The sequence below is a fragment of the Macaca nemestrina genome, chromosome 2 (genome assembly GCF_043159975.1).
Source record: "Macaca nemestrina isolate mMacNem1 chromosome 2, mMacNem.hap1, whole genome shotgun sequence".
NCBI classification, from domain to species: Eukaryota; Metazoa; Chordata; class Mammalia; order Primates; family Cercopithecidae; genus Macaca; species Macaca nemestrina.
Genome location: NC_092126.1, coordinates 115,555,319 through 115,692,230, shown reverse-complemented (window position 1 = coordinate 115,692,230; position 136,912 = coordinate 115,555,319). Strand labels below are relative to the sequence as shown.

The following is a 136,912-nucleotide window of genomic DNA, read 5'->3' as shown; positions in this document are numbered from 1 at the left end:
CAGGGCCACAGGCTTGCTCTGCTTCACCCCTCATCTCCACCTCCCTACCACAAGTGCAGCCTGGCTCCCTGGGATCATGATGCCTTCCGCTGCGCTCATTCCTGATGAAGTCAGGACTATCATGAACCCCTTACTGGCCCTCCCTCTGCCTGCCTCCTCTGTGGCCATCCTGCTCAGGTCTGTCCTGATGGCTCTGTACACCCCTGAGAACTATTAACTGACCAGAGCATTGACCAGGGAGTTCCCAAGGGCATGAGAGCCAAGCTGTATGACCCTAACAGTCCTGTCTCGTTTCTGGACCTCAGATTCTTCACCTATTTTTTTAAATGTTATTGATATATAATAGTTGTACATATTCTCCACCTGTTAATACAGGCATAGACCTGGTGGTTTCAAGGCTCTTCTGGCACCCATGATGGGGAAAGCTGTGATTCTGTGGCCCCTCTGGCATTTCCCGGGCCTTCAGGCTTCTGAGTCTACTTGAACTTCATGCCCAGGTGCCTCTCGCTAATGAATGGGCCTCCACTGAGATTTTCTTGGGAACAAAGGAGAGCTCAGTTGTTCTTGAGGTCTCAAAGGGGCCCCTGAGGCAGGCCTGATGCCTGGCTGTGTGCAAGGACCAGAGGAGTGGTTGCCCAGCCTGGAGGCAAGTGCTGGCTGGACTGACCTCCTGGGACCCACTTAAGCTTTCTACAAACAACACATCATCTGGGCTGAGTGGGTGGTTCTCAGGGGAAAAAAAAAAAGCCTTCTAGGGAAGCTGCCTCGTGACTTGGCCCTGAGCTCAGGCAGGGTGGGGACCCTGAGCACCAGAGAGGTCATTGTTCCGTGAAAGCCAAGGCAGCAGCCCCTCCCTCTTCCCCTTGTTATGCTTGGAACCTCCAGACCGTTGGACTCCCAGGGCAGCCCAGGGAGTCAGTGTATGAGGGGCTGAAGTCAAGTCCTTCCAGAGCTTGGGGAAAAGTCAGTTGGTTTATAAATCACCGGAGTTTCATCAGGGTCACCATGGGGGAGCTTCATGCATTTTTCTTTTTTTTTTTTTTTTTTTTTTTTTTGAGACGGAGTCTCGCTCTGTCGCCCAGGCTGGAGTGCAGTGGCCAGATCTCAGCTCACTGCAAGCTCCGCCTCCCGGGTTCCCGCCATTCTCCTGCCTCAGCCTCCCGAGTAGCTGGGACCACAGGTGCCGCCACCTCGCCCGGCTAATTTTTTGTGTTTTTAGTAGAGACGGGGTTTCGCCGTGTTAGCCAGGATGGTCTCGATCTCCTGACCTTGTGATCCGCCCGTCTCGGCCTCCCAAAGTGCTGGGATTACAGGCTTGAGCCACCGCGCCCGGCCGCTTCATGCATTTTTCAAAGGGCAGTTGTTGGGTGGTCACTCTGTGCTGGGTGCAGTATAGGAGCTCAGAGAAATAAACCAAAATATACCTGAAGTAGCATTTTTCAGTGTGGCCTATGTTCATGAAGTGGTCTCTGGAAAAAATATTCCACAGTCAAGTAAGTTAAGAAAGGGTATTATGTAATTCACCTGGCCTGAGCAAAGGTGACCTGGTTTCTTTTTTGTGGGATTTGGAGAAACTTTAAAAGGCTGTGTGTTTAGGCCTGGCTTGGTGGCTCAAGCCTGTAATCTCAGCAGTTTGGGAGGCCGAGGTGGGTGGATCACCTAAGGTCAGGAGTTCAAGACCAGCCTGGCCAACATGGTGAAACCCATCTCTACTAAAAACACAAAAATTAGCCAAGCATGTGATGGCGGGCACCTGTAATTCCAGCTATTCAGGAGGCTGAGGCAGGATAATTGCTTGAACCTGGGAGGCAGAGGTTGCAGTGAGCCGAGATGGCGCCACTGCACTCCAGTCTGGGTGACAGAGCAAGACTCGATCTCGAAAAAAAAAAAAGAAAATAAAAGGCTGTGTGTTGAGAGAACTTAGGGGTGTGGGTGCAGGAGCCTCATTTCCCACATGCAGCTGACCATAGAACTCATTCTGCTCACAGCAGCTATCTGGTGGGGTCTGGTGGGGTTGGAGTTCTCGAGGAGTCCTGGAGCAAGGTTGCTTGAGGGGAATAAGTCATCCCTGGAGAGCTCCTATGACACCATCTCTGTGCCCTGCCCCTGGCGTCCTGATTTAGCAGGGCGCCTGAGAATCTGCATTTCTACAAGTTCTCAGGTGCTGCTGTCGGACCACACTTGGAAAACCACTGATCTATCTCAGAGCAGCCAGAGTGATCTTTTAAAAGCTAAGCTGTGTGAAGTTCCTTCTCTGCTCAAAGCCTCCCCGGGGTTCACTGTCACTCAAGGTAGAAGCCAAGTTCTTATAGGAGTCAACAAGGCCCACTGACCTCATTGACATTCACCCACAACTCACTTTTCTGTGCCTTAAACCCACCCTGCAAATCCTCAAGAGCACCTCAGGCCTTTGCTCCCTTCTGCCCGTAATGTTCCTGCCCCAGATGTTGGTGGGGCAACCTCTTCCCATCCCCCAATTCCTCCACCCCTACTCTTGTACCCCTGCCTGCCCTGGCAAGGCAGACTGTTGGTCACATTCATAGATGCACACCCTGAATATCTCTCATATATACACATAATCCCGGGCCCACAGGTGCCCAGAGTCACAAACACCTAAGCAGCTGGGCTCTCACACAGGAGGACACAGGGGGGGCTTTCTGGTCCCATATACATCTACCACCTTGGGAAAGGGTTGAGAGGGAGCTGAGGTGTCCAGGCTGGAGCACAGGGGAGTGACCCTGTGGGCAGCTGTGTGCTCTGTCACTGGTTCCATGAACCTTATCAGTGCTGCCCTTGTCCTAACCCTGGAGCACTCTGTGTTCTTGATGTATCTGCACAGAGGTCATGGCAGTACAGATGAACTTAGCTCACCCAGCTGCCCACAGTGACCCCGATAAGCTCGCAAGGCATCCTGTGGCAGAAACCAGAAGGTTCTGTGTTGGGCAGGAACTAGGGCCAAGCCTGTCTTCTCCACCCCAACCTCCATTGGCCCTGACCTGGCTTGGGGACGACCCCGGTGGGTGGCTGGGGGGAAAAGGTTTAGCTTAGGCCTGCCTGACTGCCAGATGCATGGGTGTTATGGAGAGGGAATGGGGGAATGTCAGACCCGGCTCTGACCCACTCCTCTGTTCAGTGGGGAACGGCTGCCTATAATCTTCACTGGGGTCCCTGGGGCCTGTCTGATTCTATGTCCTGACCCCTCTGCCCTGTGGGTGGGTGTGCTGGTGGCACACAGAGTCTGCCACCCCATCGAGGCAAGGCTGCGGGTCTGAGTAGCCTTAGGTGCAGAGGTTGTCTGCAAATTTGCACATGATGTCAGGGGTGGCCTTGCTCAACATTCTCAAGGAATTTTCTGACGAGCAAAGCTTTGACTTTGGCAGCTCTTCTGCCCAGGAAACTGACGTTATGCCCTGAGCTCAGCTCTGCTGAGCAGGTGAGCACAGGCTGAGGCCGCTGAGTCCCCTGTCCTGACCCTTCTGGGTGGATTCCATGGGTGGTCCTTTGCCTCCTGTGCATGTGTGAGTATGTGGACACATGGAGGGAAAGTCTGCCAGCCTGAGTTCCCTCAGCCTCCCCTAGCCTACCCTTCTTTTCAAAGCTACCATTTATTGAGTTTACTATGTTCTAGGCCTGCGGTTAAATCCTTATAGCAATCCTATGCCCTCGGGTTGTTATAAAGATATATTCAAATCCTAACACCCAGTACCTGTGAATATGACCTTATTTGGAAATAGGTGCCTTGCAGATGTTATTAAATTAGAAAGAGTTTTTCCATTTGTTTGTGTCCTCTCTGATTTCCTTGAGCAGTGGTTTGTAGTTCTCCTTGAAGAGGTCCTTCACATCCCTTGCTAGCTGTATTCCTAGGTATTTTATTCTCTTTGTAGCAATCACGAATGCAAGTTCACTGATGATTTGGCTCTCTGTTTGTCTATTATTGGTGTATAGGAATGCTTGTGATTTTTGCACATTGATTTTGTATCCTGAGACTTTGCTGAAGTTGCTTAAGGAGATTTGGGACTGAGATGGTGGGGTTTTCTAAATATACAATCATGGCATTTGCAAACAGAGACAATTTGACTTCCTGTTTTCCTACTTGAATACCCTTTATTTCTTTCTCTTGCCTGATTGCACTGGCCAGAACTTCCAATACTGTGTTGAATAGGAGGGGTGAGAGAGGGCATCCTTGTCTTGTGCTGGTTTTCAAAGGGAATGCTTCCAGCTTTTGCCCATTCAGTATGATATTGGCTGTGGGTTTGTCATAAATAGCTCTTATTATTTTGAGATACCATCAATACCTAGTTTATTGAGAATTTTTAGCATGAAAGGGTGTTGAATTTTATCGAAGGCCTTTTCTGCATCTGTTGAGATAATCACATGGTTTTTGTCATTGGTTCTGTTTATGTGATGGATTACATTTATTGATTTGCATATGTTGAACCAGCCTTGCATCCCAGGGGTGAAGCTGACTTGATCGTGGTGGATAAGCTTTCTGATATGCTGCTGGATTCAGTTTGCCAGTATTTCATTGAGGATTTTGGCATCAATGTTCATCAGGAATATGGGCCTGAAATTTTCTTTTAATCTCACACCAGTTAGAATGGCGATCATTAAAAAGTCAGGAAAGAACAGGTGCTGGAGAGGATGTGGAGAAATAAGAACGCTTTTACACTGCTGGTAGGAGTATAAATTAGTTCAACCATTGTGGAAGACAATGTGGCGGTTCCTCAAGGACCAGAAATACCATTTGACCCAGCAATCCCCTTACTGAGTATAAAGGATTATAAATCATTCTAGTGTAGGCCAGACGTGGTGGCTCATGCCTGTAATTCCAGCACTTTGGGAGGCCAAGGTGGGTGGATCACCTGAGGTCGGGAGTTCGAGACCAGCCTGACCAACATGGAGAAACCTCGTCTCTACTGAAAATACAAAATTAGCCAGGCGTGGTGGTGAGCACCTGTAATCCCAGCTACTTGGGAGGCTGAGTTGGGAGGATCATTAGAGCCCCAGAAGTGGAGGCTGCAGAGAGTTATGATGACACCACTGAGCTCCAGCTTGGGCAACAGAGGACGTCAGAAAAAAAAAAAAAAGAGTTCATACTAGATTAGGGTGGGCCCTAATCCCATGACTGGTGTCCTTATAAGAAGAGGGAAATTTGGACACAGAGCCACATAGAGAAGGCAGTCATGGTCAGGCATGGTGGCTCACACCTGTAATCCCAGCACTTTGGGAGGCTGAGGCGGATAGATCACTTGAGGTCAGGAGTTTGAAACTAGCCTGGTCAACATGGTGAAACCTCGCCTCTACTAAAAAATACAAAAATTAGGCCAGGCGCAGTGGCTCATGCCTGTAATCCCAGCACTTTGGGAGGCCAAGGCGGGTGGATCACCTAAGGTCAGGAGTTCAAGACCAGCCTGACCAACATGGAGAAACCCCATCTCTATTAAAAAAAATTAGCCAGTGTGGTGGCGCATGCCTGTAATCCCAGCTACTTGGGAGGCTGAGGCAGGAGAATTGCTTGAACCCAGGAGGCAGAGGTTGCGGTGAGCCGAGATCGCATCATTACACTCCATCCCGGGCAACAAAAGTAAAACTCTGTCTCAAAAAAAAAAAAAAAAAAAATTAGCTGGGCATGGTGGTGTACGCCTGTAATCTCAACCACTCAAGAGGCTGAGGCAAGAGAACCCTTGAGCCCAGATGGCAGAGGTTGCAGTGAGCCAAGATTGCACTACTGCACTACAGCCTGGGTGACAAAGCGAGACCCTATCTAAAACAAACAAAACAAACAAACAAACAAAAAAAGACAGCCATGTGAATTGTGGAGTGATGCTGCCACAATCCAAGGAGCTCCTGGGGCTACCAGAAGCTGGAAGAGTCAAGGAAGGGTCCTCCCCTGGGGCCTTTGGAAGGAGAGTGGCCCTGGCAACACCTTGATTTCTGACTTTCAGTCTTCAGAATTGTAAGAGAATACATTTCTGTTGTTTTGAGCCACCCAGTTCTTGGAAAATAATACAACTGGCTTCAGTTACAATCTTCATTACACACGAGGCAACTGTGGCTCAGAGAGTTCAAGATCTTGCCTAGGGTTACACAGCAAGCTAATGTTGCACCTGGGATTAGAGTCTATCTACACAACTCTAAGCCCATGAGCTCAGCTCTCCCCTACAGACCCCCTCGACCTGTCACCTTCTCTCTTGATCCCATCCCCTGACCCTCTACAGCACCCCACCCTGTAAACCTCAGGGGAGACCCCATCCCTTCCCTGCTAGCTTCTAAAGACTCCCCCAGGGTCCTGGCTTCCCCAGGATCCAGCCCCAGCTCCTTCCTGCTCTGCCCCAGTAGGCTTCAGGGGTGCCTCTCACTGTCTCCCTAAACTCCATATCTGCCTCTGTCCTTGATACTGCTCCCAACTGTGCATTTGGGAATTCTGGTGCCTCACAGCCTGGCACTGCCCAGTGCCCCTGCTGCATCTCTGTGCTGTCACTGTCTCCCTGGGGCTGGGCCCCCTTCCACCTGCTGCTTCTCAGGTCTCCAGGCCTAGAGGCCTCCATGCTCCCTCTTTGTCGAGGGTGCTCAAACTCCTCCTGTGTCACCCCAGTCTCCCCTGCATTGTCCATGTTGCTCCTCGACACCCTCCCCAATTTATTCTCACACTTCCTCCATAGCCCCTTCTACTCCCCCTGGCGTAATAACCATTAGACTTGCCCAGTGAGACCTGGCAGCTCCCCCTCTCCCCATTCCTTTGGCCCCTTGTCATCGGCCCTGTCCCAGAGCTCCTGAATTTCTAAACCTTGCTGAGACAGTGGTAACTGGCCACTACCCCTCCCCAAAGAGAACTAACCCGCTGCCAGTGTTACCCCAGTCACACCCATTTTGGACCTGGGCTAGTTACTTGTCATACTAAGGCTTTGCGCAGTCTGCCCTGCTCTGCTCCTTTTTTGTTGTTGTTGTTGTTGTTGAGACAGAGTCTTACTCTGTCACCCAGGCTGGAGTGCAGTGGCTCGATCTTGGCTCACTACAACCTCCACCTCCTGGGTTCAAGCAATTCTCCTGCCTCAGCCTCCCGAGTAGCTGAGACTATACGCATGCAGCACCACACACAGCTAATCTTTTTTGTATTTTTAGCAGAGACGGGGTTTCACCATACTGGTCACCCCCGTCTCGAACTCCTGACCCCAAGTGTTCTGCCCGCCTCGGCCACTCAAAGTACTGGGATTACAGGCGTCAGCCACCGCGCCTGGCCGCTCTGCTTCTCTAAAAGCCTCCTCTATATGTTCCAGCTTCTAGTTTCCCTCTCACAGCTCAACATCCAGCTCACAACGTTGACTGTGCTCCTCACAGGAACGCCCAGCTCCTAGCACTTCCCACTGCCTGCAGGGCAGAGGCCAAACTCACCTGTGTGGCATTTGACCCTTCCCTGGCCACTGTCCAGGCTCCTGTGGGCAGCAAGGTTCAGACAAAAGAGGGCTGGGTTCTGGTCCTGGTTCTTTCTCCACTGTAGGGCCTTCCTCATCTCCCTGTCCCTACCCTGCAACCACTCTTTTTTTTTTTTTTTTTTTTGAGACAGGGTCTCGCTGTCTTACCCAGGCTGGAATGCAGTGACGCAAACATAACTGTAACCTTGAACTCCTGGGCTCAAGCGATCCTGCTGCCTCAGTCCCCACCACACTTTGACTCTTGGCCTCTACTCTAGCCCAAGGGCAGGAACTCCCCAAAGTGGGTGCCGATCCATGGCTCAGATCTTGAGCCAGCCTGGTTCCGGGAGGGGAGAAAGGCAAGGCCAGAGCTTGGCTGATGTTGTGCCAATCTTTCCCAAACCAGCAGAGGCTTGTGCAAGGAGAGGTCACTGGAGTCCCTGCGTCTAGGTGGCGTGACAGGGCGCAGCGCATACACATAAACATGTACACACAGTGGAGAGGCTTGTGTTGACTTTCCACCTGGGCCCCTGCCACTCACCAATTTTTTGTCAGACAAAAAAAAAAAAAAAAACGTGTCACCATTGATTTGTTAGACAAATCTGGGTGACACAAGCCTGACTTCCAGCTGCCAGTACTGGAGACCCTGTGCCTGAGGGCTTTCTTTGCCCAGGGGCCTTGAAACCTGTGTGTAGGGCAGACAGGAAATGCCAGGCCTCAACCAAGCTGCCAAGAATGGGTGGAAAAAGCCCTCGACTCCCTCGTGCCTCAGCTGGGGCGACCCTGGCATGTTCTGCAGCCTGTCGCACAGCTCTCCGGCAGGATTGAGCCCGGCTCTGCCACGGAGGTCACTTGCTTCATAATGCCCCCTCTGGGTGTTGCCTAGAATCACCTCCCAGACAATGAATTACAATTATTCTTGAATCCTTTCCCAGGGTTGGCTTCTAGAGGAACTCAAACCAAAATACACAGGCACAGGAGCATGCACAGAGTCTCACATAGGCACACACACATGAACCACACACAGCACTCAGAGACATAGCCATGCACACACAGATTCAGAGATGCACACACAGACACAGTCAAACACACACACACGTGCACACAGAGGCCCAGCCATGGACACACAGACACAGCTGTACCCACACTCACATACCTGTGCATGCACACAGACACTCACATACACAGACATGCACGCCCTCTCAGCCATGCATGCAGACACAGGTGCACGTGCCTTCATCCATCTTGTATATAAAGAGGGCAGAAGAGTGAACTGACAGGACTCCCCCTCCAGGGGCACAGGGATCCTCAGCTAGATTAAGAACTGGCTCCTGTAGCCATAGTGGAGGAGGAGCTGGCCTGAGGGAGGCTGAGCGGCCAGAGCCCCAGGGTGGGGGTGGGGGATACAGAGGAGAGGCAGCACATGGGAGGTCGGGGTATCTGAAGCAACGTTGGGGGCAGGATTTTTCCCAAAGAGCCCAGACACAGGAGCCTCCCAGGTAGAGGAAACAGCTTAGAGCAGGTAATGGGCTGGAAAGGTCTGGTCCATGGGGTGATCCTGTGGGGCGAGGTGCAAGGCGAGGTTGAAGAGGTGGTAGGGCAGGTGGGCAATGGAGAGTCTGACCTAATCCCAAGAGCATGGGGAACCACAGAGGGGCTTTGCATGAGGGAGCACACAGTGAGTCCCAGGGAGCCTGACAAGTACAATCACCCCACATCTGTCCGAGTCCATTTGGTGCTTGTCCAGGACCAGAAGACAAGGCCCCTCCTCTCTGGGCATGTCTCGCCCCTGCACAGGGTGGCTGCTCTGGCACTGAGCATGTGAGTGACTTGTGGGATTTGAGCCTACCTGAGACCCAAGGATGACTCATCAGACGGGGGCCTTTGTCACCTGATGACCCCTCGGCTCCTTGCAGCTGAGCTGGGTTGCGGGGGGCGGGACAGTCCCTGAGAGGCAAGGGTACTGATGGGCAGGAGGCAGCGGAAGTGAGTCTACACCAGACAGGACTGCTACTGCCTGTCTCAGCCCAGAAAAGCTGTGCGTCTCTTCTGTCCCACGCCTTTTCCTCCCATGGTCTGGGGCACCCATGTCACTGTGGAATACCTGCTTGTCTTTAAACACCACCTCAACACACCAAATACTTTCTCCTCCTCTTCTCAGAAACCCCTGATCCTACCACCCAAGAGGCACCCCAGGTGCTGAGCTTGAACCCCCGTGAGGACACTCCCTGAGCTCAACCTGCTTGGTGGCCCTTTTCCTCTCTGGCTTCCTTGGAGCAAGGACTCTGATGCTAGTCACCTGCTTCTCCCGCTGAGGCAGGCTCAGGGGCTGGTATACACCTGCCACTCCATCAGAGCCTGGTGATCCCAGCACAGGCCCCGGCACACAGCTGGCATTCCCCGAACGCTTATGGAATTGAATCCCCTGTTCTCCACCCTATAAAAAGTCCCTGAGTGGAAGCATCGCTGGAGATGGTGGGAGGGATTCCTTGGTGCACTCAGGCTCACTGATTCTGGGGATTGATTTGTCAGACAAATCTGAGTGACCTTTCTTTGTGCCAGGCCAAGGCCAAGTGTTCCACATTTACCAGTGACCAGTAGGGTGTGGTCCCTGCCTTCAGGGAGCTCATAGTCACAGGGGGAAATGAATGATAAACTCACAACATGTCAGGAGTGAGGAGCAGAGAGGCACGAGAGGGTGCTGGGGCGGTGTCAGAGGATGCGACTTTGAGGTGACGTTCAGGCTGAGGCCTGAAATATCATGAGCCAGCAGAATGATGACCTGGTGGACGAGCAGGCCAACCAGAGGGAACAGCTGTGCAAAGGCCCTGAGGAGGGCCTGAGCTTGGCTTGTGGGAGGGCAGTGAGGAGGCCAGTGTGCCATGATGAGGAAGGGGAGGCGAAGGAGGCCTCCAGCCACTTCCTCCAGGGAGGCCCCTAACTACATCCATCCATTGAAACCAGAAGGGCCCCAGCAAGCTGGGGTCAGAGTTGGGACTTGTCTAGTCTTATGTCCCTGGCCAGGGCATCATAGCCAGGTGACAGTCCCCTTGCTCCTTGAGGGCAAGGCAGGCCTGTTTTTTCATAGTGAGGTCCCAGGACTAGCACATCAGAATCACTGAAGGAACATGTTACAAATACAGACTCCTGGCCCCACCCAATCAGACTCTGACAGGCCTGGCAATGGGCATTTATGCCAGCTCTTACCTAGATTCTGGAAACCCTGTGCTCAAAGCCCCCTCTGGGCCTGGCCCTGACTGGCTTGCCCCATTTAATGACCAGCTGTGACCCTGCTTCTCAAACTCATGGAGAGGAGGACATGAAACCATAAAAGCATAAATAGGGCATGTTCCTGAGTATCAGCCTAACTTGGAGCTAACTAGTCCATCATTAAAATATTAATTTGATATTTAAAAGAGGCTGTCGTGCCTGGTGCGATGGCATATACCTGTAGTCCCAGATAACTTGGGAAGGTGAGGCAGGAGGATCACTTGAGCCCAGGAGTTTAGGCTGTAGTGTGATATGATCACACCTGTGAATAACCACTGTACTCCAGCCTGGACAACACAGTGAGACCCTTTCTCTGAAAAAAAAAAAAAAAAAAGACGCAGCTGTACTGTGGAATAGATGCTAAACTTACTTATCGTTTAAGATGAAATACAAGACAGGCTGGGCACGGTGGCTCACACCTGTAATCCCAGCACTTTGGGAGGCCGAGGCTGGCTGATCACTTTGGGTCAGGAGTTCAAGACCAGCCTGGCCAACATGGTGAAACCCCGTCTCTACCAAAAATACAAAAAAAATAAATCAGCAGGTGTAGTGCCATGGACCTGTAATCCCTGCTACTCGGGAGGCTGAGGCATGAGAATTGCTTGAACCTGGGATGTGGAGGTTGCAGTGAGCCAAGATCGCACCAGTGCACTCCAGCCTGGGTGACAGAGTGAGACCTTGCCACACACACACACACACACAATGAAAGATTAAATATGAGACAATAAAGGATTTTCTGGTATGGGTTTGGCCACTTTGGGACAGTTTTGGCCTCCATCTCTGCTGTTGGGGTGAAAATCTTGAGGCTCTCTTAAGTTCTTCTGGGGCTTGAACCATTTCAGAGTTCTTAATCCTTCTTCATGGATGCACTGGGATTAATGGTTCAGGTTTGCAGACAGACAGGCTTGGTTTTAATCCTGGCTTCTCATTTACTAACTCTGTGCCTCAGTTTCTCCAAAAGTAAAACGCACTGCTCCTTGTTGTGGGTTGTGGTTAAGACTCATGTGGCCTTTGGCATAGAGTGACTCTGCAGTAAGTGAAAGTCATCAGTTATTTTCTTTCTGACACTGTTCTGGGCTGGTTCACAGCACAATTGAGGGCTCTATGGAAGAGGGAAATCCCTTGATCTGGCCTCTTGGGCGTCTGGCCCCATCTTCTCTCCCCAAATGCTCTGAGGACAGCTCTATGGCCTGCATCCTTCTGTTTTGCCTCAGGTCCCTGCGGTTGGGTTATCCCCAAAACTCCCTCAGCTGGGCAGTGGGGCACAGGGACAAAGGGTTGCCACAGCTACTGTGGACTGGGCATCATGTCCCCCATGGCCTCGCCGGGAGACTAAAGTCTGAGAGGCTCAGTGACTTGCCCACAGCCACAGAGCCAGTCTACAGTCTAGAACCGTACTGGCCATACGGTAGCCACTAGCCACATATAGCATGGGAATGAATTAAAATTCAACACAATTTAAAATTCAGTTCCTCACTCACACTAGCCACATTTCATGTGTTCAATAATCACATGTGACCAGTGGCTACTATTATGGACAGCCCAGGTAGAATATTTCCATCCTCCCAGAAAACGCTTGTGGTCAATGCTGGTCTAGAAGCAGCAGTTCTCAGCCTTGGCTGCCCACTGGACTCACGTGGGGAGCTTTTGTAAAACGCGAGTGCCTGGGCTCCACCTGCAGGGGTTCTGAACAGCAGCTGGGGCTGAGAACTGCTGCTCTGAAGCTCTGTCTGCATGATCTACTGGAAAGGTCCTTAGTGTTGAGTTCAGACCTCATGGGAGTGTTTGCGCCTCAATGTCAGCTCGTGTGTGCAAGGCCAAGGTGGGGGCCTTCGATATTGTGGGATCTTTTGCCTCAGCTCCTTCTCCTCTCCTTGGATGATGTGAAACAGAGGCCTGGCATCTCTTGAAGGGGTATTCTGTGGTAGTGGAGGAGGGGCATGGGTCATGCTCATTGGGTGTGGGTAGAAGGACTCAGCACACAGAGGCTTCCCCACCTGACTTAAGTAGATGGGGTGAGTGTGGTTACTGGCCAGCTATGTGTTCTTACACTGCCTGGAAACTGGTCCCAGGGACCCTGGGTCCATTGAATCACTGTCTCCAGGAATCGCATGGCAGCACCGGTCATGCCACCCACTGCCTGCAATGTGGGAGGACAGGTCCAAGCTGGATGCTTATGCAGGGGAACTTCCTAATGTCTCCACCAGTGTGAGCTTTGCCAGAGTAGCCCCTTCGATTGGATGGAGGAGCAGGGCTGGGCCAGGCTGAAGGCTATAACCCCATTAGACCTCTCCTCACTCTGGGGTGTGGCCTGCCTTTAGAGAAAGCTGACCCACAGGGGCACACTATCTCCACAGTGGGTACCACTGAGGCCCATAATTGCCATGGGACTTCCTGGGAAGGGGCACTCTGCAGGGGTCACTCCCACAATAGGTGGGCCTAGTGTAATAGCCCCATCTGTGGGGGTCTCTTTTGGCTCATCTCAGTCCTAGGAGGGGACATGTGCCTCCTGACCATTTGAGACAGATCCCCAGAGACCTTGCCTACTTGTGCCCTTCCAGTCTGGCCCTACTCCTGGTCCCCATCTGCTTTGTCCCACTCCCCAGACACCATGTGTTCAGTCCTGTTACCAGACCTTTTCCTAGTCTGCACCCTGCACCCGAACCACCCTTTCTCTTCTCTCCTGTCCATCTGCACCCCTCCTTGTGCTCCAAAGCTTATCTCCTGCTGAGAGCAGCTTTCCTTCATTACCTTAATCCCCTCCCCTTCTCTCCAGCCAAGAACCAGTCCTGGGCATCACGGATTCCATTACAATCTATGAGCAATCTTGGAATGAGTCATTTATTTAATCACCAAATGTGTATTGCACCCCACTCTATCTGGGCCCTCTGCTGGGTGCAGGGGCACAGTCACGTCCCTCTCTGGGTGGACATTCTCATGAGGAGAAGACAACAGGTCCAGTGAGTCAGCCGGTGTTAAGTCACTGCAGGAAAATAAAGCAGGGAAAGGGGAGGAGTGGGCAGATATTAGTAAGTAGGGTTGTCAGAGAAGGCTACACTGAGAAGCTGATGTTTGAACAAAGTCCTGATGGAAGTGATGGATACAGCCATGGGGACACTGGGACAACAGCTGGCGCAAGAGTCCTGAAATGAGAGAGTGGCTGGCACATTCTTATTCAAGGAACAGCAAGAAGTTCAATGTGGCTGGAGCAGGGAGAGCAGGGAGGAGCAGTGGGAGCAGAGGCAGAGACGTGTGGGCCAGATCATCGGAATAGGGGAAGTATGAAGTCACATACTTCATATTAAGTGTCAGCTCACCCTCAGGCTCTGACACGAATGAATAGCTCATGGAATCTCCCCTCCTCCATCATAGCAGGCATATTATTATGATTATTTTACAATTGAGGACACTGCAGTGGGGAGAGGTGGTATGACTCCTACTAGATCAGTTCAGAGATGGCAGGGCCTGGGCTCATCCACAGGTCTGCCTGACCTTGGGACAAGCCCTGAGCTGCCTGCTCAGAGTTTTAAACCCAGGCCACTGGCAGGTGCAGGCAGGGCAAACTGGTAGCCTTGATGGGGCTTTCTGGTTTCAGGTTGGCTGGGTTAAGGTGGTGGGTGGGATCCCTCACTTTCCCACTTCTTTCTCTTCCCAACCCTGGGTGGCCTTGGCTCATGGTCAGCAGGCTGGGGAGTGATGACAGGCTCTTGTAGGGGAGCCCACCTGTGGGCTTGCACCAGGATAGACACCTTCCTGCCACAAGGGAACTTGAAAAAGATAGCTACGGCCGAGCGTGGTGGCTTATGCCTGTAATCCCAGCACTTTGGGAGGCCGAAGCAGATGGATTACCTGAGGTTAGGAGTTCAAGACCAGCCTGACCAACATGGTGAAACCTCATCTCTACTAGAAACACACAATTAGCCAGGTGTGGTGCTGCATGCTACTTTGGGAGGCTGAGGCAGGAGAATCGCTTGAACCCCGGAGGCAGAGGTTGCAGTGAGCTGAGATCACACCATTGCACTCCAGCCTGGGCAACAAGATTAAAACTCTGTCTCAGATAATAATAATAATAAATAAAAATAAAAAAAGATAGCTAAAATAGCTCCCTTCCAGTTTCCGCAATAAGAAGGTCCCCCCAACATTGAGGCTCCTTCAGAAATGAGCTCTGCCCCTGCATGGAGGCCCCAGTCAGAAATGGAGTCCAATCTAATGGAGGTGGTACTGGGGTAGGGACCTGCCCAGTTAGGGAATAGAGGCACTTGGTTTACGCAGGTTGTACTAGCAGCATATCCTGGGCTGTTTACATGTTGTCAGAGACTTTGCATTTTTTGGCGAAGAAATGAGCAAGAGGGGGTGGGGCACTTCCTCCCTGGTGAATAGGGATGGAAGACAGAAGGATCTGGAAAGATTAGGAGGGTGAGTAAAATCTTCTAGTGACTCTCACTTTGAATAAATCTGACGTTTGAAAACCATTTACAGAAGAGTTTCTCTAAATTTAATTTTTGTTTGTTTGTTTGTTTTTCAGAGACACAGTCTTGCACTGTCACCCAGGTTGGAATGCAGTGGCACAATCTTGACTCACTGCAATATCCGCCTCCTGCATTCAGGTGATTCTTGTGTCTTGGCCTTCTGAATAGCTGGGATTACAGGTGCGTGCCACCAGGTCCAGCTAATTTTTGTACTTTTTGTAGGGATGGGGTTTTGCCATGTTGGTGAGGCTGGTCTCGAACTACTGGCCTCAAGTGACCTGCCTGCCTCAGCCTCCCAAAGTGCTGGGATTATAGGCTTGAGCAACTGCATCCAGCCTCTAAATTCAATCTTCTAAGTTACAAGCTCCTATAGAGCAGGGTGTTCCATAGCTAAAATTGACAAAAACCAAAACTAGCACCCAAAACCAATAAAGGAACCCTTACATTTAATGGGTAGATTTAAAAATTTTTTTTTATTTTTTTATTTTTTGGTTAGGCGGTTAGGACTTACTATGTTCCAGAAACTTTATTGATACGATTTATTTTAATTAATCCATTCATTCTTCCAATTAATTTTTTTTTTTTTTTTGGAAATGGAGTCTTGCTCCGTTGCCCAGGCTGGAGTGCAGGGGCGTGATCTTGGCTCACTGCAAGCTCTGCCTCCCAGATTCGCGCCATTCTCCTGCCTCAGCCTCCCGAGTAGCTGGGACTACAGGCGCCCGCCACCATGCCCGGCTAATTATTTTTGTATTTTTAGTAGAGACGGGGTTTCACCGTGTTAGCCAGGAGGGTCTCAATTTCTTGACCTCATGATCCGCCTGTCTTAGCCTTCCAAAGTGCTGGAATTACAGGCGTGAGACACTGCACCCGGCCTTTTTGTTTTGTTTTGTTTCGTTTTAAAAAGATGGGACCAGCAGCTTTGAAATTTTCGCTATGGAAGCGTGGTGGAACTCAGGTTCGGCTGATTTGAAAGTCACGTGCTTTCATGTCCCATGATAAACAGAAAAGAGACACTGGGCTGGTTCTGCAGGCTAAGTTAAACTCTTTTTTTTTTTTTTCTTTTTTTCTTGTTTTTGAGATAGGGTCTCACTCTGTCCCCCAGGCTGGGATGCAGTGCTGTGATCATGGCTCACTGCAAATTTTCTGTATTTAATTTTTTTTCTTCTTTAATTTTTCTGCCCTAAATGTTTGGCTGGCAGGCAAGAGAACAACTGAATAAAATGTGAACATTGGTGGTATGAACCCAAAACATCTGAGACAGGTCTCAGTCTATTTAGAAAATTTATTTTGCCAAAAACGTTAATGATGTGCCATGACAGAGCCTCAGGAGGTCCTAATGACCTGTGCCCAAGATGGTCTGGGCACAGCTTGGTTTTCTACATTTTAGGTAGACATCAATCGATACATGTATGATTACACTGGTTTGATCTGGAAGGGCAGGACAACCTGAAGGTGGGAGGTGGCGGGGCTTTCAGGTCATAGGTAGATTTAAACTTTTTTTTTTTTTTTTTTTTTTCTGAGACAGAGTCTTGCTCTGTCGCCCAGGCTGGAATGCAGTGGCACAATCTTGGCTCACTGCAACCTCTGCCTCCCGGATTCAAGCAATTCTCCTGTCTCAGCCTCCCAAGTACCTGGGACTACAGATGCGTGCCACCATGCCGGGCTAATTTTTGTATTTTTAGTAGAGACAGGGTTTCACCATGCTGGCCAGGCCGGTCTTGAACTCCTGACTTCATATGATCTGCCTGTCTTAGCCTCCCAAAGTGCTGGGATTACAGGTGTCAGCCACCGTGCCCGGCCAGATTTAAACATACTCTGATTGGTGATGTGTTGAAAGAGTTATTATCAGTAGAAAGGAATATCTTGGTTAAGATAAAGGGTTGTGGAGACCAAGGTTTTACCAAGAAGATGAAGCCTCCGGGTAGCAGGTTTCAGAGAAAATAGATTGTAAATGTTTCCTCTAAGACTTAAGGTCTGTGTTGATGCTAATGCTGGAGGGAAGGGATATAGTGAGGCATGTCCAACCCCCATTTCCCATCATGGCCTGAACCAGTCTTTCAGGTTAAATTTTAGAGAGTCCTGGCCAAGAAGGAAGTCTGTTCAGATGGTTGCCAGGGGCCTTCACATTTTATTTTATTTATTTATTTATTTATTTATTTATTTAAGATGGAGTCTTGCCAGTCTGTCGCCAGGCTGGAGTGCAGTGGTGCGACCTCGGCTCACTGCAACCTCGGCTCACTGCAATCTCTGCCTCTTGGGTTCAAGTGATTCTCCTGCCTCAGCCTTCCAAATAGCTGGGATTGCAGGCACAAGCCACCATGCCCAGCTAATTTTTGCATTTTTAATAGAGATGGGGTTTCACCATGTTGGCCAGGATGGTCTCAATCTCTTGACCTTGTGATCTTCCCACCTTAGCCTCCCAAAGTGCTGGGATTGCAGGCGTGAGCCACTGCGCCCAGCCCAAATTTTATTTTTGGTTTACATTCTCCCTATTCCGGCCAAGATTTGCCAGAGGCAATATCAATGGCCACCAGATTTTAATTTTCTTCCATAGCATTGCTGGGGTGGCATGGCTGCCTGCCCTGGGTTCATCCGGTCCCTCAGTGGGACTCCCTATGGTTAAGGGACTTAGAGCCAACAAGACTTACAGCCAATTAATTGTTCTAGGCCAGATATGAATGGACAGGCATTCATTACTCCTTAAAATTATTGTTAATATTATTATTAATTTTAAGTAGAAAGCCAACAAACAAAAGCTAAAGATGAGGTTACAAAACTGACTTATTTTTAACTTCTATATGTTGAGCTACTATAATCTTTTTTTTTGAGATGGAGCCTCACTCTGTTGCCCAGGCTAGAGTGCAGTGGTGCGATCTCAGCTCACTGCAACCTGTGCCTCTGGGGTTCCAGCAATTCTCCTGCCTCAGCCTCCTGAGTAACTGGGACCACAGGCGCGCACTACCACACCCAGATAATTTTTGTATTTTTAGTAGAGATGGGGATTCACTATGTTGGTCAGGCTGGTCTCGAACTCCTGACCTCAAGTGATCCACTCACCTCAGCCTCCCAAAGTGCTGGGATTACAGGCATGAGCCACTGCGCCCAGCTGAGCTACTATAATCTTGGTTTTAGTTACAGGCTTATATCAATTAGCTATACAAAACATAAGCATTGTTGTGACAAAAAAAATTTCTGAAATATATATCTTGGCTGGGAGTGATGGTTCACCGCTGTAATTCCAGCACTCTGGGAGGCCAAGGCAGGTGAATCACTTGAGCTCATGAGTTCGAGACCAGCCTGGCCAACATGGAAAAATTCTGTCTCTACTAAAAATACAAAAATTAGCTGGGCGTGATGGCGCATACCTGTAGTCCTAGCTACTCAGCAGGCTGAGGCAGGAGAATGGCTTGAACTCGGGAGGCGGAAGTTGCAGTGAGCTAAGATTGTACTACTGTACTCCAGCCTGGGCGACAGAGCAAGACTCTGTCCCCCTCCCAAAAAAAAAGAAAAAAATATCTGCACAACTCGTAACTGGGAGTATTATACCCAGGAGGCTTTGTTATGAGGTATCATTATCCTATCAGTAATTTTTTTCTGCTAATTCCACAGGAAGCAGGAAATTATTTACAGTTGGAGTGGATGCAAAAGTGACACATAATAGCTTAGAAAGCAAAGTCCCTTGTTTTACCAGCTGTTTAGGCATCTTTGTACCCATCCTTGATTTGGAGAGTCTGACCTTGACCAAATTCTATCCCTTAAAACTGGCCCTTAGGAATCTCACATATCTGCCTTTTCCATGACAGTCCCTAGGCCTAGATGGGTGTTGCTTGTAGAGTTGAAGCGGTGTCATTATCTGGGGAAATACCTGAGGTTCACTGAGAACAAAGATGTGGACACACACACACACGCACACAGAGTGGCTGTAAGAGTGGACAGTTTAATAGGCAAAAGAAAGAAGAGAGAGCTTCCTCGTTCAGAGTAAGGGGGCACCCAAGTGGGTTTCCAGGTTTGGGGCAAGATGTGGTTGATTTTATAGAGGGGCTTGAGGAGGCAGTGTTTGATTTACATAGGACCCGGGGAATTGGTTTGACCAGGTGTTCTATTTACATAGCCTGAGAAGAGGCTGGCCATCCCACCTTTATCTTTTATTACGCAAATGGGGGTCTTTACCTGGCCAGCGCCATGACACCCGCTGAGGCAGGTGGATCACCTGAGGTCAGGAGTTCAAGATCAGCTTGGCCAACATGGTGAAACTCTGTTTCTACTAAAGATACAAAAAATTATATCTACTTGGGAGGCTGAGGCAGGAGAATCACTTGAATCTGGGAGGCAGAGGTTGCAGTGAGCCAAGATTGCCCCATTGCACTCCAGCTTGGGCAACAAGAGCAAAACTCTGCTCAAATAAAAGAGAGAGAAAAAAAGAAAGTTTATTTTGCCAAGGTTAAGGACATGCCTGTGACACAGACTCAGGAGGTCCTGATGACATGTGCCCAAGATGGTTGGGGCACAGCTTGGTTTTATACGTTTTAGGGAGACAGGAGACATCAATCAATATTTGTAAGATATACATTGATTTGGTCCAGAAAGGCGGGACAACTCAAAGCAGGGAGGTGGCTTCCAGGTCCTAGGTAGATCAGGGACAAACGATTGCATTCTTTGAGTTTCTGATTAGCCTTTCACTAAATATACAATTTATTAATATATATTAAAGAAGGGTAGTGGAAATAGTCACTTATGCCTTAGTGCGCCTGGCCACTGCACCCGGCCTCCTTTTCTTTTTAAAATCTTTTAGAGAAAGCATTTTAGAAGAACATGAGACTCTGGGCCAGGCACAGTGGCTCATGCCTGTAATCCGAGCACTTTGGGAGGCTGAGGTGGGCGGATCACCTGAGGTCAAGAGTTTGAGACCAGCCTGGCCAACATGGTGAAACCGTGTCTCTACTAAAAATACAAAAATTAGCCAGGCGTGGTGGTGGGCGTCTGTAATCCCAGCTACCTGGGAGGCTGAGGCAGGAGAATTGCTGGAATCCAGGAGGCAGAGGCTGCAATGAGCCAAGATTGTGCCACTGCACTCCAGCCTGGGTGACAAGAGCCAGACTCTGTCTAAAAAAACAAAAACAAAAACAAAAAAACCTGAAAAGAAAAGAAAAAGAAAATGAGACCCTGGTCTCAGGTTTTGTCTGATCTCTCATTGGTAGGATGGTTTATTCCTAGAGGGGTAGGTCCCACGTTATTAGGAAAGATCATTTTTAGCAGGTTGTGAAGGCTCTTGTCCTGTGAAGAGAAAATAGGGGGAGGAAGGGAGAAAAACAACAACAAATGAACAACAACAACAAAAAGAACAACCCTGGAAAACTGACATAGGCCATATTACCCTGAAGTCCATACATTGGTAGGCAGGTATGAAAATGGCTTATGTATGTAAATAGGTTGCTGTTATTTTGTTCTGAAGTTTAAGTTGTCTAGCTCCAGTTCACAGGGCTTTAAGAAAGCACAGCTTAATTTTCAGTGATTCCTTTTTTTTTTTTTGAGACGGAGTCTTGCTCTGTCGCCCAGGCTGGAGTGCAGTGGCCGGATCTCGGCTCCCTGCAAGCTCCGCCTCCCGGGTTTAGGCCATTCTGCTGCCTCAGCCTCCCGAGTAGCTGGGACTACAGGCGCCCGCCACCTCGCCTGGCTAGTTTTTTGTATTTTTTTAGTAGAGACAGGGTTTCACCGTGTTAGCCAGGATGGTCTCGATCTCCTGACCTCGTGACCCACCCGTCTCAGCCTCCCAAAGTGCTGGGATTACAGGCTTGAGCCACCGTGCCCGGCCCAGTGATTTCAAATTAGAGAAAATAGGGAAAAAAGGAAAAGAAAGAAGGAGAAAAGAAAAGAAAACATTTTGGAGACTTGTAGCCAGGAAAAATTTTAGAATTCAGTACAAACTGTAGAAAATAATAAAAATTGAAAGACATTAGGCAAGACTAGAATCTAATAACAAGTGTACTATAGTTTATCTTGAAACATAATTTCCGTCTCTCTAGTCCCCATTTTCACAAAAGACAAATCAGGGTAGGATTGATTTGTCTGCAAAAATAAGCTTTAGTCTTTTTTTTTTTTTTTTTTTTTTTTTTTTTGAGACACAGTCTCACTCTGTAGCCCAGGCTGGAGTGCAGTGGCACGATCACGCCATTCTCCTGCCTCAGCCTCCTGAGTAGCTGGGACTACAGGCGCCCGCCACCGCGCCCGGCTAATTTTCTGTATTTTTAGTAGAGACGGGGTTTCACCATGTTAGCCAGGATGGTCTCAATCTCCTGACCTCGTGATCCGCCCGCCTCGGCCTCCCCAAGTGCTGGGATTACAAGCGTGAGCCACCGCGCCCGGCCATAAGCTTTAGTCTTATGCTTGGCCTGATTATTTGTATAAAGTGCAGTAAGAATGACTATTTACCACATAGGCTCTTTGTGTAATTGGCTTTTATGGAATTTTGTTTTATAAGGAATATCAGATAAGACTTTTTTTAAAGCCTTGAGTCCAGCCCTGGGTTTGTGCTGTTAAATATTAACACCTATATGAGTTTGGGTAAATTTGTCTCCTCTTGAGGTCCCAAGATAACTTGGGGCTCCTAAGCCTGTCAGAAAGTGATATTCTTTACTTACCACAGGTCAGGAACCCTGTACATGCACTGTGTAGACAAGGTGCCAGTTTTCCCTAGGGGCTTTTATTGGCCCTATAAGTCAACTTTGATTCCTTAAAGGAGTATGTTTCTGTCTGAAAGCATGCCATTCCAGTCAAAGCCTTGATAAAATAACCAGAGTCTCCAATTGTATCCTGTTACAAAAGAAAACAGATTCTTATTGCACTTACGCAAATAAATGTATTGCGTAAGTTAAGAATACTCATAAATAGTTTCCAAATTTGGAAAAAATCAGGTAGAGAGAAATATGTTCCAAATTTTGTTTATAGCAGTACACGTTACTCAATTGTTAAAAGCTGCAAATAGCTCAAAACAGGGCCAGGTGGGGTGGCTTATGCCTGTAATTCCAGCACTTTGGGAGGCTGAGGTAGACGGATCACTAGAAGCCAGGAATTCAAGACCAGCCTGGGCAACATGGCAAAACCCCAACTGTAATAAGAATACAAAAATTGGCCAGGCTCAGTGGCTCACGCCTATAATCCCAGCACTTTGGGAGGTGGAGGTGGGCAGATCACGAGGTCGGGAGATTGAGACCATCCTGGCTAACACGGTGAAACCCCATCTCTACTAAAAATACAAAAACAAAATTAGCCAGGTGTGGTGGTTGGCGCCTGTAGTCCCAGCTACTTGGGAGGCTGAGGCGAGAGAATGGAGTGAACCTGGGAGGCGGAGCTTGCAGTGAGCCAAGATCGTGCCACTGCACTCCAGCCTGGGTGACAGAGAGAGACTCCACCTCAAAAAAAAAAAAAAAAAATTAGCTGGGTGTGGTGGTCCACCCGTACTCCCAGCTACTTGGGAGGCTGAGGCATGAGAGTCGCTTGAACCTGCTAGGCGGAGGTTGCAGTGAGCTGAGATCGTACCACTGCACTCCAGCTTGGGTGACAGAGGGAGACTGTCTGAAAAAAAAAAAAAAAGAAAAAGTTTTCTTGGCTCTGAAAAACAAAACATAAGCAATTTTTTTTTTTTTTGAGACAGAGTCTCACTCTGTCACCCAGGCTGGAGTGCAGTGGCACGATCTTGGCTCACTGCAACCTCCGCCTCCCGGGTTCAAGTGATTCTCCTGCCTCAGCCTCCCAAGTAGCTGGGATTACAGGCGTGTGCCACCACGCCCAGCTAATTTTTGTATTTTTAGTACAGATGGGGTTTTGCCATGTTGGCCAGGCTGGTCTCAAACTCCTGACCTCAGGTGATCTGCCTGCCTTGGCCATCCAAAGCACTGGGATTACAGGTTTGAGCCACCGCACCCTGCCAGATAAGCAATGTTTTAAGCAAAAAGTCATAAAAGGATTATTTCAGTCTTCTGTTAGTTCAGTCCATGCAGTTAATCCCTGTTCTGTTTGATATTCATGAACATTTCAGCTCTCCATGGGAGTCTTGGAAGTTTTTCCTCTAGTCTATGCTCACAGTCTCCAAAGTTATCAGAAACTTGCATTCAAGAGCACCTGTCAGAGCCCTATAGCTGATTATAAAAAACATCTTTTGAAAAGGATGAAAGTAAAACAACTGTGGATGATAAAGTCTGAGAGCAGTCGTAGTTAAAGACACAATTGACAAGGAAATTTGGTTACTTCTGTGGCATACAACAATTTTACATAATAACCATAATTACTTTTTTTTTTTTTGAGATGGAGTTTTGCTCTTGTCACCCAGGCTGGAGTGCAATGGCGCAATCTCAGCTCGCTGCAACCGCTGCCTCCTGGGTTTGAGCAATTCTCCTGCCTCAGCTTCCCAAGTAGCTGGGATTACAGGCATCCACCATGATGCCGAGCTAATTTTTGTATTTTTAGTAGAGATGGGGTTTCACCATGCTGGCCAGGCTGGTCTTGAACTCCTGACCTAAGTTGATCCACCCACCTTGGCCTCCCATTGTGCTGGGATTACAGGCATGAGCCACCGTGCCTGATCCATAATTACTTCTGATAACATATGCTAAGACATATCAGAATCACAGGAATTTCACACAATTCTGGAACACATAATAACACATTTATATAAATATAATCCAAAGAAGGTTAAACACCATTTCATATTTGACAATACTTCCTGTATGACTGTATTATTTATCTCAAGTCTAATATATCTCTTCTGGACTTCAGGGGACTAATAAAGAAAAAAATGCAAACCGAAGTTAGAATGTGCTTTTGGGGAGTTTGTCAAATATAAAAAATCTTAAAACACTTGATACTGATGGCAGTGGCTACGCCATCAGGCTGGCTGCAGCAGGGAGGCACGGCTTGGGCTGCACACACCGTGGAGCTGGTGGGAGCCCTGGGAGCCCTGGGAGCCCCACCTCTTCTGATTCCTTCCTTCGTTCCTGATTTTCAACCAAGAAAATCCCCAATCCGGCCACTTACCTAAGAACAGGTCTTAGGCGAAAGACTGCTCTCTACCATCCCAGAAGTAGGAAAACCTCAAACTTGCCTTCTCTGTTGGAAGCGAGCTCCAACTCCAGAAAGGAGTTACCTACCTTCCATCATCACGGAAGCAGGAAAACTTGCCTTCCTTGTTGGAACAAGTAAAACTCCAGAAAAAGGAGTCGTACAGTAAAATAAACTTTAGATGTTAACCAAATTTGGGAAGATCAGGAATTTTGTGGAACGTGGAGCGGGGCTCCCAGGCCTTAGCAAATTGTCCTATAGATTTGAGCCATAAAGATAGCTCAAGCTGGTACCAAGCACCGATAGGAGATTTGTCAAAGGTCAGGGGCACCTCCACTCAGAATCCTTTTGTGGTTGCCAAACCGTCAGCCCAAAATATCTGAGACAGGTCTCAGTCAACTTAGAAAATTTATTTTGCCAAGGTTAAGGACGCACACATGACACAGCCTCAGGAGGTCCTGACAACATGTGCCCAAGTGGCCTGGGCACAGCATGGTTTTATACATTTTAGGGAGACAAAATAAATCAATCAATACATGTAAGATTTACATTGGTTTGATCTGGAAGGGCAAGACAACTCAAAGTGGGAAACTTCCATGTCATTGGTAGATTTAAACATATTCTGATTGGCAATTGGTTGAAAGAATTATTATCAGTAGAAAGGGATATCTTGGTTAAGATAAGAGGTTGTGGAGGCCGGGCGCGGTGGCTCACGCCTGTAATCCCAGCACTTTGGGAGGCCGAGGCGGGCGGATCACAAGGTCAGGAGATCGAGACCACGGTGAAACCCCGTCTCTACTAAAAATACAAAAAATTAGCCGGGCGCGGTAGTGGGCGCCTGTAGTCCCAGCTACTCAGGAGGCTGAGGCAGGAGAATGGCGTGAACCCGGGAGGCGGAGCTCGCAGTGAGCCGAGATCGCGCCACTGCACTCCAGCCAGGGGGACACAGCGAGACTCCGTCTCAAAAAAAAAAAAAAAAAAAAAGAGGTTGTGGAGACCAAGGTTTTACCATGCAGATGAAGCCTCCAAGTAGCAGGTTTCGGAGAAAATAGATGGTAAATGTTTCTCATCAGACTTAAGTTTTGTGTTGATGTTAACGCTGGAGGGTATAATGAGGCATGTCCAACCCCCACTTCCCATTATGGCCTGAACCACTCTTTCAGGTTAAATTTTAGAGTGCCTTGGCCAAGCAGGGAGTCCATTCAGATGGTTACTGGTGGCCTTCACATTTTATTTTATTTTATTTTTTATTTATTTATTTTTGAGACGGAGTCTCCCTCTGTTGCCCAAGCTGGAGGGCAGCGGCGAAGAGATCTTGGCTCACTGCAACCTCTGCCTCCGGAGTTCAAGTAGTTCTCCACCCTCAGCCTCACCAGTAGCTGGGTTTACAGGTGCGTGCCACCACGCCCGGCTAATTTTTGTATTTTTAGTAGACATGGGGTTTCACCATGTTGGCCAGGTTGGTCTCGTACTCCTGGCCTCAGGTGATCCACCCACCTCTGCCTCCCAAATTGGCAAAGTGCTGAGATTACAGGCGTGAGCCACTGCGCCCGGCCTCTCCTTCTTTTGAAGACTGGGTCTCTAACAGCTTCTTAGGCCTGAAGGATCCTGACAGGGCCGGGCTGCACCACACTCCATCGTGTTACAAATGGGGAAACTGGGGCACACAGCAGAGGCGTTTTTCCTGAGATCACACAGCCAATCAGGGCGAGAACTGAGAATCGAACCTAGATTTCTCCAGTCCATGTTTGTGATTCCGAGTAACTCATGTTATTTTAAATCGACACTTGTCTTAAGAACGTTCGGACGGGCGAACCATTGAGAGTTCCCGAGGGGCGAATACTCAGTTCTCAATAGATTCCTGCGGGAAAACCTGGCTGCGCCGGCGCGCGCGGGTGCTTTAAGGCAATCTGGTCACAGCAACCCACGTGTCCTCCGCTTCCGGGATCCTTAAGGCCGTCTTTTCGGGTGGTAAAACCCGGCCCGCCGTCACGTCATCTTGGGAAGTGTAGTTCCACCTTCCTCCAGATATAGGGGCGTGGGCGACTTGGAACTGCATTTCCCAGCAGGCTGCGCTCGCCGTTAGAGTAGCCGGACGACGGGCTGGTGGGGTGAACCCCTCATCCTGGGTCTTTTAATTTCTCAGGCGGAACGAGTGGCGGCAGACAGAGGCCTTTGGCGGCGCTGTCTGTGGGTTCTCTGAGCTTGGGGAACTGGGTACGGAGACCGTGGCGCCGGCCGCCGGTCACCCAGCTCTGCTTCCAGTCGTGGGGCAAAAAGCTGAGGCGCTTCTCCTTTAATTGCGGTGGGCGGGGCGTGCCGACGCGGCCCGCGTTGCTATTGGTGGCCGTTGGGGGCGCGGAAACTGAACGGGCCGCAACGGCCACCGCCGCTGCCTTCGGCGCCGCCAGCCCGGCCATGGCTGCGCCCTGCGCGGTAAGCCCAGCCGACTGCAGCTCCCCAGGCCTCAGTCTCCCCGCTGGGACACTGGGCGCCTAGTGGCCAGAGCGATGGCTGCGAGGGGCGGGTGGGGCGCCAGGTTCCAGGGTGGTCCTCTTCAGGACCAGTTTACCGTCTGTGCTGGGTCGGGCACTTTCTGAGCCCCTCCTGCGTGCCAGGCCCTGCGCTGGATTTCTGGAGCGAACAAACAGGCCTCTGCCTCCATCGTTTGCATCCTAGCGAGGGACACACGACCAAGTCCTGACTCATGTGTGACCTGGGACTGGTATCGGGCCTCTGTAGTCATTCTCCCTGTCCTTAGCAATTGGTGGCTGCGTGGGGTCTTGTTGAGGGTACACCCTGCTCCAGCAGGGGGGTACAGCAGGACGCTGAGATGCCCGGGCCTGCAGTGTGAGCCGGGTGGAGTCGCCCTCTCTGAGTCCACATTCCTGCAGAGGTCCTCATTTCGAGAGATTCCTTTGAACGGGCCTGGCCTTCTGGCTGATAGGAGAGTCAGGGAGGCTGGGTGCCTGTGATGCCCTGAGGCGGCCTGGCCCTCTGGCTGATTGGAGAGTCAGGGAGGGTAGGTGGTAGCCTGTGATGCCCTGAGGCACTTGAGGACGTGGACGGAGAGTCCAGGCTAGGATACCGACCTTTTGACCCTTTTGACTCCTAATCTGGTACTCTACCTCCCTTCCTGCCCCCTTCCCCCCGCCCACCCCGTGTGTAAACCACTGTTGAGGGAGATGAGGCCCACATGCAGGGAGCTACAGAGGGGAGGCGGTGTTGAGAGATATCACGGGACCTACTGGTCAGGGGTGGACCTGAACTTGCCTCTGCCTGCTGAGCCTAGAGGCGGACACTTTCTTACCCATGTTCTTTCAAGAAGCTCAGGTGAGAGCAGAAGGCTCTTTTGGGGACCCTCCCCCAGCTACTTCTCTCTCTGTTGTTGAAAGGAGACTCTGACAGGTGCGTTAGGGGTGGAGCTGGGCACAAGGCCATAGAGCCTTTGTTCTGGTTACTGCTGTGTAGGGTGGCTTTGCTATGCCCCAAGGACATCCTTTCCCAAGAGGAGCCTTTGTGCTTCCTGGAGCACCCAGAGTGCTTCTTTGAGGTTTGTGATACTTAGTGTAGGGGGAGTTGTTTGGGTGACTGAATTATAACCTTTCAAGTGTTGAGATCCTAGCTGCTATTGGAAGGACAGAGTCTCCGGAATATTCTCTCTGGTGTTTTCCTAAGCAATGTCCTGAATGGCCTTGCTGTTTCTCTGATGTTGGGTAGAGTAGAGTTGGTGGTGATGCCATGGGGACCTGTCGAGGGCTGACCTTTTGGGTTCACTGGCCAGTCTGTGGTGGCATTGAGGTGATAGGATCTGATTCCTGAGAAAAGGTTGGGGGATGCTGTAAGGTTCCTGTTTTCTCTCTCTAGGCTTTTAAAACATAACTTTATTAAGATATTCGTATACCATAGAATTCACCTTTTAAAGTGTACAGTTCAGTAGCTTTTAGTACATTCACAGTGTTGTGCAGCTGTAATCACTAATTCCAGAATATTTTCATCATCCCAAAAAGAAACTCCATACTCAATAACAGTCACGCCGCTTCTTCCCTTTCCCCATTTTCTCCCAACCCTTGGCAATCACTAATATATTAATACTTTCTGTCTCTATATATTTGACTATTCTGAACTTTTCATATGAATGGAATCAGACAAAATGTGGCCTTTGGTGTTTGACTTCTTTGACTTAGCATGTTTTCAGGGTTCATCCATGTTGCAGCAAGCATCAGCACTTCAGTCCTTTTTATGGCTGAATAATATTCTGTTGTATGAATATGCTACATTTAGTTTATTCAGTCATGTGTTGATGGACATTTGGGTTTATTCACTTGTTGGCTCTTAAGAAAAATGCTGCTCTAAACATTTGTGTACCAGTTTTTGTGTAAACCATGTTTTCAACTCTTTGGGGTATTTACCTAGAATTTCTGGGTCATTTGCTAACTATGTTTAACTACTTTATTTTTTATTTTATTATATTTATTTTATTTATTTATTTTTTGATTAGTAGTCTCACTCTGTTGCCCAGGCTGGAGTACAGTGGTGCGATCTCGGCTCACTGCAACCTCCTCCTCCCGGGTTCAAGCGATTCTCCTGCCTTAGCCTCCCAAATAATTGGGACGATAGGCACCCACCACCACAGCTGGCTAATTTTTGTATTTTTGGTAGAGAGGGTTTTCACCATGTTGGCCAGGCTGATCTTCAACTCCTGACCTCAGGTGATCTGCCCGCCTGGGCCCCTAAAATGCTGGGATTGCAGGCAGAGCCACTGTGCCCGGCTAACTACTTTTTTTTAGTCAGGGTCTTGCTCTGTTGCCTAGGCTGGAGTGCAGTGGTGTGATCACAGCTCACTGCAACCTTGAACTCCTGTGCTCAAGCAGTCCTCCCACCTCACCCTCCTGAGTAGCTGGGAATACAGGCACAAGCCACTACGTGTGCCTTATTCTTTAATTTTTTTGAAGGGTCAGGGTCTTGCTGCGTTGCCCAGGTTGGTCTTGAACCCCTGGCTTCAAGTGATCCTCCTGCCTCAGCCTCCCAAAGTGTGGAGATTACAGGTGTGAGCCACTGCACTTGACCTATGTTTAACTTTTTGAGGAACTGCCAAATTGCTTTCTACAGTATCTGCTTTTTTTTGGTTTTTTTGTTTTTTTTTTTAAGATCGTTTTGTTTTTTCTGGGTGTTTTGCATTTTCATGTGATTTTTGGGATCAGCTTGTCAGTTTCTGCAAAAAAGACACCTGGGATTTTGATAGAAATTATGTGGAATTGGTAGACCAATTTGAGGAGTATTGTAGTATTGTATCTTAACAATAAATAGTAAGTCTTCCTGTTCATTAATGTGGAATGTCTTTCCATTTTTTAAGTCTTCTTTCATTTCTCTTAGTGATGTTTTGTCATCTTTACTGGACAAGTCCTGTACTTCTTTTGTTAAATTATTCCTAAGTATTTTTTTATGTATCGTAAGTTAAATAGTTTTATTTTTTGGATTATTCATTGCTAGTGTACAGAAAGACAATTGATTTTTGTGTCTTGATTTTGTATCCTGCAACCTTGCTGAACTCATTTGTTCCTTTTTGTTTTTGTTGAAGCATTTCCACCGTTGATATATTAGTTCGAATAGTTTTTAGTGGATTCCTTAGGATTTTCTTTATATAAGGTCATGCCTTGAGCATTTTTAACCCCACCCCCCCGGCTGTTATAGGAAGAGTGCTGGCCCCGGGGAAGCCCCTTCCTCACCCAGGCTTCACACATTTGACCCTGGCTCTCCTCCAGGAGGACCCCTCGCTGGAAAGGCATTTTAAGGGCCACCGAGATGCAGTTACCTGTGTGGACTTCAGTATCAACACAAAGCAACTGGGTAAGAAGAGGCACCTTGTCTAGGTGCTAGGTTATGAGCCGAACAGGCCAAGTTTTTACCTTGGAGGTGTGGTGGTTGGGGAGCAGAGCACAAGGACTGCACAGCTTTGTCTAACCTGTGTCTTGCTTCTGTGTGCCAGCTCTTTGGGCACTGGGCTTCATAGCTCCATTTTACATGCAGAGCCTGAGGGTCAGAGAGGTTAGGGGCCTTGCTAAGGCCACACAGCTTTTGAGGGTGGGACTGGGATCTGGGTCTTTTCCGGCACACCCTAGCCACCTTTTGGGTCTGTCTTTTGGTATGGGCCCTAAACAGTGATTCCTTTTCCTTGAAGCTTTATTGATTCTGTTGCCCACAGTAATAAGGCACACCTTCTTGTTGAAGAGCCTTGTCGGTGAGAAGGCTGTTGAGCAGAGCCGGGCACCCCCCTCACTCCCACTGCCCTTATGCTGCAGCTGAGTGTCCCCCTTCCTTGGTTGCATAAGCTTTCGTACACAACTTTTATGACTGCACTTTCCAGTTCCTACAGAGGAGACTTGCCCCTTCATCCTGTCATCAAAGCCCTCTGGTGTGTAAAGGTTAAGAGGGAACTGAAGTCATTTTTGGTCAATTTTGGGGACCTCCTTTAGGCTTCATACTGAGTTGGACCCTCTCAATGGGAGGGGCTGGCTTCCCAGCCAGGGAGGACTTACTCTCTGGTGCCCTCAGGATGTATCTGGAGGGAGACCCTGGGCCCCATGGGAATGAGTTTTCCCAGAGCTCGGATTGCAGTCCAGGGCTGGCATGGAAGGGCCTCGGTCTTGTTCCCATGTGGGTGTGCTCCTTGGAGAACTCTGGGCCACAGGTTCTCCACCTCCAGACCACACCTCGAGATGTGCTCTGCTCTATGGGAGACTTCTCACGGTCCTGTTTGTGGATGCCAGGGAAGGTGGAGCTGGGCCAGTTGCTCCTCCTGCCTCTCCAACGTCTTGGTGGAGGCTTGAAGCCCATTAGAGCTGCGGGTCATAGCATTACCCACTGTCCTCAGCCAGTGGCTCCATGGACTCATGCCTCATGGTCTGGCACATGAAGCCGCAATCACGCGCCTACCGCTTCACTGGCCACAAGGATGCCATCACCTGTGTGAACTTCTCTCCTTCGGGACACCTGCTTGCTTCTGGCTCCCGAGACAAGACTGTCCGCATCTGGGTACCCAATGTGTGAGTCATAGACTTTGAGGAGGCTTGTCAGAATTTGGGCCCCTGGTGCCAGAGCCATCCCCACCGAGGTCCCCTAGCTTGGCTCTGGACTTGTCACAGTGGGACTTCTACTCTGCTTTGGAAGAGGTGCCATCAGAGGCTGGGGCTGTAGTTGGAGCCCTCCCCTCAGGGTTGGAAGAGGAATTCTGGGCTGACCCCATCTATCCCTAAAGAAATGCCACCTGTTACTCTGTTCATGTAGGTGAAGCCTGGGGGCGGTGCTCTGTTCACGTAAGAGAGGCTCTGGCGTTCCCTTGTGGAGACTGGGGTTCTTGGGCTTGGCTACCTTTGGGAGGAGTGCTTGAGGAGTAGGGAGAACTTTGATGTGCTTGTGGGCTCTCATGTCACTGTTATGGGTTTCCTCACTCTTGGATGCCTGTCCTTGTAGCAAAGGTGAGTCAACTGCGTTTCGTGCACACACGGCCACAGTGAGGAGTGTCCACTTCTGCAGTGATGGCCAGTCCTTCGTGACAGCCTCTGACGACAAGACAGTCAAAGTGTGGGCAACTCATCGCCAGAAATTCCTGTTCTCCCTGAGACAGCACATCAACTGGGTCCGCTGTGCCAAGTGAGCATTGTTCTGTCTGGAGACCCTTGGAGGAACCCTGGGGATTGGGGGCTGGCACAGGGGCTTCTAGGTACCAACTTGTGACCTCAGGCAAGTTATTTAGGCATTGTTTAAGCTTCCTCAGCCTTGGTTTCCTTATCTGTAAAATGGGAACAATAATAGCTCCTGCATTGTATGTTGTTGAGAAGCTTCACAGAGCTGATGCATGACATGTAAGTTAGTCCATAGTCAGCCATGATGACCCTCTGACGTCTGTGTTGGCAAAGCACAAACTGGGTCAACAGGGGCCATTTATTATCAAAAACAACAATTAGGTACTTTCAGTACTATCACTACACGTTTTCTTTTTGTCTCTTAAGACAGTTCTGCAAGCTAAGTGGTATCATTTCCATTTGAGGAAATGGGGGCTCAGAACAGTAGTATCTTGTCCCAGGGCACACGGTGGGTCTGTGGCAGAGCTGGAGTTTAAACCCAACTCTCTCTGACAGTAAGGCTTGCCTACTTTCCAATGGGGTGTTCTCAGAGGATGATTTTGCTCCAGAGCTCCCAGATAGGGGCCCAGGCTTCTGAGGTGGGGGGCTTATCCTGGAGGCTGGCCTTCCTGATGGCCGGGGAGCCAGTGCTGTGCAAAAGGGGCCAGGTGACCCAAAGGACCTTTCAAGGTCCAAGAATTGCAGACAGATAGTCCTACTTCTAGCTTATTTGGTTCTTTTCAACAGAGCTTCCTCATGGGTCAAATATCTTTGCTTCAGAGGAAGGGTTTGGGGTGCCAGGTGACATTAGGAGACCACATGAGTCAGAAGTTGGGGACTATTGAGCTGTGTTCTTCTGGGGACCCCATACAAGTTACTGTTCTCCAGGGCACCCCCATTCCTTTGTCCTAGGAGACCCCTGATGGCTCTTAGAGGCTTTATGATTAGGGTCCTGAGATCAGGAGGGGTCAGGACAGCCAACTTGGGTGTCAAGTCCATATTGGGCCTTTGGTGGCAGTCCCCAGGACCTTATGCCTTTTGTTGGCAGATTGTGTCTTGCTGACTCACACTTGAGTCAAATGTAGACTCGGAGGACCTGGTCCCAGAGTAATGACATTGATGGTGAGCTTTTGGCCACCTTTGTGCAAATGTTGCTGGCAGGCAGTGCCGGCTGCATGTTGCTATGTGCTGTGCATCAGGGACAGTGCTGGGGCTTTATGTGCATGAGGCTGCTCTGTGCTCACCCGTGAGGCAGGCACCATTTTTTTTTCTTTTCTTTTCATTTATTTATATTTGGTTTTCCTCTAAGTCAGAAAGAACTTCTCTTTTTCCCTTTTGGTCAGAGTTTGCTGTTGGGGTGGGAGGGGGGCTGTTTGTGCATGAAGTTACGTAAGAAAACAAAAACAAGAGCAACAGGAAAGAACGAAACAAGAGCAACAGGAAAGAAGTTTCACAGATTCAGGAAGAAAAAAATAAAGGAAGCATTTTTATAACATTTGAAATTAAGTCACAGGCCAAGCTTGAAGGCTCATGTCTGTAATCCTAGCACTTTTGGTGGATGAGGCGGGAGGATCCTTTGAGTCCAGGAGTTAGAGGACCAGCCTGGGCAACATAGTGAGACCCCCATCTCTACAAAAAAAATATAACAATAAATAAAATTAGCTGGGTGTGGTGGTGCATGCCTGTAGTCGAAGTTACTTGGGAGGCTTAGGTGGGAGGATCACTTGAGCCCAGGAGGTTGAGGCTGCAGTGAGCTGAGATCACACCACTGCACTCCAGTCTGGGCGACAGAGCGATACCCTGTCTGAAAAACAAAACAAAACCAAAACCAAAATTTAGTCATAGTTTCCTGAAAAGCTCTTTAGAAGGAAAAAAAGAAAAATTATCAAGTGCTAAAAGTTAACTATTCTCAGAAACAAAGTATAATTTAAGATATGACCAAATAAACAGAAGTAACATTGCCTCCTAGGATGCGATGCGTTTGTTTCTGAAAAGACATATTAGGGTATTCAAATTAAAAAAAATAATAAATCACAGCAGGGCATGTGACCCCGGGTGGTTCCTGCAGGCAGATAATAGGCACTTGGGGAAGAGTGGCTGTGGAAGATGGTGTGTGGCACCCATGTCATCTGTTAGTCCGAGGTGTGACTTGTGCCCCACCCGGTTCAGGTTCTCCCCCGACGGGCGACTCATCGTGTCTGCCAGTGATGACAAGACTGTTAAGCTGTGGGACAAGAGCAGCCGGGAATGCGTCCACTCGTATTGCGAGCATGGCGGGTGAGTCTCCGGATGCTGTCCTCCACTTGTAGGCGCTGAAGCACAGAGCACAGACCTGGGCCTGAGGAGGCCCAGTGGCCTTCAGTGGCTGGAGCCGTGGAACCAGCAGCCTTATCACTGCTGTCCCTTGTCTGGTGCTTTTTGTGAGGTCTGGCAACCTAGCATTGTATCTCTTCCTGTGTGGATGGTAGCTTTGTCTCCATCCCACGAATAGCAGGAGTGCTTAACCTCAAGCCACACAATTCTTTGGAGCTGTGTAATTATTTGTGCTCCTCTTTTTCTCCTTCACTTTCTGGTTCTCAGGATTACAACTTGTCTGTCTGTGAGCAGTTGACACTCAGTTGCCCAAACTACATTTTAAAGCCTCTTGGTACGTTATGCATGGTGATGGCTTTACAAAATTCTCACTGGGTTCTTGTAGCAGATGGTGGCTGTTCATGTTGTGCCACATCATCAGGAGAGAGAGGTGCCCGCATTTGAGTAGAGACCCCAGCTTCTGCCCTCCTTCGTTGGGCTGGGAGCCACAAGGGCTCCTTGAGAGCTGGATGTGATACCAGCCTGGGAATCACATATGGGTGTAGTGAGGGTTCTTGGCCTGTCTTCTAGAGAGGGGTGGGCCAGTGGCCCTGTAGCCCTGCTGGACCTTCCCACCTGTGCCTCAGGTGGCAGGATCTGCCCCGCAGCCACCCCTGGGAAAGGTACCAGTTCCAACTTTGAAAACCCCAGGGGAGCCTGGCTGACTTTTGGGTTTGAAGATAGCCCTCTCAACTTGTATTTAAAATGGGCGGTGGGATGTGCTCCCTGGTCAGTCCACCTTAGTTTGTTGCTGGCCACTGTTCTCACCTTTTACTTCTTCTTGCTCTCCCTTGGCCACCTGGTAAACAAATGTGACAGAAAGGAGGTGTCTGGGTCAAGGGACCAGCATGGGCAGGACACAGGGATGGGAAAGCACTAAATGTTTCTGGGTCCATCTTGAACCAGGGCAGACCTCCTATAGTGCATAGTGGCCCCTGTCTTTCCAGCTTTGTCACCTACGTGGACTTCCACCCCAGTGGAACATGCATTGCCGCTGCCGGCATGGACAACACAGTGAAGGTGTGGGATGTGCGGACTCACCGGCTGCTGCAGCATTATCATTGTGAGTGGTGAACAGCCTCCTGGGCCTGAGGGCAGCCCTAGTGGGACTGTGCTGGTGTTGGATGTTGTTCTGTGCTGTAGTGCTTAAATGGGACTGAGATGGCCTTGGGCAGGAAGGTATCCTGGGTCTGTTGGGATTCCAGGGGTGAGAGTCTGTGCCCTGGCTGGCCTGGCTTGGAACCTTGGCCAGGAGATGGAGCCTGGTGCTACCTGGCTTCCACTGAGCCTTCGATGCCCACCTCTGAAGTGGCAGAGTCTCACACGTACTGCAGGGCCAGATGGGGAGTCCTCACTGCGGCTCTGGCCAGGGCTTCGCTTGAGGACCACTTCTCAGGGGCATGCCACTTGCCTTTCCTGGTGATGGAGGCTCTGCCCTCCAGGGCCAAGGTGACAGCCCTTGACCTGTGGTAAAGGGAACAGGGCTGTCAGTAGAGGCCAGCATTGGTGGGACCATGGCCACCTCTGGTCTTACTGTGTCCTCCACAGATGTAGAGTCGTAGGGAGGGTTGACTTAGCTAGGGGCCAGGCCCAGGATGGTAGCCCTTGGAAGGCAGGGTGGCAGGCAGTGGACATGGGCTCATGCAAGGTTCCAGGTGGGAGTTGGAGGGCGAGGGCAGACTTAGACATGCCCAGGATGAGTTAGCTGAGAGTATTGGGTAGGGAACTGGCCTGAGAGCAAGTATGAGTGGGCAGGGCCACGAGGCACCCCAGTTCCAAGGATGGGCTCAGGGAAGGGAGCTGGTGAGGGGTCATTGGAGAAATTGGGAATTGTGCAGCTGACAAAACAGAGATAAGTGAGACTGGACCAGGGAGAGACCAGGAAGGAAGGCAGAGCTGGAGTTGTTTGAAGAATCGTGGTCGTTAACCTGGGACTAAGCTTAAAGTTCTTGGGCTTGCTTCCATAAACCACACCTGAAATGGGAAGTACATGGCTGGACACAGGTGTGGGGCTCCGACACCACCACCCCCCACTCTACCCCTACCCCTGCCACACGCACACCCTTCCTAGCTAACTCTTGGTGTTCAAGGACAGCACTTTCTTTGGGGTAATGGAGGTGAGCACGCCTTTCCAGAATGGGGAGAAGATCCTAGTCTTGAAAAGCACATGGTGGAGAGTAGGCTCCGCAGCCGGCTTTTAAAGCATTCCTGGCCGTGTGATGTTGGGCAGGTCATTTGACTCTGTGGGGCCTCTGGGACAATGATGGGGCCTGTCTCACAGGAGGTGTTGGGAGGGTTAATGAGTTGTTTCATATCAAGAATTGAGAGGGTGGCTGGCACAAAATGAGGGGAAGGAGATACAACATTAGTGATGATGACAATGACACTGTCTTGGTCCTGTTTGGTGAGGCCAACCTGGTTGGTTAAGGCCTGTAGTACCCTACAGCACCACCAGGTGGCAGGGGCCAGCCGCAAGAACCTGTTTCCCTGCCCCACGCCCCGCACAGGAAACCCTGGGGTTTGTTACCAATGCTCTTTCAGACAGAGGCTTCTGGAATAGAAAAGCAGTGGGGCTTGCCTCCACTTGGAGCCCATACCTCTCCCATCCCTCCTTCAGCCTTCTGCTCTGGGCCAGGCCTGAGTGAAGGGCTGGAGCTCGGGGATGGGGCACATCTGCACAGCTGCCTGGGGAACATGGGCAGGTGCAGAGGAGGGAGGACTTAGACAGGGAGAGATGGGAGTGGAAGGCGATGAGGCAGGACAGCGGTCAGGGGCACATGCTTGGGTTCCTTTCTGTAAAGGGGGTGGCGATAGGCCTTCCTCATGGCTTTGTGAGGCTCTGATGGGAAAAGCCATATAAGGATTATAACACAGGACTGGGTATGTGGTTTGTGCTACATAAGTCCTGACACTGGGTGGAGAGGATCTCTAGGTGACCCTGGCAGGGTCCAGGCCCATCTCTGATGGATCAGGAGCCTGGGCCTGGTGTTCATGGGTATAACAGCAGATGCCCTCTGGGAAGGGCCTCAGATGCCATCTCCAGCTCAGGGTCCCAAAGATGTGGCCTGATTGGCAGTGCCAGGACTGGCCTCATCATTTAAGGTATGAAGGGAAGAAGGACATCTTAGAGGATAGCGGTGTCCAGAGTCTGCTGGGGCTGGGGGCTGGTGTGCCCCATGTGCCCCAGTGATGGGTAGGTGTCTGGCTGTGCCTGGTATCAAAGTGGGGGCTGGCATCAGAGTCGGGGATGGGTTGCAGAGATTGAGTAGAAGCAGAGAAACTGACCCTGTTGGGGTGGAGGGGCCAGCTGGACCCAGGGATCTGGGATATGAGAATGGCTGATGTCACATTCTGAGCCCCTATAATTGAGGGGGCCACAGAAGATAAAGGTCCACAAAGCAGCCAGAGTGAGAGGTATGAGCCCCATCTCCCAGCATGGGAGAGCTGAGGAGGGCAGAGGCTGGAGAGCGAAGGAGGGTGGGGTCTCGTGAAGAGGGTTGTCAGGAGGTGGAGCAATGCAGAGCAGCCGAGGAGTGGTGGGTACTGGGGAGAGGGAGGGAGCCGGGGTCCTGGAGGAAGCAGGCTTGGTGGAGGGCAGGGGCGGATCTCCATGATGGCAGGGTTGGGGAGGTGTGGGTGGACTCAGATGAGCCCCAGGGGCCGTGTCCTGAGTGGAGCTGAGTGTGTGGACTGACAGGCCCTGCTGGGAGATTGCAGTCTGCTTCTGGCCTTGCCTCTTATGACACCCTCTCAGTGGGCCTGCAGTGTCTCATCCCTAAGCCATCCCTAGTGTAGATTGGAGGCTTAGCGGGATTTGGAGTGCCCATAAACACAGCCGGTTCCCCCTGAGCTCCCTGCTCAATGCCATGGCCAGTAGTGGGTGTTCACAGGATAGCCGACTCATCCCATAGCCTCTAGGCTGACCCTTAGGGGTGCAGTGAGCCAGGTTGATCTGAGCTCCCTGGGTAGGGGGAACATACCTCTCATCCTCTCCTGACGGGAGGACATGACCAGGTCTGCTCTGGTCTTGGGGCTCCCCAGAAAACCTCTAGCTGAAACTAAGGGGAAACCCTTTACCCAAGTGGCTCCCCCACCCCAATAGGTGCAGTAGAATCTCTTTGTAGGCTCATTCCCCAGGAAGGGCTCCCAGTACTCTGGCAAAAGATGCCTGATCTGCTTTCTGTCCCTGATCCCTAGGAAACCCAAGGGAAACCTACGGACACAGTGTCATTCAGTGTCTCCCCTAGTGACTCTGGATGGGCAGCAGGCACTTCCAGAATGGCCTTCTGGTGTTGGAGGCTGATGGGCTCTTGTGAGAGGATTTGGTTAATGATACTGCAGTGTGTGGCTAGCAAGCCCCAACCTGCTTGTGTCCAGCCATCCATGGTTGTGTTCTATGAGGGCACTTCCTGTTCCCGCTAGGGTTGGAGTTGAAGCCTGCTTGGGGTTTGGGGCTATTGGAGGCAGCTGGAGCCATTTGTCTTGCGCTGGCTGACTCTCCTGCCAGACAAGGAGTTTCTTGGCTCTAGCCTATCACTGCAGAGAGCAGTTCTGATTTCTCAATTCAGCAAGGAGTTGATGGACTGGTGGAACCCTTTGAATGCCAGTCCCCGTGGTGATGGGTTAGCTCCATATGCTCTGAGCCCACATTAAGACTGTTCAGGCATCTGAGCAGCAGCCCCCATCCCAGAACCTGTAATGTGCTTCGTGGCTTATAGCACGTGCAGGTCCATTATCCAGTGACAGGCCTGAGTGGCCAGCAAGGTAGGTCTACTCTCCATTTCACAGATGCAGAGCATGCAGCCCACAGTCACACAGCTGTGGGTCTGAGTCCCCAACTCAGGGCCTTTGAGTCTGGCATTCTGTTGACCGTCTCACGCTGCGCTCCTTGCACTTCAGTGACTCTAGTCATTTACTCCCCAGGCTCCTTGGGAGAGGTGGTCTCTTTGGCTGGCTGTCAGCAGGGCTAAGAACTCATAGAGTCCTACGCTCTCTGTCCATTGGTCTTTAGTGCACCCCTGCACCCCTGCCTGGCCTCATACATGGTCATGGAGGGTTTTGTCTTTTTTTTTTTTTCTTTCAGAGGTGGGGTTGGGGTCTCACTGTATTGCCCAGGCTGGTCTTGAACTCCTGAGCTCAAGCAATCCTCCTACCTCGGCCTCCCAAACTGCTGGGATTACAGGCGTGAGTCACCGTGCCCAGCTGGAGGGTTTTAAGTGGTTGCAGCTAGCAGGGCAGGGCTGTACCCTGTAATTGGTGTTTTGAGACTAAAAGGGTTGATTGGGGTACAGTGGTGCTGTCCCACCTGGTCTAGCCAACCTACTCTCCCACCGTCCTGAAGTGAGCATTTACACGGCATTTAAAAAGAGGAGTGTTTTAGGTGTCCTTTGCTGCTGGTATCAGAGAACCTTTGTGGTATGAATCCAAAGCCTCTTGTCAACCCAGAGCCACCGTGTCACTGGTAACACCAGTTGCACATCGCAAGAGACCACCCTGGGGAAAATGAGTGGTCCTTTTGTGGAAGGATGTTAGGGTGGGGCTTGGCCCTGGCATGGTCTCCTCCAGAGAGGTACCTCCTGCTTGGGCACCCAGGCTTTCTCTGGGCCCTTGGCTGGTTTGGAGCCCATCAGGTAGTGGGCCTAGATTTGCCCAGGCCTCTACATGCAGAGTAGCATGGAGTTGGTGTACTCAGGTCTCTGCTTAGGCCACCTGCTGCCCACAAGCTATGACTAGTTCTTGGTATTTGGGAGCAGGGGCTGTGGTGGCCTCGTCCCTGGGCCCCTGAGGATCTGTAGAAGTTTGATGTTGGTGTATCTCTGACCTGGAGTCAGGGTTCTCTCTTTGGGGTGGAGATGGGATAAGAGCCACAAGCTCACAGCTGCCATCCAGGTGGCAGTGTGTGTCATCACTGATATCTGCCATGGAGCCAAGAAGAGGCCTGCAGCCTTGGACTTGACAAAAAGTGGATCATTCTCAGACATTTGGCGCTCAAGGCATCATGACCGAAGGCTCATGCCCTCATGGGGCAGCCTAGCCTCCATGGTAGACTCTCGTGCAGGGGTGGTTCTTACAATGACGCGTCCATAGACTACCCACTCTCCACCACCTCCACAGAGGCAGGAGGAGTGAGAGTGGAGGCTGGCGTGGCCAGTGGATGAGGCAGGAGAGCAAGTGGGGAAAGGTGGGGTGGGTCCTGGTGTCTGGGGCATCCCCCAAAGCCTGGTATGCCAGGCCAGCCCCTCTTCTGGAGTAAATGGTTCTAGGTGTTTCTACCCAGGCTTGGGTATTCCTGACATTTATGTGGAGTGGGGCTTCTGTTGCCCTTCCTCTGGGAGAGATTCTTTCCCTTGGATGGACTTGACCAGGTGGGGGCCCCTGGTGTGGCATCAATACATTGACCCTGCCACCCTGGTGGTGCTGGGAAGCCCAGAGCTCCCTGAGCATGCCTTCCCTTCTGCACCATCCTGCCACCGGCTGTTCCTCTGCCAGCTTCTGGTCAAGGAGGTGTGGGGGTGGCCTTCATCCCAGTGCAGACTCTGTGGTGGGGGCGATCTCTGAAATCTGCCCCCAAGAGCTGGCTTCAGGGACCCCACTGGTCCCTCTCCAGGCTGCCTCCTGGAGATCCTGGCACTTGGAGGGTGTTGTTCAGATATAAATATCATGTTACGTAAAACCTTGGCTGTCTCCCCCTAAGTGTGCCTGGTAACATGTATCCAGACTCCCTGGCACATCAGCACATCAGCTGGGCTGGCATCTGAGGGACTGTGTGCACCCTGTGGGCCTTGTTGAGGGCTGTTTCGTGTTGGGTGTGTTTACCAACCCAGTAGTTCTTGCAGCCTCTCAGTGCTAAGACGATAGTTGATTTTGAGTCTGCCTTTATGTTAGTGGCAATTCTGACTTGGCAGGGTCATGGTTATTTTAGCCCCACTGGTTTTCCTCATCGGGCCTGTGGTAATGGGAAGAAAGACACTGGGGTTTTCCTCAGAAGCCACCCTAGGAGGCTGTGATGCAGCTGATCCATGCATTGGCTGTGGAGTTGCTCTGTCCGCATGTAGACTGCCCAGGTCTGCCCCCAGCTTCACCTAGAATATGCTCTTGGCCTTGAGGGAGGGTTGTGTAACCTGCTGGAGCTTCTGGATACCCAACTTAAGCACCTGCTCACCAACCACTTTCTGAGTCCTGCTCGGTGCCAGGCACTGAGTTGGGAGCCAGGGACTCAACACCGCCCCTGTCTGATGGAGTTCATGGTCTCATGGGAGATCCAGATGTGAGTCAGATAGTTGCATGTAAATGTGACGAGTGAACCGATGGCAGGCTTATGGTGTTTTGGAAGGACAAATGAAGGGGGTTGCCCTAATCGGGAGGCCAGGGGAGGCTTCCTGGAGGAGGTAGCTTCCAGTACTAAGCTTTAAGATCAGGAAAAGGGGAGGGCAAGAGTCTCTCAGGCCCACTGGAAACAAGGAGTAAAAAAGTTCTGTGACTGGGGGAATTGACACAGCTGGGGTGGCCGGATCTTGGAGTGTGAGGGACACCAGAAAAGATGGTGGGGTTAGGCTGGGATGATAGGGAAAAGAGAGTCATGGACAGGGCCAAGCTGTTGAGTAGGTGACGTGGCAGGACCTGGGGTTACATGGAACATAGAGGGCAAAGGAGAGGAACATCCGTGTTGGCATTGGATGGCTCACTCTGCAAAGGCCTCATGTGCTTAACTTAGTAGCATCCCCACAGCACCCCTTACACATGGGTGCTCTGGTACAGATGGAGAAATTGAGGCTCAGTGTAGTCAAGATGCTTGCTCAGGATGGATGTGGTGGCTCACGGCTGTAATCTGAGCACTTTGGAAGGCCGAGACAGGCGGATCACCTGAGGTCAGGAGTTTCAGACCAACCTGGCTAACATGGTGAAACCCCAACTCTACTAAAAATACAAAAATCAGCTGGACAGAGTGGCACACCTGTAGTCTCAGCTACTCAGGAGGCTGAGGCAGGAGAATCTCTTGAACCCAGGAGACGGAGGCTGCAGTGAGCTGAGATCGTACCACTGCACTCCAGCCTGGGCGACAGAGTGAGACTCTGTCTCTCAAAAAAGGTCATGGGGTGAGCGCAGGCAGGAGGCTTGGGGTTGGAACGTAGTCCTGACTGGTTCCTAAGAGTGTCTTAGCTTTCTGCTCATCTGCCCCCACACATGCCCTCCCTGTATGGCAGTGGCATTGTATTGACATTTCAAGGGTTTTATTTTCCATTTGGTTTCTTTAAAGAAAGAATATATCAGATAGACCAAAGGCTATGTTTGTATGTTTGAGTGCTCTATTCTGCTCCAGCTTGACCGCTTGCTGTGGGAGAGGATGGAGGAATCGTCTGCTGCCTCTGGTTTTTGCATCCGTTTCTGTCTTCCTGTCTTCTACTGCCTGCCCTTGGCTCTGAATGGGCCTTTTCCTGTTCTTTGATTGTGCCCCTCTCCTGGGAAATCCTTGTTGGGTTCCCCACAGCTCTTTTGAGCAATGACCATCCTGACCCAGCCCCATCAGGGCTGTGCTGAGCCTCAGTTGGCCCTGATTGCCTGTCCCGGGCTTCAACTGTGCTCCCTGTGCCTCCCAGCCAGCACCTGACTGATGTCCTTCCCCTAGTGCACAGTGCTGCAGTGAACGGGCTCTCTTTCCACCCGTCGGGAAACTACCTAATCACGGCCTCCAGTGACTCGACCCTGAAGATCCTGGACCTGATGGAGGGCCGGCTGCTCTACACACTCCACGGGCATCAGGTGAGAGGTGTCGGCCGGGTGCTGAGTGGTGTGGAGTGGTGGTACCCTCACAGTCTGGGCAGTGGGCAAGATGCAGAAACAGGCTTGTCACCCACACAGCCTGCAGGGAGATGGATGGAGGCCTTTCCCTGTGACCTGGGCAGATTGCTGGGCCTGGGACTGGTGCAGCTGAGAAAGGTATATAAGAGTTGAATTGGTCAGGGGTTGGGGGCTGTATCTGGGCATGGTTAGCAAGCTGACCCCTAGGGGCCTGAATGGAATCTATCCCCTAATGGCCTCAGCTATCCCTTGGTCCAGAGGTTGAGTTGAGCCTTGGAACCCATGCTCTGAGTTGACATCGGGGTTTTCTGGAGGCCCTCGGACTGGCAGACATCACCGAGGCAACCTCAGGTGTCTTGCAGAGGCTGAACCGAAGAAGGGAAATCCTCTTTATGTTTGTTGTTTGAGAATTCCTGGAATGGAATCAAGGAAGCAGAGGCCTCCTTTCTGAGTGAGCTTCAAAGCAGCCAGTTCCCTGGTCTCCCTGGGTGGGCTGGGCCCCTGGAGGCCGGCTGTGGGGAGTAGGCCACATGCAGCTCTCCCCAGGAGCTGGCCTGGCTCTGGGCCTTTCACATCTAATACTCCGACTAGGAAGTAATGTCTGAGCCTTCGTGACCAGAGCAGTTGTCAGAATGTCTCCTGTTGGGGTGTAGTCACCATGCCCACTTGGGATGGGAGGTCTGGAGTCCATTGAATTCAAGTTTGTCTCTAATCTGCCTGCCAGGCTGAGGGAGGCCCTGGGGGTGCTTATGTGTCTTGGACCATCAGCTAGGTGTGAGGTGTCCAGCCTGGTGCTTTCTGAGCTGTTGTTTGTGTTTCCACTGCCATCTGAGTTAGGGCACCTGGGGGCCATTTGACTATGACTAGGGGTTGAGGACATAGGCCTTTTCTTCTGGTTCCTCAGGGCCTGGAGGCTGCTTGCTGCCCCCAGCCTTGTTGTGACCCCTTGCCTTCCCTGTCAGAGACATATCCAGTGCGCAGGACTAGTGGGCCTGTTCTCCCTAGGCCAACACATCCAGAGGGGGTGGCTGCTGGCCCTGGTGTAAGCCTGTTCACGAGCCAAGCCCTTGGACAAGCCAGTTATTCAGATTCATGTGTTACTGTTTGGGATCTTATGCCCAGGAGGGCATTTGCAAATCATGTGAATGCTGCTACCATTCCTGCTCCCCTAAAAAAAAAAAAAAAAAAAAAAAAAAAAAAAACTCAGAAACAGTTTGAAACAGATGCCTATCAAGTGATCACCTCTTTTTGTGAGTGTTCCTTAAATAGCTAACTCACGCTTAGTCTGAGAACACTTGAATGTGGGATCTAAAATCTAAAATGTCATTCCTGGTGTTCTGGCATCGCATCCGGCACGTAAACGAAAGCTATCGACATTGTTCTCTCTGGGAAGTGAAGCAAGGACCATGGCGCATTCCCTTGTGTGGTCGCTTGTCTGCTGTTAAACCTAGAGAAATGGGAACCTGGCCAAGGGACAGCTGATGGTTTGGGGTGTGGATAGGGCTGGGTCATTTCTTCTTCAGGGCACCAGGCTCACAATGCCCAGAGGAAAGGAGAAGACAAGAAACGAACCGACCTCTGTTCATTTTGCCATCTGTCTGTTTGTTCGTTCATCATCGGCTCTCTAGCTCATGGGTCTGGGCACCGGGGATAGGAAATGGATGTTATAGCTCTACTTCCTGGGCTTCCTGGCCTGGGCAGAGGGGGACTCCACAGGGAGGCTGACAGAGCTGAAGGCAGCATGAGACAAGTTAGGCTGGCTGAGAGGTAGGCTGAATCTTAGGAAGTACTTGGAGGGCAGGTGAAGGTGGGTAGGCCCTGCCCATCTCCCAGGGTACAGCTCAGATGAAGGTGGGAGTCAGGGTATGGGCCTTGAATTATTTTCTACTCCCAGCCCCCTAAACTCCCTATCAAATACAGGAACTCAGGATTGATTTACCACAAGTTTTAGGGGCTCTTTGTCTTGGGATACTGATGACACCCAACCCCTCTGTGGGGCACTTCAGGTATCCAGGTGTAGGAACCCCTGGGCCTGGCTTGCTCAGGGTTCTGCAAACTGATTCCAGAAGACAAATTGCCCAGGGCCACCCTGACTCTGCCCCTACCTCTGCACTTGCTTTAATCCTTGCTCCTTTCTAGAGGTTGATTCTCTCCCATCCCTCCTCTTTAAGACCCATGGTCAGACCAACCATGCACTCCAACTGGTGGTGGCAACTCAATACTGGCCTGGGTTGAAAGGTCCCGCTGCGGACAAACCTGGCCCGGTTCCTGTGCCCCTCCCACCTGCAGTGTGGGTTGCTGCCTTGAGAGAGCTTTCTTTTGGGGTCCTTACTAATGATGTGCAGCAGCATAATTGAAGAGCCAGGCTGAAGGCTGAGGTAGGGGTGTGAGTGTGTTAGCACGTATGGGGCAGGGATGCCCAAGCGAAGGCCTTATTTACTTCCAGCAAAGACCAGCTCACCTCCATACCACAGCCTGGCACCCCGGGACCCAGGTCTGCCAGGGTTTGTTGTGGCTCCTTGTCATGCTTAGCTCTGCCCCTGGGTTTGGAGTGACTCAGAGTCAGCTAATGGGCTAGGTGCGGTAGCTCACGCCTGTCATCCCAGCACTTTGGGGGGAGGCTGAGGTGGGAGGATTGCTTGAGCCTGGGAAGCTGGGGCTGCAGTGATCTGTGATTGTGCCACTGTACTCCAGCCTGGGTGACAAAGCAAGACACTGTCTCAAAACAGAAAACCCTCCAAAACACAGAGTCAGCTAATGGTGGCTTCCTAAGGGAGCATAGTGCAATTAAGCAGCCTTAATTTGGGCATTTGGTTGAGATACAGGGTCCACTGACTGGGCAGAATACCTAGTGCTTATGGAGATCTGTGGCTAGGATCAGAGGCGGCTTTGCTCCAGCTGGGGGTAGAAATCCGTAGGGGCTGGGCCTGTGTTGTCATGCAACTGGTTCCAAGGATGTTCATGACTGTTGAGGGCCTGGCTGGGGGGCCACATCACAGGGGCCTGCTGACAAAGGGGCTGGGTTCCGCCTGGGCACTCTGCAGCAGGTGTAGAGTCCTCATGGGCTCCCACTCACCCAGACCTTCCAGGAAGATGTGCAGCTGGTTCTTTGGTGACTACATCTTTCACATTCTGTTCCGGGAGGTGGCAATGTGGTGGGGTCCTGGTGGCCAAGGGCTTGATGGAGTGCAGCTGCTATCGGCCACTTCCTGAACTGTGTGGCTGAGCAGCCCGGGGCTCCTGAGTGGGTCTCGGGTGCCTGAGGCTTCTGTCCTATGGATAAGGAAGATGGCAGGTTGGAAAGCATTTTTTTTTTTGAGTCCAGGTGGTGAAAATGAGAGCTGTCTGGATTAGTAGGGCGTCTTGTGACTCCTAGTGTGCCAGAGCTGGGACAAGTACCTGCGTCTATGCAATTTCTATCACATGTACATATGACTTTTAAAATTCCATTTGTAATTTCACTCTTGTTTCATTCATTCATTCATTCTTTCAGAGACAGAGTCTCGCCCTGTTGCCCAGGCTGGAGTGTAGTGGGGTGATCTCGGCTCACTGCAACCTCTGCCTCCCGGGTTCAAGTGATTCTCCTGCTTGAGGCTGAGGCCTCCCAAGTAGCCGGGATTACACAGGCACCTGCCACCACACCCGGCTAATTTTTGTATTTTTAGTAGAGATGGGGTTTCATCATGTTGGTCAGGCTGGTCTCAAACTCCTGATCTCAGGTGATCCACCTGCCTCGGCCTTCCAAAGTGCTGGGATTATAGGCCTGAGCCACTGCATCCGACCTTCTTGTTCTTATTTATTTGTTTTTATTGGGGTAACGTATATGTATATAATTCACCATCTTTACCATTTTTAAGTGTACAGTTCAGTGGTAATAAATATATTTATATTCTCTTTTTTGCACCCCTTCATTCCCTGGCTCCCCTTCCCCATCCCAGCCCTGGTAACCACCAGTCTAATCTGTCTTCATGAGATCCACATAACTCCCACAGATGTCACTCTTGTGTTTAGCTCACAGGTCTGGGTAGGGAACCAGCAGGCTTATGTTGGCTTGTGTCCCCATCTCGCTGCTACATGACCCCATTCTGATCCAGCAGAAGGGAGCCCCATGAAACTTTGGTTTGGATGCAGAGGACCTGCTGTGTCCTCAGAGTTGGCTTGGGAGAGCTGTGGGAGAGAGGGCCACTGAGTCTTAGGGCCAGTGGGGCAGCAACTCCCTTGTGCTTCCATTTCTGCATCTAAGAAGTGGACAGTGTAGGCTGGGGGTGAGCAGCAGTGAGGTCGGCCACAGAGAGCTGCTGTGGGATGAGGCAGACCTTGACCCGAGTGTGGGGGCTCTGCAGGTGCCAGGAAAAGGGCCCCAGCAAGCCCTCTGGGGAAACTGTGGGGGAGGTTCGGGATAGAGAAAGTCGGGTCAGGGTGCAGTGCTGTTGGGCCGCAACTCTATTGTCTGAGTTGAGGCCAGACTCACCCCAATGTACCTTTCAGTTGTCTCCTAAGGTACAGAGAGCGCCAGGACAGAGGAACTTGCCAAGTGCCGGCTAAGATGAGGATCACCCAGTGTAGTCCTGGGTCTCCTGGGCTGGACCTGTGTGCTGGTGTTGAGGGCAGCTCATCAGCCAGGCATCAGCGTGCAGGTGGTTTGGTGGCTCTCTAGCACATGAGTGGCACACATCGGCCCATTTGAGAGGCCTTTTGTTTGGGCAGGCTCACTTTGTGAGAGTAAGGGGTTGTCTTAGTCTGTTCTGTGCTATTGTAGTAAAATACCTGAGACTGGGTAACTTATCAAGAACAGAAAGTTATTTCTCAGTTCCAGATGCTGGAAGTCCCAGATCAAGGTACTAGCGTTGGGGAAGGCTGCTCTCTGCTTCTGAGATGGGACTTGAATGCTGCGTCATCTGAGGGGAGTAACACTGTCCTCACATGGAGAAGGTAGAAGGGCGGAAAGGGCCAAACTCCCTTTGTCAAGCCCTTTCGTGAGTGCACCTAATCCCCTTCGTGAGGGCGGAGCCCTTGTGTCTCAATCACTTCCCAAAGGCCACAACGCTGTTACCTCGGGGATTCAATTTCTTTCTTTTTTTTTTTTTTTGAGATGGAGTCTCACTCTATCGCCCAGGCTGGAATGCAGTGGCGCGATCTTGGCTCACTGCAACCTCCGTCTCCCGGGTTCAAGCGATCCTTCCACCTCAGCCTCCTGAGTAGCTGGGATTACATGCACACGCCACCACACCCGGCTAATTTTTTGCATTTTTAGTAGAGACAGGGTTTCACCATGTTGGCCAGGCTGGTCTTGAACTCCTGACCTCAAGTGATCCACCTTCCTCGGTCTCCCAAAGTGCTGGTATTACAGGCATGAGGCACCATGCCTGGCTGGGGATTCAATTTCAATATCAATTTTGGTGGGGACAAAAACATTCACACCATAGCAGGGGTGGACGTTGGTTACAAGTTTATTGTGGCCCTGAAGAATTCTGGTGCTTCTCTCCTGCAGTCCTGGCTTGGGGGGACTCGGGTTGACAAAGGGCCCTCTGCCTCTCAAATCTGCCCACCCTGAGAGGAGAGTGGACAGATGGGGGAGGTGCTGCCTGCAGGGTATGGTGCATTGCCCTCCTTCCGCATCCTTTGCCCTGGGAACACTAGAGCCTGCACAGTCACCTTTGCAAACATCTTTGATTGAGGCCAAGCGCTGGGATGTGTTCAGCTGGGGAGGTTACACAGCCTTGTCTGGTGGGGATGATACTTAGCTTTCTCAGGAAAACCCCAGTATTTTTAGGAACAAACAGTTTGTACCCACCCATTTCCGGTTTTGAAAAACTGTGGGTCCTCTCCCGTCTTGTTTATCTGAAACAGCCTGAGCTTCAGGAGGGGAGGAATGGGCTTGGGCACTGGGTCAGATGATTCTAGTGTTGCCTCTTTTTCTGTGACACTGGGCAAGACCTTGACTTTGTTGAGCCTCTTTTCTTATCTGTGAGACTGGCATCCCATTGTCTGCCTCATGGTAGGAGAGGACATGTCTAAATTTCCCAGCACCAGACACAGTAGGTCCTCATAGATGTTAATCACTTTCCACTTGAGCTCACAGAAAATGACACAATGCCATTTTGGGTGAGAGCTCTTTAAAAGGGCATTAGAAGTTTCTGTTGTGGACACGGTCCTGGTGATGCTGAGTGGGTGGGCAGTCTGTTTATCAGGAAAACAGGTCCGTGGGGGTGTCTGGTGCCTTAGCTGCCCCATTCCCGGCATGGGGCTGTGGCCTCTGCCCCGGGGTTGGAGGCAAGCGTGTTTCCTCTCCTGCGCACCTTCGGAATCTCTCATGGGTTCACCTGGCTTTTACTTTTGCTTAGGGTTGTTGTCTCCCCAGAACATTTTGCTTTGACTTCTTTCGTCACGCGCTCCTGGAATCTGTCCCCTGGTGGTGGGCTGGGGAGACTCCCCGACCCAGACTCGGTGTCCCCACCAGCTGCCCTCATGCGTTTGCTTTGCCGAGTGCCTTGGTGTACATGTCCATGTGCACTGCCCTTTGTCAGGCCTGTCCTTCCAGTCATCTCGAGGGCCTGACTCCTGGAGGATGGCTGGTGGATCAGGAAACCCGCGTGGTGGCACTGGTGCCAGTGCCCTATTTGAGCTCTGGGAAGTCTTGGTCAGGGGGTATGACACGACTGTGACGTTAAGCAGGAGGAAAGGGAGTCCCTGCCTCTCACTGGATGTCATACAGACTTGGGTTGTCAGAGCTGCAATGGAGCCTCATCATCCCATCTCGCCGCCTCATTTTATAGAAAGGAACATTGGTCAGGAGAGGGAAGGGCTTCCCTACCAACTACCACTGTTGTTCAGAGCCTCATGCCCCATGTGAGGCCCTCACAGCCCCATGTGTGGCAAGCGTGGGGGGCAGTGTGCTAGAAATACAGATTTATCTTTCTGTATTTTCTGAAACATAATCCTGAGCCACACTTACTTGGTTTAAGTTCTCTAGAGCTATTTGGGAGAGGATGGTGGGCGGGTTGTGGGTGGGGAGTTAAATCTGGTACTTGTGGCTGTGCAGTTGGTGTGTGTTTTGCTGTAGAGTGACTGAGCTGCACGCGGTGCCATGCGCCCCCGCCACCCTCCCCCCCGACCCCGTGTGGATGAGCAGCCCCTGCCCTGGACCCAGACCTGCAGAGGCGCTGCTGTCTGTGTTCAGGGCTATGCTTGGAGGCTTAGTTGGTGGGAACTTGCAGGCTCAGAGTAGGGGACCCATTGGTGCTTACGGGGTGCTTGCGCCATGCTGGGCCCTAGGTTGAGGTTGGGAAAGCAGCAGCAAAGGGGGCGCACCCTCAAGGAGGGGAGGTGGCCGTGTGACAGTGGCTGGGCCAGTGGGCCATCCCTCTGGCCACCCCAGGTGGAGGGCAGCTCTGGGAGTGGGCCGCCCCTCCCTTGTTTCTGTGAGAGCTCTGTAGCTCCTGTCTAGGCATTTTGGAGGACCGTTTTGATGCTCAGGAGGGTCACACCTGGCTTGGGTGGTTGGACACCTCCTGTGAGAGGTGAGAGGACATGCAGAGAGAGAACGGCTCATTTACTTCACCCTAAGAAACCAAGAGGTCGGCCTGGCCCTCTGTCCCCTGCCAGCAGCCCAAAGATGAGGGCTGGGAGCAGGTGTCTTCAGCCAGGGCCAGGAGGTTACTCCCCATCCGTGGAGTTATGATGGCCTCCTATGGGCCCCACTCAGCCACGAGAGCCCAGCTCATAGCAGACCCTGGTAAGTGAGTACAGGAGCCTCCTGGTGGGGCTCTGGAAGAAGCATCCCAGTGGGCTGGATTGCTGTTTCTCTGCCTGAGCACAGGGGTCGGAGACCACAGCACTCACCCCAGAGGCCTGTTGGGCCTCCCCAGTTCCATTCTCTGTGTGATGTCCACTCTGCTTTTACCTCTGACTGAGGGGCATGTGGTGTGACAGTCCTATTTGTTCACTGGAAGACTGCATATGAGAGCCAACAAAAAAGATTTTGCAACTCTTGAGAGGTGGTGGTGGGTTTGCCAGCATAGCTGTTGTGGGCATGCAGTCAGAGTTCAGGCACACAGGGGCCTCCGAGAGTCAGGTGGGAGAAGGTGAGGAGGATGAGGAGAGCAGCGAGGTCACCGTGAGCTGCTGGAGCAGTGGAGCGAGAGCCAGCACGACTGTGAAATCTAACCACCATGGGCTCCTTTGTTTTGCCTTAAAAAAAAAACTTTCTCTGTTGATACTTTGTTGTTTGAAGAAACTAAGTGATGTGGGTCCTTTTTGGGTCTGGAAATTGGCAACGGATGGTGATGTGTGGTAAAATGACTGACTGTGGGTCCAGCCAAGCTCCAGGGCCAGGTATGGCCCGGTCAGCAGGGAGAGTAGCAGGGAGGCCAGGCTGCGTCTGGGTTCATGACTGGTGAAGCAGGACCATCTCCCTGAAGACTCTGCCTGGTCTTTCACGTTAGGGAGGGAGGCCCTTACTGAGCCTGTGAGGCATCCCTGCTGGTGAACCTGGCCTGGAGTCAGAGGGAGACCAGGGCTTCCCACAGGTGGACACCTCTGGTGGCTGGGGACAGGCTGGCATCCACACTGCTGAAGGCCCAGCCAGGAGCCACTACTTAGAGGAATCCTCAGGGGTGTGCAGAAACACCCAGAGACAGGTCTTGCCTTTGGAGAGGATGGACTTGGCAACATCCCTGCCCCAAGTAGATACCCTGATGCATGAAGAGTGATTGATTAAATAAAAGGAATAAGCCATCATGAGGGTAGAACAGTCTCCGAGAACATGTATCATATCTGGCTGCTGGCAATGATAAGAAGAGACTCCTCAAGCACCTATGGTTTGGAAACTTTATTTTATTTTATTTATTGTTGAGACACAGTCTCACTCCGTCACCCAGGGTGTAGTGCAATGGCATGATCTCGGCTCACTGCAACCTCCACCTCCCAGGTTCAAGTGATTCTCCTGCCTCAGCCTCTGGAGTAGCTGGAATTACAGGTGCACGCCACCGCACCTGGTTAATTTTGTATTTTTAGTAGAGACAGGGTTTCGCCATGTTGACCAGAGTGGTGTCAAACTTCTGACCTCAAATGATCCTCCTGCCTCAGCCTCCCAAAATACTGGGATTACAGGTGTGAGCCACCATGCCCAGCCTGGAAATTCTAGAATGCACTCCCAAACAACCGATGGGCTGAAGGGGAAATTGCAGTGGAAACTAAACATTTGGAAGGGAATGACTGAAAATGTTGCATACTGGAAACTTCCAGGATCTATTGAAGGTGTCATCAGAGGCAAATTTGTAGCCTTAAATGAATTTATATAAAACCAAAAAAAGATTGAAAATACCTGAATTAAGAACTCACTGCAGGCGACAGCAGAAAGAATATAGAGAAAGAGAGCACCTTTTCTGTCTACCTCATGGTGTTTGAGGAGCACTGGGGCTGGGGAGAAGGAGAGAGCCTGGAAGGTTGGCAGGGCCCGAAGTGATCTGGAGCCTCCAAGGCTGGGCCCTGAAGCATGTCAGCAGTGGACCGTCTCTTTTACAGTACATGTTGGCTTTGGCCCACAGCAGAGCCCAGGTGTTCTCTGTGCTGTCCTCTGAGTGCCCTGGGCTGCTAGACAGAGGAACAGGAGGCTTTGTGGAAGGTACCTAGAGCAGGAGCTGCTTGGTCCTCTTGGTAAACAGGCACTGTTAGGGAGGACACGGACTCCAGATCCACATAGCTTATCACTCGCTTCATCCCTGGAGCTTCCTGGGGCTTGGTCTGGGGAGGGAGCACTAGCACTCCACTCCTTATCTGCAGGGCTCCCAATGCCTGCGCTCTGGTCCTGACCCCTGCTGAGCTGAGGGCTTTGTTGGTTCTGCTGCTGTTGCTGCTGCTCTGACTCCACCACCTTTTCCCAACTTGGCATCTGGTGGTTGAGCCATGACAGGAAAGGAGAGTGACCTGCAAGTATTTGTCCCTTAGTTACTGTGACTTCTTGGAAACCTGCCATTACTCAGTGAGCTCTGGGCAGGCAAAAGGCCCATCTTTTTTGACATTCTGGCCGGGCGCGGTTCTCACGCCTGTAATCCCAGCACTTTGGGAGGCCGAGGCGGGTGGATCACGAGGTCAGGAGATCGAGACTATCCTGGCCAACATGGTGAAACCCCATCTCTACTAAAAATACAAAAATTAGCTGGGCATGGTGGCGCGTGCCTGTAATCCCAGCTACTCGGGAGGCTGAGGCAGGAGAATCACTTGAACCAGGGAGGCACAAGTTGCAGTGAATGGAGATCGCAGCACTGCACTCTAGCCTGGCAACAAAGTGAGACTCTGTCTCAAAAAAAAAAAAAAAAAGGAAAAAAAATTCAAAGTAGGCCAGGTGTGGTGGCTCATGCCTGTAATCCTAGCATTTTAGGAGTCCGAGGAGGGTGGATCACTTGAGGCCAGGAGTTTGAGACCAGCCTGGCCAACATGGCGAAACCCCTCTCTACTAAAAATACAAAAATTAGCCGGGTGTGGTGGAGGGCGCCTGCAATCCCAGTTACTTGGGAAGCTGAGGCACAAGAATTGCTTGAACCCAGGAGGCGGAGGTTGCAGTGAGCCAAGATTGCACCATTGCACTCCAGCCTGGGCGATAGAGCCAGACTTTGTCTCAAAAAAAAAAAAAAAAATAGTTCATGGCCGGGTGCGGTGGCCCACGCCTGTAATCCCAGCACTTTGGGAGGCCAAGATGGGCGGATCACGAGGTCAGGAGATCGAGACCATCCTGGCTAACACAGTGAAACACCGTCTCTACTAAAAATACAAAAAAAATTTAGCCGGGCATGGTGGCGGGTGCCTGTAATCCCAGCTACTTGGGAGGCTGAGGGAGGAGAATGGCATGAACCTGGGAGGCGGGGCTTGCAGTGAGCCAAGATTGCGCCACTGCACTCCAGCCTGGGCGACAGAGTGAGACTCTGCCTCCAAAAAAAAGGTTCAAAGTAATGGAAAATGACAACATTTCTAAGAATCAACTAAAAGTTACCTGAAATTACTTCACACGCCTCTGTTAACCCCTTGGTGACTGTCCACCTGAAAGGGTATCTGAGTGATGGATGCCCTGCCCCCATCCTGCACTCAGGCCCTGCATGAGCAGGGGCCACACAGCCCGTGATGTCTTACACCTGGGATTTCACCCTCACTGATGTTATTGGGCATTGTTCCCCTATTAGTAAAAGTGGATCTATATTATCCTGGTTAATGGTGGCTTAGGATTCCCAGGGCTGCTGGGAGTGGGGCATTCCTGGGCCCTTGTAGCTCTACCTGTGTGAAGAAGTCAGGAGGACAGGTGTAGTCCAGAGGCTTTGTCTTTGTGTCCTCTCAGGCTTTGTTCCCTGCACTTGGACATGGCACCCTTAGGAAAGGTAGTGTGGTTAGAATGTGTTCCCCAAAGTTCATGTATTAGAAACTTGATCCCCAGTGTGGGGTTGTTGGGAGGTGGGGCATAATGGGAGGTGTTTGGGTCATGAGGCCATGCCCACATGTACGGATTAATGCCATTCTTGCAGGAGTGGGTTTGTTACCACGGGAGTGGGTTTCTTAGAAAAGGATGAGTTTGGCCCCCTTTTCTTTTTCACCCTCTCTTTGCCCTTCTGCCGTGGGATGACTCAGCAAGAAGGCCCTTGCCAGATGCTGGCCCCCTGATCTTGGACTTCCCAGCCTCTGGAACTGTGAGCCAATACATTTCTGCTCATTATGAATTACTTAGTCTCAGATATTCCGTTATAGCAACAGAAGTGGACTGAGGGTCACCACACAGACTGTTCTCTCAGGATTCAGTGGGTAAATGCAGGTGTTGTGCTCTGAGCACCTGAGTGCTCAGTGTTCACCAGTGCTGTAGTCACTTTTTTCATCACCCCTGTTATGAGCACCTCTGAGAGGAAGAGCCGAAGGTGGACTCTGGAAGCGTGGGTGGGCATACTCCCTACTGTCCAGTGTGTCTGAGGCCTCTCAACCTGCCTGTCTCTCTGGGGTACAAAAGTTGCCTTCCTCTACGGCCTCGGGTCCCTTTTCCCTCCCAGAACTTGGCTGGTCTTTTCTGGCATTGAGTGGAAGGCATCTCCCAGTATTCCTCTCACTGATGGGTCAGCTGTAGATGTGCTGCCAGAGCTCCTCTCATGGGCAGTTGGGGCTCTTGCCACTCCCTGCACTGGTCTGAGGGGACTGAGGTGGACTTGTTGACAGTGGTTGTGCTGTCTTCTAGGAGAGAACCTCTTTTATCTGATTTTGCTTGGGAATACCAGGTACTGGCCACAGTAAATGTTCGACTGGGAGGAAGAGATGGTGGTGGCTGTGGTCATGGTGTTGTAGCTAAACAGATGGTTACTCTGTGCACCTTTCTGGGATGGATTTTAGGTATGTGGGGAAGAACCCTCCTTTACTAGGAGATCATGCATCCCCCATCCCCCCTGGCCTGGACTGCTCCCCAGCCCTTGGAGTATGGCCTGGCATGTGCCTGGCATTCCCCTTCAGATGGTCACACAGACCTTCAGCATCTGGGAAGCCAGAGTGGGCACATCACTACCCATGGCCTGAACATAAGAAAAGTGAATTAGAGAGACATGTCATGTTGCTCTGCTGCCCAAGCACCTTTGGAAACCTCCTTTCTGTCACCTGTGCCCTGAACTGTGCCCTGACTGCTTGAGCCATTGGCTTTTCCTTGGAGATCCTCTATTTCTCTGGTCAGCAGCTGTGCAGTGTTGGGGAGATGTTGGATGTTGGGGTTGGTCTGAGTCAAAGGGACCAAATTCTCATCTCAGTGCTATGGCTGGGGTGACTCAGTGCACCTCCCTGACTTGTGGTTTCTTACTGGAAAAGTGGGGATGAGACCAGCCCTGGAGGGCTGCCAGCGCAGACTGTCCCATTCACTCATCTCTGTCACCCACATTCTCATAGCCTGGCCTTGTCCCTGTTGTAGTGCTCAGGAATAGAGGCCTGAGCAGTGGTGCTTGCACCTGGCCACAGGCAGGCTCCTGGGCTACAGGTTATGGAGGACTGTGGGCTGAGTGGGCTCTCGGTCCTTTATCCTGCTGCTGCTTTCATTCAGGAACGTCTCGTTTTCTTCCTGTGCATTTAGAATCGAGAATGACCTTTGATGTGTGTTATTTTTTGTTTGTTCTGCCAGGGACCAGCCACCACTGTTGCCTTTTCAAGAACGGGGGAGTACTTTGCTTCTGGAGGCTCTGATGAACAAGTAAGTAGAGAGCAGTCGAATGAAATGGTGAAGAAAGGCATCAGAGCTGATTTCTGCTCAGAACCAAACAGGGTGTTTGGCGGATGAGCTGGGTTTCGCCAGCTTCCTTGGTGGCTTTCAGCGACTAAAAAGGCCCTGATGGAGCTTGAGGTGGGTGTGCCCAGATCCAGGGCCCTTGCCACCCCAGAATGGCCCTCCTGCAGGTGCCGACCTCATGGCCGCATCTCAGAATCCTTACTGCTCAGGCTAGCATTTAGTGGAAGGAGACTGGGCTATGGTTGTCGTGAAAAGTTGTTTTTTTAGTTCTTTTCCTGATTCTAAACAAATAGATAATGATTATTATTAATATGATCTTACTGCAGGCCTGGGAATATGGCCAATGTGACAAGAGCTTCATACCTCATTTAATTCTCGTGACATCTCCATGTGGGAGATGAGGCCCTCTCATCTCCCCATGCTGTAGATGAGGAAACTAAGTCCCAGCAGATGCTAGAGCTGGGGCAGGCACCGGGGCATGTCTCACTTCAGAGCCATTCTCCTGCCCTGGAAGCCTCTACTCTGTCATCTGCTGTCCTTTGCTCCCAGCCCACTTGGACACTGTTTGAGGGGTCAGCATTTTCATTACTTTTGGCTGCAGAGAGAGGACATTGTGAAGAGGTCCTATCATACCTTGTCACCCTCTGCTCTGAGGCTTCAGCCTGTCAGCCCTGGTGCCTTGTGCCCTGATGGCTAATCACCAATGACCTGTCTCCTGGCAGGCACCCTGCTTCTAGGGCCTAGTCCAGACCCTGGCACTGGGGAGGCCAGAAGCACTGAAGAGTCTACCCATCAGCAGTCTTTCTCCAGTGTCCGCATGGTCCTCTCGCCCAGAGAACCACAGCCCCTGATGAGGCAAGGAGGAAAGAGTGGCTGTTCTGTGCCACTGTTGACCTGATGCATGCTGAGAATGTTTATTCCACTGCTGCCCAGTCTCTTAACTCTGGCTGCGCAGCCTAGAAAAGTCCTATTGGCCTACATGAGTCCTGGTCTCAGCCAAATCTACCAATTTTGGTTGAGTCTCTTCCAGTAAGGCAGAGGGTAGTTGGCGGCTGTTTGACCACAGCCTGGATTAGAGACAGCAGGCGTCTTCCCGCACCAGCACCAGTCCTGCTTTAGCAGACGAGGGAGGAGGAAGGCAAAAGTGACTCCTGAGCCTTCCCTGAGCATGAGGCCTGGCTTATTGCTTAGAAGACGGGAAACTGGTAACTTCATACAGTAAATAGAGTCATGGTAGAATCAACTGACATAGTAGGAGAGGCAGCCTGGTGGAAAGTAGGTCCAGCAGCGCTGTCATCAGCTTCCAGGCTGCCTGTTTAGTATCTACTCTGAGCTTTTTCGGAGTGACACTGACATTGTCTATTTGCATTCACGATAACCACTCTACTATTAGGAATTTATTCATTTATTCAGCAGTTGGATTTGCACAGTGACGTGTAGACCCTGTAAACAAGGGTGCGTGTGTGCTAACGTTCTATTTGTAAGGTGATATGTGCACGACCCTAGATGCCATCCATGTGGGAGAGGAAACAGTGGAGCTGCTCAGACAGCGGTGAAGAGCCTCCTGAAGAACGAGGTTCACAGCTGTGTCCTGACAGACAGGGATGGTGTCTGGGGCACATGGAGTGTTGATCTTGTGTGGATACGGTGGTTTTTCTGTGGCCTCAGGTGACCACTGGCCACACACTCCCCAGTTCTCTGTGACGCCCAAGCCAGCCATCCTGGAAGTGGCCCTGGAAGCACACCGTCATGCGTGTCCAGCAGCCTCCAGCAGGGAGCACTCTTGCTCCCCAGCCAGGTGCCTCCCTCAGCTGTGTTCAAGGAGCCGAGGGACATGGTCCTGCTAATAGGAGGACTCTCGGAATAGGACGTGTTTTTCGTGGCTGAGTTAGCCTTGGGATGACGAGTGTGTTGCTGAGTACTTCCTGTGTGCCCGCGTCCGCCAGACTGTCTCCTGTGAGCCTCACAGCAGCCTCGTGAGGTGGGAACTAGGCTCATCCCTGTCTTGCAGATGCAGGAACTGAGGCACGAGGTTGAGTCCCTTGCCTTGGGCCGTTCAGTAAGGCGTGTTCTGGCCTAAAGTCCATGTGTTAACCACTTCTCACAGTGTAACAAGCCAGGCCACCGCCCGCAGGAGCTTCTATTTTAGTACAGAGGCAGATGATAAACAATGAAAAGGGACAAATGGATTAAATAACTCCCTACTCTGATGCTATGAAGGAAGTAAATAGAGGGCTAGATTTTAAACATTCACAAAGGCCTCTCTGAGAAGGTGGTGCTGTTGAAGCAGACACTTCAGCCTGCGAAGGAGCCAACCCCATGAAGCTCGGGCCTGTGACACCCTAGGGAGATGAACCAGCAAGTGCCAAGGCCTGGCGGTGTCATGCTGCAGTGATCCATCCTGGTCACATCCAGGTCCTCTTGAGGCCTGTCCACAAAGCCTGCTCCCCAGGGAGGTGGGGTAGGTCCCGGAATGGAATTGGGGTGTCAGGTGGGGACCACTGTCCCACCATGGCTCAGAACTTTGGGCATGGCCTCTGAGCCCATTTCCTCAGTGAAGGGGGATTTCCTCAAATCCCTCTTCCCACTGGCAAGGGGATTTTCTCCCCCTGACTTGGTACGCCTGTTGGTTTTGGCAGGTGATGGTTTGGAAGAGTAACTTTGATACTATTGATCATGGAGAAGTCATGAAAGTGTCGAGGCCCCCAGCCACACTGGCCAGCTCCACGGGTAATCTGGTAAGTGGCTTGGCAGGCATGTCCTGAGCTCTGTGACTCTGGTGGGCTAGGTCATGGTGAACAGCTCTGGGCTTGGAGATGGCGAGGGCGGAGGTTTAGGCCCATCTCTGGAAAGGGACCCTAGTAAGATCTTGTCATTTACCAAATACTTTGGAACTTGTGGTGCTTTGTTTTCCATCTAGAGTGAGCGAATAAGACACAAAGAGGCTGTTAAGCAAGCTGCTGGGTGCCCCAGCCCTGTGCCATTTGGTGGGAGCGTGTTTCCATGGCCTATGCTGCTGTTTGATTGAGACCTCAGGAGATGAGAGACCCGTCCCATACTGAACCCTGGGCCACAGGACCCAAATGTGGGGCTCCTAGAGGGTTTAGGGCCTGAAGCCACAGCTGGGACAAATGGGAAAGGCCCAGCCCTGTTGCTCTCACTTCCCCCCCTTTTTTTTTCTAACCATGGAGAGGAAGTTCCTCAGCCACAAACCATTTTTAGTACCTTTGTTGGTAAAAGAATATTCAATGTTCCTGAATTTAAATGGTTAACATTTTTGACAAATATTTGGGGAAAAAACTGATGACTGATACAGTCTCATTAAATAAGGTCATATTCAGCTTGGACTGAAATAAATATTAAAGCCAAGGTTGTGGAACCCTGAGGGTTTTAAGCTATGGCCGTAGGCTCTTTAGATGTCTCTCTGCTGGACCATAGAGAGAGTGTGGCCTCCCCCACACGGATACTGGCCCAAACAACAGGAAGTGGCTCGCCCAAGGCCTCCAGCGAGTCAAGGCTGGGGCCCAGAATAGAACTAGGAAGCCTCCTGAGTCTGTCCCGGGGCTTCTGTGGCTGCAGCAGATAGATCCCCCATCTCCCCACCCCAACACATACACATGTCCCCTGTTTTGTGTCCTGGGCTGCCTCTAGGCATTGGACCAGTTGGGATTTATGGTTTTTCTTACAAGGGTTGCTGTCCTGCCTGGTCCGTTGGCTGTCCTCTGTACTTGCTAGTCTGTGGCCAGTTTTCAGCTTTTGGGTTTGTTGGGGGATGACTGGGCTGCATGAGACACTGCTTGCTGCCAGTTCATCTTCCACCCAGAAAGACATTTCACACTGCAGGGTTGGGGTCCCCTGGGACCCAGCAGACCTCTAGGTCCCTGCCCTCTTTCCTGTGAATCCTTATCTGTTGGGCACTTCTGGTGAGCCACAGCCAAGGTCTTTTACGCTCACTACCCTGTTTATTCCTTATCTCATCAGAATGAGTGGGTAAAGGTACTGCTCAATTCACAGATGAGACACCTGGGGCTTAGTCACCTTTCCCAGATGCCTGGAGCTGGGGGCCCACCAGGCTGACCCCTCTGAGCAAAGCTAGAAACTGCAGGTGGCAGAGGACTGCTGGCTGCTTTTCCCCATTTCAGGGGAGGGCACTGACATCTGCCTCTTGGGAATGGTTAATATCTGCCAGCTGGGGGAGAATCCCATGTTCTTACAGCTATTAGGAAAATAACTTGGATGAACTGCTTCTTGTTCCTTTAGTCCTGGCTCAGCGATGGAATATGGAGCACCTTTGCTTCCCAGAGCTGTGGGTGGGGGAATCCCAGCATGGCAGGATGGGGCATGAGTGGGTGAACAGCTCGGCAGTGCTCAGGGCAACCACTTGTTCCCATACTATCTACAGGCTCACGTTGGAGTTGTAGTCACAGCTCTGCCCACTGGCCCTCACTGCATGGGCCTCAAATAGGGGAAAGGATGTTGGTCCTGGGGTCAGAGAACTGGGTCTGAACCCTGGGTGTGTGGCCCCAGGCAAAACACGTGGTCCTCCCAAACCAACATTTCCACATGGTACCTGAATACCTACGTAGGCAGGCTCTGACGAGAGCTTTGAGACCCCCACCAAGTGACTTGTTAATCCTAAAATCATTCTTGGTTGAGATCAGACCTCTTTCCTTATTTGTCACAAGCCTCTCTGAGACCCTGAGTGGACGTTAAGTCCTCTCCAGACACACTTTTGCTGACACATACATGCCATGTGATGTCAACCTTCAGGACTTCTCTGATCTCAGGACTTCCAGGCCAAGAGGAGCACTAGGTTTTTAGTTTGTTTTGTCTTGTTTTATTGTGATATATATATAACACAAAGTTTACCATTTTAACCATTTTTAAGTGTACAATTTGGTGGCATTAAATATATTCACAGTGTTGTGCAACCATCACTGTCTATTTCCAGAAGATCTTCATCTTTCCAAACTGAGGAGAGCTACTTTTTATAACACTGTTCAGTGGTTCGGTTTTCTTCTGAGATAGGAAGGGAAGCTGATGAGTGTGTTCTCGCCCTTCTTGCCCAAGGGCTTCCCTGGCACTGAGACAGTATCTAAGGACTGGTTCCATGACTGGCCGGAGTGTCTCAGCCCCATAGGGAGCCCAGGAGCACTGCAGTCGTGTCTCAGGAGCTTGTGAGTCCAGTGAGCCTCTGTCCCTCCAGCTCTGTCCATGTACTGGCCTTCCAGTAACCCAGGGTTTCTCACCCTCAGCACTATTGATATTTTGGGCCAGATCATTCTTTGCTGTAGGGGGCTGTTTTGTGCATTGTGGGATATTTAGCAGCATCCTTGGCCTTTACTCACTAGATGCCAGTAGCATCTTCACCCTCCCACCAACCCAAGTTGTGACAACCAAAAATGTCTTCTAGGCCAGGCATGGCGTCCCACACCTGTAATCTCAGCACTTTGAGAGGCCGAGACTAGAGGATCGCTTGTGCCCAGGAGTTCAAGACCAGCCTGGGCAACACAGCACGATCCTGTCTCTACAAAAAAATTTAAAAATTAGCTGAGCATGGTAGCACTCCCCTGTAATCCTAGTCACTTGGGAGGCTCAGGCGGAAAGATCACTTGAACCCAGGAGTTGGAGGCTATCGTGAACTATGATGATACCACTGCACTCCAGCTTGGATCACAGAGTGAGACTCTGTCTCTGGAAAAAAAAAATAGTCTTCTGATGCTGCCAAATGTCCCTCTGGTGGGCAGAATTGTCCCCAGCTTAGAATCACTGCAATAAGTCTTGCCTCAGTGGGGAGCCCAGAAAAGAAGCTGACCTAGCAGTGGGAGGAGTGTGGGAATGTGCCTGGAGATGGGGCTGTCTTAGCAGTGGGAGGAGCACGGGGATGAGGTGGGAGAGGCCCTGGGCATGCGGACGAGGACTGCCATTCCAGCAGCCCTGAGTGTGAGGACTCTGCTCAGTTGGGCCAGATTTGGGCTCCCACCAGCAGCAGCAATGGTGGCCCAGGTTTCTCAGCCTGGGCTTCTAACAGAAGTCATTTTGCAGGAATCTTGTTTGGTCTCAGTCTTCTGGAGGTGATGGTAAAAAAAAACACACACACAAAAACCTTTGCCTTTAGCAACTTGGTTTTCTTCACTTAAACCTTGGAGATTGTTTTTGCCTTTCCTGACTAAAGGCTTCCCTTCCCTGGCTCTGGGAGAATTTCTGGTCAGTGGTTTGGTGGCTGACCAGTGTGGCTCGACTTCTCAAAGAGCCCATGGGTGCCATAGCTGTGCCCCAAGAACTCATGAATCTAATGATCCTCTGCCTACATCAGCTCTGTCTACACCCTGGGCCTCAGGCCCTGAAGCCTTGTGAAACACTCCTGGGCATTTGGGGATTCTGGGAAGCCCACTGGGCAGGTGTAGGTGTTGAATTCCTCACCATGCCCCCATTCCAGTGTAGCAGTCGAAAGCCAGAGGGACAGACCCTGCATGGACCCCCTACTCTACTCACCCACCAGCAGACCACGGCAAGGGCAGCCCTGTGAGCCTGTGATGGTCCTTCTGCCCGGGAAAACCCCCTACCCATGACCCTTTCTCTGACTGCAGCACTTCAACTCTCAGATCTTGGAATGAAGTTGTCCTTGAGCCCACTCTGAATAGAGCTCTGTTCACTGCAGAGCTATTTTCAACCTCTGGTTGAAATTCACAGCTTATTTTTAGGCACATTTCGTGTTGAAAAGCAAAAGCCATTTCCCAGCCATTCAGAATGAGAATAATGGGTTCCATTTTCCCTCTATTCTTGGCTGAGCTGTGCATGAGGAGGGATTTCAGGGCTTGTAGCTGGGGAACTTTCTCTGCTTAGAGGGTTGCAGATGAAGGATTCCAGGCCGTGCTCTGGGCTGAGGGTGGACAGAAGCTCCATGTTTTGCCTTGTGACATGCTACAAGGCTGGAGGAAGGTTGGAAGAGCCATTTGCAGGCAAATGAGCACCTCCCAGAGGGGCTTGAGTATGGGCAAGGGATGGGAGCCCCTGGGAGTTGTCTGCAGTGGGTGCTTGTGCTAGTGTTTTCAAGGGTCTGGTGCTTAGCTCTATCCCCTGCCATCGCCCTGGCCCCCTCTGCTCTTGTCCACCCTCTTGCTGTCTGTCCGTTGGGGCCTGTCCTCAAGGCATAAAGACCCCTGTATCTTGGCTGAACTTGAATTTCACACCTCCCAAACCCCCGCCACTATAGGACGGACTTCTGCTCAACCACAGAAGCATTTTTTTAACCACTTTTTAAATAGCAAAAATGCATTTGCTTGATTGACTTATTTTTGCCCTCCTTCCAAATGTCTGAGGGCCTATTATGCAATGGGGAAGAAAGGTTGCGCTGGGTGGGGTAGGAGGAGAACACAGAGTTCTAGGTAATTCAGTGAAACGGGGGAAAAAAAAACCACTTCCTGAGTTCTAAGGGTTGGCTGCTCTCCGGTTCACACATTAACCTTGAGTTCTAGGGCTAAGGGCTTTTCTCCACTCACCTCTCAAGATCTCATTTTAAGGAGGAAAGCTCATCTGTGGTTAAGAACCTGGGTTCTAGCTCCAACCAACCTGCGATTAAATCCTTTCTCTACCCTGCCTGGGGTGTGGCCCTGGGAAAGTGGCCAGACATCTGGGAGGCATGGTTTTCTCTTCTGTCGTATGGGGAGAGACTGGGCCCTCCTTCATGGGATTTCATGCGTGGTGCATCTGCCTGGCATATGACAAGTGCTCATCAAGCTTTAGCTATTTTTTTTTTTTTTGAGTCAGGGTCTCACTCTGTCACCCAGGCTGAACTACAGTGGTGCAGTTGTGGCTCACTACAGTTTCAACTTCCCAAGCTGAAGCAATCCTCCTATCTCAGCCTCCTGAGTAGCTGGGACTATAGGCAAGTGCCCCCACACCCAGCTAATTTTTATTTTTTTTTTCTTTTTTTTTTTTTGAGGTAGAGTCTTGTGTTGTCACCTAGGCTGGAGTAGAATGGTGCAATCTTGGCTCACTACAGTCTCCGCCTCCCAGGTTCAAGAGATTATGCCTCAGCCTCCCGACTAGCTGGGAATGCAAGTGTGCACCACCACACCTGGCTAATTTTTGTATTTTTAGTAGAGACGGGATTTCACCATGTTGGCCAGGCTGGTCTTGAACTCGCAAACTCAGGTGATCCACCTGCCTTAGCCTCCCAAAGTGCTAGGATTGCAGGCGTGAGCCCCTACACCTGGCCTAATTTTTAAAATTTTTTGTAGAGAAAGGGTCTCCCTACCTTGTCCAGGATGGTCTCAAATTCCTGGGCTCAAGCAGTCCTCCTGCCTCCGCCTCCCAAAGCATTGGGATTATAGGTGTGAACTACCATGCCTGCCCCACCAAGCTTTAGCTATTTTTAAAAAGGGTTCTTTTCCCCTCCCTGACTGAAAGCCAATCCAGGAGATTATGTGTTCAAAACTTGCTAGGGTGAGGGACAGTGGGCAAGAATGGGAGCACTTACAATTTTCCATGTTGACCCCTCTCTGCAGGTCATCGTAGTGAGAGACAGTGAGGTTTTCAGACCCTTGCAGGCATCAAAATTGTGTTTCCTGATGGCAGACCCAAGTCCTCTGTGCTCCCAGATGAGAGAGCAGATCTGTGAGTGGGTGGAAACAGTTGTCCTTCTGCCCCAGGATTCCTCAGGACAAGATGCCCAGGACCCCCAGAGCCTCAGTGCTTGAACTGTCCTCTGGAAGAGGGGGCTAGGTCAGTTGAGAACATCTGACCTGAGCCTCATCCGTGCTGAAGGATGGCCTATTTCTTCTTCCTAGTTCCTCTGATGCTGAGGGTAAAGCACCAGTCACCCCTGTGCCCGTCCTTCAGCTCTCACATTTCTGTTTTGGGGCACTGCCACAGGGGTGGGTTTCACTTAGGGGTTCATGGGACCCTGATTCCTGGCCCAGAGATTCTTGGCACTAGAGCTTCCCTTATGCTGTGGATCTGGGGGTCCTGGGTGCCTGTGGATTTTTAAGATCTGAATTCTCACTCCAGGTGCCTTGCCTGAGGAATTAGAGGGTTGGAGAAGCGGGGAGAGGGAACCCATTTCCACCTCACCTGCCTCATAGATTTTTAAAAATTATTCATATATATTTCAGAAGTACAGATGCAGTTTTGTTACCTGGTATATTGTGTAGGGGTGAAGTCTGGGCTTTTAATGTAACCATCACCCAAATAATGTACATTATATTGGTTAAGTATTTATTTTCTCATCCCTTGCCTCATAGATTATGTGTTAGTCTGCTCAGGATGCTATAACAAAATACCATAGACTAGGTAGATTATAAATATAGAAACTTTATTTCTCGCAATTCTGGAGGCTGGGAAGTCCAAGCAAAGCATCAATGGGTTTAGTGTCTGGTGAGGGTTTGTTCTCTGCTTCATAGATGGCTCCTTCTCACTGTGTCCTCACATGGTGGAAGGGGCTAACTAGATCTCTGGGGTCTCTTTCATAAGGGCACTAATCCAAACCTGATGGCTTCACCCACATGACCTAATCACCTCCCAAAGGCCCCACCTCCTAATACCATCACTTTGGGGTTAGGATTTCAACACAGGAATTGTAAGGGACACAAGCCCCCAGACCTTGCAGCAGATGTGCTTCTCACTTGGGAGGACTTGGGTTGCTTAATGAGAACACAGATTTATGGTCTGGCATTCGCTTTCTGTAGAGGGGAGAAGTGTGGGTTCAAGGGATTCTTAGCAAGAGTGGTGTTGTGGGTGTTTGGAGCAGGAATGAACCCCAGATTTGTATGTCTTAGAGGGGAGCCTCTTCCTTCTCCACTTGACCCCAATCCTGGCACCTAATTTTTTCAAGACCATTAAAGCGAGTAGGATGCAGTGACTCACGCCTGTAATTGCAGCACTTTGGGAGGCTGAGGCAAGAGGCTGGCTTGAGCCCAGGAGTTCAAGACCAGCCTGGGTAATGTAGCAATACCCCCATCTCTTAAAAAAAAAAAAAAAACTATTAAAGGGAACTCCTGGCTTTCTGCCTGCTGCAGGTAAGTCCGAAGATGCCCAGGCAAGTTATCCAACTTGGAAAAGGCATGGCTTCATGGGGCCCAAACCCCCAACGCCTCAAGCTGCCCGTTCCCTTGGGCTCACGGCATCTCTGGTGGTCAAGATGTGCCTATTAATGTGTTATGGCTGTCACTTTGCTCACACCCTCTGGCTGAATAGCCGGCATTGCCCACAGTCCTTTTTATCAGTGTGAATGAGACCTTGGTGGAAATGGGAAAGCAGACCCTCTTCTAAGGGGCACCATTCCACTTCGTGTGGCTATTGTGGGGCTTTGCCAGGGCCAGGCTTTATGGGGTGACTTGGGAACAGTGGGGACTTTCTTTTTCATGTTTCCTAGGACTTACCAGGTGGCCCATCTCTGGCTCCTGGGGGAAATTCATTCCTGCCCCCTATGCCACACAGAGGAGGAACTTTGAGCCCAGAGGTGACCTGTTGGTGAATAGCCTGGGCCCCAGCCAAATCCTTGTCCCTGGGATTGACGTGCAGGAACACTAATAAAAGACCCCTGACTGGAAAAGAGCAAGGGGGAGTCCCCTCATTTCTCAGTGGGAAAAAGGAGCCCAGCATCCTCACCCCTGGGACAGATAACCGTGCCTTCCCCTGTGTGTATGCATGTGCACGCTCGTGTGTGGACCCCTGTCAGTGCTGCTTCAGGGTCTCCTGGTGTCTACATTCCCACAATGCTCTGTCAAGTGCATCTCCCTTTTACTCCTCCGTGTAATCCCCCTGCAGACCCCGTGGTTCCAGTTCTGTGGGGCATCTCCAGATTACATGGGATGTACTGGGGCTGTGCACAGCATGGGGGATGCCAGGGATCTGGCTCGGCACCTTCCTCGTATGAGGACAGGCAGCTTACAAGCATGTCTTTCCTGGAAGGGATTTTCAGGCAGCCCCACTAGGAAAGTGGAAGGTGGATACTAGAAGCTTCTGGTTCTGGGAGCCACTTCAAGAACTTAGTTGGCAGTAAGAGCTGCGCTGCCCCAGTGTGTTGGTCTGAGCCGAGGCTGGGACCCAGCCTGAGGTGGTGTGTCTCCTGTAACTTCACGCAGGTTGTCTCCATTCTCTGCACCCGATTTCTCCCCAGCAGTCTACATTGCATCCTTTGTGCATTTTTCATTTCATGGGCTCACTCTGCAAAGGACCTTCCTGCAGAAGAGAGGCCACAGCAGCCTTTGCTTTAGGTGGCAGAGGTTGCCAGATAAGATGCCCTTTCATACTCGGGTTGCATTTTCCTCCACCTTTATCTCAATAGAATTCGTGGAAAGTGTTCTGGGTTTCTTAGTTTCTGTGGGAATAGAGTGGATACTAAAAATAAAGAAGATTCAATATTTGTTACCAAACTACAGGTTTTGTTTTTTGTTTGTTTTTTTGTTTGTTTTTGTTTTTTGAGACGGAGTCTCTCTTTGTCACCCAGGCTAGAGTATAGTGGTGCAATCTCGGTTCACCGCAGCCTCTGCCTCCCAGGTTCAAGCGATTCTCCTGCCTCAGCCACCTGAGTAACTGGGATTACAGGTGTGTGCTACCACACTGGGGAACTTTTGTATTTTTTAGTAGAGACAGTGTTTCACCATGTTGGCTGGGCTGGTCTTGAACTCCCGACCTCAGGTGATCCACCCACCTCGGCCTCCAAAAATGCTGGGATTGCAGGCATGAGCCACTGTGCCCAGCCCCAAACTACAGTTTTTGTAGAATGTTTCCTGCTTGAAACAGAGTACCTTTGGCCAGTGGCTGGTGAGTAATGTGGAGTTTGCAAGATCCAGGAGCACCAAAGATGCCAGGGCTCCTGGAAGTGGGGCCACCCAGGCCCAGGGCAGGGTCCCAGCTCCTTTTTCTTCCAGAGGCTACCACTGACGTTATTGCCAGGTACATGTTAAATAATTACTATGTTTCCCACGAGGGAGGAGTTGCCTTTGATAAGCATGAGGACAGCATTTGCAGAAATCCATTAGGAGACGCTAGTTGGGCTTCCCAGGCAGTGACGGTGAAGAGACAGGCCTTTCAACATTTGACGGTTATCATAGTAAGCCTCCTGCAGTGGTTCTCAAACTTTAGTGTACCTCAGAATCACTCTGAGGGCTTGTTAAAACACAGCTTGCTGGGCCCCATACCCAGAGTATCCGATTTAATAGGGAATTCACATTTCTAACAGATTTCTAGGTGATACTGATGCTGCTGATCCAGGAGCTCACTTGGAGAACCACTGGTCTTTTGGAAAACAGTCTAGCCTATTGTGACCATGGCATCCTGGGCAGGGGAATTAGGGGAAGAAGAAAGTCTCTTTATCTTCGAAGTTTCTGTGACTCGTCATGGGTACAGCTTGGGAGAGGCAATCAGAAAATCAGTGTCCGTCGCAGCCCACTGTAGTCTGCTGCTTTCCAGAAGAGGAAAAGGGTATGACCTTGGTTCTTTTTTGTGTGTTTGTTTGTTTTTGTTTTTTTGAGATAGACTCTTGCTCTGTCACTCAGGCTAGAGTGCAGTGGCGTGATCTTGGCTCACTGCAACCTCCACCTCTGGGGTTCAAACAATTCTCGTGCCTCAGCCTCACGAGTAGCTGGGATTACAGGCATGCACCACCACACCCGGCTAATTTTTTGTATTTTTTTAGTAGAGATGGGGTTTCGCCATGTTGGCCAGCTGGTCTTGAACTCTTGACCTCAGGTGATCCACCCACCTTGGCCTCCCAAAGTGCAGGGATTACAGGTGTGAGTCACCACACCCAGCCAACTTTGGTTCTAATCTCAGTGCACTGTTTAAAGAAAGCCCAGCCAGGCCTGGTGGCATGCACCTGTAGTCCCAGCTATTCAGGGCTGAGGCGAGAGAACTGCATGAACCCAGGAGTTCCAGGCTGCAGTGAACTATGATTGCAACCCTGCACTTCAGCCTGGGTGACAGCGTGAGACCCTTTCTCAAAAAGAAAGAAAGCAAGAAAGAAAGCCCAGTGCTGCCCCGTAGGCCTTTTAAACCCAAAGGTACCTACCAAGGCTCTGTTTACAACCAGACAGGCAGGCATGTGGTTTTATTACCAGCTGAGGACATCAGTAGTAAGGAAGATGGGAGTCGCTGTGGCTCTGCTATGAGCCTCTGCCAGGCCTGTTGTTCTGTCCCAGCTCCTGTCCTGCCCCTTAGTACTCCTGCCATTAGTCCAGTCACCTATTCTTGGATCTGTGTTCTCCAGGCCACCTGTCTCCTGTGTTATCCTTGGTGTCTCCCCTGCTGTCTTGGTGTCCTGTCTCCCACTTCTCATCCTGCAGATGTGGATGCCTAGGCCAGCTCCCATCCTCCAGACAGCCTGCTAGGCTTTAGGGAAGCAGATGGGTGAGAGTCTCTGAGCCAGAGATGACTTGGGTGTATATGGCTTAACATTTGAACCCCAGATGAAGGTCTTATTTGCAGAGCCTTTTTTTTTTTTTTTTTTTTTTTGAGACGATGTCTCGCCTTTCTTGCCTAGGCTGGAATGCAATGGTGTGATCTCGGCTTACTGTAACCTCTACCTTCTGGTTCAAGAGATTCTTCTGCTGAGGCTCAGCCTCCCGAGTAGCTGGGATTACAGGTGCCTACACCCGGCTAATTTTTGTACTTTTTTTTTTTTTTTTTTTTTTTTGAGACGGAGTCTCGCTCTGTCGCCCAGGCTGGAGTGCAATGGCCGGATCTCAGCTCACTACAAGCTCCGCCTCCCGGGTTTACGCCATTCTCCTGCCTCAGCCTCCCGAGTAGCTGGGACTACAGGCGCTCGCCACCTCGCCCGGCTAGTTTTTTGTATTTTTTAGTAGAGAGGGGGTTTCAACGTGTTAGCGAGGATGGTCTCGATCTTTTGACCTCGTGATCCGCCCGTCTCGGCCTCCCAAAGTGCTGGGATTACAGGCTTGAGCCACCGCGCCCGGCCGAATTTTTGTACTTTTAGTAGAGACAGGGTTTCATCATGTTGGCCAGGCTTGTCACGAACTCCTGACCTCTGGTGATCTGCCCGCCTTGGCCTCCCAAAGTGTTGGGATTACAGGTGTGAGCCACTGCACCCGCCCTGCAGAGCCTCTTGAAGAGGTGCCTCCAGGTAGCAAGAGCAGAGACAAGCCCTGAAACAGCGATTAGGTTAGAGGTGGCAAGGTTGGAGTGGAAGCCAGAACTCCCTTCTCTGAACTGCCCCCTTGAGGGGCTGATGGTGTTTCCTGTCACTAGAAAAATTCCCATCCATTCTAAAAGGGAGTAGGTTCCTCTCCAGAGGAGAGTTGCATGATGCTGAGGATGGAAGGTTTATTTAATGACTTAAACCAATGGGAGGCGTGTTCTCAGACATCTAGGGAAAAGCATATTAAGACAATCACAGTATCAGGAAGATAGAGCAGCCTGACTCAGGAATCCAGACAAAGGCTGGAGACCCTTGGGTCCAGCTCTGCATGCATCAGTACACATTTGGCACATAAACCCAGGCACACACACTCCTTTGAGAGTTTTGTTATCTCTTTCAAGAGTTCCAGAACTGTTTGGGGTTTTCCTTTTCCCCTGGCAGCCAAAGCTTGGGCTCAGGGTTATTGGAGATTCCACATGTGCATGTGGGGAAATGAACCTGAGTCACAGGACAGAAAGTGGAGTCTCAACACTGATGCTTTCCTACAAGGCACACATGGTCCCAGGCAGAGCCAGGCTGCATGCCTCGAAGGACCTTTTGCTTCACACACTGGGGCCACTGCTATGACACTGCCATTTTGCTGATGGTGATGACAGGCAATCTAGAGCCCCATCATCACCTCTCCACAGGAGAGCCTACAGAGGCTACAAGAAGAGTCTTGTAACAATTGTTTGCTGCAAAGCAGGGAGGGTGGACAAGAACTGAGGGCTTTGGCATTTAAGGATCTTTCTTCCTTTTATTTTGTTCTTTTTGTTTTCATTCTATTTTCTTAAGCTCCAAAACCTGAACATGAAATAAATGAGCCACAGGTAGAAGTAAGCCTGTCACTGAAGTCTGACTGTGATTCTTGGGGCCACCATTCACTGCTCCTAGTGGGGTTGCACTCATCCTTTTAGTCTCTTTCCAGATGGCACCTCCTCCATGCAGCCTTCCTAGGGAGGCCGGCAGCTGGTGAGTTCTTCCTGCTTCACCTGCCCGGAGCACTCTCCTGCCTGGAGCAGTCTTTGTCTCCTGTGATCTGTTATTTACAGACCTAACTTGTCTCCCTGGAGGGCTGGGGACTTGCTCTTGCCATGGTGCCCAGTATGTGTCTGGCACATAAAAAATGCTCAGGAAGTCAAAGCATTCTCACGTCTGTGGGCAGCATAAGTTGAGTGTGTGAGGCTAGAGGCGGGCTGTCTTTCTTTTGGCATTTTTGATGGTCTCAGACTAAAAGAAGGAAGCTGCCTTCTGGCCTTATTTGTCAGTTTTGGGGGGCAGATGACATGGGGTGGTGTGGGCAGTGGCGGGGCAACAGAGGGTGGTAGAGTCTGCATGCCTAGACTAGAAGTTTCAGAACTTCTTTTCATTTTAAATGGAAAAAAAATCCTTTGTGGTTTATATTTTCCAGATTGGACAGCAGCATTGCCATGTGGTGTAAGGGTGTTGGATAGTGCTTGTGTTTATGTTCTTATTGGTTGCCATGGGAAAAAAATCAGAATAGATGGTTTCCATGGAGATTATCTTACAATTAGTTTCTTTGAAGGTCCGGACATTGCTGCAGGATTTGCTGAGTACTCGTTGCCATCAGGGGCTTTCTCTGTGGCAGTGCCAAAGGCTGGTCAGAACGTTCCGTGGACTTAGACAAAGTCATCTGCCTCCCATGCTTGCAAATCCCAGGACGCCAGAGTGGGAGTGATCCTGTGGCTGAGCTTCCTCTTGGAGTCCCGCTCGCCTGGCCTCAGCTCCACAGCTCCTTTCGGTCACCAGGAATTTTTTTTGTTTTTTTGTTTTTTTTTTTTTTTAATTAAACAAAACAAAACAAAACAGAAAAACCTTTGTATTGTGGAAATTTCAAGCCAGCACAAAAGATAGAAGAATGTAACAAACCCCACGTACTGCTCACCTAGCTTCAACATTCTGCTAATCCATTTCATCTGTTTCCCCCATATTTTGAAGAAGAGTTTAAGTAGTTTTAAAAATCCCAGATATGTCATTTTTTACTCCAAATAAGACCATTTATTGGTTATATAATAGCAGTGCTCTTATCACATCTGATGAAATTAATAGTTCCTTCATATCAAATATCTAGTCCACATTCACGTTTTCCCACATTGTGTCATTGTTCAAATAAGGATGCGAGAAGCGTTGAGAAAAACCCGTGTTCTCTGCTCCCCCTTCCCCCACCCATGGTTCTGGTAGATGGAGTAGCTGAGGGGGCTTTGGCCTGGAACTGTCTTGGGCTTGGGGAAGAGGGTGCGTCTGGGCTCACACCACTCTCCTGATGTCCTCCAGGAGAGTTTGGTACTGTGAGCTCCTCGCTCCTTCCTGGAGGTGGGTCAGGCACAGGTGGGCCAGCTACTGCCAGCTCTCTTGGGTCAGGCATCTGCTGGGGGGCACTGGCTATCTTTGAAGCCTGCAGGGTGAGTGAAGGGAAGAGGTGATATAACCTGGTTCATAACAGCTGTCTGCAACTTTATTTTCCAGGAAAGGAGAGGCTATTTGACCCATGGGACACTGCCTCCTGCAACTCCTCCCTGGGAATTGTGGGGCTGCTGGTGGAGGGCTCTGGCTGATCTGAGGGCTGCTGCTTCTGCGGGTTGGGCAGAGCCAGTCCTGTTTATCTCTCTTGGCAGGCTTTGCTAGTGTCCTGTGATGCTGCACAAAGTATGAATTACGGAGCTTGGGAGTGATGCCTGGGGTGTGGTCGGTGGCTCTAACACTCTCCATTGAACTAAGTGCAAGGAGAGTTTAAAATAGCCAGCCTTTGTTCCGAGGTTTTAAAAATTCAACTCCAGTAGTTACAATGAGCTGTCTTCAAGTGGATCTATAAATAAACCGCTACTGTTCCTCTTTGTCACTGAGAGCTGCGGCGTCTCCCAGAGATGTCGGCTCTGCCGCTCGTCTTCATTAGATGCCTCATCTGTGGGGCAGCTGCAAGCGGAGCTGACACACAGAGTTTGTAATGACAGTAACACATTCCCTTCAAAAATCCAGTCCCCAAAAATTAACTACACAAGAAAGATAGTAACTTTGCATTGGAGAAACCTGGCAGAGAGGTCAGTGTCACCATTGATCAAGGTCAACATTCCCTGTAATAAGCCCTTCCACATGAACCCTGTGACACTGTGCACATCACTTTTCTGGTGGTGTCCAACATTTATAACCTGAATCTAATGATAAAACCCAAGTCAAGGAACATTTCATAAAGTAACTGATCAATATTCTTCAGAGTGTCTAGGTCATGAAAGACAAGGGAGGACTAAGGAACTGACACAGAATTCCTTAGTGGAACTGTGGACTAAGGAACTGACACGGGAGGAGGCTAAATACGTAATAAATGCATTGGTAGGATTCTGGAACATCAGGATCTAAGGACATTAGTAGAAAAACTGGTGAAGTTCAAATGGGGTCCCTATTTTGGTTAATGGTATTGTCACAGTGTTAGTTTCCTGGTCTGATCATTGTCCTATGGTTATATAAGACATTAACACTGGCAGAGGGATATATGGAAATTCTCTGTACTATTTTTTGCACATTTTCTCCAATTCTAAAATTAGTTCAAACCAGTTTAATATAAAAAAAAATCTACAGTCAGCACTTGGGCTTTATTGGAATCCTTGATCTCCCTCCCAGGGTACCTCGGTTCAGGTGTGTGCTGTGGGAGGGTAGGCATTTCTGTCTCCAGGTAGGGGTAGGTAACCCTAAGATACTCAGCACCAGCTCGTAGTGAGCCCTTGGGAGTGTTTGTGGAGCTGAACTGAACCAGAGCCACCCTCAAGGGAGCGCAAGTGTGTTGAGAGGGAATGCTCCCACACAGGTGTTGGGCAAGGTGGGTTGCCTGCTTGCCTATGTGGTGGTTTCTGAGGATGCTCCAGAGGTGTATCTGCTCCAGGAACTCCAGAACAGACTCAGCGGGAGTGTGGGCCTGGCCCAGGATGGACCTGCTTCTTCCTGAGGCTTCCTAGCCTCCACCATGCAGCCCTGCCCCTCCTCTGTGTTCCTAAACCTGGCTCCACCTTGCTGCCCCTACCCTCATGTGCATTTCCCACTGTAACAAGTGTGATGACCTGGAGGGCTCCAGCCCCTAAAGGCTGGGGTTGTTTTCCAGCCTCCACTGAACCCCTCCAGGGAAGGAACCGCACTGTGCCAAGGCATGTTCTTGCTGCTTCCTCATGGTCTCTACCGGTTTGAAGTCACTTAGCCATCACCTCCCTGATTCATCTCGCTCTCTTCTCCCCGGCTTCCCTCACCTGCGTGTGTCACTTCAGTAAGATACAGCTCCCAGATCAACTTCCTCCTGGGGGCATGTCGGACACCAAATAACTTGCCATTTCTTGCCTATCAAGGCAATCCTTGCCCTATTTTGAAGAATCACCCCTTTGTGTGGGGGAAAATTCTTGGAAATGCTTGCAGAGCATTCCAATGCTTGCTGGGGAGTCAGCAGATTGATGGGGGTCAAGCCCAGGGGTGGCCATTGCAGCCCTGGGGCAGCTCCTCCGTCTTGCCATGGGCCTGGGTGAGGAGAACGGAGTCTTGGTTTGTGCATACAGCATCTCCTACATGCCCAAGGCCTGTGAGCAACACGGGTGAAATAGGATGACAGGCACCTGTGATCCCTGCCTCAAAGGGACCACTTTCTGAGAGGGGACTATGAGATGGCCTGTGGTCCTGGTTCTGTGTGTGACAAGGCCTGGAATCCAGGGGTTGGTCAGGCATGCAGATTCCCCATCCTTCATTTTAGACCCACCCTTCAACCCCTTTACAATTTTTATTTTATTTATTTATTTAGAAATAGGGTCTCTCACAATGTCACCCAGACTGGATTGTAGCTCAGCGCAGCCTCCAACTCCTGGGCTCAAGCAATCCTCCCACCTCAGCCTCATGAGTAGCTGGGACGACAGGCGCATGCCATCACACCTGGCCCCTTCACAGTTTTAGTCCAAAGGACACCATGTTGGTTTCCCATCGGCAGGGGCCTGAGGTCAAGGGGTGGCTCTGAGGCCTGACTGTGATCTGTAGTTGTGGAACATCTGATTTGGTTTGGAGGTTGCTGTGTGGACCTCCAGGCCCCGTGTCTCTGAACTTTTTTTTTTTCCTGCAAGCTCCGCCTCCCGGGTTGACACTATTCTCCTGCCTCAGCCTCCCAAGTAGCTGGGACTACAGGCGCCCACCACCACGCCCAGCTAATTTTTTGTATTTTTAGTAGAGACGGGGTTTCACTGTGTTAGCCAGGATGGTCTCTATCTCCTGACCTCGTGACCCGCCCGCCTCAGCCTCCCAAAGTGCTAGGATTACAGGCATGAGCCACCGCTCCCGGCCTGAACGTTCAGAAATGACCCAGCACCTGCCCTACTCACAGTCTGGCATGGGGAATGTGAAAAGGTACCTTGCATGTTCATAGCCCCTAGATGAAAGCCAGCGGTGGGGCCATACCCCACCCTCATGCTCAGGCTGCCTGGAGGCAGGACTGGCAGGATGGCCAAAAGTTAGATGGTTTTAGGAAACCAGAATTTCTCTTGGGTTCAGGGCTATGTTTGGAATCAGAAGTTTCTTCTCCTGTTGGATTCTAGGCCAGAACCCTAAATTACAGGGCAAATAAGACTGTAGTGTATCTAGTCTGCAGATATGTGTGGTGAGTTCAGTATAGGCTTCTTTTGAGCTTTAATTTGAGAAAACACCTGTGCCTTTCCTCTTGAGAAGATGGACATGAGGCTGAGTCCAAGTGAGCTCAGTGTGTTCCCTGCTTCCCTCCCTAGGGGCAGGTTTAGCAAACATGGAGGTAGACAGACATGGATGCCTGTCAACTTTTCATGAAGGCAAATTGTCAAAGACCTGAGGCCAGGACTAAGAAACATCTGTGTCTGTGAGTCTCCTTCTCCACACTTAGCAGGCTATACAGTGAACAGTTCAATCAAAGATTCAGCTGAAAAGATTTAATCATAGGGGTGTGTTTGTGTCCATTTCTTCCAGTTTTACACAGGGCAGCCCTGCTTTGGAAATGTAGTGACGTGCCTTGGTTTTCAGTGAGCAGTGGCCAGACATGCTGTTCACCTGGGTCTGTACAGGAAGGGTGAGTGAGATAGCCCAGCTCTTGGCCCCAGGTCACCTTCTCCCCTCTCTTGCCTAGAATCAAGCTTTGGACCAGTTCCTGGACGCTTTTGTTTATTACAGAGTTTCAGTTTCAGGAGCAGGCTGGGCAAAGGGCATGGTCCAGTGTTAGAAATTTTAAAAAAGTAGAAAGTTCCACCTTGAGCAGGTATTAAGTATTGTCCATTTCACCCCCTCCCCCCGAAAGGGGTGTGTTTCATCTCTGCTCAAGCTCCAGCCTACTGACCAGGTGCGTGCAGACCTTGCTCCTAACTGCCAAGCTGTGTACAGACTCCTAAGCAGCGGAGGCCTGACACTCCATGGGCTGCATGTCTGCTGCTTGGGAAACCCTGCCTGGGAACCTCTGCCGCTCTCTTGAATTCCACTGGGAAACTGAGGCTTTGGAAATTGCACTGCACTGAGTTATGACTCTGGCTTTGCATTTGGAAACTGTAATTCCCACACTGATGGTGGACCTTGTGGGCCTCACCTGGGGTCTTCAGCCTTGGGTTTGGCCCATTGGTAATGGCCTGTGGAGAGCTGGTGATTTTCACCTTGAGTGCAGAGTGGCAGTGATGAGTGGTGTCAACTGTGTCCTATGATGGGTAGGTTGGTCCCCTAAGGACATTTCAGTTGTAACCACATGTTTTTTGTTTTTAGTTGGGCTTTATAATTTACAAATAGTAACATTCACCATTTTAGAAAGCAAACAGTTCTCTGAGTTTTGACAGATACAGTCATGTAACCATTACCACAATCAAGATATAGAATCTTTCCATCATCCCAAAATGTTCTCTTTTGCCTCTCTGTAGTCAATCTACTCACTCTAGCCCCAGCCCCAGGCAATCATTAATCTGTTTTCTGTCACTATAGATTAGTTTGTATTTTTTAGAATATGATATAAATGAAATTATACAGTTATATATTCTTTTTGGTCTGGTTTCTTTCACTCAGCCTAATTATTTTGAGATTGACCCACATGGTTATATGTATCCATAGTTCATTCCTTTTTATTTCGTCAAATGGATATACCACAATTTTGTTTTGTTGGTGAGCATTTGGGCTATTTGCAATTTTTGGCTTTTTTTTTTTTTTTTTTTTGAGGCGGAGTCTCGCTCTGTCTCCCAGGCTGGAGTGCAGTGGCGCAATCTCGGCTCACTGCAAGCTCCACCTCCCGGGTTCATGCCATTCTCCTGCCTCAGCCTCCCGAGTAGCTGGGACTACAGGCGCCTGCCACCTCACCCGGCTAATTTTTTGTATTTTTAGTAGAGATGGGGTTTCACCGTGTTAGCCAGGATGGTCTCGATCTCCTGACCTCGTGATCCGCCCACCTCGGCCTCCCAAAGTGCTGGGATTACAAGCGTGAGCCACCTCGCCTGGCCAATTTTTGGCTATTATAAATAAAGCTGCCATGAACGTTCATGTACGTATTTTTCTATGGAAATATGCTTCCATTTTTTTGGGTAAATACGTAGGCATGGAATGGCTGGGACATATAATAGGTGTATGTTTAGCCTTTTAATAACTGTCAAACTTTTCAAAATGGTTATGCCGTCTTACATTCGTGCCAGCAGTATATGAGAGTTCAAGTTACTCCACCTCCCTTCCAACACTTGGCATGATCAGTTTTTTTTTTTTCCTTTAGGCTATTCTAATAGGTATAGAGTTGTATGTCACTGTGGTTTTAACTTCCATTATCCTAATGATTAATGATGTAGAACACCTTTTTTTTTTTTTGAAATGGAGTTTCACTCTTGTTGCCCAGGCTGGAGTGCAATGGTGCGATCTCGGCTCATAAGCAACCTCCGCCTCCCAGGTTCAAGCCATTCTCCTACCTCACTCCTGAGTAGCTGGGATTACAGGCATGCGCCACCACACCCAGCTAATTATGTATTTTTAGTAGACACGGGGTTTCTCCATGTTGGTCAGACTGGTCTCAAACTCCGGACCTCAGGTGATCCGCCCGCCTCAGCCTCCCAAAGTACTGGGATTACAGGCATGAGCCACCACGCCTGGCCGGGCATCCTTTTTATTCAATGTCTTTCAAAGAGCAGAAGTTTTGGCCAGGTGTAGTGGCTCAAGCCTGTAATCCCAGCACTTTGGAAGGCCGAGATGGGCAGATTACGAGGTCAGGAGATCGAGACCATCCTGGCTAACACAGTGAAACTCTGTCTCTACTAAAAATACAAAAAAATTAGCTTGGCATGGTGGTGGGCGCCTGTAGTCCCAGCTACTTGGGAGGCTGAGGCAGGAGAATGGCGTGAACCCGGGAGGCGGAGCTTGCAGTGAGCCTAGATCGCGCCACTGCACTCCAGCCTGGGGACAGAGCAAGACTCTATCTCAAAAAAAAAAAAAAAAAAAGAGCAGAAGTTTTGAATTTTGAAGAAGTTCATTTTATCAATTTTTTCTTTTATGGATCATACTTCAGGTATCATATCTAAGGAATATGCCTAACCCAAGGTCACAGAGATCTTATGTTTTACAGGAAAAATGTATATTCGTTTTATAGTTTTAGGTTTGGTTTTTTGTTTTTTATTTTTTTTGAGACGAAGTCTTACTTTGTTGCCCAGGCTGGAGTGCGTTGGCGCAATCTCGACTCACTACAACCTCTGCCTCCCATGTTCAAGCGATTCCCCTGCCTCAGCCTCCCTAGTAGCTGGTATTACAGGTGCCCGCCACCACACCTGGCTAATTTTTGCATTTTAGTAGAGACGTGGTTTTGCCATGTTGGCCAGGCTGGTCTCAAACTCCTGACCTCAGATGATCCGCCTGCCTCAGCCTCCCAAAGTGCTGGGATTACAGGCATGAGCCACTACACCCGGCCTTATAGTTTTAGTTTTTACACTTAGTTCTGTGATCTATTTTGAATTAGTTTTTGTATGTAGTGCATGGTATGTACCGAAGTTCATTTTTTTGCACTTGGATACCCAATTGTTTAATCAACTTTGGAAATACTAACTTTTCTGTACTAAGTTGTTTGTGCACCTTTGTTAAAAATTAATTGGCCAGATACTGGTCTAGAGTTTCTGGATTCTCTTTGTTCTACTAATCTATGTGTCTATCCTTTTACCAATATCACAGTGTCTTGGTTAATATAGTTTTAGACTAAGTCTTGAAATCATGTAGTGTGATTCCTCTAATTTTATTCTTTTTTTCAAAATCGTTTTGGCTTTTCTAGTTCTTTTGCCTTTCCAAGTAAATTTCAGAATCAACTTCTTGATGCCTGTAGGTGATTTGGGAGGAAATTGACATATTTACAACGTTGAGCCTTTAATACATGAACACGGTGTATCTCTTCATTGGTATAGGTCTTCAGTTTTTCTCATTAGTGTTTTGTAGTTTTCAACATACACATTTTGCACATATGTTGTTAGATTTATACTTAAGCATTTTGTAGTATGTTGAATGGGAGCCTCCCTGAAAGATATGTCTACATCCTAACCCCCAGAAACTGTGAAGATGACTTTACTTGGGGGAAAAGATCTTTGTGGATGTAATTAAGAATCTCAAGATGAGATCATCTTGGACTGGTGGTCCTAAATTGAATGACAAGTGTCCTTAGAAGAGCCACACAGAAGAGAGACACACAGAGAAAGGAGAAGAATGCCATGTGAAGACAGAGGCAGAGATTGGAGTTATGTAGCCATAAGTCAAGGAATTATGGAGTCACTAGAAACTGAAAGAGGAAGCATTCTCGCTTCGTGCCTCCAGAGAAAATGTGGCCCTGCCTTGATTCAGACTTCCAGAACTGTGAGAGAATTAATTTCTATCCTTTTATGCCATCAAATGTGACAATTTGTTACAGTAGCCCTAGGAAACTATTAATAATATATACTTCATGTTGTTTTGGTGTTATTGAAAAGATAATGGCCGAGAATTTTCAAAAAATAATGAAAGGCATCAAACCATAGTTCCAAGAAGCTCAGAGAAACAACAAACAAGCTGGAGAAAAAAACAAAACAAAACAAAATCCTAGATGAGTTATATTCAAAGTTCTGAAAACCAAGGATTAAAAAAGAAATCTTGAAGGTAGCCAGAGAAAAAAAAACATACATACAGTGGATCAAATGTAAGAATTATGAAGAATTCTCATGAAACTATACAAACTGAAAGAGTAACATCTTTAAAGTTTGAAGGAAAAACTGCCAACCCAATATTTGTACTCAGCAAAAATATTTTAGAAATGGTGGGGAAGTAAAGACCTTTTTTCCCCCTAGACAAACCAAAGCTGACAGTTTTTTAACCAGCAAATTTCTATTTATAAGAAATATCTAATTTCTCTCTCTTCTCCTTCCAGGATTCCAGTTGTCCATGTGTTAGAGACAATATTGTCCTGTAGCTTATGGAAGCTCTGTTCTAGCCCTCTGTGTTTCAGTTTGAGGAATTGATCTATCTTTAAGATCACTAATTTATTTTCCCATTGAGCCCATTATAGCCATACTTCTCTGTTACTGGGTTTCTTATTTCTGTTGTTTCCATTAGACTCTTTCTTATAATTTCTGCCTTTCTGCTGAAATTCTCCATTTGATCATGTGTGTTGTTCAGTAGAGCCTTTACCATATTAATCATAATTATTTTAAATTTTGTATCTCGTAGTTTCAACATCTAGGTCATCTGAGTCTGTTTCTACTGATTGCTTTGTCTCTTGACGGTGGGGTTTTTTTTCTCCCTGCCTTTTTGTGTCTCATAATTTTCTATTAAATGCCAGGCATCATGTTTAGGACAGTAAAGACTGAGGTAAATAGTCTTATCAGGAGTTGAGCTTAGTTTAGTGTTACCTAACGTACCTAGGTTGAGGTCTGGGTGATAGAGGATTTTCTCAATCATTTTCCTCACTCTCACCTTTCAGCCAGCCCTGTGGTCTTGCCTCTCAGAGGGGCATGCTTTTTTCCATGCTCTTGGCCCTCCTCCCTAGATAGGCTGCTGTTGCTTGGTGCTTGCTATTTTTTTGTTTTGTTTTGTTTTTTGTTTTCGTAGGGGTTGGGGGTGGGCTCTGTTGTCTTGACCCAGCTTCAGTCTTAGGCAGACTCTGTCTCCCTGAGTCTCAAAAGTCAGACATTCTTAGCGGTCCTGCTCCTTCCTCATTGAAAGGAGACCTTGATAATCTCAGCTCAGGATAGTTTCCTACCTCTCCCTCAGTGAGGGGTGTTTTTATCTTTGCTTTTCCCTGGTAGCTTTAGGATGCTGTTCTACAGGGGAGAGGTCCTGGCAGGGCTTCATATCTTTCCTTGCTCACTCCCCTCTCCTAGGCCTGCACCTCCAGGAATGGTTTTCTCCCATCTACTGTTCTGCCCCCATTTGTTTGTTATGAAAGCCCAGGGGAGGTCTGTGGAGAAGAACCTGTGCATGGGTGCAAGCTCTACTTGTGCCTGTGGCGCCTGGGGGTTCTGCACTCTTACCCTAGTCTACACTTGGTCTCCAGCAATTTGTTAAAACTGTAACTTACCCACTCGTATGGCACTTGGTGTCTCTTCTCTTCATGCTTTGCCATAAGTGACCCACAGCTGACGCTCACTTTCTGTTTTCCTTGGAAGTGTCTGTCTTTCCTTAGATTTCAGGCTACTGGTTGCTCTGTGACTTCAGCTCACTGATTTAAGAGAAGTTATGATTCTTTTAGATTGTCAGTCTTTTTCTTGTTAGGATGGAATTAACACTCTCCCCAGCTTTATATATCCTAGGCAGCAGCTCCTTATCCATACTTGTATCTTGATGGAAGAGTGAGATCACGGTCAATTCAGAGACCTCTCAAGAAGTCAACTCCAGATGGGTTGATTTCTTGTCACAAGGAAGATCTACAAGCTGTTTCTTTTTGTTTTTTAATGAAATGTTATGGTTTGGTTCCTCTTGTGTCTGGGTGGCTGAGTATCAGCCACAGATATTTAGGCAATTCCTGCTGTGTGCGAAGTGCTGAGCTCCTGGTGGTGTTTTGCAGGCAGCAGAGGAAACAGGAACTGAGGTGGGCAACACTTAACCGACTGTAAGAAACCAGAGTCCCACCCCAGGGTGGCATGAGAGGAGACACCTGCAGGCCCCAAGTGATATTTCCGAAAGTTAGAGCCATCTCTTGAGAGTCACCTTTTTTTTGTTTTGGTATTAAGATACTTATATTTGGCAAAAGTGAAATGTTCTTGAATTGATGTAGATCTATACGGGTATGTGTGTGGGTTAATCTTTGTTGTTATTTTAGTGAGCATTACTTTTTATTTTGAGATGGAGTCTTGCTCTGTTGCCCAGGCTGGAGTGCAGTGACGTGATCTCAGCTCACTGCAACCTCCACCTCCTGGGTTCAAGTGATTCTCCTGCCTCAGCCTCCTGAGTAGCTGGGATCACAGGTGCCTGCCACCATCCCTGGCTAAGTTTTGTATTTTTAGTATAGATAGGATTTCACCATGTTGACCAGGCTTGAACTTCTGACCGCAAGTGATCCGCCCACCTTGGCATCCCAAAGTGTTGGGATTACAGGGGTAAGTCACTGTGTCTGGCCTCTTTGTGTTATTTTATTCATGTTATACTTAACTGAGAACCACCAGGCAAAACCGCTAGGACCCTTTGATGTTGAACAGACAAAACGCTGATGTGACTTTTGCATTTAAATGCTGCTTGGGTTATTCTGCCACTGTCATTACTCATGGCTCTGGTATGACTGTCTCTTCCCACTCTTGCGTGTCATTTTCTTATCTCTGCTTTCTTGCTTATTTGCCCAGCCCTCAGGGAAATGCCACAGCTCCGGAGTGCTGGCATGCAGGTGAGTGGCTCCAGAGCTGTGAGGGGCGGGGCTGCTGGCCCTTTGCTACAGTGCAGACAGTGGGGAGGTTTCATTACACAGAAAGTTTACCTCGGTGGGCTCTGCTCTTTGGGGTGTTGAGTGTTTGTGGAGGGCCTCCTCTGAGTTCAGCTCTGTGCCGGGCAATCATTCCAGGGCAGCTGGGTTGAAGAAGTAACGCAAAAAGCATTAGACCCAGGATTCAGAGGCCTCTATGGGGACGTTGGAGAGGAGTTGTGCACATGGAAGCCCAGCTACAGTCAATGTCACCTGCCAGAGGCTGTCTCATGCCCAGGAAGAGCCTGCATTTTGGGTTCAGATCCCAATTCTGTTATTTGCTGGGTAACTTAGAACAAATTACTTAACCTCTTTGAGCCCAAGTGTCCATATCTGAAAAACAAGGTTAATAATGCCTATTGGGAAGGGCCATCATAAGGATGAAGTGAGGTTACATGTATTAAGTGAGGTGACATTAAATGAGGGCACACAGTGGATGGCAAGTAAACCATGGCAATTGCTGGACTGGTAGAGTGTTAAGTGCTGTGATGTTTTCTGATGAGAGTGGGCAAGGAGGCAGGGAAATGGCTCCAGACAGCCCTAGAGTTTGAGGCTGGTTAGTTTTGGACAGTCATTTTCTGACTGAGCCTTAGTTCTCTTTCTTGTCAAATGGAGACAGCCCATGAAAGTGTGGTATAGGTGGGAAAACATGGCAGCTGCTGCAACCCTCTGTTGTAAAGGCCACCTCTCCAGCTTGGAGCCCCGCGGCTGCTGTCTTTAATACTCCCTTGGAGCTGGCTCAACTTTGGCTCATCCAGGAGGGTTTCTATTGCTAAAGTCAGTGGTACTCACCCTGCCTCCCTGCAGCGTCCACTGTGCTTCCAGAGGCTGAGCTCAGCACTGTCCATTTCTGGGCCATTCTGCAGAAACTCAGATTTTCCATTCCCTCCTTCCTAGGCAGCCAGCAGCACCAGACTCTGACCCATTCCATGACAATGCTGGCTGTGGGACAGAAGAGTTCCCTGCTCACACCCTTCCTGCAGTGGAGGAGTGTGTGTGTCTACAAGTTAGGGGCTCCTCTGGAAGGAGTGGGCACAGCACTGAACATTTCTTAAGAAAGGCCTGCTGGTAGCTTCAGCCATTTGAAGGACTGGCCCAGTCTAGATGAAGAAGTGGAGGCCCAGAGCTGGTCAGTGAGTGTCTGAGTCACCATTCCTCACCACTGCACTCTGCTGTGTCTCCTGACAGAACTGCCTTAGTCTGGGGGCCACTGTGGTAGGCTGAAGTCTATCCTGGCAAGGCTGGTGGACTTCTGAAACTTCCTTTTGGGATGGGCTTCTGGGTAAGCTTTGAGATCTGAAGCACGTTGATTCCTGGAGGACTGGAAGAGACTCAGCCCTGATGGCCGAAGTTGTGGAAATGGCCACGGAAGTGGTCGACATGCTGATGATAGGCGTGTGGACACGGTGCTGCTCATGTTCTCAAGAACATCCCTCTGGCTCATGTCTTACATTCAGGTTCTCCTGTAGCCATCACGAGGGCCAGCATTTTTCCAAGTTCAAATCAGCATGCCCTTGAAAGTTTGTGATCTATGAGACTAGAATACTTACCTAATAAAGGAAAACATGCAGATAGGGTCCACGTGCTAAACCACATTCCCGTGGGAACAAGTCCACAGAGGAACTGCAGGCTCTAAGACCAGCCCTGCCCTTGGACACCCATGGCTCCAGCATCCCGCCCACTGAACATGTGCACAGCACTTCCTCGGTCCACAGAAGCCTTTGTGCATAGGACAAGGAGCTGACTTTTCTGAATTTGGGGGCTGAAGGGCCTTAGGCAGAAGCACTAAGCCCCTCACCTCCTGGAGTCCTATCTGAAGCAGCCCGGGGTGCCTCTCCTGTGGATTCAGATTCCTGCCAGCCATGTGCCAGCCTGGGACATGCAAACAGAAATCTTTGTTTTTCCAGGGGATCTGGGCCAGGATGGGATTGGAACACCCCTCTCCCTGCCACACACACACTGCCACCAGGTTCTGGGCCACAGCTCCTCGGGCCTGGGAAAGGCATTTGTGAAGCCTGACACATCCCCATATTGGGGGGTGGGGAATTAGAGTTCAACTGACCAGGAAGAGGAGGAACTTCAGGCCCAGGCCGGGCTTCAGCATCTCAGGACTCACCTGGATGCCTGCTGGTGGGTGCCAGCTGCTTGAAGAGATGGGAGGCAGCCAGCCTCCCTGTGGGGCTCCAAGAGCAGACTGAGGCCACTCACTGACCTACCTGCCCTCCTCCCCAGGCCCCTTTCTGCCTGAACCACGAGGCGTTCTGATTCCACTCCTCACTTAAGGCCTCTGCCTGGAAAGGTGTGCATGTGGACCCAGATGTGGGAACGCCGCCACGCTGCTGTTTCTCACTGACACTTGCAGCTTACCTTCTCAAGTTTGCTGGTGGTTTTCCCTTTCATCTTTTGGAGGGGCTATTCCTCTCACAGTATTTCTTCAAGCACTGTATAGACTGAGGAACTTTTTTCTTTCTGTCTTTAGCCAGAAGTGGACTTCCCTGGCCCCCCAGGCAGAGGCAGGAGTGTGGAGTCTGTGCAGAGCCAGCCCCAGGAGCCCGTGAGCGTGCCCCAGACGCTGACCAGCACGCTGGAGCACATTGTGGGCCAGCTGGATGTCCTCACTCAGGTAAGCCACACTGTGGGTTCACCCGTCATCTGCACTTGGTCCCGCATTTGGACCCTTTGAAGTTGGACAACAGGTGCTGGATTTTTAAAAACATAATTATAATGGACCTCTTTTCCAGTCCAGATTAATGACATTGCAGAGCCTTCCCGGGGATCCTGGCTCTTGGAGCCATTCAAGCCCTGGCCAGGCCACTAGACTCCAAAATCCCCAGTGCTGGGTACTACTGGAGTGTGCTCACCTAGAGCTGGCCTGGGCCACTGAAGAGCTTTGAAAGAAACACTGTGTTTGTTTATTCCTCCCACTCTTTGCTGGATAGGCACTGCAGGGGCATGCCAGGGAACTGAGTAGTGAGTCAGGGCTTCTGAGAGCCTAGGCTCTGAGTTTGAGCCTGGCCCTTATCCTCTGAGCAACCTTGGGGAAATCCCTTCAGTTCTCTAAGCCCTGGTATGTTTATCTGTAAAGTGCTGGTGGTTGTGGGCTCTGCCTGCCACATTCATGATGAGAATTAAGGGAGATGAATCTGGGAAATGTTTGACCCATGCCTGGCCCTAGGTAACTGCTCAATGAATGTTAGTTGTGGCCCTGACCACCCTCATCACTGAGATGGATATGGGCTCCGCCCTTGGGAGCGTAGGTTGGCAGCCATAACACAGGCTCGTAGTGTAGCAGTTTCATTAAGAGCAAAATCCCCTGACAAGAGGTGGTGGCCAGCACTAGGGCATGCTTGGCAGGGCCATCCCACCCGAGGGAGGAAGAGAGGTCCTGGCTGCCTATGGCTCTGAAGAGGCCATGGGCATGTCCAGGGAATGAGTGAAGCTCCAGGTGGCTGGCATGTGGATATGTGGTGATGGGGTGGGGGGCAAGGCGGGATTTAGAGTTTCCCCAATTCCTCATCTGCTTGGCTCCTGAGGCCAGGCTGGGACTCTGCAGATCCTCCTCTGCCATGCCATCACATGGGTAGAGCGAGGCTGCAGGAGGGACACATGTGGCCCATGAGGAAAACAGAAAGGTGTTAAAGCCAGGGGGCAGGGGGTGGGGAAGCAAGGAAGAGTGGTCTCCAGTCCAGCTCACATGAAGGATGCAAGGGACCCTTGATGTCACTAACGGAAATGGAGCTGAGATGGCATGGTATCCTTTCCCCAGCTTGGGATCGTGGGCTAAGTGAGAAAAGCTCTTCCAGGGTGTGTCGTCAGAGCCCAGCTGGGGCATACCTTGGGCCCACTGAAGAAAGCACTCTTGAAGGGAAAGGCCAAGTGTCATGACTGGGGGCTGTGGGACTCCAGGGCACAGTGTACAGACCTTGCTGAGAGGCTGCTAAGCCCTGAGAAGAAGGCATGTGCTGAGAGTGATGTGAGCAGCATGCAAAGACTTAAAAAACCACCCCACTTCAAACCCGTCAGCAACTGCCTCATGTTTTTCACAGCCTTGCCAAGTGAGAGATTAGGGGAGGTGGAATCAATTAGAACTTTATAGGATAAAATTGGAAATTAAGTCTGAGAAGGTGGTTAAAAATAGCTACATTGGATCCAGAGGAGTATAACACTAAAAACATTTCCTGTCACTGTGTTTTAGGGGTGCACATGGAAGGTTTTGTTATGTGTTCGCAGTTAGTACGATAGTAACTTTTAAAAAACTGGCATCACAGAGAATAAGTGAAGGCTGGCCTGTGGCCTGTGGCCTTCGGCCCATGGCTGGGTGTCTGGGTGTCTCAGTGCCTCTGTGGCACCCTGGTCCTACCTCACACTATTCAGCCCCTTTGCAAATCCAACTGGCAGGCCACCCCCGACCAGATGCCAACAATATCAGCCAGTCACCTGCTTTGCAAAACTGACAGTGTCTGTGTGTTTCTGGATGCCATAAAGCGAGGCATGTTCTTGACAGACTCAATGCATCCCGAGGAAACTTGAGTTCTGCAGATGAAGCACCAATTGAGGCCTTAAAGTTCAACCCATTTTCAGAACTGTGCATAGCACCTTTGTGCTAATCCTGGCAAGTTCTCCTCGGGCTTGGCTGTTGGTTGTCTTCTAGGCCCACCTTTCTCTCCTGGAGTTGAGATTTTCTCTAGCTGAGGTGTTTCAGCCACAACCAGAGCTATCTCCACCAGGGGGTTGAAAGTTTCCCTGCACCTTTCTCTTGGCATTGGCCCAGCAGAGGCAGGCCCACAGCAGGCCCCACTCTGGATGGTCCAGACTGACCCAGCTCTCCCCTGAAGCTTAATGCCAGACGGCCACCACCATCCATCTTCCCAAGTGGCTTGTTCAGCTGGCCTTCCTTCTTGGTCTGTGGATATTGGTCTCAGGTGCCACCCCATCAGCAAGCACTCCTCGCCATCCACCAGGTCCTGAAGAGCCTTTTTGTTCTGGAAGGGTGGGATGCCCAGCCACCCCAGCACTGATTCCTACTAAAAAGTCATCCATGTGAATTATGCTGTTCTCCTCCGTCGCCCCCACTACCCCTTCCCTCCCCCACAGGGAAGTCTACTTCAAAGTGGCCTTTGAGAGGGAAGCTGCCTTCCAGGTCCTTCAGGCCTCCATCCTACAGAACATCCTTCCAGGCGAGAGCCATGGGGCTGCAGCGGGCAGTGGCCAGGGATGTTTTCTGAGTGAGTCACAGAGTCTCCAGCCCCTGGGTAGGATACCCTATTTCAGAGGCTCACAGTCTTCAAAGCCTGCCTTTCTGCTCAACAGGCTGGTATGGCCCCATGTGGCAAGGTCACCTCTGTGGGTGTTTGTGGTCTGTCTCTCACCAGTCTGAGGGTCAGGGACCCAATCTCAGTCCTCCCCAGGGTGACGCCTTCCGCAGCTCCTCTGTGTGAAGGAAAAGCCTGGAAGACAGGAAGCTGAGTGAGCCGGTGGAGAGGAGTGGCTTTAGCTTTGTCTGGCTTCCCCACTGCCTAGCTCAGCAACCTCGGGCAAGTCACTTCGCGTCTGTGTGCCTTACTTTCCAAATCTGGAACACAGAGCTGATCATAGCACCCACTTCATAGGCCTCTTGGGAAGCTCCTTGAACAGTACCTGACAACGCCATGCACTGCTGATGTGTTGGGTGCTGCTCCTGTTGCTGCCATTGTCATTATCCAAGGCTTGGAGGCCAGGGGGATCTGCATGACAGCACCAGAAATAGCTCTCCCAATTCTCCACTGCCTCATGAAGCTAGACCCTTCCCTACCCGGGAAGCCGTTCCTTGGCCCTCAGAGCAGAGGTAGCAGGTTCCTTCCATGCACACACATTCACTGAGCCCACTCTGTGTGGTGGGCCCTGTATGAGACCCGGTCCCACCTTCAGGAAGAACTCAGGACTGAATCTGCCGAGGTCGGAGCCAGGCGTCCACAGAGGAGCCGGCAACTGGAATCACTGGAAACAAGTGGGAGTCCAGACACCGGGTCAAGGCCATGGGTCCTCTGGTGTGGGGTAACAGAAGCAGCAGCCCAGGAGTTCATCCTCACCTGATGGGACACTAGGCAAAGTTGAGGCCTGACCCATGCTGAGGGTCTGGGATAGAGTGGAGATAGGGACACAGAGAAGTTGAGACATGAGCAAGGACAGTGCTATCATAGCCCCATCCCAGGGGCGATGAGACAAACAGCACTTTGGCTGGCCCCTGCAAGGCTCCTGGTCTCCGGAGCAAGCCAGCAAGTGGGGCAGCTTCCCCCCAGCCTTCCCAGGCCAAGGGGCCTTGCAGATGAAGAGGAAACCAAAGTGCCCTTGGGACTTGTACAGCATCAGAAACCCTTTAACTCCAGAAATGGGGTTGGTGTTTTACTTTTTTATGAATGCCTTTTTTATAAAATCCATACATTATTTTTCAAAAGTGTATTTATATGGGGAAAATAGACTTTGGGGTGACCTTGCGAGCCAAGCAGGTGCAGTCTTCAGGCCTCCCCACGTAGTTGTTTTAGATGGAAAGTCCTCAGAGTGTGGGGATCACATACTCATCATAATTGTCATCCTCCTGATTTTTATTGGAGGCCTGCTACTTTCCAAGGACTTCCCTGTGTGGCCCTCACTTTATCCTCCCACCTGGCGCATGACAGCAGCATCATGCCAGGTGCAGATAATGTGTTAATAATGGCTTGTTGTGCCTGGACCAGCCTCGGGGTCCAGCCAGCCTGGGGCTTCCCCAGGGGGCCAGGTGATCCTGATCTCAACCACTGTGGGTCAGAGCTTCCCCAGCTTCCCTTGCCAAACAGTTTTGGTGGAGTTAGGCATGGCTTCATCAAGAAATTCTGCAAACCAAACTTGACCTCCCTGAAAGGTAAGGCCAGAAGCTCTTGCCCTGGGCTCTGTGATCAGAGAGCCCAGCAGGCCGAGCGCCTTAGGTCAGCAGCCAAAGAGCACACACACCCTTGCCCTGGCCTGCCCCTGTGTGGGGATGATCCCTCCTTGCCCCAGGAAACACTGAGCTTGCTGTTTGGGGTGCCATTGGTTTCTTCACTAAGCTTCCTCAGGGCCCTGATCCCAGCTGATGCCATGCTTTCAGCAGCTGGGGTTTGTTCAGCTTTACCGTCCCCACCAGCTGTGGGGAGCAACTGTTCCTCCTTGGGTTTCAGGGCTACTCTGTTCACCCAGTGAGCCACCTGCCCATCAGCCTGCGCACACCTCTACCATTCATCACCTGGGTGACCTTGGGCAGGTGACGTCAATCCCAGAGCCTCAGTCTTCTCCCTTGTAAAATGGGGAGAGACACCTCATTGGGTCCTCTGAGCTCTGCTGTGTGGTTCTCGGTTAACTGGGTGTGCTAGACTGGTGCCAGCTGTTCTGTGAAGCACAGCAGTGAGTCGATGTTCTCCTGGGAGCAATATGGGAAAGCACCAGGGCAGGCTTGTGGCACAGGAATGACAGGAGTGGACATTCCACAGTCCCCATGTCGCTGGACTCAAGTCCCAGGAATGCTTTTGAGCTGCCAGTGAGACTCTAGTGTCTGGCTAGGCAGGAGGATAAGAGAGGGGAGAAAGAAGAAGTCATTCCCCAACCCAGGAAGGAGGAGGGCACAGGAGGTGACAGAGGCACTGGGGTACACATAGACACTGTTGAAAATCAGGCATGGGTCATGGGGCCCATTAGATCAGACCCTTTAACCCGGACCTAGGCAACAGGGGCCAAGATGGAAGCTCTTCGAAGATGTATATAGTACTTCCTGTGACAGTACATTCTTTGAATGTAGAGATTGTAATGGTTTTTAGGGAACGTGTATTTCCTAACAATGGAACTGAGGATTTTCTTTGGAGGACTTTTTGTTCCTCAAGCCGCCTGTGGGAATTCTCAGGAACTGCTAGGCCTGAGGTCAGGAGTGTGGGCGTCACATGCTGCGAGCTCCCCACCCCACTGAGAGATCGTATGCCCCTCCCTCAGGGTCCAAGGGCCCTGCTCTGAGCCTGTCCTGAGACCCACCCCTCCCCTGTCCCCTCTGGAGAGAGCACACGCCTGTCCTGTGGCTTCCCTGGGATCACTCACCTGCTGGGCCTGCCTCAAGTCTTCTGAGAAAGTTGGCTCGACCCCAGAGGCCCAAGGGTTCCAGAGAAAAACCCAGACCAGGAGTCAGAAGCTGCAGCTGCTCAGACCCGGCTCTGCCTCTTTTTGGCTTTCCAACGAGGGGAGATTTTAAGCACTGCCCCTCTGTCTGTCTGTCCCATGGGGTGGACAGCAGAGGTCAGCCTCTCAGGTGGGGCCAGGACTTCCCCTGAGGCCTTGTTTCATCTGCCTGCCCCCAGGCCAGGCTCCACTGTTCTGAGCACCCCTGGAGGACTCCAGGCCAGTCCCCGAGGCTGCTAGGCCGGCCTGCCCAGGGATGGGCGCTCAGGGGGTGTACAAGCAGAGGCCCTGACCCTGACCCTGGTACTCCTTCCCCTTGTGCTCTTGGGGGTGCTGCCAGGTGATCTAGGGGTCTTTTTCACAGATGCCAGAAAACTCGCCAGTGAGCAGGGAAAGAGGCTGTTTCCACAAATAGTCACTGCTGCGTGAGCTCACCTCCACACCGGCCCTGTGGCTTCCTTCGTGAACCCTCAAGAGGCCAGAGGGCTGCTGCACAGTGCTCAGCTGCCCTTAGGAGTAACGGAGGTTCCAGTGGTATCTGGAAGTTGCAGAGGTCCTGGGCCTTCCTTAGGGCAAGGGGGTGGAACTCGGGGGTGTGGACAATGACCCAGGAGCTGGGGAGGCTGCTGTAGGGGGGCCCGGCATAGGCCCAACACGCGGCTTGGTGGTTTTGCCTCAGAAGCCCACAGCAAAGTTATTTTTGACTCCAGTTTCACGTCTTGCTGCTTTTTAAAAATACCAAGCCATGAAATTCCTGCTCCAACTGTTTTTTTATGGCACCCAGTGTTTCAGGCTGGCCACAGCAATGCTGTGATGTCACGTTCCAGTTCCTGTGACTCATGGAGGCTGCTGGGCTATGGGACTTGAAAATGCATGTGGTGGGGAGCAGGCAGGGAGCAGGCCCGCCAGCCCTGCTTGTTTGCGTCTCTTTCGCATTTAATTTTGTTAAATGTTCAAGTCATTGCGTTTTGCTGTCCTAACTCAGCAAGGCCAAGGATTTTTGCCTGTTTGCTTTGGGGATACAGAATGGCCTATTTGCTTCAAGATACCTTAAACCTGCTCCCCCCACACACCCATGGTAGTCCTGGCAGTTCCTATTTGACGGGCTGCTCAGGTGAGGCATCTGGTTCCACACTGGTGGGGAAGGTGGCAGTGCCTGGCCCTGATGTGGGCCAAGCTGCCTCACCACTCTCAGGGGCTCTCTGTATCCCTCTTTCCTGGGAGGGCTTGCTGTTGCTTATGGAAATATACACCCAATTTTATAGTTATACCATTTTCCCTGGGGATCGGTCCTCCCACGTGCACGCAGACAGAATTTGTTGGGAGGGTATAGAGTGAAAGTCACCCGGTGCGTCTTCCCATCATCCCAGGAGGGCGTGTGCAGCCCTCCTAACACTGCTGCCACTTGCAGACAGGGCCGTAAGGGTGGTGGTGGGTTGTTTCTGCAAAAATGGGCCCGCTCTCTGCATCAGCACATCTAGCCAGCTCACCTACTTGGTCCAGAGTGGATGTAGCCACCCTCCTTGTTGTGGACCTTCATGGGCTGCCCTTTTGGCCAGAGTCATGTTCAGGTCAACCTGAACTTCTTTGTGGGGGTTTGGAAACAAGAGGCTTGTTTTCCTTCTGTTAAGAGGCTGCGCCGGGCGCGGTGGCTCAAGCCTGTAATCCCAGCACTTTGGGAGGCCGAGACGGGCGGATCACAAGGTCAGGAGATCGAGACCAGCCTGGCTAATATGGTGAAACCCCGTCTCTACTAAAAAATACAAAAAACTAGCCGGGTGAGGTGGCGGGCGCCTGTAGTCCCAGCTACTCAGGAGGCTGAGGCAGGAGAATGGCGTAGACCCGGGAGGCGGAGCTTGCAGTGAGCCGAGATCCGGCCACTGCACTCCAGCCTGGGCGACAGAGCGAGACTCCGTCTCAAAAAAAAAAAAAAAAAGAAAAAAAAAAGAGGCTGCTTCTGGGGGACAAGGGACCCAAGACACTGTCTGGTCTGTGCCAGGAACACACTTGGTGGCAGAGGGACTGGGGAAATGTCTGTCTGTCTGGGCTCCTGGCCCTTCCCCAGCCCTGTTACTATTTTTGGCATTTTTCCCAAAGGCTCCTCTGGCTTTGCAAATGCGGTGGGACAGGGGAACCTGCGTCTTCCCCAAGTCTCAGGTCAGGGCCAGTGCCCTGCCTCCCTCGTGACACGCAGCCTGCGAACAGCACTCAAAAACGGGCAAGCTCATGTTTGCCGGGGGACTGGATGGCAGCTCCCATGGGGGTCTGGCAAAAAACTCAGGTTTTCCATCTTTTATCCCATCTGTGGTTGTGGCAGAAAGCACCCTGTTCCCAAAGAGGCTGCAGATTGAAGGCCCCTGCCTGCCAGATGGGCTCGGCAGTGGCTGTGGTTACCTCTGGGGCTTGGGAATGTTCATGGTCGGTCGTATGAGATTTCTTCTGTGAGGCTCTGAGCAGGCTTGGAGATGGGGGAGGGCTGGGAGATGGTAGGCAGGAGCGGGTGGTGGAGAGCAGAGGCTGGGAGCAGGGAGAGAGGCCCATGCAGGGACATCTCATTTGGGCTGAATCTAGGCTTGCTCTGAGAGGAGGAAGGGAGGGGACTCCAGGTGATTTGCCCTTGCTCCTCTGGGACCTGAGGGCCCTCCAAGGAAAGTCCAAACACAGGCCACAAGAAAGGGGCCTTGAGTGTTATGACAGGAGCCCCAAACTGGCCTGCATGGCTCTGAGATTAAGCAAGCCACAGCCTAGTTCATCACAGCTGACCCCGTGACCACTTGGTGCTTTCCTGAATGAGGCACCACCATAGCAGGGCCAGGAAGGGCTGTAGTCGGGCCTGCTGCTTCCTCCCATGCGCTCTGTTAAGGGCCCTGATCCAGGCCTGTACTATAGGTACGGAACCTCATCATGCCCACAGTGGCCATGGCTGAGGAAGCACAGGAAGCCTTGAACTTAGCATGGCATTTGGGAAGCAATTATTTGCCACTTGCCCTTCTGATCTGGGCCCAGCCAGTGGCTCCAGAAAAGATTATTGCCCAGGTTTCCCCACTGTGGATCAGTGGATACTTGGCAGGATAGGGGAGCCTTGAGACTCCATCCCTAGTGGTTTGTGCCCTTCTTCCTCCCGGAGGTGGCCTTGCTGGGTGGTAGCTGCAGCCTGACTTGCCAGACTAGACTGAGACTTCCAGGCCTCCAGCAAGCTATCAAGCTGTCTCTCTGGCTTAGGATGATAATGTTTTATTGGGTCTTGAGAAAGTAGTTAACTAACTACTTTACATGGATTGTTGGAAAAGTCAGCCTCTGAAGAAATGGGATGCAGAAGGCGACCAAGGCCGAGGTCCACACCCCATGCTCAGCCCTGGAGTCAGAGTCCAGCAAAGCTGATGGCCAAGCCTGACTGGTGTCCTACACCTTGGGGCCTATCCCGGTCAGACACTTGGCTTCTCCGGTGGCCTGTACATGGCTGGCAGGGATGTGCTTGAACCCACCCCGTATCAGTGGGGCTGTGACTCAGGTCCTCCCTTTGGGTGTGAGCAGCACCCCATGGGTCCCAGGAGCATCCGATTTTATGAATGGTCTGAGTGGACCCACTTTTTATAGCTTCTCCTTTTGGGAGAAAGAGTGATATGGAAAAGAGAGCTGTGTTCATGTAAAAGGAGTTGCTTTTAAGCCATGAGATAGGTAAATAGCCAAGATTCCTTAATCTGGTGGCTAATCCACTAATAGAAAATAGTGTTTCATGTACTTCCCGAAGCTAATCCTCAGTAGAGGTGGGGGTTGGGGGATGCAAAACCGTCAGAGAAATCCTATATCCCTGAGATAATGTGAAACAGAACCATGGACCGTAGGCTCAAGGGACCAAAAGCTCATTTTCTGTTGTTTGCAGCAGACTGTGGGGTTAGGGGGAGTGGTTAAAAAGACAGTTGCTGGGTCTAGAGAGATTGGGAAGAATTTTTTAGAAATTGGTTCTTTTGTGAATCGGCTATTTGTGATCCTGGGCATGTTAGCATGTCAGACATCAGCATTAGAGGGGAGCTCCATTCCTTCCTTTCTGAGGTTCAGACCTCAAAGATTTTAGTCATCATCAGACCAGGACTGAGGGGAGGGGAGGAACTGGACTGATTCCTTGACTCCCACCCCCACTTCCTGCCAAAGCAATGAGGCTTCCTCCTCCCACGACTAGCTGGTGGGGGCTGGCCCCTCCTACTGCCTGCCCCACTCTCCTCTGTCCCTTCAAGCCCACCAGGTCCGAGACCCACGCTGGGGTGAGTATTCCTCACAAGCTGGGTGGACCTATCCCTAAATTAGGGCTGCCCTTTGGCCTGGGGGACCTAGGCTGACAGGCACCAGACCTGTGTTCCCTGCATTCCCACAGCACTCAGGGCTGGGCATTTGTCCATCCAGTCAGTACTCAGTGTACACCTGGTGTGTACCAGGTGCTGTCTAGGAGCAGGAAGACAGTGATGAGGAAGAATAGACAGCAATCTCTGTCCTCATGGCACTGGCACGCAGACTGACTGATGTCCACAGGCTGCTTGAAGGGCATCGTTTGTACCCTCTGACATGTAGGCCCCTGAGATGCAGACCATAAGGTGCTGGGTGGTGGCTGGGGCCAGGAGGCAGAGCCTTCGGTAGTGCGAAGGGCTGAGCTTAGACCAGCAGGCCCTGTCTGCAGATGGCTAGGCTGGCTCCTCTGGCCCCCCAGTCATTGCTGACTTGTGGCAGCAGGCTAGCCAGGGCACCACCAGCAAGGCAGGGCCCTGCATGTGCACACACACAGGCGTACACCAAGTAACAAAGCTGGAGTTGGCAGGAGACAGTGCAGAGCTAGGGTAGGCAGTGGGGCCCGGCAGCCCTGCTTTGTTTTGATAGCTCATGAGACCCCACAGCAAAGAGATTCCCCTTTTATTGCATCTGTTTTAGATCTTCAGAATCTGAGTGAAGTCAAAACCATGCTACAGGGGAGACTAATTCAACATTTTTTCATCTCTGCAGTGAAGCCAAAGGAAAGTTAGACATTCAGTGCAGCACAGTTGAGACCAGGGGTGTTGAGTCAATGGCCAGCCCAAGGACATTTGCCCTGGCCTGCCACAAATGTCCTCAGTGGTGTGGCTGGGTGACTGCACCCTCTCCCTGAGACTCAGAGCAGCTGGGGCCACCCCACCTCCGGCCCAGTTATCTGGCTCCTGTGTTGGTGGGGAGGAGACTGGGAACACCAGCCCCACCAGGGGGACCTCGTGGGGGCGCCCACATCAACCACAACCCGGGAAATGATTAAAAGGAGCTTTTCATCACAGGAGAACTTTAAGAAGCAGCCAGACCACCACGTGCATCAATGGCTCACACCCTCCCAAACCTGACCACAGGCTGCCCTATTTGGGGCCTCATCAAGCCCCATCTGTGCCCATGGCTCCCCCAGTATCCCAGAGCTCAGCCAGGGCAATGGCTAGAGGAGTCATGTTCCCCATAGTGCATGCCTGTGCCCAGCCAGACAGAGCAAGTGCTACATGCATATTAGCTGTTAATATGAATATTGCAGTGACTACGAGAGACGCGTTTTACAGACGAAGACACTGAAGCCCTGGGTCTAGTAACTTGCCCAGGGCTGCTTGGCGAGTTAGTGGTCAAGTTTCCCTTTGAACCTAGGCCATATAGCTGAAGAGCCTTCGTGCTTACCACATGGGACCAAGGTTCCCCACTAGGAATCCTTCAGTGGCATTTTCCGAGGGCCCACACCCGTGAGGGGAGGAAGGCAGGCATCCGAGCAGTGGGGCCAGGGCAAGGAGGCTCCTGGGGTAGGAGAGTGGGCGGGCCTCAGGTGGGTGGGGTTGGGCAGGGAAGGCAGTATTGGTGGGCAGCACAGGGCCTGGAGGGCCACAGGAATGCCGTGCCACGGAGTCTGGCCTTTATTCCTGAGCTCTTAGATAGGAAAGGGTCATGGAGAAGCAGTGAGGAGGCAGAGGGTGAAGAGTGTCCCAGGAGTAGGGCAAGGGGAGTCACCAGGAAGCCTAGGTGTGAGGATGGGGACTGAGGAGCAGGCAGGAGGGGCACCTGAGTGCCAAGAGGGAAGTACCTCAAACCCTGCCTGGAAGGCCCTAGTGCAGGAGGAGCCCAGCTGGGGCAGGGGATGGGGTGCCTGCCTGAGTCTGGCGAGGGCAGAGCCCTGATGTGGCTACCCCTGCCAATGATATGCTGACCAACCCCGTGTGGCCACCAGGGAGGCCTGGGACAGCATGGCCCTGTATGCTCACCCTCCTACTGCCTCTCCCAGGCTTTACCCAGCTGCTGCCTCTCCCTTAGTCAGTGCAGCTTCCCATTTTGCCCCATCAGCCACTGATGCCTTATCTCCTGGCCTCCCTGCAAACCTGCCAGCCCAGAACAGTTGCAGCTCCCCTTGCCACTGTGTCCCCAGCCCAGGCAGAGTGCTTGGTGGGACACATGGCTGGATGTTGGCTCCGCCTCCACCCATCAGTCTGGCCCAACCACCCTGTCCACCTCCATGCCACCTGTCTTCCAGCTCAGAGGAGGCTCCCATAGGAACCAGTACCACTCACCAAGGAGGGCCCCAGGTACCACCACCCAGGGCTCTGCTAAGAGCAGGATGTGGATATGGGGAAGGACCCTGGCCAAGGTGAGCACGAGGCCCCTGGGAAGAGGGGCTGCCCCAGAGCTGGGGGGCGGGGGATGGAGTGGGGAATCCTCGAGTGAGGCCTGCACTTGGAGAAGTATTTTTTTTTTTTTTTTTTTTTGAGGCGGAGTCTTCACTCTGTCGCCCAGGCTGGAGTGCAGTGGCACCATCTCAGCTCACTGCAAGCTCCGCCTCCCGGGTTCGCGCCATTCTCCTGCCTCAGCCTCCCGAGTAGCTGGGACTACAGGCACCCGCCACCGCGCCCGGCTAATTTTTTGTATTTTTTAGTAGAGACGGGGTTTCACCGTGTTAGCCAGGATGGTCTCGATCTCCTGACCTCGTGATCCGCCCGCCTCGGCCTCCCAAAGTGCAGGGATTACAGGCGTGAGCCACCGCGCCCGGCCCAGGAGAAGTATTTTTAAGGATTTGGCCAGCCTTGTTCTTTCCTGCCCCTAAAATGTTCTTTGCTGTCAGTGGTGGTGGAGTAGCTTTCCCTGAGCCTAGACGGGACTGGTGCTGCGGCTGTGTCAGTGCTCGGAAGCCCCCAAGAGCTAGGGTCCCTTGTTTGCTGCCTGTGGTGGGTGCCTGACAGATGTATGGAAGTGAATGATGTTGTTGGCTGCCCCCGAGGACAGTTGTGAGTGTCCCACAACTCCTCAGTTTTGGAGAAGTTACGGCTCCAGCTTCCCTGCCATGTTCGCACATGAGTGCATGAGGGAAGCCTTCAGCAAAGGTGCTGATGACAGTGGTCATGGGAGGAGGAGCAGCTCCTCGAAGGGACATGTCTCTGAGGGTGTGACCTTGGTCTGTGCTCTGAAGTACCAGTCCTTCCATTTCATGGCCTGTGGGACCAGGTGGCTGTGGTCAGTTCCTAGGTCGAGGCTCTTCTCCCAGAGTTTATTCTGGAACCAGCGTTCTACAAACTGGCCACAGGCATGTGGGAGCAGCATCCTCCCTGGCTGTGCCTGCTCAGACTTGTGAGCCTGGTGAGGCAGTGCCAGGGAGTGGAGGATTCTCTCTTCCCTTCTGTTTCAAGCTAAGGGCCCTAGGGCGCATATCTCTTCCCTGCTCAACCACTTGAGGCCAAACACCCTGGCCTCCTGAGAGTTCCAAGAGTGTGCCTCAGGGCCTTTGCACCTGCTGCACCTAGTACTTGGAAAGCACTTGCATCAGCTCATCCTGTGTTGCTTTCTCCCAGAGGCCTTCCTGTCAGAGTTGATGTTGTCCTTCCCAGGCCGGGCGGCCCTGGCATCAGCCCCATAGCAGGTGAGCCGTGGCAGGGGCCTGACTCCACCCGGAGCTCAGTCCCAGGTGGCCAGACACACACTCTGCTCCTGTTCCCCTCGCTCTCTCACCAAACACAGAGTGAAAAGGGAATGAAGAGGCCTTGAAAGGAAATAGAAATAGAACTGGGAGAAAAGTGCTAAGAAAAAAATGCAGGACAAGCCCACCTCAAGAGGAAACCAAGCGAGGGAGAAAAAGAGGCTGGGGCTGAAAGAAGGGGAAGTCACACTGGTAGGAGGTGGCCAGCAGGAGAAAGGAGGGACAAAGAAAAAGCCCACATAGCCCAGGGAGAGTGCTGGGGTGTAACTAGACCTGAGGGGAGAAAGTGGGCACGAGGGACTGTACGTTACTCCATGGGGGTGTGAGGCGCAGCCAGGTGAGTCGCACCTGTCCTTGTTTGCTCATTTTGCCACATACGAGGGTGGGGGCTTCACCCTCTCCGGAAGCACTATGCTCCCACCTTCTCTGTGCCTGTCCAGAGAGGAACTCTTCCTGTACCTCTGCAGAGCCCGTGGGAGTGTCACACCACCCGTGCCCCTCGCCAGCTGAGTAGTCATGCAGAGGCCCCTGTGAACTTTCGTGATGCCCCAGATGCCTGAGTCCCTATCACACACATCAGAGAAGCTAAGGCTCTCCCCCCAGCCACCTCGGAGGCCAGCAGAGCTGCATAAACCCAGGCTCTGTCCTAGGCAGGACATCTGAACTGGTCAGTTTGGGCCACTGGTGGGCATGGAGGATGATATGGCATCTGGGCTCAACTGTTCCAACCTCGGAGCCCTGTGGGGCACATAGCAGGCTTTCAGCAGACATCTAATTACTCTATGTCAGTAGAGAAGGACACATCTGAGGTAGTGAGGTGCAGACTGGGGGTGTCTGTTGAAATGTCCCCAGTGTTCTTCTTCTACTTGGAGTTGGGGGCCCAGGTGCCAGACATGTCTCTGAGGACTTGTATTTCAGTGCAGCTTCTTTGGGCATCACTACAATTTTTAGGGGGCTAAAAATAAAAGCCTGTCATTTTAAAATCAGTTCTTTTTATACCATGCTCAGAAGGCCCTTTAAGGTGTTACATAAAACGTCTTACACATCTTGAACTGCGAGTGAGAGAAGGCACACTCGCCCTCTGAATGTTGCCCCAATGGGACAGATCACAGTGTCCCCTGAGCAGGAAAATTAGGATTCAAATAGAATGCCATTGTTCAGCCTCTCCTGGGGGGATTTTCCTTGGAGAACTCAGGTGGATGAATCATGGCTGGAACCCCTACCACCACCTGGCCTGAGCTCCTAGATCCACTGTCCAACCCAAGAGAGCCAACCCAAGCTAGCCTGTCACCATGCTCTTGGTTTTGGTCCCCAGCATCTCAGCATCCTCCCTGTTGGGTCACCTGGGTTGGGCAGTCCCTCCTTCATCCCCACCAAGGAGCTTTCTAGGAGGTTCAGCCCATCGCTGACATCACCCTGGGTCCTGGCAAGGCCCTTGGCTCCCCTGCACTGGACTCTGCTCTCCAGCCTGCAGGGGCCTTGTGGGTCCGCTGCCCTCCCCCTTCCCCCTCCTCCTTCCCTCCTCACCCACTGGCTGCCCCCGATAGGATCCTCAGTAGTCCCAGTCTCAAAAATGCAGAGCAACTCTGCTGCTGGCTCAGGCTTCTCAGACCACCCCATGCCTGCCAGACCCTCTCAACATTCTTGGGGGTCCTCATACTCAGCCTGTGCAATCTGGAGCCCGTCTTCTGCCCCTCCTGCAGAGCCAGTCCTTGTCTTGTGTTCTTGGCCTTGGAGCACATCTCCTCCTCTCTCAGACCCCCATCTAACTCGTCACCAGGTACTGGTGCTTCATTCTTTGTGGCTATCTCTGGTTCTATCCACTTTCCTTCCTGGCTTCTCCTGCCCCCAGTCCAAGCCACCGTCATCCCCTCTGGTTCTCTCTTGCCTGCACCTCACCTTCTCACAGCCGTAAAGCCACTCGCAGACTGTCCCTGTGTAGTAGCCAGAGGGGTCTCAAATCCCCTCAGCCTGGCACCCTCCTGCTCTGAGGGTAAAGATGAAGCTGCTAGGCGTGACCTGCAGGGCCCAACCCGATCTCCTGCCTCCCCCAAGGCCCCCTCTTCTTGCTCCAGTGCACGCGCCTCCTTTGGTCCATCCTTCCCGTTTGTTAGCGGCCAGCCCAGGGCCTTCGCGCACACTGTTCCTTGGGTCCTGATCCTCTTCCTGCCCCTCTTGCCCCTCTGTCCCCCAGTATAGCCCACTGTCTGTGTGCCTGTGTAGCATCTGCCTCGTTGAACTGGGGTGTACCCTGTGGGCCCAGCCAAGTCTGTCTGGGTGTTGTCACCCTGGGCCCGGGACAGGCCAGCACGGGGAGGTGCTTGGTGAGAGTTTGAGTAAGCGAAGAGCGAGGGCAAGGGTCAGCAAATTTAAACAGTAAAGATTCTAGGCTTTGTGGGCCATACAGCCTCTGTCACCACTACTCAACCTGCCATGGACCCAGAAGGCAGATACCGTATGGAAGAGACCATACAGAAGCCAGCAGGCGTATCCATAAAACCTTATTTACACAAAGGGGCAACTGGCAGTAGTGTGCTAACCCTTGGTCTAGAGAAACAGCAGAATACATTCGATGGCAAACAAGTGATTTGAAGACCAAGGTTTTCTTGAGAAGGGTCATGGCTTCCTGGAAATTGCTGGTAACAGAGTAGGAAAAGGGTTCAGAAATGAGCCCCCAGGTGAACCTCAGGCAGATGTGACTTTGAATATAAAACTTCTGGAGCCCTGCTGACCACACCCCATGAGGCTTCCTGACACTGGCCATGAGGGCCTTGACCTGGGAGGCGGACAGTATCGGGTGAGGAGTGACAGTGCCCAGGCCATAGGGTCCTCACTCCAGCTTCCTGTCACTCCGACTTAGGGAGAGAGAGGTACCTTGTTTAAAGGTAAACCTTGTCTTCAGGGGATGGGGCACCCAGCAGTGACCCAGGTGAGTTCCACAGCGTGTTTTGGGACTGATCACTTAATGCTGCAGTGGCACAAGTGCCGGTGAAAGAAGCATTGACAGTGAAGCAACTGGGGCAGCTTCTCGTTGCATATCCAGGAGGAGGTTCTTGTCTCTGTGTCCTTTCAGTTCCTATTACATTGAGTTTTCATGATTCACATGAATTATTCTTATGACCTTTGTCGTAATTCCAAACCTAAATGTTTAGCCAGGTAAGAGACTGCTTTTCAGGGGGAGGTGACACGTGAGGCTGACAATGTGAGGGGGTGGGTGACCCTGGGGGCTGTCCATTCCCACTGGCTGAGGTAGGAGCTTCTGCTCATTTAATTCGGAGCAGCTAGGCCAGGCAGCCTAAACCAGGACAGCAGGTGCTGCTGCTGGGTGAGGACAGGGATCCCCGAGTCTTTCCTCAGGCTGCCTGCATTTGGGCATCAGGGCTGGAAGTGGGATGGGACACCAGCAGGCCTTTCCTTTGGCATTCTTGATGGGGACAGAGCCAAGATGCACACTGCCTGTACACACTGCAGCCAGGCCACCCGGGCTCACAGCCTAGGCTTGTCACTGATAAGCTGTGTAACTTTAGGCAAGTTACTTAATCTCACTGTGCCTCAGTTTCTTTTTTTTTTTTTTTTTTTTTGAGACGGAGTCTCGCTCTGTCGCCCAGGCTGGAGTGCAGTGGCCGGATCTCAGCTCACTGCAAGCTCCGCCTCCCGGGTTCACGCCATTCTCCTGCCTCAGCCTCCCGAGTAGCTGGGACTACAGGCGCCCGCCACCTCGCCCGGCTAGTTTTTTGTATTTTTTAGTAGAGACGGGGTTTCACCGTGTTAGCCAGGATAGTCTCGATCTCCTGACCTCGTGATCCACCCGTCTCGGCCTCCCAAAGTGCTGGGATTACAGGCTTGAGCCACCGCGCCCGGCCTCACTGTGCCTCAGTTTCTTCATCTGTAAAATGGGGATGATAAAAGCTCCTACACTGAAGGTTTCTTGAAGTTTTTGGTACACACGAGCGCCCCACGAAAGTCAGCTGCCAAGAGAAGCCCACGGAGCAGAGGGTCAATCATCAGGGTGAATCGCCCAGAGCCCAGTCCCAGGACTTCCTGCTGGTCCCCCTCATACTGCACGGAGGACCTAAGAATGTTCCCAGGGCGGCACCAGGTCCTGGGAGAGGGAATGAGCTGCCTGGTTTCTCTAAGCTCAGCAGATGGAAGGGGCCGCACTGTGGGAGGTTGGACCCCAGCATGAGGGAGTTCTGGGAGATGGGCCATCTTTCCTGGCCACTTTGCCCAGGCTGCTCCTCTAGCAGCCAGAGCCCTGGACTCCTCAACCCCTGTGTCAGTTTCCCTTTACCCTGCCTCAACGTCAGAAGCCATGGACACTTGTGTCAGGTAAAGCAGTTTCCCTTGTTGACACCTGGCACCCGACCCAGCCTGTACCTCTTTGGGGACTTTCTGAGGGGCTAGGACCAGACCTCTGGCCCCTGCTCCCCTGTACAGAGCACAGGGTGAGAGGCAGTGTGATCGAGGAGCTGTTTGGAAGGTCAGCGCTCATTTGCCCTTGAATAAATGAAAGTCGAGGCTGCCAGGCTATGGAGTGTGGACCCGGGGAGGCTGCAGAGGTGTTTGCTTGCAGAGCACTCCCCTCACCCTCCAGGGCAGGTGTGGCCTTGTCTCCAGCCTGGGGAGGACAGGCGCTGTGTAGCAGGAGAATTCCCGGGGTGGACGGAGCATGAGGCAAGGAGAGCAGCCTGCTTGGCTGGGCCCCGCTGGGAGTTGTGCCACTAGGCAGCAGGCGGGAACAGCAGTGGCTTGTGTACACCGAGGTAGCACATATTTTCTGAACCCTCGCATGGGGATATGCTTACTTTTTGTTCTGAACCGACAGGTAAAGTTACATTCTGAACAAGGCCACATGATATGGCTCCAAACCGGTCTGTGCCAGGGATGCCCCCCACGCACCCCCTCTGCCATCTCAGATGCTCTCCTGCCCTCCTCCCACAGCTCCTGTGCAGCTGGGGAAGCACAGTGGCACTGTGGTGGCCTGTCCTGGCTGCTCTGGGCCTGTGGCCCGGACAGACTCCCTGCAGGTGGCCTGCCAGCCCTCCCACCTGTATGTGCCACCAGCCCTGAGTGTGTCTTCACTTTGCCACTTGGATGCCCAGTGGGGCATTTCCATCATGGGGGAACCCCTTCCTTCCCCTTGTAGAGGGAAGGCACACCAGCAGCATTTGAGATTTCCATGTTTCAGCCAGGCGCAGTGGCTCATGCCTATAATCCCAACACTTTGGGAGGCCGAGGCGGGCAGATCACGAAGTCAGGAGATCGAGACCTGTCTCTACTAAAAATACAAAAATATTAGTCGGTCACGGTGGCAGGCGCCTGTAGTCCCAGCTACTCGGGAGGCTGAGGCAGGAGAATGGCGTGAACCCAGGAGGTGGAGCTTGCAGTGAGCCGAGATCGCACTGCTACACTCCAACCTGGGCAACAGAACCAGACTCCGTCTCAAAAAAAAAAGAGATTTCCATGTTTCACTTTCTATAAGGAGTCACCATTTTCTGTGAAAATGAGGCCCTGTGCTTTATTAATTTGATTTTTAAGAAAAAGATAAAAAATTTTAAGAAAGTAGGATTTTTTTTTTTTTAACTATATGGAGCAGAGAATGCCAGACAGCATTCTAATGTACAGAAATCCAAAAAGCATCCTGCTCTCCTAGGCCTTCTCCTGGCTCAGAGTGGGGGCAGCTGGGATCACATGTGCTGGGAAGGGCCTGGTGGACTTCTTTCTCCCTGATGGTGGCCACCACCCGGCACCTTGGCAGAGAAGGAACAGGGGAAGCCGAGACCAAACGCAGAGATGACACAGCTCCTCTGAAGCTAGGCTGGAGGGGGAGAAACTGCCTTGGGGGGTGTTGGGCCTCGTAAAAAGCCTGTTTGTCTACTATGCTGTGAAGTGATCCTCAAAGCTCTGAGAGGAAGGCCTCAACAGGGTGGCACCTTCATGCAGGGGGCTGGTTGTGAAACAGGTGATGCTTCTCTTTTCAAATAATTTAGACACATTTAGTGGTCACATTCCTACTGAGCTGAAGTATGGGCCCCCTATGGAACTAAGTGGAGGCCCCCGTATTGACGTTGGCCCAACACCTCGCACACGTTTTCTGGGCCCACTATCTCCACGTTTGCAAATTGAGTTCCTGTGAAAAGTTTGAAAAAAAATAAAAATAATAAAGGCAGAAGAGGAAAAACAGGCTCCTCTGCTGTGGCCTTGAGTTTGGGGCCATCGGAAAAAGTCTGGATGAAGAATGATTTTGGCCCTGTGAGTTTCACAGCAGCCAGTGGAAACTTCCAGGAATGCTGCCCCAGGCCAGCTGGGGGCTGTTTCCGCTGCCACTTTTATGAGCTGCAGACCCCCTCCCTGGCTGGCTGGCTGGCCAGCACAGGGGGAATGTGATGGTCTCTTTCAGCTCAGCTCTGCCTCTCAGGGTGCAGTTTGTGTTCCATGGACAGCATTTTTCCAGGCTCTGTCCAGTGACAGAGGGTTCAGAGCCCTCACAGCCCAGATTGGCTCGTTTAGAAGGGGCCAGCCACCAGGCGGAGCACCCTCCACGGCAGCTGACATCCGTGTGGGATGCTGCAAGAATTTATAGCAGCCTTAGAGGGGAAACTCCCTCCTAAAATGTTTCAATGTTATATTAAATGTATGAAAGAAAGTTTTATTTCCACTGGACCAAGGCCCAGGACTTCATGGAGCCCCAGGGAAGGGGGCAAAACCTCTTGGGAAAGCACACAGGTGAGGTTAATCTGACCCTCCTGATGCCTATGGGCTGCATGGTATCAGAGTCAAGGCTGCCATACTCACATGGGCTCATCCAGTGGCCGGTGGGGGCCTGGCATACAGTAAGGCACTCAGCCAACCCTAAAGAGGGAAGTGAAATGACGCCAGAGGCGTCATGGCCAGCATGGTCCAACTGTGCAAGTGATGAGTGGGGCAGGCTTGCTCTGGTCCAGCCCCTCTTTGGGGAGCATGCAGGCTACCAGACAGTGCTGCCCCTCTGCTGACACTCTGTCCAAAGCCAGAGGAGGAGGGCAGCTTTTCCCAGCCTGTCTGGGAGCTATGTCTGCAAGACTGGCCCTGGCCCATGAAGCACACACAGCTCCAGCAGCTGGGGGCCTTTGGCAGGCTAGGCAGGCAGGTCCGCAGGTGAGCCATTGTGCTGGGTGTGTAAGAGAGGCCAGGAGAGCAAGGTCCCAGCTTCAGGAAGGCAGCATGATGACAAGCACCATCAGGGTGAGCAACTGCTGGGCTGCTGAGTTACCTAGGCCATGAGCTTGGTTGTCCTTCACACTGGGAGGAGAAAGTGGGCTCAGAGAGATGAAGTTGTCATGGCCTGTGATTGCCCTGGGCTGAAGTCCCAGATGACATAACCTATAGTAGTCCTCATTGGACTTGGACAGGCAGAGACCCTCCTGGGATTAGGGGACTCACTCACCTCCCTGCCTTTGTTCCCTGCCAGCCTGGGAGGCTCTTCCAGGTGTGAGGAGAAGGACCCAAGGGAGTGCCATCATTTGTGGGTGCAGTTTTCTCACCTCTGGAGTGGAGGTGGTTGATGGTCTCCAGTTGTTTATGGACAGTGCCTGGCTCAGACAAGGAAGCTGGTTTTGCTCCAGAAGTCCATTCTAAATGCCAGGCCACCAGGGTGGGGGGTTCCTGACCCCTTGGTTCTCAAGAAATGACCAAAGGCTGTGGGACCTGCCATCTAGTTTCCCTCACTATGTCCCCACCCCCTGCCCACAAACATCAGAGATCAGCCATCCAGAGCCAGGAGAAGCAGACATAAAGGCAAGGGCTGTCCCAATAGCACCAGAGACAAGGGGCCTGGCAGAACCCCTGGGTGGAAAGAGCCAGCTGGCATTTGGGCAGTGGCTGAGGCAGCCAAGTGGGGACTGGCCAAGGAGGGTCCCTAGAGCAGCCTGGTGGCCCTTCCGTGTTCTGACCCAACCACTGTTTATTTTGCAGACAGTCTCCATCCTGGAGCAGCGGTTGACACTGACAGAAGACAAGCTGAAGCAGTGTCTGGAGAACCAGCAGCTAATCATGCAGAGAGCAACACCGTGATCGGGGGAGCAAGAATCAGGAGCTCGGTTGATTTGCGGGTGGCAGGCCAGGGATTTGTACCGTGGGACTTGGGTAAATAAAGGGAACTGAACTCTGTGGGAATCACATCCATACCGGAGCCCTGGATTTTTGCAGTTCTGCCCTCCATCTTGCTATCTGCACCAGGAGGCTCTCCACCTGGCAGCCAGAGGTCCCCAGTGGGCCGGGCTCACACACAAATCAGACCCGACTGAGAGGACCACATTTTCCTTAATGTAAAGGAGCCACTTGAAAATGCCTGCTCCCTCGGGGTCCTGAGACTGTGGCTCCCCCTCTGGAGGAGGTGGCCCCACCATGCCTTGATTTTCACTCATCATTTGGACACGTGATTGGCTTTTGCCACCCCTGCCATGGCGTAGAAATTGACTGCACACTGATTGGATGAGCCGGGGGGTTTCTCTAAATCTGACTAAAGGCCCAAAGTGGGCCCATCTGAGTCAGGTTTGTCGGGAACAAGCCCTCTCGAGTGGGTGGTGGCTTTCAGTGGCCCTGGTTTCTGTTCCACCCGTGTTCACTGGAGCCAGGTGGCTTCCTCCTCCTTGCGTGAGTGAGAGCACAGGAATCTCAAAATTAAACGTGACTTCATTGCACTTGTTGCAGGAGTGGCTTATGCTGGATGATACTTAATCAATCTTCCCATCCCCAGGGCCCAAACAGAATGAGAATGGTGACTTGGGAGGGCCCCCGCCAGGATTGCCTCTGAGGCCAGGACACCCCTGTTTTCAGCTGTTCAGGGTGTCGGGGAACAAGGGCAGTCAGAGCCCTTGCATGCACCCACCTCCCCCTGGCTGGCCCCCACTGACTGCTTCTGTTGGGACTTGCAGGCTTCAGGCACCTGAGTTTCCATTTGCTCCGGAGGGCTTCCATAGGCTGCTACCTCTGCCCCTTTGCTGGGGAAGCCAAGGCAAGTGTTTTCCCTGTGTCTGTGTGTCGCCCGTGCCTTCCGTCTTCGGCTTCTTGGGCTCAGCCAGCCAAGGAGGTCTTTATCCTCAAACACACCTGCTCTGCCCTGGGGAATGGGAGGTGGTGTTAGATCTTCCCAGGAACTGTCAGTACCACATGGTCAGTGAGTTCCCAGCCTCTGCAGCCTTCAGGTGGAAGCAGAGCCTTCATGCCTCAGAGCCTGGACTGACAAGAGGGCAGCTGTGTTGAGTCCTGATGAACGACAAGGACAGGGACGCTTTCTCTGGCCTACACCGGGGGAGGAGGGAGCTTCCTGTTGCCAGCTGTGTGACCTCAACATTGTGACCTAACCTCTCTGAATCTTGGGTTCTTATTGTGTGAAGTGGTTCTGATACCGTCCTCTGGAGACAAGGTATGCGATGCACTGTGCTCAGTGCAGAGCAAGTGCTCAAGAGAAGCCCATCACTCCCCATCCCCACCAGTCCCACTGGATCGACAGGGCATGCCGTCAACGCCATACTCCCCCTGCACTGTCGATAGGAAGAAGCTGCGGGCTCAGGGTGCTCTGGCAACTGCTAGGACCTGCCGCACTTTTCCCACGCGGCCCTGCCGGTGTGTGGAAGAGCCTGGCAGGCCTGCTGGTTCATGCTGACAGGTAAGTCTCTTGGCTACCTCAGGAGGCTTTGAAGGAGAGTCTGGGCAACTGCAGGTCAGCCTGCTCAGAGGAGGTGCAACTTGTGGAGCCAGCCATGTCGGTTCCCTCCCATGCCAGCCCTCCTGCCACCGGACCAGCACTGGGCTGCCTATTGTGGCTTCTGGACCTGGGCTTGGACCTACCATGGTTGGAGACTGATGATTTCAGCAACCAGCCCAGGGCAAGGTCATCTCCAGAGACAGATGATGGCCCCTCGCTGGGGGCAGCAGGACATGCACAAGGTCTCCAAGGCGTCCTGTGGCAGCTCTTGCTTTCAGGCCAGACTGAGTTGCCGTCACCCCTGTCTTCAGTTTACACCAGGATCGAGTTTGGAATCTCTCTGTGAAATCCACCTTTCTCTGCTGAAGGACATGTGGAGTTGAGGGAGGTGGTCTTAGGGGTAGTGGTGTGGTATTTGTCCCTGATTGTTGACTGCCAGTGGAAGCTCCACTGGTTACTAGATGTAAGGGGTCAGGAAGAAGGACTCGCCCCCGCACACTTCTTGTAGTATGATATCAGCGTGTCCTGGGACAGCCTGACGTGGGCTGTCCAGATAGAAATAGGCCAGAGCCAGGGCCAAGCTTGAATAGGCCCATGCTCAAGCCCCACGGACTGTCGGAGGGCTCTGCTAGAGTGGTCTGGGTGTCCATGCCCACACCCCTCCCTTGATGGAGTCACCAGCCAGACCTGGAATTTGGGGGCGGGATGTTCTTCTCGGAATGCTGCTCTTTAAAACAGGACAGGCCGGGCGCAGCGGCTCACACCTGTAATCCCAGCACTTTGGGAGGCCAAGATGGGCAGATCACTTGAGGTTGGGAGTTCAAGACCAGCCTGGCCAACATGGAGAAACCCCGTCTCTACTAAAAATACAAAAATTAGCCGGGCATGGTGGCTCACACCTGTAATCCCAGCTACTCAGAAGGCTGAGGCAGGAGAATTGCTTGAACCTGGGAAGCAGAGTTTGCAGTGAGCCAAGATCATGCCACTGCACTCCAGCCTGGGGGACAGAGCAAATCTCCGTCTCAAAAAGAAAAAAACAAAAAAACAGCACAGAGATTGCCTCCACCAAGCCAGGGGGTCAATGTGTATCACCATGCTGAGGGCAGAGCTGGGGGTGGGCTGGGCGCTAAGGCTACCACCTGGGGCCTGAGTTCTTGAGTTCCTCTTCTTGCTCATGGGAGGCTTGACTCAGGGCCTCACTGCTGTGAGTGAGAATCTGAGGGGAGGGAAACGGGGGTCCTAGGCAGCTGTGACCGCTGTGGGCACTGTCCCTCTAGCCTCAGTTCTGTACTCCCACCCCCTCCCTGTGCAGACGCTGCAGGCCTCCTGAGTTGCACACCACACTGCCTGGGAGTGTAGGGCCCTCATAGGCAGCAAGGAATGTGGGGCCTGGGTGGGCTTGAGGTGGCTTGGGGAGGTGTAGGGGCCACATGACGGAGCCTTTCTTGCAGAATCTCCCTAAGCGACACTCTGCCAGCCCTACCCGATGGCTCCCTGTAGCTGGGGCTGCTACTGATCCCCCACTCTTGCTGCCAAGCACAAAAGCAGCCCTTCTGGAAATGCAAATGGCTCGGCTCAGCCGTCATCTCTCCTAATTTTGGATTTGGTAACAGCTCTCAGAAACCAAATTGCAGGAATCTCTTTTTTGTTAGGAAGATGAAGTTAGGTTAGCATTTTTGTTAGTAAGTGCATATCAGCAGCAATTCCCCATCGTCCGCCTCCCCAACCCCTTCATGCCCTAATTTTCCCAACGTGAAATAAAAGAATAGATGTCTATGATTTAAACTGCAGCCTGCTGCCTACCATTGTCCAGTTTCTATGGGTTCCAGGGATGAACCTGCACTTCCTGCTGGAGAAGCTGAGAGGTGGCCGGGATGACCAAGGCAGGCAGCTCCCAGGTGAAAGCCACCAAGTCCAGCCCCAGCCTGTGGCAAAGCCTTTCCACCTCTCACCCAAGTCACCACACCCTGGGAGCACCTGACAGTCTGTGTCAAGGGGTTGCCACAGGCCTGTGGTCACCTAGCCACCCACTTCAGAGACTCAGGTAGCACAAGCCAGCCTGCTGTGGGAACTTGGCCATCCTGCCACCCAGCACAGTCCTTGGACTTCTGTCCTGTGGTTTGCTGCAGCATCGTGATTTCTCAGTGGTGGGTGGGGGGGTGCTCTGTGGGGCAAGGGCAGAGTGGTGAGGTCAGGAGGCCCCCAACCCATGGCCCAGGTCCAAACTCTGGCTCTCGCCAACTAGTTCGGTGACCTTTTTGGGCCTCTGTACAACAGTGCTTGTGTCACTGGGCACTCACTACAGTGGCTGGTGCAAGTAAGTGTGGTTAGTGTGTGACCATTGATGTTATCCCACTACTGGCCTGGCGGATCAGGCCCCTTCCCTGGAACTTGGCTCCATGTGCCAGTGGGGATGGGGGGGCTCGTGGTCCCAGGGTCCCTCTGGCTCTGTAATGTTAGGTGGCTAGAGTTCTCATCTCCTGATTCCATGGCCCCTGCCATGGGTGTCCCCGGTGGTGAGAAGGGATTGGGCCCCTCCCCACCCAAGGAGGCAAGCACTCCAAGGCTATCTCCTCCTGTCACTAAGGCCACCTCTGGGGAAGCACAGGCTTGGGGGTGGGTGTTTGTGATTGCCCCGAATCCCGGAAGTCCAGCCTGCTGAGTAAGCAAGGGCATGGTGAGTCACACTGGTCCTGTCACCCCAGTGCCCTGTCATTAACCTCATTTCCGAAATGATTTGCTTGAGATGGGCCCCTGATGGCTCCAACTTTAATTGGTGTGCGGTCATTTAAGGGGGAGCAGAATCTCCCTAGAGAACCCTTGGGGGTTCTCTCCTTACCACCCCTGCTCCGCCCCCGCAGGCTGCTGAGGAAACCGCATGTGCTCAGGCAGCGGTGGCAGGCGGGGCGGTCCTGGCGCCCTGGGGCATGGCTCCACTTCCTCTGAGCATTGCCATCCTGGAACAGGGTCTCTTCCCGTTGCCTGGTAGGCTCAGCCCGCCCTGGCACCCTGGGTTCCCTCGCTCGGTCACTGTGGGGAGTACCTCCCTAGAAGATTCACCCTGCCTCCGTGACCCATGGGGCCCCCACAGCCATGCTCAAGACGAGGCTGGAGCCAGCCCAGAGAGCCCGCAGGAAAGTCATTAGGAAGCGCATCCCGTGCCAGCCCCTCCTCCTGCCAGGAGCTACCCATGTGGAAACACTCTCCCGAGAACCTATTTATAGAGCAAGGCCAGCAGTTGTTTTCACTTTAGGTGAGGCCACCTAGAGCCCTGTCCGCCTGGAGTGCTGCTTGCGGCAGACACTCCTGCCCCTGCCCACTCTCTCCTGCCACCCATGAGAAATCGGAACGCTGGTACAAGGAACACTGGCAGGAGAGGAAGTGATGTCTCCTACAGCTTCCTTTACTGAGCCCTAAGCTGCTCTTTTAGGCACCAGCATGTGTTCCTGAAAGTGGGACTTTGGCATCTTTTGTGGGTACCCAGTGGGCAGAGGCCTGGCCTGCAGAAGGCAAGGCCTATGCTGAGCAGTGTCACTCAGCCACACATACTGACGCCAGCCCTTGTCCGTCTCCATGCTTCCCAGCGTGGCATCTGGACTCAACTTTGGAGTCAGGACTGACTTCAGAGTCATGGGCGGCCCTGAGCACCTGGGCCCACACTTATCCAGCCCATGTTGTCCTCTTGGTCTCCAGCCTGGCTGAGGCCACACGTGTCCTGCAGATGCCCTACCCACCTGGTGTCTTCTTCCAGACCTCTACCCTCCCTGGCTAGGCTCAGGCAGGGTCCTTGCCTTGACCTGGCAGAGCTCTCTAAAACCATCCAACTCCCTCAGAAGTTCCCATGGTGCCCATTCCACCTCTGCGCTGGGCCCCTCAAACTCTGACCCCAGCCACAGCCGCCCCAAAGACATGTCCTCGTGCCCAAGGTTGGAATGGGAGTACTGGCCATGCTCTCCAGGGCCATCACATCCACCCTCTCCACCCCAGCTCAGGTCCCAGAACCTCCCTCCTAAGACAACTTGCTCCTGGATTTGTTCCTCAGACGCCTCTGAAACTTGGAGCAAGAGAAGCAATGTAATTAGTCCTCCCTGGCCCTCCAGGCAGAAGCACTCATGCGCCTGCTAACTGGAAACAGAAGGTGCTTTCCGTCGCAGAGGCCAGCAATGGCCCCTATCTAGGCTGTTGCCCTGAGCCTTCTTGGCTGAAACTGTGAAGCTGACCTGTGCTCCCAGGGCTGCCCCTGCTTCTTGGGATTGGGTCCAGCTCCCCAAGTAATTACAGTGTGTCCAGGAATAGAGCCACTGTGAGGCCCCACAAGAATGCCCATGGCCCTTTAAGAAATATCCCAAAGCCGGGCGCGGTGGCTCACGCCTGTAATCCCAGCACTTTGGGAGGCCGAGGCGGGCGGATCACAAGGTCAGGAGATCGAGACCACGGTGAAACCCCGTCTCTACTAAAAATACAAAAAATTAGCCGGGCGCGGTTGTGGGCGCCTGTAGTCCCAGCTACTCAGGAGGCTGAGGCAGGAGAATGGCGTGAACCCGGGAGGCGGAGCTTGCAGTGAGCCGAGATCGCGCCACTGCACTCCAGCCTGGGCGACAGAGCGAGACTCCGTCTCAAAAAAAAAAAAAAAAAAAAAAAAAGAAATATCCCAAAATCTCCTGTTGGGGATAAATGCCTCTGGTTTAGGGGAGTCTCAGTTCCATGGTCCCCTCTGGTGGGGGATGGAAGCCTCAGGCTGGGGCAGGTCGGGTGAGCATCCCCTCCAGCCGCCCCACCTTCAGGCCTCCCCACCTCTTAGGCCATCTGGAGTGAGACCCTCAAGGAGCCAGGACCTGCCGATATGTTGTCTGCTCACTTCCTACCTCATCTCCCACTTCTGCCCCCAGCCCACCCCATCTGTTCTCAACACAGTAGCCAAAGTCTGCTGAGATGCAAGAGTAGAAAGTAAGAACGCTTGTAAGAGAGCTCATGCCATCACTGCCCAACCTCCCGAGCAGTTCCCAGCTTCCTCCAAGTACAGGCCACAGGAGTGCTCCCCACAGCTGAGGCCTGCTCAGTTTTGCCCACCCATACCCCCTGTCTCTTGTCCCCCTCCCCTCATTCTCCTCCAGCCACAGCTCATTCCAGCCCCAGGGCCTTTGCACCTGCTGTTCCTGCTGCTGGGAATACTCTGACTTCACCTCTCTGTGCCTCAGCCTCCTCATCCATAACATGGGGTAAGAGCAAGTGACCCCATGAGATTGCTGGGAAGACTTGCTGAGACAATTCACACAAAGCACTAGGAGCTGGCATTGTCCCTGCTGGGCTGCGATTGGTGGCCCAGGGAGACGGGTGGGAATGGGGACTGATTACCAGCTGGCTACAAGGCCCACTCCAGGCTCAGCCTCAGCTGTTCGGCTGGGCCAACCTGGGGCTCAACCAGCGCTCCTGGGAGTGGGAGCCGTTGTGCCCCATAAGGTCCTTAGACTTTGCTCAGTAACTGCCATGGGTCTTGCTCACTGGACACCCCACCCCACGTGCCCGCGTGACTCCTGTACAGCCTTTTCCTATTGAAGCTTCCAACCACCAGGCCCAGCCAGGTGCCTCGCCCAGCCCCACAGGACAGGGAGCGAGAGTGGGGTCGCCTGTCCGCCAGTTGCTGGCTGAGAGAGGCAGAGGTGGTGTCAGGGCTGGAGGGATCAGTGGCCTCGAGGCACCAGGGCCTCTTGGGTAGGGTGCAGGTGGCTGGGCTGGGTTCAAATGTGCATCTCACTGTTGCCTGGCTGATGAGATGTGGGGTGGCTTTCTCATGCCCCCACAGACCCTCCCACCCACCTGGTTCTATCCTGCCCCCGCTAGTGGCTCAGAACCCCAGCCAAGCAGAGCCAGGGATTTGGGCTTTTTCTGTCTGAAGGAGAGAAGTGGGCCTCTAAGGGGCCTCTCCCACCACTCCCGCTGCAGACCACTGGCCTGGGGGCCTCCTGAAGGGGCCTGTGTGCCTGGCAGCCAACCTCGCTGGGGATGAGCACCAGAACGCCCGCCCGGGGATAAAGTCTTCTCCTCCAACCTCCTGCTCCCCTCCTCCCTCTCCCTTCCTCCTCCCTTTCTTCCTCCTCCACAAACACATGTTTCCAATCCCCTCTCAGGCCCCCTCTCCCCTCCCCAGCCCCTTCCTATTTCCTCTCTGAGGCATCCACTAGCATGTGGAACTCATTAGGAGACCCTCAGGGCTCGTAACCCAACTCTGGCCCAGGCTTGGGGAGGGGGCCCTGTCCGCAGCTCCCATGCTGAGCCACAGCGGCTTCCCCGCGTCTGGCCCCTGTCTGGCCCTGTGCAGTCACAGGCTGGAGAGCACAAGGAGCCAGCTGGTGCCGGTGGAGGAAGCACGGCCAGGCGGCCGGCTCATCTCACTCCTCACCTCTCCAGCCGCATCCCGGCGCCTGGTGAGGCATCTTAGCCCCAGCAGCTGGGCCAGGGTGGCTTCTGATCCCGCTGGGGCAGCTGGACCTGCATGTGAAAAGCAGACCCCAGGGCCACTTGAGCAGGCCCAAGGGTATGGAGTTCTGAGTGATGAACTCGATGGCCTTCAGCTTCCCATCTGAAAAATGGGAAGGGAAGTCCAGGGAAGAGAATGTGGTACGTGGAACAGCCACCAAGCAACACAGGTCCACATCCTCCCTAGAGGACACAGTGAAGGCCCGGTTCCATGGACTGTTAGCGGAGGTTATGCAAAACAAACTGGTGCTATAGTCACCAGAATTTGGGAAATGCCAGGATGAACGAAGTAAAGACAGCTACTTCCCTGAAGGATTGTCAGAGCCTTTAATACACTCCCATGCACTGCAGCTGGGCCATAGAGTTCACGGTGTTTCCAGACATTTGACCACATGGCCCTTTTTATTGCGGCGTATCTGGCACGCCTGTGATTCTATGGAGCCCACTTTAGAAAAAGGTACAGGAAGAACAGTGAGGAGGCAGTAAGGATGGGTCAAAACCCCACAACAGGAAGAGCTCCCTGAGGGTCCCATCAGGAACTGTTACCTGCTGGGTCTGAGCAAATGGTAGGAATTGATGGGGGTGACAACAAAGGACAGGTGAGCGGCAGCCAGCAGGGGCTGGTGGGACCTCACTTGAGCCAGCTGGGTCCTGGGGACCCACAGTTCCTCCCTACGCTGATGTTTCTTCCCCATGGGAGAACAGGCAGGTGAGTGGGCTGGCGTGGGTGCAGAGGCCAGCAGGCAGGGCCTTCCCCAGGAGATGGGACCTGCACAGGCAGGCCCAGGGTGTTGGGAGTATCCACACTACCCTCCCACTGTGACATCAACCTTGGGATGGGCAGCCCCTGGCTGTAGGCTCAGATGAGCTCCTTTGTTTCCATTTCCCTATGGGGCCAGCCTCTCTGCTCAGAACCCCTCTGCCCACACTCCCTGGCACAGCTGCTCACATCCCTCTGCTCCAGGGGGCTTCCCACACAGAGTCCTTGCTTATCCCTGGGTCCTCGCTCTACTTTCTGGGCACAGAGAGGTTGAGCAGAAGGCAGGACCAGACCCTTCACATAGCTCATCTCCTGTCTCGCAACATTCTTGCATGGTAGACTGAAGCCCCATTTTATAGACAGCGGTCCTCAACCTTTTTGGCACCAGGGACCAGTTTCGTGGAAGACAATTTTTCCATGGACTTGGGTTGGAGGCATGGTTTCGGGATGAAACCGCTCCACCTCAGATCATAGGCATTAGGTTCTCATATGGCGCATGCAACCTAGATCCCTGTCATGTGCTGTCCACAATAGGGTTCGCGCTGCTATGAGAATCTAATGCCAATGCTGACCTGACAGGAGGTGAAGCTCAGGCGGTACTCTACAGCCCAGGATTTGGGGACTCCTTATAGAGGAAGAAACTGAGGCTTAGAGAGGGGAGGCCAGTGGTGGTCAAGATTGGAGCCAAGTGTCTTGGTTAGGCTCCCCTATCTCCACCCCAACCCAATCTTACCCCTGCCCTGTCCCAGCACACATGGCACACTCACACCTTGGTCACCTGAAGGCCACATAGGGCTGTCCTGCTATGTCTGGCAAAGGGCCTGCCAGGTGGTCAGCACTTGACCTTCTCTGGCACAGGTGGGTCATACCAAGGCCACTCCTGCTGCATAGGGGTAGTTGAGGGTCCATACCCAGCCACTTAGGACAAAGAGGCCTTTCCTTTCCCTCTGATGGGCCCAGTGTGGAAGCTTCCTGGCTGCCCCATACTTCCTGGGAATCAGGGGAGGCAGAAAGCACTGCCCTACTTTATAGATGGAGAGATTAAGGCCCAGGGGCTGGGGCACTGCAGAGGCCCCCCACGTATATAGCAGGCAGCAGAGCTGTTTCCCCAGCTCCATGGGCTCCAGCTGCTAGGCCCTTGTTGTTGTTCCTGGGAGCTCCAAGTCTGGATAGTACCCATGGCCTAGGGAATCCAGCTACCCCGCAGCCTGAGTTCTTGGGCGGGGCCTTGGTGCTGTGGGCTGGGTGATGCTTCAGGGTCTCTGGGGAGGGCTCCAGCTCCAGCCAAATGCTTCTGAACACTCTTCAGTCCACCAGCCCTGGGCTCTCAGCTGCCCCTAGGGCTCAGGCTAGAGGGTTTTCCTGTTGGAGATGGATGTCAGGGCAGTGCTGTCCTCTGCTGGGAGACTACATAAGCCACAGGGAGGGGCAGGGAGGTGGGCAGGGGCCCAGGCAGAGTAGGCCCTCTTCCATCCTGTCCCCACCTTGGAGGGCCCACTAGAAGCCCTGAGAGAGCCACTGAACCCCTCCTCCCTCCTCGAGGGCCTGATCTTTTCAGGAAGGGAGTTGTCCAAGTCTTGGGGCATGTGCCCCTGTGGCCAGAGTCAGGCTGGGTGGGGCGGGGGCAGGAAGGGGAGTCCCTAGACTATTTCCCGCTGCTGCCTACCTGGGAACAGCCCGCATCCAGGTCCCAGCAGGCAGCTGGCCAGCTGAACCACGTGGAATGGTGCTGGGCTATGAGGCCTCAAGCCAGCAACCCTGCACCTGGGCCAGGCCGGCTAGCTCCCAAGCCATTTCCCAGCTTCGTCATGGTCACCCTCACTGTCACCATCAATGCCTCATAGGAAGGATTTCTGAAAAACGGGACCGTGTGGGCAGGCAGGGAGGGGACCAGGCAGGCCCGGGCAGCAGGCAGATGCTAATGAGGCAATTAAGGCTAGCAGCTACAGAGAGACCTGCCCACCTGAGGCAGGCCCAACCCAGCCCCCTGGCACATCCGCCCACCAGGTGCCATGAGAATTCCTGGCCTCTGTTGCCCTCCCCGCCTCAATGGTTGGACTGTCTTCACTGTCAGGAACCTCCCACTGCCAACTCTCTCAATCAAAAAACCATAGGCTGGTTTGGCAAAAACAGAACCAGGGCAACCCCCAGCCCCATCACTACTTCTTGCCATTGCTCTGGCTGAGCAAATGCCTGCCCGAGATGTCCTCTCCCCCTCCCCATCCCCTGCTCAAACCACCTGGGCTCCAGGCCCTTCCTGGCAGAGGTGGCCTTCGAAGGATCAGCAACTTTGAGCAGGGGGCCAAGGGTGCCATGGTGGCAAGGTGGGCATGCAGCTAAAGATTCCTACTCCTGCAAAGCCCTGGCTCCCATCCCTTGGGCTCCCAGGTGGGCTCATGGGGTGCGGCCCACAAGCCCTGGAGTGTAAGGCAGGGCAAGAGATCATCCCAGGGCAGAGATGCTGAGGATTGTGGGGAAGGGGATGCAAGAGGCGAGGATGTAGCCCTCACCCGTGGCTTTGGAGCAGGGAGCGTAGTCCACCTGTGCTTATCTGAGTCCTTTCCCCTTCTCCTCTGGCTGCCTCTGAGGCCTGAGGACATCAGATACAGCACACCTGATTTCCCCGGGCTGTTGAGTGGCTTCTCCTGGCTCTCTAGGGATGACCTCAGTGTCAGCAGATGGGGTGCCCAGGTGAGTCAGAGCCCCTGACCCAGCCCAGCGCCCCCTCCAGGCTTGAAGGGGGGTAGTGAGGAGGGGTAGTACTAAAACCCAGGCTTACGACCGCAGGGACCCTCAGGTCCATGAAGAGATGGGAGTTTGGGCACATTCTATGGAGGACGGAGGAGCTGCAGCTGGGTGGGGGAAATTGAGGGCTATGGTCCAAAGCCAGGATGAGGCCTGCCAGGCAAGGTGCCAGCAGGTCCATCCCTTCGTGGCAGGGAGCCCTCTGGCTCCATAGACTCTCACTGAGTGACTCTGGGCAGGTCATACAGAACAGGCCGAGGCCCAAGGAAGGAATGGAATTGAGAGGCTTCTGGAATCGAGTGTGGCAAGGGAGGGCCAAAGATGTTTTGTTTTGTTTTGTTTGTGGGTTTTGTTTGCTTTGTTCTTTTGAGACAGCTTCTCACTTTGTCGCCCAGGCTGGAGTGCAGTGGCATGATCATGGTTCACTCCAGACTTTGCCCCTCAGGCTCAAGAGATCCTTCCACCCAGTGTCCTGAGGAACTGGGACTACAGGCATGCATCACCACACCCAGCTTTTTTTTTTTTTTGGAGAGATGGGGTTTCGCCATGTTGCCCAGGCTGGTCTCGAACTCCTGAGCTCAAGTGATCCACCCACCTCAGTCTCCCCAAGTGCTGAGATTACAGGTGTGAGCCACTGCACCTGGCCCCAAACATGTTTAAATCACAGGACCATATGCTCATGACTGACAACACAGAAGAGTCTAGAAGTAGGCCAGGGTTCCAATCCTGGCTCTGCCACTTCCCAGGTGCCCACTGTGGCCCTTAGAGGATGAGCGGATTTGGGGGACAGAATAAGAAGGTAGTCAAAGGCGAATCCAGGCTTTGCATCAGCCATGGGAGCACTGCCAATCCATTTGACAAATGGAGAAACTGAGGCCCATGGCCATAAATCAAGCAGAGAGGAGGGTTTCAGCAGGGGGACCAATGAGGGCAGAGGCCCCGCAGAGGGAGCCCGGGCTAGGGAAGTGCGGGTGAGAGACTGAAAGTGGCTGGAGAATCCAGGATGAGGAGAAGAGGGAGAGGAGGGGGTTACAGAGTAGAGTGTAGACTCTATGCAGAGTGTGGACTCTATACTGGGGACAGTGGGAGGCTGTGGAGGAGGAGAGGCTGCCTCCACCTTCTCAAAAGATCCCTCTGGCTGCTGTGTGGGGAATGACTGTTGGGATGGAGGCAGAGGCCTGGGGAGGAGGCGCAGGATGTGGTCTAGGGGAGAAGCGGGAGAACCTGGGCTGTGTAGTGGTGACCAGATGGCTTCTGAAATTGAGTCCTGGGATGGATCATCCATATCTGTCATGGAGGCAGAAAAGGCGTTTGGTAGCACGAATGCTCTGTGGAAGACAGCCCTTCTCTTTACGGGTGTGCACAGCTGCCTGTCCTCCCAGTCTGTCTCCCACCCTGCTAGCACTGGGTCTCCCCAGAGATGGAAAAGAGTTGGCAGAGTAGGGGCTCCCTGTGGACTGTACCTGAGCCTGGAGGAGACTGGAGCCACAGTCAGAGCCAGCTGGGAACCCCTGGACTGGGGAAAGGAGCTCTGGGTTTTAGTCTGGAGCCCAGCCCCCTGTCACTGCTTGATTTATGGCCATGGGCCTCAGTTTCTCCATTTGTCAAATGGATTGGCAGTGCTCCCATGGCTGATGCAAAGCCTGGATTCGAGGCCAGAAGGGAAGATGTTTTGAGACAGTCGGGAGTGTGCAAGCCCATTAAGCCCAAGACAGCTTGTGTGGGAACTCGACGCTGGGAGCCTGAGGCAGGCATCCACCCTCCCTGCAGACCGTCCTTCCCACTTGCCCGTGTTTATGTGTTTCCTTCCCATCACCTGGGCCACCATGACTCACCCCAGGCCTGGTGGGTGAGTGAGTAACTGACTGGGGCTGGAGCCAGACCCTTGGGCAAGACACTTCCCTTCCTGGGCCTCAGCTTTCCTATCTGTAGAACGGCCAGACAAGTCCTGCTCTGCTCACCCCACTGGGGAATCCGGAGTGAATACAGGGCTGAGGATGTGAAAGCAAGAGGCTGCAATGGAGTGGGGACAAAGCAGGGTGTGGCCTTTTGGCGGGAACAGAAACCAGGCCCTCTTTTTTTTTTTTTTTTTTTTGGCGGAGTCTCGCTCTGTGGCCCAGGCTGGAGTGCAGTGGCCGGATCTCAGCTCACTGCAAGCTCCGCCTCCCGGGTTCACGCCATTCTCCTGCCTCAGCCTCCCGAGTAGCTGGGACTACAGGCGCCCGCTACCTCGCCCGGCTAGATTTTTGTATTTTTTTTTTTAGTAGAGACGGGGTTTCACTGTGTTAGCCAGGATGGTCTTGATCTCCTGACCTCGTGATCCGCCCGTCTCGGCCTCCCAAAGTGCTGGGATTACAGGCTTGAGCCACCGTGCCCGGCCTAGAAACCAGGCCCTCTTGACATCAGTCCCTACTTGGCTCCAAGCAGAGTTTTTTTTTTTTTTTTTTTTTTTTTGAGACGGAGTCTCGCTCTGCCGCCCAGGCTGGAGTGCAGTGGCCGGATCTCAGCTCACTGCAAGCTCCGCCTCCCGGGTTCACGCCATTCTCCTGCCTCAGTCTCCCGAGTAGCTGGGATTACAGGCGCCCGCCACCTTGCCCGGCTAGTTTTTTGTATTTTTTAGTTGAGATGGGGTTTCACCTTGTTAGCCAGGATGGTCTCGATCTCCTGACCTCATGATCCGCCCGTCTCGGCCTCCCAAAGTGCTGGGATTACAGGCTTGAGCCACCGCGCCCGGCCTCCCAAGCAGAGTTTTAAATGCTCACTTGCCTAGGCTGACCAGCCCAGCAGAAGCCCATTGCTCTGAAGGGGGCCCCATGCCTGGGAGAGCTTGTAATGGAGGGCAGGGTGGGACCCAGGACCTTGGTGAGCTCATGGGAGATGGGACTTCAATGATGAAAGGGAGGCTAACCTAGGGGAAGAAGCCACAGGGGTGAAGCCCCACCCTAGACCCTGCAGGCTGAGGTACCCTTAAGTGGGTAGAGGGTAGAAAATGCTGGACTTGGCCTGGTGTGGTGGTTCACACCTGTAATCGGAGCATTCTGGGAGACTGAGGCAGGAGGATCGCTTGAGCCCAGGAGCTCGACGCTGCTGTGAGCTGTGGCAAAGCCACTGCAACTCCAGCCTAGGTGACAGAGCAAGACCCTGTCTCAAAAAAACTAATAATAAAAATAAAACAAAATGAAGTAAAATGCTGGGCCCCACAGGAAAGGATTAGGAGAAGGTGCAGACTGCTGCAGTTAGGCAGGGAAGGCCTCCTGAGGCTGTGGCCCCTCAGAAGCTGGAGATGATTTCAGAGGGTTGGGGCATGGAATGAAGACACATGTGGATACTGGGGCACTGTATCTGGCGCACAGTGTAGGGAGCAAGCAGGAGGAAGTCAGGGTGAGCTGAGCTGGCGGTGGGGACAGGAGGGACATAGCTGGTCTGGCTATGAACTAGAACCTAAGCAAATAGGTTTCAGCTTTCTCGCCTGTGACAATCGGCTGGTCATGCCTGCTTGGAAAGGTTTTGAGACCAGGGCATGGCTCAGCAAGAAAATGTGCTGTGGTTGACTAGTAATGTCTGCCAGGGACAAAGCATGGAAGAGCGGTAGGTGTGTGTCCTCTGTTTTCCATCCTTGGGCTGGCCCCTTGGGCTGTGGTTGGAAAAGCCCACCCTCAAGTGAGTGAGCCCAGGGACTCCATGTGGAGAGGCTGGCCAAGGGCTTGCTCTGTCACTGCTGGGTGGGGAGCTCTGAGAGAGAGGAATTATGTTGGTCTGTGTCATCCGAGTCCCCCCTTCACTGTTCTGCACACTCCCTGGTATGGGGCAGGTGCAGAGAACATGTCTGAGAATGAACAGGAAGGCTTCCCTCTTGGCCAGGCTCTCTCCTCCCTCTTCCCTTTGCCTTCTCCAAGCAGCCTTGGGAATTCCCCACAGATCTCCCAGGCCCTTGCTTCCGTCCTGCCACGTCTTGTGCTCTAATCATCCTGGGCGTGACCCACTTTTCTGCCAGGGCTACTTGCTCCCCGAGGCCCTGCACTCTCACCAGGTCTGCCCTGCACACCTGGGCAGGAGAGGGCGCAGATAAATAGGCACATGGCTCCCCCACCCCAGAGCTGTCCCAGCTTTCCCACACTACACTGCCATTACCTAGGGCCTCACAGGCCCCCGCTGGAAAGGCAGGGGTGGACTCTGGTTCCATCCAGAACCTGTTGCTACGGAGATACCAGCAACAGCCAATAGGACAATGTGAGCCTAGGTGACTAGAGGGCAGGGGAAGAGGGGCGTAGATCCCGCCAGCCTGGTAACCGCCCCTCTGGAGGACATGTCTGTGGGCATCCCCCCAATAGGAGTGGCGAGCACCCAGACGTGGGTCTGGATATGTGTGTGTCCACATACAACAGAGTGTGTGTGCATGTGTATTATGTATTTTCACACACACGTATAGGTCTGTATCTGTGTATTTCTGTACATACACTTATGTGCCCATGAGCATATGTGGTTATATGGATAGGACTATGTGTTTTGGTGCCTGTGTTGTGTGTATCCTTACATGTATATGTGTATGTGTGCAGCCAGGAGTTCTGTACAGGGCAGAAGAGTTGCCATCCCTTCACAGTCCTCTCCTGGCCTGGCTTAGATGCTGCTGAACACTGGCCCAGGCAGGCACCCCACCAAGGGTTGGGGAAGAAGCTGTCCCAAAGTTCAAGGGCAAGCAGAGCAAGTCTAGGTCTCAGCAGGCCTCCATCGGAGCACCTCTCCAGCCTAGTGGAGCTGCTCTGGGCAGAAGCTGGCTTACTCTCCAGCAACAGGCACCACAGACTGGAGTGCCCGGCCCCTGCTCAGCCCTTGCTCATCCCTTACAGTGGGATGTGAGACAGACGCATAATAGAAAGCCACCTCCTTAGCTTAGATCTGTGCCAGCCTCCTTAGGGCCAGGAGGGCAAGAAGCTGACCCTCCCCTTGCCTCAGCCTGTCCATTAGAAGCGTGGTGGCCCGTTTGCAAGAAATCCATGGGCACTAGTGGGAAAAGGTAAATCTGTTTCTCAGGCACTTGAACTGTTCCTGATGACACAGTTCCTTGATCACCCAGTCACATGAATGTGTGTGTTGGGGGGAAAGGGGTGCACACTAGCTCACATCTGCTCTTAGGGACCTTCAGCTCCTCCCAGAGGAATAGCAAAGGGCCATGAAACATGCCACCATGGCGAGGCCTTGTGCTGCCAGGAAGGCCCCTTCTCTGTGTGGTTCTGAGGTTGGATGTGTGCAGACAGGGAAGGCAGCTCCAGATGTGCCTCGTGGGTTCATGCCTGGCAGTTGGCTGAATGCGATGAGAAGGGATGGCAGGAGGAGGAGCAGGCTTGAGGCAGGGCAGACTTGCCCCTGGGCGTTCCGGGTGACAAGTGTAGTGTGGTGGTGGATGGTGGTGGGTGGTGGACAGTGACTATGATAGGGTGTAGAGCAAAGATGGGGTAAGGAGGGGACAGGCGTCCTTGGAGCACGCAGCAGGGAAGCTAATCTGGGCCTGGATGATCAGAGGAGGCCCCTGTGCTCAGAGACTCTGAGCTGGGATCCGAAGGCAGGCAAAGGCTGAGGGTGAAAACTGTCCAGGCAGGGGAAATACCTATGCCAAGGCCTGGGGCTGTGTGGGAAGGAGAGACAGCCCTCAGAGAGTTTAAGCATGTCCCACCTGCACTTCCCCTCCCCCTCCTGAAACCAGATCATCCCCAAGGACAGACCTTTTCCAGCAGCCTCTTTCCCACTCCCCCACCCTGCCCCTCAGGGAGACCCTAGTGAGCTGGACACCCCTCGTGGGAGCTGCAGGTGAGGGAAGGCCTGAACCCTAAAGGCAGGAAAGACCACATTTCTAAAGAGGAAGAATGATTCCAAGGCCTTGGAATCACCCAGGGCACCTGGTTCCTGCCAAGAAAGACCCTCTCCCTTGAGGGAAGCCTACCGTTGCCAGGCAAGGCCCCGGACAGGGACAGCTCTGGTCTCTTGCCATGTGACCACAGGCGAGTTCCTGCCCTGCTCTGGGCCTTGTAAGTCTGGGATTGAGGGTTCTTCCGCCTAGTGAGAACCAAGACTTAGGGCCTTTCCTCCAACCTCCTCCAACCTCCTCCAACCTGCCCAGTGGGGGCCCAGGGTCCTGCTGGCACCTCAGGGGCTGGTTAATTTTCCTGCCAACCCTTTGCTTCCACTGTCACCCCCTCTCCACATGCTCCCCCTTCTCCTGAACTCGTCCAAATCTGTCTCTCTTTACCTCCCTGTTAGAGGACGCCCTCTCCTCCTGCTGCGGGAGCTTTTCCAGTTCCACACATTCTCACAGATCTCTCCTCCAGGGTGTACACCCCGCTAGAGAAGTAAAGGGAGAGAGACAGGAGTCATTGCAGGCTAATGCGAGGGATGGCAGGGCCCCTTTCCTCTCTCCAGGGTAGTTCTTCCTCTCGCGTGGGTCGTGGGATCTGGGGAGGCTCAGAGGAGGCTCCCATTTCAGCTGTTCCCTCGCGAGAGCAATGGCCCATTCCTCACCAGGCACTCAGAACTAAGTGTGCCTCAGTGCCGTGGGACATGCGCCCAGTCTCACTTGAGGACAGCATGAGCCTCCTGTTGATGTGACTCTGGCCTGCCCCTCAGGGATGTCACCCTGACTTATTGGGCAGTTGACACCTTCTTGAGCTACCATGGACCCGTCTGGGGAGAGAACACCAAGACCAGTCTCTTCCCTAGAGAAAGAGGAGTCTCTGTGCACCCTGTGGTAGGCCTGGGGGAGTGCCCAGACCGGCATCCAACCCCATGGTGGAGCAGAGGGGAGAGGCAGCCAGGCCTGAGTGGAGGATGGAGGCTCCACTGTTGTCACTCCAGCTCCAGGCAGGCTGGTGCTCAGGAGGCCCTCAGCAAAGCTTGCTGAGTGAATGGTGCACTGCTCAGCAGCTCACCCTTCCCTGGGAGTTCGCTCAGGCCTCTTTTTTGAGTGCTGCCTCCATCCCTGACAAGCAGCATCCAGCCTGCCAGCCGAGAGGTCTGGCTGCAGACCATGTCCTCCCAGTCGGATGCATTCATAGATGGCGTGGGCTCTGTCCACACTAGCACTCTCCTACACTGGGAAAACCGAGGCCCAGAGAGAAGAACCGTACTCAGGTCACACGACACACCTGCAAGTGGCAGGACAGAATCTGGGTCTTGCCCTCTTGGGCCCTGGGAGCTCTTTCCACAGGCCTGGGACCCCCAGGACAACCTTGGGCGGAGAGTTGCTTCTCCTTTCACACTCTGAGAGTGTGATTGTGGGAGAGACCCCTGCTCCTCTGGGACACAGCCCTGTGGCCCAGGATGAAACCCTTCAGAAAGACTATCCCTCGCTTGAAAGACGGGCAGGGACTGCTCCTGAGCCACCCCTTTGCGTGCCTTCTGGTCAGAGGTTAGCGGAAAGCTCAAATCCTCGGGGTTCCAGAGGCCCTCCCTCAAGCACCACCGCTCCCCCACAGTCAGGGATGGGGGCAAGGTGTCTCAGAGCCGACCAGCCTCGGGAGGAGTCGGGGGGTTTAAGCCCCAAGGAGGGGCACCCCGCCAGGCAAAAGAATGGACCAGACAGACAGCAGGGCCCAGCCTAGAGCTCCTATCCTGGCTCCGTAGGGAAAGTACTGCACGTCCTGCGCAAGCGCGCCGCCCAAGTCGAGCCGCTTTGTTCTAGAGCTACCTGCGGGGTCCATTCACCTCCGCTGCCCCGCCTGCCTGCAAATCGACACACAGCGCTGGCGGAGTCCCCGCCCACTTCCCCGCGCTGGGTGGAAACCGCGGCGGGCCCCGCCTCCCTCCGCCACCGCCTCTTTCGGCCAGGATTGGCCTTCTGCATGGCAGGCGCCCGCCTACCGCGGAAGTTGATTGGTCCATTGAGAGGGAGGCTGGGGAAGGCAGGCTGATTATAAAGGAGCATTCCCCTCCCACCGGCCCCGTGGAAAAAGTCACGTGGCGCTCCACTGGGCGCCTGTCACCACCCCGCTTGTAAAGCTTTCTTAAAGGGCTCGCGTTCCCTTCCCAGAGCTGTTCCTTTCCAGGATTTCTCCACCCCTGCCCACGGAAGGTGGCACGGCCCTGAGTCTTCCTACCCCGCCAGTTGCCCAGGTCCTGATTTCCCATCAGGCCTGCTGGCGTGAGACGCTCCCCCTCAGGTCTGGAGCCTGTGACCGTCAGGAAAACGATGAGGTCCCCCGAAACGGTGACTGCCTAGCACAGTGCCTGGCACGTAGTAGGCGTTCAATTCCCACTTGTTGAATGAACTCGATGACAAAAAGAATGAATGGGATAACAGGCGGGAGGAGGAGAGGTTGCTCAGCTTGACCACCAACCCCCCACCACGCCCCGTCCCAGAAAAACTATGCTCTTGTGAATGTGGGGTGGGGGTGCCAGGCATAGGACGCCCCCAGGGCCGCTCTTCCCGTAATGTCCAGAAGAGCTTGGGAGCACGCGCAGAGTGAACCCGTGAGGGCGTCTGGGCCGGGGCCCCTAGGCGCATCGCAGTCAGCTCCGGGCTAGTCCAGGGGGCGACGGTGCGGAGGCGGCCGGGGAGGGCCCGACCGCTGGTCTCCGGGGCTCGGGTCGCGAGCGCGCCCGCGTACCCCGTGGGGAGGGGCGGTGGAGGCGCTGCGCCTTTAAGCCCGGGCGCCGGCCCCCGCGGCCCCGCCTTCTGGAGAACGCCTCGGCGCGCGGCCGCCGGAGCCGCTGTTTAATTGGGGCTGTCAGGCCGCGGTGCGCGCGGAGGGCCGGGCGGGCGGGACGGAGGCCGGGAGGCCAGGAGGCCGGGGCGGCGGGCGCGCAGCTCGGCGGGAGGCGGGCGCCCGGAGACGCGGCTGGGGCCCGCGCGGCCGGGGCGACGTCCCAGGACAGGGCTGCCCGGCCCCGGCCCCGGCCCCGGGCCGCCCGCGGTCCCCATGAAAAACCAGCTCCGCGGCCCCCCAGCGCGGGCGCACATGTCGACTTCGGGGGCGGCGGCAGCTGGGGGCACCCGGGCGGGGTCCGAGCCCGGTGCGGGGTCGGGGTCCGGCGCAGGCACCGGGGCGGGCGCGGCGACGGGAGCAGGAGCCATGCCCTGCAAGAGCGCCGAGTGGCTGCAGGAGGAGCTGGAGGTGCGCGGCGGCGCGTCCCTGCTGCTGCTCGACTGCCGGCCGCACGAGCTCTTCGAGTCGTCGCACATCGAGACGGCCATCAACCTGGCCATCCCGGGCCTCATGTTGCGCCGCCTGCGCAAGGGCAACCTGCCCATCCGCTCCATCATCCCCAACCACGCCGACAAGGAGCGCTTCGCCACGCGCTGCAAGGCGGCCACTGTGCTGCTCTATGACGAGGCCACGGCCGAGTGGCAGCCCGAGCCCGGCGCTCCCGCCTCCGTGCTCGGCCTGCTCCTACAGAAGCTGCGCGACGACGGCTGCCAGGCCTACTACCTCCAAGGTGAGGGCAGCACCGAGACGCCTTGAGGGATCGGGGCCCCCCGCGACTCCCTGACGCTCCCCTTGGAGGCGCTTTCCTCTCCACGCGCTCGGCCTGCCCCTCTGGGCGCCACGTCGTCCCCGGCCTGCATCCGCCCTCCTGGAGTCGGGTCCCCACCGTGTGGTTTGGCAGGCGCGGGGCTCCCTCTGCGCCCCCTTTCTCGGCACGATTCGAGTGGGTGGAACAAACTTTCCCCTGCATGGGGTTCTGGGGTTTCCTGTTGATGGGGCGACAGTAGTGCCTAGGCTCCGGTGGAGCCCCTTAGAGGTGGAAGGCGCTGCCTTCCAGAACCCTAAAAGCAGCAGGGCGCCCGAGTCCAGCCTGGAATTCGTGTTTCTGGAAGGCCAGGATCAGGAAGGCACCTTTCATAGCACCATCCTCATCTCCAGCGCATGGAGACCATTTGGGTTGGGGTCTCCTGGATCCGGGAATTGCTCCTTCCACCGGAGAATTGCCGCCTCTAGGAGGCGCTTGGGGCAGGGTATGGGCAGGGACCGTTGCCCTGGCCCGGGTCTCTCGGGACCCCCAGGTCCCTAGCCTGATGCCGCAGAGCTTGCAGAAGGGAGAGGCAGCACCGGGGGGCGAGTGGCTGAGGCCGGTGTTTCCAATTAACATTCCAAAATGGCCTCTTGCTGGCAGCGGGGCGGGCGGGAGGGGAGGGGAGGCCTGCGGCACCCTCGGGCGCAGGGCCCATGCCTCACTGCAAGGGGCTCCCCATTTCTCCTGTCCCTGTATTGCCCCAGTGGCCCTCCCCCGCTGCAGGTCCACGGCTGGGGAGGCTTGTGTTCTAAGGGAGGATTCTAGAGAAGTGGAGCCAGGACCCCCTTCAAAAACCTGCCCCTGCTGGGGGAAGGGGCCAGCCAGTACCTTCCCACTACCCTCCCCAGCTGTAGTTTTGGGGCTGGGCAACCACTAGACTCCCATTCAGGAAGCCCAGGACCTCTCTGCCTCTTATCTGAGCCAGATGTGGCTCTGGCACCTGTGGTCTCATCTATAAGAGGAGTTTGCCAACCCACAGGTGCTGGCTAAATGGGGTTGTCTGCTTTTCTTTACCACTTAGCTGTTACTGAACACCCATGGATGCTAGGCGTGCGTGGGAGCTGCAGAAGAGGAATTAGCTGGGGCCTGTCCTCAAGTGCCCTAAAGCTGGTGGCATGGCTGGGGGCCCTGAAGTGTTATGGGTACCAGTTTGGAGTCCAGGCATGTCACTTCACCTCCTGGGGCCTCAGTTTCCTTGTCTGTGAAGTGGTCATGGTTTAGATAGAACACGAGAGGGCACACGTGTAAGATGCTTGGTATGGCCCATGCTGGCCGTTGGTGTTGTGGTGTTTGGCGTGGGGAGTCCTGGCCATCTCTGGTCAGCCCATCTGGGTTGTGCAGCCCATCTGGGCTCTCACCAGCCTCTCACCCAGGCCCTGTCTCACTCCGGACACAGGTGGTTTCAACAAGTTTCAGACAGAGTACTCTGAGCACTGCGAGACCAACGTGGACAGCTCTTCCTCACCGAGCAGCTCGCCACCCACCTCAGTGCTGGGCCTGGGGGGCCTGCGCATCAGCTCTGACTGCTCCGACGGCGAGTCGGACCGAGAGCTGCCCAGCAGTGCCACCGAGTCGGATGGCAGCCCTGTGCCATCCAGCCAACCAGCCTTCCCTGTCCAGATCCTGCCCTACCTCTACCTCGGCTGCGCCAAGGACTCCACCAACCTGGACGTGCTCGGCAAGTACGGCATCAAGTATATCCTCAACGTCACACCCAACCTACCCAATGCCTTTGAGCACGGTGGCGAGTTCACCTACAAGCAGATCCCCATCTCTGACCACTGGAGCCAGAACCTCTCCCAGTTCTTCCCTGAGGCCATCAGCTTCATTGGTAGGTTCTGTGTGCTGGGCAGGGGGGATGGGCGTGTCAAGGTGTATGCAGGACTCTGGGTGGCGCCCCCACCTGACTGGGTACCTCTGGGCCTGTTGAGACCTGTGTGTGCCCTGCGTGTGCCAGCGTGTGCCCCTGGGTGTACCCATGCCTACTGTGAGTCACCGAGTCCCTTGGGCCCCTATACCTGTTGGGGCCTGAGCAGTCTCCTGAGCCCTGAGCTCCCCCTAGCTGGCAGCACCTCATGGGCTCTCTGCTGTCCAGCTCGTGTTTTCCTGGCTTAGATGTTGTTTCGGGCTTAGCAAGCTGAAACATCACAGCGCGCAGACCTCCCACGGGTCTCACTTGCTCCACATCACGCCTCAGCACACGTGTCTCTCCAGGATGGGGTTGTCATATTGCCTCTTTGGGCTTTAATGTGTACTTAAGAGGGCTGAAAGGTAGCCCTCCCTGGAGCCAGAGGCACACCCCAAACAGGCAGCTATTGAAATGTGGTGACCGCTAGCTCGGTCAGGCTCCAGATGCTCTCTGCAGCCTGTAGGGCTCGCTTGGAGTGTAGGGAGGAGTGTAAGAGAAGGTGGAGTGGAGAAAGGCCTTCCCCAGAGCAGTGTGTCCTGCCGTCTGGCTTAGTGCCCTTTGAGTCCCTGTATCCCCAGCCTCAGCAGACTCGGGTCCCCTGCTGGCTTTACTCTTTGGCCACCTGGAGGCTGTGAGACCACAGGTCATCTCCCCTGGCCCCCTGGCACGGGGGCTCAGGATGAATGTAAACGCTCTATCTCTGAGCCTGGTGACCCAATGTTTCTGCCCAGCCTCCAGTGGCAAGGTGTGGGGGTGGCCTGGGCTGTCTTTTCCCTATGGCGGCTGTGTCCAGTGGAGGGCGTTTTGGTGTCGGCTGGGTTGGGCTAGCTTTAACAACAGGAAGTGGGAGGCTTCCCCGCCTCATCCGCTTACTGGGAACCAAAAGTAGGTGCCTGGCTGGGAGGAAGGAAGGAAGCTGAGGCCTGGGGGAGGGGCTGCAACTGGGGCTGCCTGGAGCTTCTCAGCCCTGCCCCCGACCCTGGGGGCCAAGAGGGCTATGGGTGCTGCCTCAGCATTTGAACTCCCCCAACAAGGGAGGGGGAAAGAGAGAGGAAAGCAGGCTTTGCCAGGCTGGGCCTGGCTAATGGGTACCTTTATCGTTCCTGAAAGTTCCTCCCCATCTGGGTAGGGGGACCTTTTTCCTCATTTGACAAGTGAAGGAATTGAGGCCCAGGCATCCCTTAGGAGTCAGTGGGACAGGATCAGTCACCAGCTACACCCTGAAAAGGCCAAAAATAAAGCCAGCAGAAACAGACTTTCTTTGGATCACCTGGAGGTGGGTTTGGGGGCCAGGCGTTCCTCACATCCTGGTGTCACCACTGGAGGCTCATCCCAGCACACACTTCTCCCACCCCTAATCTCGAGGTCAGACCACATAGCTCCACATGAAGCCACAATGTCTGTCTCCTCGACAGATGATCCTGCCCCAGTGCCTTAGCCATGGGGCCCCCTGTCAGTCCCTGAGTCTGGAGGAAGCACCTACTGTATGCTTAATCCTTGGTACCCTTGGTTGGGCAGGGACGAGAGAGGAAGCTCTGTCAGGACAAAGGCAATGAAGAACAGTGGGTGAACCCATGTGTCATCTTGTAGGAAGGCATTGATTGAGTGCTAGCTGTGTGCCTGGCTCCCGGAGGGTTCAGAGTCAGGGTGGTGGGGATATCAAGGACCCCATGGCTGCCTCTTGTGAATCTATGTCCCTGGCACAGCTGTGGCACACAGAGAGGCAGCTGCCCCAGGGTCCAGGAGAGATTACAGGACTGAGTTGTTCAGTAGCTCAGCCAGTATTTATTGAGCTTCTGTGTGTCAGGCAGAGGAGTCTGAGGGTGGCACTGGGGGAAGCTGGGAGGGTTGGAGGGGAAAGGGAACAGGAAGGTTGGCCGCATCCAGTCGGCTGGGGTAGGAGATATCACTGGCACATGGGCCTCTGTGGAAGGTCTAGCAAGTGGCAGGGGTGGGGCCCATTTAAGCACGCCTCACTTATGAAGCCCCATCACAAGTGATAGTGTGGCCAGCGTCGCAGTCCTTGTGTCTTAGGAGCTGGAGTTAAGGCCTTGGGGACTAGCTGGGCAGAGCGAAGTGCAGGGCCAGGCCACTTACTTCCTTCCAGAGGAGCCTCCCTCAGGCCACTTTCCTGGGAGACTCTCGGGGACAACCCATGGGAGCAGCTCCAAGAGAACCAGCCCAGCCCCCAGTCCCAGGTCACGGCCTGGCAGCAGCGGGTGCTGAGCTAGGAGGAGCCTCTGTGGGGCCTTGGGCTTGCCAGTTTGTCTCTGTGTCTGCTTCCTCATTGATAAAATGGGCTTACTGGCCATGGTGCAGATGACCCAAGAGGATGCAGGTGATGCCCGTGACAGCAGTCGCAATGCACATGGCAGTGGTAGAACTAGCCATGGTCACAGGCATTACAGTAGTTCATGTTTCTTGACCCCTCACAGGTCTTTATGAGACCACTGTACATAAATAGGCCCATTTTATAGATGAGGAAATTGAGACACGGGTGTCCAGTGCCTTGGGGCTAAAGTGTGCAGAGCCCTCTCCACAGCAGTGCTGTTGACCTCTATTCCAAGTTGCTTCTCTACCCACACTGGGCTTGGCCAGGTCCCTCAGGGGTCGGGCAAGACCAGCAAGCGGCCATGCTGCCCTCTGTGTCCCAGCCCAACTTGGCCACCCATGTGGGAAGGCTCCCTGAAGGAGGCACCTCCCTGACCGATGTCGATGTGTTTCAGATGAAGCCCGCTCCAAGAAGTGTGGTGTCCTGGTGCACTGCCTGGCAGGCATCAGCCGCTCAGTGACGGTCACTGTGGCCTATCTGATGCAGAAGATGAACCTGTCACTCAACGACGCCTACGACTTTGTCAAGAGAAAAAAGTCCAACATCTCGCCCAACTTCAACTTCATGGGGCAGCTGCTGGACTTTGAGCGGACGCTGGGGCTAAGCAGCCCGTGCGACAACCATGCGCCGAGTGAGCAGCTCTACTTTTCCACACCCACCAACCACAACCTGTTCCCACTCAATACGCTGGAGTCCACGTGAGGCCTGGTGCACGGGGGGCATGGCACCAGGCCCCTGCTCGGCTCTCCACAAGGCTAGGTGGGAGAGCCCAAGCCTGCCACCTCTGGCCTGAGGAACCCCCAGATGTCGCCTGTGCCCAGAGACCCAGGCTGCTCAGTGTCGGAGCGCCCCTCACCATCCTTGGGGGCGGGGCCCGCAGGCAAGGTCTCCCTCTGCAGGGCTTGCTGGAGAGGCCTCGGCTCTCGGACACGTGGCTTTGGGCGTCCAGCAGGGCCTCATCCTGTCCAGGGCGCTCCTTTCTGCTGATGGCCCAGCCAATTTGGCTATTTTTTAAAGACACATCCACGGACCTGAGTTTACTTTTTACTTTTGGCAGGTAAATCCAAGCTCCCTGGAGCACAAAGAGTGTTTGAGCTCTTCTTGATTTTTTTTTTTTTTTTTTTTTAACAAAAAGTGTTATTTTCAGGCTACATGCAACAGTGGATTGTATAACCCAGTATTTCATCCCTTTCCTGATCCTGCGAGAGAGAGAAATGTTATCAGTTTTGTTTTTCTTTCAATTTCAAAAAGCAAGTATTGTGTTTGTTTTTGTTTTTTAATGGAAAAGACAGACCCCATGTTGACCTTGACCAAATGCGTTTTGCACATGTGTGAAGCCTCCATTTCCTCGGCGGGCCCTTCTTGAAGGGGTGGCTTACTGCTCTTCAGGTATTGGGACCCCCAGTCGTGCCACCTCCCACCCTTGGCCCAGTCTGACTTGGCCCTGCATTCGCCTGTGATGACTGCTGCAAGTTGTGATTGGTGGGCTGGATGGTGGTCTTTGCATTTTCTGCCCTCTCATCCATCCCTCTGGTGGTCCCTGCAGACCTCCCTGAGGCAGAAGGTGGGGAACCCGGGTCCCTGCCGCTGTCCCGCAGAAGGTGGGCCGCAGGGGGCTGCCAGGCAGTAGCATTAGCCCTCTGGGCTAGGCCCCTAGGAGGGCCTGGGCTCTGAGCCCTTTTATATACTTAGCCACTACTTCTGTCTGTCTGTTTCTCTCTCTCCCTCTCTCTCTCCCTCTCCCTCTCCCTCTCCCTCTCCCTCTCCCTCTCCCTCTCCTCTCTCTTGTTGTAACTGGGAGTGGAGGCCCAGTGGCTGGGGAGAGCTTAGGTGGTGAGACCCAGCCCTACCTCCAGGTTCTTCCCTCTCCCTAGCTGTCGCTTTGGTCTGGCTGCCACTGGCAGCCCCCTTGTCCCCTTGGAAGCTTGCCCTGCCCTCATCTTGCCCATGCCTTCTACTGCCAGGAGACTTGCACCCATTTCAACCCTAGGGCAGGGGCAAGTGGGGCAAGGGTGGACCAGCAGAAGGGGGGTGAGGCTCTGTTCACTTCCCCCTGCCTCCACAGAACAAAGCCACGGATTCCGTTATCTTCCTCCAGTTTTGTTCCTTCTCCAGCCTCAGTTTCGCCAGGTGTCAGGACTGCATGAGGGCCTAGGGCGGGGAGAGGGGTCGGGCCAGGGTCCCTGACGGAGCAGCACTCAGCATGTGAGTGAGGCCACAGAAAACTCTGCCCCACTGCTGCTTACCTCACAGGGGTGGTTTTCAGGGATTCTTAAGGCAGCAGATTAAAATCTTGCCACAGTCGAGAAATTGACAACAAGCTTCCATGCTGTACATGGTTCTCTTTTTCTCTCTTTTATTTTTAAAAAGAAAACCCAGAAAGATGCGCCAGATTTGTATAAATGAGGGTATGCCAGAAGGTGGCCAGTTTTGCTTTATGATCTTATGAAGGAAGATTTGTGACCCTACATATATATATACACACACATACATAGATATATCCCGAACCAACAACGGGACTTTGTTTATATTGCAAATAAATATTATTTTTTCTTTAAAATGAGTCGTGTCTGCTAAGGGCTTGGGGCCTGGGAAGGAGGTGAAGGAGCCTCGACCGGTGTCCTAGTGCCTGCTCTGTGATGCATTGGCCTGGTTCTGCTTGGGGTCTGCTGGGCACTTGCTTAGACTAATCAAGGTGCCCTGCAGATGGGAGGGAGCAGCCAAAGTTTCTGGATGAAGCTGGGGCAGGCGGCATTTCCCAGCCCTTAGGCACTGGCAGGCAGAGGCATCAGGGCTTTCTCTGTGGGCTTCTGCTGAAATCAAGGCTTGGAGAGGTTGTATGGACCAAGTTCACACAACTGAGCCCCGACTCGCCCTTCATTGTCCAAGGCTATCTGCTTAGGCATTGCCCAAGTTGCAGCCCCTAGAACCCTAACCTTTTCTCTTGCTGCTGTGTGGATGAGAGAGGAGAATGTGCATTTAACCCTGCCCCTGCAGGTCCTGGGATGTCAGTGGGCAGTGAGCAAGTCAGCCCTTCTTTGCTGCTTAAGGGCTGGGTGGCCTTGGACAGGTCCCTTAGGGCCAATTGCACCTGGTTCCTGAGTGCTGTTCAGCTTTGTGGCATGACGAGCACATTGTTGGCCTGGGTTCACAGGGAGGAATCAGGTGTGTACAGGGGAGGGTGGGCATCGGCCTCCGTCCAGGCTCCCCTGGGGGTAGGGTCTAAGTAAGGCCCTGGGCTAGATCAGGGAGGAGGTCTGGAGAAGGATGGGGGCCACAGTCTGGGGAAGTGAGGCCCCCAGTGGGCAACAAGCCCCGAGTTACAGATCAGGAAATGGAGGCTCCAGAGTGGCTTAGGTCTCCCTTGCCTCTGGCTGGATCAGGTGAGCCCCCGTCAAGGACTTAAGAGGCCTGGAAGCTGACTTAGTTTCCCCACTTCTGACATTCCCTGGCTCTATCCCTTCAGCAAACCGCGTGATCAGCACTGAGCTGGACCCAGGTGGAAGGTAGGTGGGTAGGGCCGAGAGGGTGAGGGCGGCTCAGCCTGGGACTTGCCCTGTTGGGGTGCCCAGGCTCTCCTTCTCTTCTCTCCCTGATCTCTGCTCTTCAGTTCCTCTGTACCAGAACACAGTCACAACCATCATGCACAGCCTGTGGTGAGGCATAGAGGGCAGGTTCTGCCTGCTGTGGGGCCTGGGTGCAAATTCCAGCTGTGCGACTGCAGTCCCTCAGCTCTGCCCCCGAACGCTCCCATCTGGAGCGGGGAAGAACCCTGCCGCTCAGCCAGCAGGCCTGTGTGGGTGGGAGGGGGCTTCTCGCTGCATCCTTGACAAAGGGGCGGTGCTGCTGTTGCTCCTGGGCTCCCGGGCTCCCTCAGGGCCCTGTTCCTTCTGTGCCAGGGGCAGGCAAGGGGGTGGGGGCCTGAGCAGGCAGAGACTGGGCCTTTGTTCCCTCTTGCTGCCCTTGCCCAGGCCTGGGGAAGCCCGCGGGTGCTGGGCTGGGGGCTGGGCCCTCGACAAACCGAGTAAGTGCCTGGTAGTGCCAGCGTGCCCAAGCACAGGACGGGGTGGGGGTGGGAGCAGTAGCCACCTCCTGAGCCGGCTCTTCAGACTGAGGACTGGGAGTGCCTG

At 52.6% G+C, this 136,912-nt stretch overlaps 2 protein-coding genes across 35 annotated transcripts; both read left to right on the top strand.

Moving 5' to 3' along the window:
- The first annotated feature begins 26,246 nt into the window (after nucleotides 1-26,246).
- LOC105480534 (POC1 centriolar protein A) lies at nucleotides 26,247-110,834 on the top strand. 34 transcript variants are annotated; one of them, XM_011739553.3, is made up of 13 exons: nucleotides 26,247-26,422; nucleotides 29,971-30,055; nucleotides 31,080-31,251; nucleotides 31,679-31,858; nucleotides 34,000-34,107; nucleotides 35,130-35,245; nucleotides 42,809-42,942; nucleotides 56,111-56,179; nucleotides 58,855-58,953; nucleotides 64,726-64,834; nucleotides 85,745-85,888; nucleotides 107,321-107,491; nucleotides 108,283-110,834. In XM_011739553.3, exons 3-13 carry the CDS (start codon nucleotides 31,091-31,093, stop codon nucleotides 108,489-108,491), a joined length of 1,500 nt encoding a protein of 499 aa, XP_011737855.2. In that variant the 5' UTR covers nucleotides 26,247-26,422; nucleotides 29,971-30,055; nucleotides 31,080-31,090; the 3' UTR covers nucleotides 108,492-110,834. The 34 variants fall into 34 exon arrangements, 22 of the variants coding, with proteins under 22 accessions (XP_011737855.2, XP_011737853.2, XP_070947916.1 ...); XR_011620072.1 differs by lacking the exons at nucleotides 26,247-26,422; nucleotides 107,321-107,491; nucleotides 108,283-110,834 and adding exons at nucleotides 26,500-26,641; nucleotides 97,934-98,047; nucleotides 99,243-99,258; XM_011739551.3 differs by lacking the exon at nucleotides 26,247-26,422 and adding an exon at nucleotides 26,500-26,641.
- A 16,905-nt stretch (nucleotides 110,835-127,739) lies between these two features.
- Nucleotides 127,740-133,905, top strand: LOC105480531 (dual specificity phosphatase 7). Its single transcript, XM_011739547.3, has 3 exons — nucleotides 127,740-128,463; nucleotides 129,938-130,372; nucleotides 133,177-133,905. The coding sequence occupies exons 1-3, from the start codon at nucleotides 127,947-127,949 to the stop codon at nucleotides 133,482-133,484; spliced, it is 1,260 nt and encodes a 419-aa protein (XP_011737849.1). The 5' UTR covers nucleotides 127,740-127,946; the 3' UTR covers nucleotides 133,485-133,905.
- The last annotated feature ends 3,007 nt before the right edge of the window (nucleotides 133,906-136,912 follow it).

Coding starts and splice junctions, on each gene's coding strand:
- LOC105480534 (XM_011739551.3), top strand. Junction 35,246..42,808: donor GCTGCTGCAGCATTATCATT/GTGAGTGGTGAA, acceptor TCCTTCCCCTAG/TGCACAGTGCTGCAGTGAAC. Junction 58,954..64,725: donor CCAGCTCCACGGGTAATCTG/GTAAGTGGCTTG, acceptor CCCTCTCTGCAG/GTCATCGTAGTGAGAGACAG.
- LOC105480531 (XM_011739547.3), top strand. CDS start 127,947: ATGAAAAACCAGCTCCGCGGCCCCCCAGCGCGGGCGCACATGTCGACT. Junction 128,464..129,937: donor CCAGGCCTACTACCTCCAAG/GTGAGGGCAGCA, acceptor CTCCGGACACAG/GTGGTTTCAACAAGTTTCAG. Junction 130,373..133,176: donor TGAGGCCATCAGCTTCATTG/GTAGGTTCTGTG, acceptor GATGTGTTTCAG/ATGAAGCCCGCTCCAAGAAG.